Source organism: Rhipicephalus microplus, unplaced genomic scaffold, assembly GCF_043290135.1.
Source record: "Rhipicephalus microplus isolate Deutch F79 unplaced genomic scaffold, USDA_Rmic scaffold_25, whole genome shotgun sequence".
Lineage (NCBI taxonomy): Eukaryota > Metazoa > Arthropoda > Arachnida > Ixodida > Ixodidae > Rhipicephalus > Rhipicephalus microplus.
The window spans coordinates 7,072,835-7,217,013 of NW_027464598.1; the positions used below are offsets into that span (position 1 = coordinate 7,072,835).

At 47.1% G+C, this 144,179-nt stretch overlaps 1 protein-coding gene across 1 annotated transcript; it reads right to left on the reverse strand.

The window, feature by feature from the left end:
* Positions 1–81,703: 81,703 nt before the first annotated feature.
* Positions 81,704–83,080, reverse strand: LOC142786541 (ATP-dependent DNA helicase PIF1-like). The gene is made up of 3 exons (XM_075884254.1): positions 82,949–83,080; positions 82,221–82,807; positions 81,704–82,118 (listed from the first exon to the last, which is right to left on the reverse strand). Exons 1-3 carry the CDS (start codon positions 83,078–83,080, stop codon positions 81,704–81,706), a joined length of 1,134 nt encoding a protein of 377 aa, XP_075740369.1.
* Between the last annotated feature and the right edge of the window lie 61,099 nt (positions 83,081–144,179).

Genomic DNA, 144,179 nt, shown 5'->3' on the forward strand with positions numbered 1-144,179 from the left:
ATGACATACTCGTCATATTTTACGTTATGACTGGTCAAATGTGCTCGCCTTACAGCAATGTTATGCCATTCCAAGTTTGGTATCGATATCATTATCCAAACGGCCAGGAGAGCTAAATGTCGTAAGCGGCTATGATAGATAGATGCGCTCAAAGTCGCCGAAATTCACTAAGAAAGAAGAAGTTGATCTGTTCAGTCGCTGTTTCTGTGCACTGTTCAATTTCTGCTGTTTTCTTGGACTATTACGCTGACATGCATTTTTTCGCGGTGTGCCAAACAGGCCCCGGGTGAAGACTTCGAGGGCTCGGCGCCCTACAGGTACGAGGTTCCTTTATCAAAGACTTGGCTAGTACGCGACCCCTACGGTGGTTGGTAGCCATCGCCACGAGCCTTATGCTCGTCCAAGTGCGTTAAACCACATGAGTGACACTGCAGGACACAATGAAAAGCCTGGGGCTTACAAGTGCGCCCAAGCATCATAAAGCCGGCAAGTTTGCAAAGTCACAGCCACGAAATGGCTCCAGCGAGCACAGCAGCAATGGAAGACGATGAAGCTGAGAGCAAGGAGCTTCACTTAGAAGGGAATCCTCTCGACGATAAACGTCAACTTATTACCTAAGTGATGAAGAAGACATGGGCGAAGATGAACCATTTACGTTGGTTACTTATAAAAAGAAACGACCAGAGGGTATTCCAGTTGTCTTTCGTCCAACAGCTGAAGGTGCTAGCTTCTGGAAAGTGAACCCCAATCAAGTGTCAGCTGAAGTAGTTTCCGCTGCTAAAGAAAAAGTGCAGTCATTCAGAACAACCAGAGATGGAAGCTTCAGTGTCAGCGTTGCTTCCTTAAGTTCAGCCAAGCGTCTTCTGATGCTTTCAAATGTACGTGGTCTGGAAGTTAAGCCTTTCATCCCAGAGTCATACACTCGGAACGTTGGGAAAGTAAAACATGTTGCTCTGCAGTATTCAGATGAACAACTCCTAGAGTACTTGAGAGATGCAGGGGTTATATCGGCGCGACGGCAAATAAAATACTACCGCCAAGAAGATGGAGGAGTAACGACGCGTCCACTCCACTCAGTGATCCTGACTTTTCGAGATGACCGCCCGATTCCAGGAAGAATCTACTTATGATTCACCAGTCCCCCAGTGGAAGAATATGTTGGTCCAGCACTTCGGTGCTATAACTTCCAGCGATTCGGACACATGGCGAAAAGTTGCCGTAACACACGCCGGTGTAAGATCTGCTCAGAAGAACACCATCATAAGGAGTGCAAGTCTGTTCTTCAGCCTAAGTGTGCAAACTGTGCAGGTAATCACGCTGCCTCATATTCAGGCTGCCCACAAAGTAAAGCTGCTGCAAAAATGCGTCGGCATGAGCTCATCCATGGAAGAAAACCGCGCCCCAATGAAGCATCTCCAAACCTTGAGATTTTTCATCCTGTACGTGATCCACCTCAGCGGCCACCGCAACAACAGCCGACAAGCACGCCAAGAGAACCGCCAAGAGAGCCGCCAAGAGCACACTCGAGAGACCACTCACGAGAAGTACCTTCAAGTAACCCAACCTACGCGTCAAAGCTGCGAACGCTCACGGGACCTCTGCCGGAAAGTAGCAAAACCGACAGTGCCAGTGTTCGCCCCAACTACAACATCGACACGTCACGTCATTCTCAACAGGCCTCAGAACATCAAACATTCAATGGAGACCGTGCCTCTGCATCAGTCATGCAATTGATTCTGCCTATGCTTTTCGCAGCACTTAAGGCAATCCTCTCTGCTCTACCGGAAGCAAACAACCTGCCAGAATTAAAAGCCCTGCTGCCTCTGGAAACACTACTGTGTCAACAGTCCGGGTCAAACCTGCGACAAGTAACATATGAATAAGCGCTACAAAGATGTCTCCATATACCAGTGGAATGCCAATGGTCTTCGAAGGAAGTGTGGTGACTTCCATAAACTTCTTCTGCAGTATAATTTTCCAATACTTTGCATCCAAGAGGCAGGAATGAATGATGATTTCCGCCTCTCCAACAACGTGATATATAAGTCATCTCGTCGAAGTGGTCCTAGCAGAGTACATTTGTGCGTCAGAAAGGACCTACCTTCTCATCAAGTACACTCAAGTGATTCGGACTTCCCGGAATTTGTCGCTTACAAAGTATCCTTTGGTGAGCAGTGCGTTACAGTGATCAATTTTTACCTACAACCTTCGAAGCGCATTTCGGTGGAAGAGCTAACAAATATTTTCAACATTTCTAACTCATATACGTTTATATGCGGAGACTTTAATGCGCACAACATAATCTGGGGTAGTGATCGATGTGATGCACGTGGGAACATTGTTGAGTGTGCCGCAGACAAATGCAATTTGACAATTTTAAATGACGGCTCCCCAACTTTTCTCCGAGGGCATAATTACTCTAGTTGCATTGATGTAACCTTGAGTTCCCAAGATCAAGTGAATGGTGTGGTATGGACAACGGATGTAGAAACACGTGGGAGTGACCATTTTCCCATTCTAATAAATAACCCCTACTTGCGAAAAGACGACACCAGACGCTACAGCAAACTGACGAACTGGAAAGCTTTTCGGCACCACCTAACAAACCAAAATAGTGAACTCACGACAGTTGAAAGCTTTACTGAATTTCTGCAAGATAATGCGAATAAATGTACAAGGAAAGTCCCGATTCCAAAAGACTATGCTGCAGTCGATGGAGAGTATGAACATCTAAGAGCCATCAGACGCCGCTCAGAAAGGGCATATCGACGCAGCGGAAGTTTAGAAGCATACAAAAATGCACAGAAAATCCACAGTGTAATGCGCAGACGGCTAGAAATTTTAGGTAAACGACGCTGGCGTGATTTCTGTGGCAAGCTCTCTCCCCACACACCTGTTCCAAGAATTTGGCTTGTAATTCGAGCACTTAGTGGCCCTGTATCACAGAGCTTCCCATTTCGTGCTCTTGCTGTAGCCTTGGACAAACCGGAAGCTGTGGTAGCAGATGAATTTTGTCAACTTATTAGTAGGCCTGCCGTATCACAATGTGCCTTATTTGATAATTCTGTCGCGTTAGCCAGTCAGAAAATTAATGCTTGCTTTTGGGCCCAGCATCCTCAACTAGACCCTGTATTTACGTTAAGGGAGCTGCATTGTGCTATAGCATCATGTCGTCAAAAATCAGCCTCTGGACCGGACGGCATTACGTACAATATGCTAAAGAACCTTGGGCCCACAGGCACAACTATTCTCTGAAATATGTACAATAATCTATAGACGCAAGGAATTGTGCCCGAGTCTTGGAAGTCTGCTCGCATCATTCCTATCTTAAAACCGGCTAAGACGCCCTTGAACCTTAAATCCTTCCTTCCAATCAGTCTGACAAGCTGTTTGTGTAAGGTAATGGAAAAAATGATTGATGCGCGACTTCAATGGTGGCGCAACAGAACTGGTGCATTCTCCAACTACTTGATAGGTTTTAGGAAACAGACGTGCACAATGGATGCAATACTGGACTTAGTAACGTATGTGGAGCATGAACGCGCCTGCGGTAGTTTGACGGTCGCGGTGTTCTTGGACATCAAAAGGGCATTTGACACAGTCAGTCACACTCATGTTCTGCTGAGTATGTGGGAACACGGACTGTTCGGCAGGTCTTTGCGGTAAGTATCCAAATTTTTTTCAGGTCGTAAAATATTCATTCAGACGAGCGAAGGAAAAAGTGCAGAACACGACGTCAGACAGGGAGTGCCACAAGGAAGCGTACTCAGCCCTCTTCTTTTCAACTGCGTTATGGCTGATTTAGCTAACGGACTGCCTTCCAGGTTGAAATACTCTTTATATGCAGATGATGTGTGCATTTGGGCATCTGGCACGGACATACGGTTAATTTAGATTGCATTGCAAGACGGAATAAATATTATCAACTTTTTAAAAGAAAGAGGAATGATTCTATCGCACTCAAAGACATCTGTATTGCCCTTCACCCGTAAGAAGTTAAAGAACCTCAATCTCAATTTAGAAGAAGAACCACTAATGATTGTGACACAGCATCGGTTTCTCGGAGTAATACTTGATAGGCAGCTATCATGGGCACCTCACATAAAGAAACTCGAAAATGAGGTGAATACGCTAGTGAATATACTCCGCAGAATTGCTGGGACATCATGGGGCAGATCTGTATCATCCATGCTCGCTGTTCACAATGCTTTAATACGACAAAAAGTTGAATATTCTGCAGCAGTAATACACGGCCTTTCCCGCACTTCAGAGGGGCGACTTCAAAGACGATTAGCTAGGGGACTGCGCGTATACATAGGTGTTCAACGAGCGACTTCCAGCAGCCTTGTCATAGCAGAGACTCGACAACCACCCTTTCCAATCATGAGAACAATTGAAACATGCCGCCATTTTTTTGCTTACTTACAGACGCAACACAAGGACCGCCCATTGGCAATGGACATTTTACTAAGAGATAAAAGCAATGCTCATAAGAGTGTACAGAGTAATGTACATATATTACCCAGAAATGAAATTTGGAGCTCTGAAATGGACTATCCTCCATGGCTGCTTGTAATACCAAGCATTGAATTCTCAGTGGATGGCATTATCAGAGAGAGAGACATGTTCATCCAAGCTGCTCAACAACTAGCGCTTTATCAGATACACATGCGGTATCCAGAGTACATACATATTTACACAGATGGCTCAAGTACTACAACGTCTTCAACATCGGCATTTATCATACCACAGCTCAATATTCTGGAATCGTTTAAATTATGCCGCATGACGTCATCTACAACATCTGAGCTCTTCGCTATTCTGTATGCTCTAAAGTTTATAAACTCGGTAGCAGACGGTAGAAAATGGGTACTTTTCAGTGACTCACAGGCCGCATTAAGATCACTCTCCAGTTCAAACAGGACAGTAATAGGTGATAGTATGACATACGAAACGCTGAAGGCGCTCACCAAAGCAAAGAAGGCGCAACATGAGATCAAATTCCAGTGGATACCTGGCCATTGCAACATTCCTGGAAACACAGCTGCCGATGAAGCAGCACGACAAGCACATCGTAAAGACGTTACTGTTTCTTTACCAATTTCGAAAAATGAATTGCGTAGTATTAGAAAGAATACAACTTTCAGAATGAGCAAAACTGCTTGGTTTGACCAAAGTACAAAGAGCTGCGATTTATATCACATTGATTCATTCATTGAATTCAAAATTACGCTGGAATTAGATAGAAAGATGGAAACTCTAATTCACCGATTGAGGCTAGGCACCGCGTACACAAAACATTTTTTGCACAAAATGGCCAGAGCTGAAACTCCCGAGTGCGAATGTGGATTTATAGATGAAGACGTCTGTCACCTTCTCATAGACTGTCCACATCATGACACGCCGAGACGCCGTCTTAAGTGCGAACTGTTCGCATTGGACCGCAGACCATTTAGCATGAAAAAACTTCTGGGCCCGTGGCCAACTGGAGTTTTACAGTCCCAGGCTTTAAAAGCATTTACACGTTTTTTACAAGACAGCGGGATTGCAGACAAGTATTAACAAAGAACAAACTTTCATTTGTAACACATGTACTCATTATGTACAGTATCATGTGACACCCATCACATGTGTGTTGTGAAATGAATGACGTGTCGACTATTATGTACATACGAGCGAATGCATCTTTATAAGGACCCAACGTGTGCTTTGCTGTTTTGTGCTGGTAGACCGAATATTGATGAGGGACATTTCCAGAGACTTCTTACATTGACTTTCGAACATTTACTTACCACTGTGATATGTGCGTATAAGTGGGCCTTTGCATATCTGTGCACGAGTTTTCTATTTTCCGTGCACTGCTTTGTATTTTTTGCTTTAAGATACGTGTTCAAGTTTCAATCAACGGCTAAGGAGTAGCCGGCACCATAAAGGTGCGCCAACATCTCCTTATATATCATATCAATAAAAAAATGTTTCGCTATAAAGAAAACTGGCAGATCCCACGTACAGTGGGAATCTATGATATGCGAAGCACAAATGAGGAAGGTTGATATGTTAGTTTCATATGAGCACAACGTTACGAGGCGGAGGTAAACTAGGCCGTACCTTACTTTCTTGTCATCATGTTTGAACGTGTCATTTACCTTCGTAATCTATTCACGTCACCTGATAATAAAATTGACATATGTTGAGCTGGCAAAACGGCCACAAGCGCATTATGAATTTCCCAATACACTCCGACGGAACGTTGACGCGCGTGCACGCTGGGCACAGCAACACTGCGCTAGCAACGCGAGCACTATATAGTATGACTGACGCCAGGCGCGGCCGATGCGACCAGCGTTCGTCGGCGCGGCCAGGCGGCAACCAGCGCGAAATGCGACGTAGTAGATTTCGCGCCGATGACGTTACCCAGACAGCACTGCGTCTGCCTCTTTTCGTGACCGATAAACGCCCGCCGCGTTCACACGCCCATGCGTCTAAACAACGCTGCTGCTGCTGAAAAACATTTATTTACAGATGTTATTTACAGGGAGGGTGAGAACGGTCCTTATGGGGCGGCCCAGTACAAACACTAGGTGAGCTCCCTCTTACGGGAGCCCATTGGCGTTGGCTGCGTCCCGGGCACGCTCGACCAGGGCCCGTTGGGCCGTCATGTCAGAGCAGCCGAGCAGGGCTGCCTCCCAGTCCTCCCGCGAAGGGTTGGGTAGAGGGGTAAGGATTGGGGTTTTTTGCATGCCCACACCATGTGGAAAATGTCAGAGGAATTTTCCTCACAATGCGGGCACTTCCCCGTGCAAGCGGGGTCAAAGTGTTTTATGATTGCCGGGCACAATAGTGTTTTAGTATAAAGGCGAAGGAGGATTCGCTCCTCCGCCTTCGTGAAGCCCTTACAGGGTTTCGGATAGACGTTATGGCCAGATTGGTAAAATTGTGTGACCTCCTTAAAGGTGTAGGCCGGATTGGGTTCGAGTTCCGGATCGGTAGGGGACGAGGATGGTGCCCGGAGAGTGAGCGCGCGGGCGGCGGCATCGGCCGTCTCATTACCATCAGGGCCCGTGTGAGCCGTAGCCCATATGATCGTTCGGTGGGCGGGGGCACCTAGGTAGCTGCTGTTCTGCAAAATTATATAAGCACGGTACGGAATGTATCCCTGTTCAATATTGCGACAGGCACCCCTTGAGTCGGTGATGATCACCCTCGAGTCCTGATCTGTGGCGGCTAGCGCGATGGCGATCTCTTCCGCGTGCCTAATGTTATGTGCACGGAATGTGAGTCCGTTTACAACGGTGATTTGGTGGACGACCGCAGCCGTGTACCAACCACCGTGGTGCGGGCCGGAGGCGTCCACGTAGAATACTCCGAATTTGTGGCCGTAGTGTCGAGCCAAGGCTTCCGCCCGCGCGAGGCGTCGGCCACTGTAGTCGTCTCGGGTCATGTTAGCCGGAAGAGGGCGCACGTACAAGGAGTATCACCAAACTTCTGGAATTCCTACGCGCTCTTCCGTGTGTATTGAATGATTGATGTGTAGCCGGGCAAGGAGGCGGCGACCCGACGGTGTTTCAGAGAGTCTAGTATAATGGTTTGTCAAGTGCGCCTCTCTCAGCTCCTTGAAGGTGTTCACCATTCCCAAGCCCAGAAGGCGCTGGTTAGAGGTGCTGACAGGAAGGTCGAGGGCGCGCTTGTAGATTTTGCGGAGAATGACTTCGAGTGCATTCTCGTCGGATTTGAGTAGGTGGAGGTATGGAGCCGAGTACAGGACTCGGCTGGTTACGAATGCATGCGCCAGCCGCAAGGCATCTTTGCATCGTAACCCCCCGCGCTTGTTGGAAACCCGGCGGACCATCCGGCCCACCTGGTCCCCCACCTTACGCAATTTGGCCAATGTTATGTCTGCTCTGCGATTTTTGTGTATAAAAAGCCCCAGTACCCTAATCTCATCGCGTTCGGGTATTGGTCCGCTGTGAAGGGAGAGGTCGATTTTTGTGGTGCACTTTGGTGAGGGACGTATGTGCACGAATTCCGATTTGGACGGGGAGCACTGAACGCCGCAGCAACGGGCATAGTCATCCACGATGTCCACCGCTTGCTGCAGGCTTGCCTCCATGTCTCTTGCCGAGCCGTGTGACGCCCATAAGGTGATGTCGTCGGCGTACAGCGCATGCTGTATGCCTTCGACTTTCGCCAGCTGAGCGGGGAGTCTCATCATTGCCACATTGAATAGGAGGGGCGAGAGGACCGCTCCCTGCGGAGTCCCTCTCGTGCCTAATCGGCAAGGGCCGTGTTCAATGTCCTGAATCCGAATGTATGATTGTCGGTCAGTGAGGTATTGTTTAATATAGTTGAAAGTGTTTTAGCCGCAATCCACCTGTGAAAGATGTGTCAGAATAATTTCGTGGGTCACGTTATCAAAGGCCCCCTTCAGATCCAAAGCGAGCACAACTTTGTCATTCAGGGGATACTCGACTGGATCGAAGATCTCATGGTCGAGCTGAAGCAAGACATCTTGCGCGGACCGGTGTGGGCGGAACCCGAACATGGTGTCTGCAAATGCATTTTTGGTCTCCAGGAACGCGGACAGCCTGTCGCGCACCATCGTCTCCATTAATTTTCCCACACAACAAGTAACTGAGATGAGGCGGAGGTTGTCCGTGTTAATGGCTTTGCCCGCTTTGGGTATGAAGGTGACCAGGGCGGTCTTCCACTCAATTGGTAGGCTTGTTTTCCCGATCCAAATGGAATTGATGTAGGCAAGGAGCATGGTGTAGGCCATGTCAGGAAGATTGGCAAGTAATTTCACGGTAATTTTATCCCTTCCCGGCGCCGTTCCTCACCTCATTTTTGCTAGGGCTGCCTTCAGGTCGTGTAACTGGAACAGTTGATCCATCTCCGCGTTCTCGGTACCTGCATACAAGTACGCCGGCCCTCGGGAGTCCTGCTGTGTGCACAGATATTGGTCTCAGAGTTTACATGCCAATCTGGCTGTGTCTCCGTCGAAGCTGTGAAATGCTCGTTGCAGATGTTTTTGTGTCTCTGTTCGAGTTGGGGTCGGATCAATCAAGGCGCGGAAGAGGCGCCAGGTACTCCGGCTTGACATTTGTTGAGCGGCCATGTTGCAACGGTCCACCCAGTTAGAGTCAGCGAGCTGGGCCGCGTACTCTGCTGCTCGCTTAGTGAGCTCAGCGATGCGAATTTTGAGCTTTCGGTTGTGTTTTTGCCCGCGCCATCGGCGGACGAGGCTGCGCCGGGCCTCCCAGAGGTGAAGGAGATGATTATCCACCGCCGGAGTCGCCTCGGAGAGTTTAATTTGTGTTTCTATGGAGCGTAATGAGGAAACCAGTTGCTGGGACCAAGCATGGTATCGTTGCTCCTCAATTGGTGTCGAGTTGGCGTATATTTGCCGAAACTTCGTGTAGTCGGGTAATTTTGCCTCTCCGTAGGGTCTTGCCAAAGGATAGGTGCGAGTGGTGGTGTTGAGTATGCAGTGGTCGCTGCCGAGGGTCTCTTCGGTGTTGACCCAATCCGCATATTGGATGTTTTTTGTGAAGGTAAGGTCCGGACATGTGTCCCGGGTCACGGAGTTACCCACACGAGTTGGGTATAAACAACGCAGCGCGACGCACGCCTGCTAGCATATGGCAGGCAGATCGGCGCCTGGCGTGGCGTCGCCGTCGTGACGCGACGAAACGAACGCCGGTGCGCACGTGCTCCTGGTGCCGTCGAAGTGGATTGCTGACTTGAGTGAGGCATGTAGTCTTGTTCTTACATGACACGCATCTCAAGATTGTCATGTTCGCACCAGTCACATACCTTCGTCACCCATTCCCGTCATGTGATACCAAACTTCGTATATGTGAAGCTAGCGAAACCGTCGCAAGCACATCATCAGCGTGGCATGTATTCATGTTGTTACACGACACGCACTTGATGATTATCATGTTTTGCACCAGTCACATACCTTCGTAATCTATTGACGTCTCGTAATACTTCATTTGGTCTAAGTGAAGCTAGCGAAACGACTGCGAGCGCATGATGAGCGTGGCATGTAGTCATGTTCAAACATGACGCGCATCTCATCATTTTCATGTGTGCCCCAGTCATATACCCTAGTCATGCATTCACGTCCCGTAATACCATATTTGGTATATGTGACGCAAGCGAAACGGCTGTGAGTGCATCATAAGCACGGAACGTAGTGATGTTGTTACATGACAGGCATGTCTTAATTTTCATGTTGGGGCTGCCACTTGTGTTCGCCATGCAATCATGTCATACCATATCGGTTTTGCAACATACCATGTGAACTAAGCCACCGCAAGAGCTGCAGCACTATGAAATGTAAATCATAATATTCGTGACATACGTGTCACTATTTTCTTGTTATGACTACTCGAATGTGTTCTTTATACAGTCATGTTATGCCATACCACGTTTGGTATTGATACCATTATCGAAACGGCCAGGAGAGCTAAAAGTTGTAGGCGGCTAGATAGATAGATAGATAGACAGATAGATAGATAGATGGGTATGAATGGATGGATAGGTATGAATGAATGGATGGATGGATAGGATGGATGGATGCATAGGTATCGATAGGATGGATGGATGCATAGGTATGGATAGGATGGGTGGATGCATAGGTATGGAGGGATGGATAGATGCATAGGTATGGATGGATGCATAGGTATAGATGGATGGATGGATGCATAGATATGGATGGATGGATGGATGAATAGGTATGGATAGATGGATGGATAGGTATGGATGGATGGATGGATAGGTATCGATGGATGGATATCCATCCATACCTATCCATCCATATATAGGTATAGGATAAGTATGGATTGATAGATGGATAGATAGATGGATAGATAGATGGATAGGTATGGATGGATGGATAGATAAATGAATAGATATGGATGGATGGATAGCTAGATGGATAGGTATGGATGGATGGATAGATAGATGGATAGGTATGGATGGATGGATAGATAGATAGATTGATAGGTATGGATGGATGGAGAGATAGATGGATGGATAGATAGATAGATAGATAGATAGATAGATATAAATATAGATAGATAGATAGATAGATAGATAGATAGATAGATAGATAGATAGATAGATAGATAGATAGATAGATAGATAGATAGATCAACGTGGATGCCATCACGAGCTGGGACGTATGCAGGACCAAGTTACGCGAGTTGTTTGGTCAGTCTGTCGGCTGCAAGCAGGCCACTAGGAAAGAGCTTGGCACACGTGTTCAAACATCCACGGAGTTTTTTTACCTGGTGTACATACAAGATGTGCTGACCCTTTGCCGTAATATTGACCGAAACACGGCTGAACCAGACATTGTAGTGCATGTGCTCAAGCGCATAGCTGACGATGCATTTAACCTCCTTTTGTGAAAAGGGTGTTCCACCGTACAAGATGTTATCTTGGAGTGCCAACGCTTTCAAGAGGCTAAAAGCCGTCGCAATGCGCACCACTTATCGCGCCTTCCTAACACTGCTGCGACGTCAACTTGCAAAAATCTCCGTACATAGACCCAGCCCAATTCTCACTCCAGTGACATCACGAGAATCGTACGCCGCGAAATCGAGACCATATCACCCGCACCTTTGAGAGCACTAGCACCGAGTGATCCTCAGCCGACCATGTCACTAATACACACCGTTGTTCGCTAAGAACTAGCCAACGCGGGTATTCACACGGGCTGTTCTGTGCACTATCCCGACGCTGTCAGTTCATCTACCTCCAGCCACCCACAGCATCATCGCCACCCTGCTCCACGTAACCATGACCCAGATGCGTGGAGGACGCCTGACGACAGGCCAATTCGCTTTCGATGGGAACGAGTGGGCCACATTTCCCGCGATTGCCGAAGCATGTGGACCTCACCCTGCCGGACAAACTCACGCTTCTCCAACCTCCACTCACCAGCCCGTCTCTATGGCCGAGAACTACCATGGCGTGATGGCTCAGCGAATTGCGACCTGACCGCTCCGATGACTGCCCAGTGCAGTCGCTCACCTTCACCTCGACGTAGATTTTCCCGGTCTCCACCACCGCCCCGTTCCCCGTCCCTATCCTCTGCCCGGCGGGTTTCTTCAAAAAACTAACGGCTGCAGCTCCTGGGGTGACGCTGTTGATACGACTTGCTCTCCAATTCATCTGTTGACGCTTTCGACCAATCACAACCTGATCAACGTTGAAGTGGACGGTTTATCTGTTAAAGCCTTGTTAGACAATGGCGCCCATAATTTTATGATGAGCTTGCACATTCGTGACCGCTTAAAGGAAGCCCTTACTCGAGCCCTTTCACGCAGTGTTCGTGTTGCTGATGGTGGTACGGCTTCTGTTATTGGCATCTGTAGTGCACGCGTTACTATTGCCGTCCGTCAAACTTCAGTTATCTTCACTGTTCTCTCTCACTACACCAATGATGTGATCCTCGGTCTTGACTTTTTGTCCACTCATTCCGACCTCACCGACTGTTCAGCTGGTACTGAGCAATTTGACCTACCGTGTTCGATTGATCCGCCCAGTGCACCCCGAGCTCGTATATGCTCTGCTGAGCATGTTCGTTTGTCACCGCAAACTGTGACCTGCATCACAGTAATGCCCTCACCACCTGTATCCGATGGCGACTATGTGGTCGCGCCCATTACATCCATTCTTTTGACTCAAAATGTTACCTTACCACACACTGTTATTCAGTTACGTGCAATTCGCGCTTTCATTCCAGTGGTGAACTTTGCTCTGTGTCCACAAGTGCTCACGCGTGGAAATGCCCTCGCCATGCTGACTCCCTCTGATGAATAAGTCTTCTCAGCTCTGTCTTCGAACGATGCTGGACACTGCAGCTACACGCATGCTCAATCTTCACAAGCAAGTTCACCTGCTGACGTTAAAAAATGATCACGTCAGACCTTTTGCTGGATCAAGATGACGCACTCCGTCACGTCCTTGAGTCATACTTGGACGTATTTGACTTTTGTGATCGTCCGCTAAATCAAACTACTGCTGTAAAGCACCGCATTGTCACCGGCGACGCCTCTCCTGTCCATCGACGGCCATATCACGTATCTCCAACCAAGCGTCACATAATTCAAGCAGAAGTCGACAAAATGCTCGCCAGAGACATAATTGAGCCATCATGTAGTCCACGGGCTTCCCCTGTAGTTCTTGTCGAAAAGAAGAACAACACTTGGCGATTCTGTGTTGACTACCGACATCTGAACAAGATCACGAAAAAAAGACGTCTACCCGCTACCACGCATAAACGACGCCCTGGATTGTCTTCACGGCGCTAAGTTTTTTTCGTCCATTGATCTCAGATCAGGGTACTGGCAAATTGCTGTCGACGACATGAAGCATGGAAGGACCGCTTTTGTCATGGCGGATGGTTTTTTTACCAGTTTAAGGTCATGCCCTTTGGGTTATGCAACGCTCCGGCCACCTCAGAGCGAATGATAGACTCTCTTTTGCGTGGGTTCAAATGGTCAATTTGTCCATGTTACCTTCACGACATTATCGTCTTTTCTCCGACTTTTGAGACCCGCTTCAACCTCATATCCTCAATATTGGCTGTTTTTCGCAATGCCGGTCTCTAACTGAACTCTTCAAAGTGCCACTTCGGACAACAGCAACTAACCATGTTGGGTCACCTTGTCGACTCCTCTGGTGTACACCTTGATCCCGATATAGTGCAAACCGTACGGACCTTTCTTATCCCGAATCGCACCAAGGAAGTCCGCGGCTTTCTTGGTCTGTACTCGTACTTTCGACGTTTTGTGAACAACTTTGCAGAATTAGCCTGTCCTCTCACAAAATTACTGCGAAAAGATGTCTCACTCACATGGGGTGCTGCGCAGGCTATGGCATTCTCTACACTTATTGCATAGCTAACAGAACCACCTGTTCTGGCCCATTTTGACAAAGCCGCCCCTACAGAAGTCCGCACCGATGCCAGTGGCCACGGAATCGGTGCTATTTCGGTCGAGAATCAGAGCGGCTGCGCCCGCGTTATCCCCTATGCCAGCTGTCTCTTCTCGAGGGCGGAAAGGAACTACTCAATCACTGAAAGAGAATGCCTTGCTCTCTTTTGGGCAGTAGCCAAATTTCGGCCCTATTTACATGGTCGACATTTCATCGTAACAACCAATCACCACGTACTTCGCTTGCTCGCATCCTTGAAGGACCCCACTGGACACCTTGGTCGATGGGCATTAAGACTCCAAGAGTATAACAACTCGGTGTCCTACAAATCTCGCCGCTTACACCATGACGCTGCCTGCTTATCTCGAAATCCAGTGCACCCACCTGAGGCGTTCGATAAAGCGCCATGTGTCCTGTTTCTCTCCGCTTTCAGCAACATCCGTGAGGAACAGCGACGAGATCCTGTCTTGCGTAAGATCATCGAGAAGCTTCATTCTGCGGCACCCGATCCGTCTACTCGATTGTTCGTGCTTAAGGATTGCACATTGTACCGTTACAACGTCCGCCCTGATGGACACGAACTGCTCCTTTGTGGTACCTTCTCACTTAGGTGCGAGCGTGATCAGCTAGCTCCACGACGCCCCCACTGCCAGACACTTCGGATTGTCTCGGACGAATGTCCGTGTACAGCTTCGATTTTACTGGCCCAGTCTTTATCGCTCGATCCGCAGCTATGTCGCCTCATGCGACCCGTGTCATCGTCGAAAAAAAAACCTTCTGTGAGCCCTGCCGGGTTCCTCCAACCACTTGCCGTTGCCTTCGATCCGATTTTTCGACTTGGTCTTGACCTCCTGGACCCTTTTCCTGCGTCCACTTCTGGGAATAAGTAAAAAGCTGTTGCAATGAATCACGCAACCCGATACGCCATTGCACGGGCTCTACTAACCAGGTGTGCCACAGACGTTGCGGATTTTCTCCTGTATGACGTCATACATCATCATGGCGCCCCACGGCAACTCTTCACAGATCGTGGGCGCTATTTTCTTCTCCGAGTTAACGACGACCTGCTTCGCTCCTGTGAGACAAAACCTAAATTTACGACAGCCTACCACCCGCAAACTAACGGACTGACTGAGCAATTCAACCGGACTTTAACTGATATGCTTGCCATGTACTTATCGTCCGACCACCAGGACTGGGACGTTGCATTGCCCTTCGTTACCTTCGCCTATAATTTCTCACGCCACAATGCAGGTGGTTTTTCACCTTTCAATCTTGTGTTTGACCGCGATCTAACTTTACCGTTTGACATTATCTTTTCGACAGCCCTCGACTCGACGACCGAATACGCCAACGATGCTATCACCAGAGCTCAAAAAGCACGAGAAGTTGCCCGTCTGCACCTTGTAGCATCGCAAGATCACCAGCGGCAGCGTTACAACTCCCATGTTATGTTATGAGGCAATGTCCCAGTAAAGTGGTTAGATAGGCGCCGAGAAAGACGACGTGAATTTGGTGTAGGACACAGCTCTTGTTCTCCATCTTGGCTTGCGCGTTGGCGCTGGGTAAATAAATTTTCAAACGTTTAGTTTCGCATGTGTCTCCATGTTACAATATTATGGCAAGGTAGCATCAATGTTATTCAAAAAAAGATAATTGTTACGAGAATTGTTGCACCAATTCTGAAAACACCCAGGGTCGTGTTTTCAGTAGCAATGGCCTCTAGCGACATGCTTGTTCATCTTTTATGCACATCTGGTCGAGTACCTCGTTCCAATTGTAAGAGTGTTGATACAAAAGTAATCTAATAATACAAATTGATCTTTATGGTTCAAGTCAGCTGGGGATATTGGAATCACCTGATATTGTCACGGGGTCGCGACGCTCATGAAGTCTGAAGTCGACGCATGCAAGATGAAACTCCTTATTTGGCCGAACTTGTGGCCGCGAGAAGGAAACGGATAATACAGCAAGAAATGCATGCTGTACACCACTGTCAGCGCGCAGAGCGTCCGTCATCGATAAACCGATAATTGCGGGGACAAGCTGTTTTTTATACATCGTGCGTCGAGCATCCCAGCCTTATGACTGGTGGTTGCGCCAGCTCTGAATACGCTTGCGGATCTCAACTACACGCCATTTTCTGCGCGACCTCCGAGATCCGTTTAGGCAGTGCAGGAAACGCAAGCCGGAATACTTCACTTATTTATTTACTCATTTATAACAACCACAAGGGCCAAATAGACTTGGAGAAGAGTCGTTGTTTAACAAGACAATATTTCGAACTACTGCTTGAAGTTGTACTTAATATGGGAAAGCAATGAGCTGTCCCAGTTTCTTTTGCTTAGAAAGAGTGTTCAACTATTTAGAGAACGTTGTGCTCGGCTAGGGCAGAACACAATGCCCCCCTGTTGTAATGAAACAAAAAAGCAAATTACTTCCGCATCACCAGCACACTGGCTGTGTTTAGAATAAGTGTTTAGAAATTCAGAATACTTAGTACTCTACTATGGCGAAGCTGGAAGTCATTTCTGTTTAGAAAGAGTGGTTATCAATTTCGAGTACTCTGTACTCTAATATGGGAGAGCTGAAAGCCGTCCTTGGGGCTTGGGGTGGGTGGTGTTAAATCAAAAGGGTACCTTTTTATAGTATTAGGTAGTCTACTATGGCAGGGCATAGAGCCGTCCCGTGGGCAAGGCGGTGAGAGGGCCTGTGTGCTTAGAATATTGTTTAACGATTTCGAGTACTTCGTACTCAACTATGGGAGAGCAATAAGTCATCCCGCTAAAAGTGCCGCTGACTAGACAAAACTAGAGTTAATTTAATGGCTTGAGTCAAAATACCCGGATGCTAGAATATACATTTTCTAAGAGTCTCCACCCTTACACCAACTTCTTTTTAGTTTTCGGCAGTACGTATTACTTGCGATGATACGAAGTGCAGCATGAAGCAGCACTCATAAAGAGCCTTCATGTGTACCGAATATATTTTAAACTTACGTCGCCTACTGAAAAGTGTGAACCGCACATTTCTTTAACGTAGTGATTGAATTTTTAACAGCTACAACAGAAGACACTTTGCTAGATAACAGCCCGCAACGAACCCTGGGGCCACATGTTTCGGCGTATATAATATTTGATCAGTGAAGGTAATAAGGCTTCCCGGCTTCCTTTGGGCCGGTTCACGCAGGCGGCAAGCATGCTCTGACGGTGCGGTGCCGTGGACCATCGGCCGGCGCCGTCCGCAGGAGAGCTGTTCGAAGCGCACGGCAAGCTTCATCAGCGAGGCATTTTTGCCTTAGACAAACATAGGCGCTTTTTCGAATGCTGTTGTCGACCACCTACAATCTATAAAGCGACCGCGGTGCGCCCTGTAGCTTATAAGCTCCGAAAAGACGCTTCCATTCACTTTGAACTCATATCTATAGCTTCGACAACACAGTACTCGAATCGATTTAGCGCAGTTTTTGAGAGCCATACTCAAATTATTGATGTTGTAGGCTTACAAACCTTCCTTAATCTCGGAGGACTTATACTACACGTTTGTTAATTGCATAGAGTTTTATACAATAATACCAAGAGAGGAATCTGGCGCTGCGATCGTGTACCCTCAGGGTAATTATGGGAAGTACAGGCTTCGGATTGGATCGCATTAGCCAGTGAACTGTCTACGGATCGTTTTTTTTTGCAGTTTCAGTTATGTTATTCGCGTAGAGTGGGTAGCGGGGTGGGTGCAAAGGACTGAAGCTTCGCCTTTGATGTTCAAAGAAGCTGAAAACTGCTATGAGCCTCTAAATTTACTGCAACGCTGGAGCTGTATAACTTGTGTTTTACAGTTTAGGCGAAGCGTCGTCTACTTACCGCTGCGTGTAGATGTAGCGTCCCATGCCAGTGCAGGATTTTACATTGAGTTCACGTTTGTTGTTGGTGCGTCTTGCTAAGACTGGTTGAACCCAACTGCAAAACAACGGCGATGCGAAGTAGACGCACCGCCATGCACTTCTGACTCGACTTCACTACAAAAGGAGAGGTGCGTTGAGGGCAGACCACTCGAACAGACGCACCTGGCATCGCAGCAGACGAAACGTTAAGTGTTTCTCACTTAATACTGTGCAGTTATCTCCATAAATAGATATTGCATACTTTTGAGGACAAACCAAGAGTGTTTATCTTAAAATGTTGTAAGGAATAATTTATTACATCTTGATGCCAAATCTGGAACGCAATGACAGAGCAATGCATACCCTGGTGGTTAAATTTCTCCTGGTTTCACTTCTACCGCCTAGTCACAAGAACCGTTTGCAATAAAGTTTCCGTACAAAAAATAAAGCAAGTTTCAGTTTAATATAACATTAAATTACTTTGTTTTACACTCTGAAAAGAAACGTCGCGAATCTCAAGAACGTGATCCATCCGAAGCAGATCCGAACCCTGTACTTCCCATCATTCCCATGCGGGTACAAGCGCCGCTGAAGGAGCCCGCGTAGACACTAGTGCCAGATTCCACTCTAGGTATTATTGTATGAAACTCAATGGTTAATTCTTTCCAACCTTGCACAGCTAGCACCACCTGTCCGGGTGCCAGTTTTGGGACACGCTTGTTTTCACGCTGCTCTTCTGTCAATACCGAAGATGCTAAAGCGCTCCATTAGGTGCTCGAATTGAACCTCAGAACAACGCGTATGACATCAACATTTATGGCGTGAAGGGGATTGGCCTGCTGGATTTCGAGCTGAACGGTTGTTTCACCGGCAATCTCCGACGCCAACGCAGCTCTCGTCGATCGGCGCGTCGTACGCGATCTCCTGACACTGTTTAGCTTTCGCCGAGTGGTGCCTCGTCCTCGGAATCCTTCTATCTTGTTGACCATGTTTCCCGTCTTTCCCATCTGTTATATATTTCTGTCACTCCTATGCAGCGAGTGCTTTCTCTTATCTTATCCCCATCCTCCAATCTCGTACAAGACACTGCGCTCGGTCACCTATAGGCAGACAAAAATTAGGTGCGAAAACCACGCGTTCAATGCAGCGTGAAAACCGCGGAGCGAGAAGGAAGCAACTCGAAGTGTCCCGCATCCCCGCCGTGGTGGTTTAGTGGCTAAGATTCTCGGCTGCTGACCCGCAGGTCGCGTGTTCGTATCCCGGCTTCGGCGGCTGCATTTTCAATGGACGCGGAAATGTTGTAGGTCCATGTGCTCAGATTTGGGTGCACGTTAAAGGACCCCAGGTGGTCGAAATTTCTGGAGCCCTCCAATACAGCCTCTTTCATCATCATATGGCGGTTTTAGGACGTTAAACCCCACGTATCAATTGAAGTGTCCCGTGGCAGAGGCAGACGATGTGGAGAGCCGAAAGCAGACGACGCGGCTCAACCATGTCGTTCTTTCGTCGCTGATTGGCTAGGTGACTCCCCGGGAAACGACGCGAAAAATGTCTCTAGAACCCATTCTACAAACGGAAAAGAACAGCAGACATGCGCGAATAAAACAGGCGCGCACGGCTGCCGGCGAACGTCAAACGGTGAGGTATGCTTGCCGCTAGCGTGAACCGGCTCTTCACTCCCTCAGCAATCACGTGATGGCATGGTAGCGTGGGCTGCAGGAGTTCTTCGTGAGACGTCTCGTTGCAGCAATCTAGTTAGTTGGATGGCTTCGAATATAGATGTCCATAAAAATACCTAGATAGCAGTTTGACGTTGCGATCATTCAGCGACAATGGGGAAGATGAGTAGTACACGGATTCACCTACTCTTCGTTTTTGGGGCCAGCAAATCCCACTTCTGGCTTCGTTTATTGCCGTGTTTCAGTTTTATTTTGAAGAAAAAAAAGCGCCCCTTCATACTGCCGGCGTAAGCTGAGCAGTGCAGTCACCCAAGAAGAAGCGGTGGGGCTGGGGATAGGAGGACACCCATGGAGCAGAGGATTACCACGTAGAGGGGTAACCACGGTACTCAATACAGAGCCACATAAGGCGCAGTAGAAGGGGTACACTGTTGAATGAAAACGATTGAGCATGTATAAGCAAGGAAATTGATTAGCCGGCACTTGCCGCGACGTGGCATTATCTGCTCTGGTAATTTAAATATGAGAAGAAGTATGTGTATAACGGCTATTAGGGGAGTTATCTAGTGCCGCTATGTTGTTTTCTGGTTCTCCTTCTGCATCGTCTGGGTTGGACAGCTTCATAAATGGTACCTGGCTGGTCAGACGTCGAGCAACCGCATGAACGCATTCGTTACCATGGAGAGAGGCGTGTCAAGGAGTCCAGACGACAGGCGTCCATCCATGCAATGGGCTAATGCGGACGGCGAAACCAAACAAAGGATTCTGTGTGTATGGGCAGCCACAACTCCTAGAGCGAAGGCATGGGAAGCAGCTTGTGAGTCTGTCCTTATGGTGACAGGGGAGCCACGTGAAATTGTCGTGGCGTGTACAATGGCTGAAGCAAGAGCTCCCTTTTTATGAAACTATTGTCTGCAGTGCGCAGTGTGGCCTTTAATCTTCCTTGAGTGTGGCAGACGCCACAAGGGCGTGTGTGTCGTCCATAACGGCTAAACACATGGCTGGATTTTCTGGGTAGCGGCTGCATCAGTGTAGAGTACCATCACCAAGGACGTGTGTCATAGCTTGAGCTCAGGCACGTTGATGACCGCGTGGTGGTGGGAATTGTTGTGGCGTGTAATTGGATCCGCTTTCATAAGAGCAAGAATAGTGGGGGCAACTGTGAACAAAGCTCGAGCATAATGAGCAAGCTCCTAAATGTTTAATCATGTAGAGTGCATCATACTCTACTATGAAAGAGCGTAAAGCCGTCTCAAGTGGAAAAGGCAAATGGCACCAAAAATGCTTCAAAGCCTGTGTTTTTATAAAAATTGTTTAATGATTTAGAATTCTTCGCACTCTAGTATGAATGGGAGAGCATTAAGCTGTCCCGCAATGCATATTTGTGCGTAAAAGAAATGTTCGATGATTTATAGCAATATGTACTCTACTTATTGAGAGAGTGATAAACTGTCACAGTTTCTGTAAATAAATACCGTGTTGCATCAAAAATGGCAGCATATCCACGGGGTGAAGGATGGACAGTGGCGCGAAGCATCCGTCCATCTATTCGTTCTTGCTTCCGTCCGTCCATGCGTCCGTCCGTGTGACCATCTCTGCGATGCGTGCGTCTGTTCAGGCGTCCGCACGTCCATCCGTGCGTCCATCTATGCATTCGTCCATGCATCCTCCCCTGCGTCCTTCCATGCGTTCATCCGTCCGTGCAGCCATCCGTGCGTCCTTACATGCATCTGTCTGTGTTCCCGTTCATCCATTTAGTCAACACTCCAAGTACCACCATCTCACATCTTTTCATCCTATATTCCGCATATAGAAGCACCGCCATTCAGCGGACATTCGAAGGTTTAAATGAGAGGTGGCGCACGCACACTTTCTTGCGGTTTGCGCTTCGTGTCTACTCCCCACCTTTAACCTACTCGAGTTCATGGTATATACTAGTTTACTGTATTCATGGCACTGCGGCCCAATGCTCGCTAAACCTTTTTAAAACCAAGGAGGTTATGCCCAGCGAGTAAAACGTAATGATTTGTGGGGTTTAACTTCCCAAAACCACCATATGATTATGAGAGACGCCGTAGTGGAGGGCACCGGAAATTTCGACCACCTGGGGTTCTTTAACGTGCACCCAAATCGGAGCACACGGGCCTACAACATTTCCGGCTCAATCGGAAATGCAGCCGCCGCCGCCGGGATTTGAACCCGCGACCTGCGGGTCAGCAGCCGAGTACCTTAGCCACAAGACCACCACGGCGGGGTGCAAGTAAAACGTAGCAACTCTCTCTTATCAGATAGTGCTCAGTGTACATGCCATTGGCTGCAGAGGGGAAATGAGAGACAGGAGAATTCGGCTTTTAGTTAACGCGCACGTTGCGATTTTTTTTATTGTTCAAAAACGCACAGGAGAAATCTCCCACCGGCATCACCTTGCAGATCAAAGCGTAAGACATGTTACGTACTACTATGAAGTATGAACTTGTGCCACTTTAAGGATCTTCGCCCCTAAAAGTAAGCCAAGTATTGGTCAATCGATAAGTGGGGTGTAACGTCCCAAAACAACCATTTGATTATAAGAGACGCCGTAGTGGGGGGGGGGGGGTTAGTGTGTTTAGAAAAAGTGTTTAGTAGAGTACATCATACTCTACTATGGGAGAGCATAATGCCGTCCCGATTACCTAGCGCTGTTGTAGGGCGTAGGTTGTGACACGAAGTATGCGACAAGAATGGACTTCGGCTTTTAGATACAGTGAGGCCTCGACTATCTACGTGCTGGCTGTGTCTCGCGACCACTATAGGCGCCCAGGCTTTTTAGCCACAAAATGTTACCCAGATGGTGCTGTTACGTTTGGTAAAGCTGAAGTCAAGCAGTGTCGCTGAGATAATGTACCTGCATCTTGCATCTTTTATGTATTGCCTCCATAACTTTAAAACAAATGAAACTTTCTCCTTTTGCTATCATTTAGCACAGCTGTTCAAGTCTAAGTAAAGACAAAGATGCGACGTTTTATAGTGTGCTGGTAATATTAGTGTTTAAATTTCCCTTCCAAAACCTCGAAATGATTTCGATGAGGGCTCCGAAAATTTCGACCATTTGGGCTTTTCTAACCTGCACCCATATCTTACTGCATGGGCCTGAGGCATTTTCTATTTAATCGAAGATATGGCCCCCGCTGCCGGTATTCGATATCGCAACATTCGATTCAGCAGCCAAGCCCCATATGACGTAGTCAACGGTTCCTGAGCTCACCACTTCATAATGACATACTACGCATCTGCGACGTGACGTGATGACGTCACCACGTGATATATCGCTTGGTCAATAATGAGCCGATCTCAGATTACCCTGTATAAACCCCGTTGGGTATAGAAAACTTTCAAGAAGGGGGGGGGGCAGCGAATACAATTATTTGACTGAACTGGAAAAGAAGATGAAGAAGATTGCTTTCGCTCTCGGGTAGTCTCAGGCGGAGGCACAAGTAACAGACAGTACGCCTGTCTGAAATCAGCCAATGACAGCTTGCTCATGGCAAATATGGATGGCATAAAGAGTAATAATAACGATACTGAGGGAAAGGGTCTATCATTCCTTTACCTAATCGCTATAGAGTCGAAAGCTAAGTTACGCTAAGCGAAAACAGATGTTGAGAAAATATGAAGTATGCTTGGCTATAGAGTGTGAAGCTGATAGCCCACTGGGGCCTTAGCTGTTGTTAAATCTTGTGCTTATATTCTTCAGTATGTGAAAAAAAATTCCGCAGATACCACGTACTTCGGAATCGACGTTATGTGAGGCATACGGGAAAAAGGCGACCGTGTTGCAATTTTTCATTGAGCGACACGTCATGAAATGACGCTAAATATTTGTGCAAATGTTGCACGCACAGACATAAGCTTAAAAGTGTTACATGTTTATATGGGGTGGATCACATTCGGCAAGCACTCTCAAATTATGAGAGGTAGATTGCCACTATCTCTCAAGAGGAAGGTATATAACAGCTGTATCTTGCCAGTACTTAGCTATGGAGCAGAAACCTGGAGACTTACAAAGAGGGTTCAGCTTAAATTTAGGACGACGCAGCGAGCAATGGAAAGAAAAATGGTAGGTGTAACCTTAAGAGACAAGAAGAGAGCAGAGTGAATTAGGGAACAAACGGGGGTTAAGGATATCATAGCTGAAATCAAGAAGAAGAAATGGACATGGTCCGGGCATGTAGGGCGTAGACAGGATAACCGCTGGTCATTAAGGGTAACTGACTGGATTCCCGGAAAAGGGAAGCGGGTTAGGGGGAGACAGAAGATTAGGTGGGCAGATGAGATTAAGAAGTTTGCGGGTATAAATTGGCTGCAGCAAGCACAGGACCGGGTTAACTGGCGGAACATGGGAGAGGCCTTTGTCCCGCAGTGGACGTAGTCAGGCTGATGATGATGATGATGATGATGATGATGTTTATATAACCAGTTGTTTCCACTTGCGCAACGATGCCAGCTGGAACATGTTCATAAGCAACACAAGAAGCTGATATGAAGCGCTGATGCTCGTGAGGATGCTGGCAGAAAACACTGCTACGTAAATCAACTTCAACGCATGGCATAAAATAAAATGTTAATAAAATGTTCATTAAATTGGTTAGCCAGCACTGCAAACACCATAGACTTTTCATGAAAATTAGCGCCTATTTGAAAAGTAGTTAGGAGACCTGATGTGGCTCTCCGGTGAAATACTTCATTGCCTCGCAGAATGCTTGGGTTCAATTCCAGCTGGGACCCTCGCATTTATTCATTGCATTCGTCGGGTCGACGCTACCAACGTCGGGTATTTCTTAACGCTCGAGCGTTGAAATTGCCTATGTGTATTCTCGTCGTTCCTCGGTAGATACTAAGTTCCCATCACCTGTGGCACATAGCCGCATACAAGAGGCACATACGTGCTTATGGGTGTGTGCCACTGTCTGGCGGAAAATGTTTGACGACGCACACGATGGGATTGTCATATTATTCTTTTCTTTACCATATTTGTCAAGCCATTTTACTCTCCTATGCTAATTTTCTTGGACGCCAAGTTTAGAAGGTGACCACGAGAGCACCCAAACGTAAGCGGCAAGATATATTGATAGATACGCACAAAGTCATCGAAGTTCACTAAGAAATGCTTCGCATTCGATACACCCTTCTTATGTGCCGTAGGACTTTATGTTCAACTTGGTGCTGATGTGTGTCCAACTTTGAATCTGTAATTTTAAACGCAAATATTTTGCATTTTCGTTAGACTGTATGTTAGGCTTCCTCGGAGCTCCCCATTGGCTATATATACGTTCTTTTAGTATTTAGGAACTGCTATAAGGACATTTCCGAAACATTCAAATATAATTTACTTGGCCTTCCTGGTCGTGTGAAATTGTAGCATTACTGCGACCATGTACAGTAGTCACGAAATAAAAAAGAGCAATTTTTGGCTACGTATTGCAAATGTTTTACAGCGAAAGCTGTTACGAGATAACAACTCAGGTCACACTCTGTCGTCCGCCGCCAACGCCGTTTCCGCCGCCGCCACTGGTGTCCTTAACCACATCACACTAAATTGAAAAAAAAAAACTAGCAGAAATGGCCCAGGGGGGCTCGAGCCTAGGTACGCTAGGTGCCAGCCCAGTATTCTACCACTGAACTACGCAAGTGCTTGGGACTTGTTGGCAAACTTGCCTTAGGCAGGCTTGTTGTCGGGAAAGCAATCGCGTTAATACGACTCATAAAGCGTTTTAAAACAGCAAAAGAAGAACCAGTCGTCGCAAAATGTGAATAGCGTAATAACTAAGTTGTCCAATGCTCCAACCCATTACAAAAGCTTCTTCTATTGACTTAGGCACCTACTCATTTCAATATCTGCCTAAATTCCTCATCGTCGCCAGTCACTGCATGAACAATTGGCACAAAAATCTTTACAACTCTTTAGCGAACACCACGCTTCTAAAAAAAGACGAAATACTGCATCGTGAGTGGCGGCCTAGTACCCTATATTTTTTATTATTAATGCCATATTGGGTATCAAGTAAGTGTGCTTGCCGAAGTTACCCAATGAGTGTTTAAAAAGGCCCTGAAAGGCCGATCTTCTAGCTTTCGCTGTGACTGTGCTGCACCTTCAGGTCGGGTCATATCACCGTAACTTTGACTCCGATGAGCTGATCACAGCCAAAAATTTTCTCTTGAAAATAAATTTATAGCCAATTTACGTGCTTATCTTGACGCCAAAAATTGACGCGCATTCCTGTAGTTATACATAAAAAATTGTTCTCGCATTTGAATTCTGAGTACTGCACATTCAAATTTGTTTGTAAGCAATGAAATTAGTTTCTCTTTGTATAGATGTAAATAACTATCACCTCAAGAGCAATGCTGCTTAATTGCATCCTCTATTAACGTAACGAAAAGAGCTGCTCGATCCCACAATTTTAAAATAATTATACAGAATAACCGCGTCCGCAACAATATTTTATAACATTCTAACCACAATCAAAAAAGATCCTTAGTACAAAGGCAAACATTAAAAAATTTACAAATTTAATAACTCTGTGCGAGAAGATATCTAACAAACTAAAAGCTGGATATCTGGAGCCACAGCGAACATACATAATCAATTTCATTGTTACTAGTGCGATGATTACAGAGCGACAATTTACAAAAAAAAGGGCAGAAGTCAAAGACCATACTGTGGCCTTCTTTTCAAAGTGAATAAGAAATATAGCTTGCATTATAAAAAATACGCATCATAAAATTTGTTAATAGACGTTATCGAAGGTAAACAGACATAAAGTAGATTATACAAAATATAACACGCCGAGTGGCAGAAACGTGGTCATAGAAAAACTATTTACAATCAACAAGATTACAGGTTCATTTTTCCTAAATTTATTGTTTTCAAAATCATATTTTTTGTTTTTATTTCGTTGGTTGCGCCTTTACAAACAGTACTTGAGAAAAGAACGCTCTTTTTGCCTACTTAATATTCATTTTGTGTAAGACAAAGTTGTTAATACGTAAAAACCTTTTGGTATTGCCCACCGCGGCACACTCTTGACACAGTTGTGGTTTTTTTGTTTTTCACGAGAACCTCCCGTCTTCTCACATCTCTTACGTCTCCTCGGCGCGTAATAGTAATAATGGGGTGTTAGATAAAATTGGTGTATAATGCCATCGGCTAATCTGAAGTTAAATATACATAACGTAGGGTTGTCTTAGGTTTTATAGAATTACCCAGCAGGGGCGTCTGCGTATGTAGGCGTTTGGTGTGTAGCGACATGATAGACCCGAGTTAACGGGGGGTGGTCCAGCTCCCTCTTACGTCTATAGCCGTGCGTGGCTTTGCCGTGTCCTGAGAAAAGAGGATCCTGGAGGTTGAGCTGACGCCGGGTGATTGGATCTTTGAGGCCTCTCGGCAGAGGCAACCCCTTTGAACAGAATCCCTGGGTTCATTCACCCAGGGGAAATCGGCAGTCGCCTTTTCCTATCTCTTTCTCTCTACATCTTCGTCTTTGTCTCACTTTTTATCTGTCCTACGATCATCTTCTTTTTTCTGTATACTTCCTAATTTCCTAGCGGCGAGAGTTAACCCTGTGTAGTTACCCAACCTTGGGTAGCTATATTCGGTTATAGCGGCGATGCATGGCTGGCGTCTCCAAGTGTTTAATATTCAACCTTGTAGCGTCCACTTGTTTGGTTTGGGGGTGGTTGGCCGCCATCGCCACATGAAAAGGTGGCGCAACGAAGAAAGCTTCACACTCCAGAAACCAAACCAGTTGTTCCCAAAGTACCGTGCCGTGCACAGCCGAAAAGAAATTAGAACAGTGCAATCAATCTAGCATTTCCTTGTTTTGAAAATGCTCACAGAAGCCATTGGCCCAGGCTATAATGTAACCAAGTTAGGAAGCGGCGCCCTCCTCTTGAAGGTACGCAAGAAGCTCCAATATGATAATTTATCTAACCTCATAGCATTTGGAGACATCCCAGTTTCAGTAGGCCCACACAGGTCTATATACAGTCCGAAGTGTGTTGTCTGATGATGACATCATCCAACTATCTGAAAGTTAATTATTAGAAGGCTGATAAGACCAGAATCTAGTGAAAATTCAAAGAATAGTAATACGCCGAGACAAGAAAAAAACACCAACAAAACACATAATTATCACCTTTGGTACCAGCGACTTACCCGATTGACTTGAAACCGGCTACTGCAAACTTCGAGTCAGGTCCTACACACCAAATCTTCACAGGTGTTTCAAATGCCAGCGCTTTGTACACGGATGGCGAAGCTGCAGAGCGCGTGCACCTTGCACAACTATAGCTTCAACGAACACGTATCGGAAAAATGTACTACAACAGCCTAATTTGTCAACCGCAGAGGAGACTATCCCGTCTACTAGAGATAGTGCCCATACTGGTAAAAAGGACAAATCCTCGAGCTTAACGTCCAATTAAATATATTCTTCAAGAGGCACGCAAACGATTTGCACTCCATCAGTCCATTTCTTCCTGTGCCGATGTACGGCACCGTGGTGCTGCGCCACACGTTTCTGCGGCAGCAAGTGTCACACAGAGTGTGAACGCGGTCGTACCATCAGCGCCCCCGGTTGGACCAGCCTGTACTGCTCCGCCACATGAAACAAAAACTCCCAAGCATTTCCCCGAGGGTGAACATGGTTAAGTGCGAATGCACGGGGTGATGCTATAAGGGGTATTTATTAATTCGCACTATTATATTTATTATTCACACTATGGTGCCTTTATGGTGTAATGGTTCCTGGGAATCGCAATTTGATCACACGGGGGAGTTTACGTTAACTCACTGGCGAATGCCAACAGATTTTAACTTTACTCCCCCTCATAGCATCACCCCGTGCATTCGCACTTGACCATGTTCACCCTCGGGGAAATGCTTGGGAGTTTTATTACTGATGATGATGACTAAAGTGTCATTAATGAAGTTAAGTGTTGTTTGTCATGAAGCATTTGTACACAGATGCGAGGTCGCGGCCCAGCACCTCCTCCAAGAACTTCTTACCGCCTCTCTCGAGCTGCTCGCGCGTGATGGAACCAGTGGTCTCGCTGGTGCGAAACGTCATGTTGCTTTCCGCAACGTTGTACCGCATCACCTTCGCGGCCATGTACAAGACGTGCTCCGGCGTTGCTCCACGCCGGTCGGTGCGCCGTATCTCGCTGCTGGCCATGGCGAATGGCGTGGAACGCGGACCAATGATCTTGCGAGGCACGCCCATGTATATCGTGAGGAAGGCGAGCTCTTCCGCATAAGCATCCATGAAGAGCGCCAGTGGGACGTGGTTCTCACCCGGAGAACCACGTTCCACTGGCGTATAGATGTAATACGCCAGTGGAACCCACAGGAACCCGGAGCGAGGGAGCGAGGAGAGCGGAGGAGCGAGTGAAGGGGAAGGGGGAGCGGAAGGGGAGGGGCACGCAGTGGCGTTAAAGATATAAGGCGCGTTACTGACACCGATATCAGCGTTGCGTCCGTGGCTCATTCGGTAGAGCGTCGCGCTGCGGCCCGCGAAGTCCTCTTTCTTTTAAAGATAGAGAGAAGACTGCGGACGCCGCCGACGGTGGTGGATGGTTTGGGGTCGCTTATAAAGTGTATTCACACTTAAAACAGGGCCAGCAGGCTCCCGTGTCTGCTGGACTCCGGGCCACTGCAAGCGCAGTTAGGACCTAAACTACTGCGAACGTGCCTCCTGGACAGGCACCATTTGCCATCTCACAGGAAGTGATGGATACAAGTTCCACTCCTCTAGCCCCTCAGGTGCCGAAGGAGGGGCGCCAGTCTTTGGATCGCGCCAAAAAAGAAAACCCCGAAGTACAGGTCTATCAACAGGCCCTGTAACCTAAGGCAACACTGTTGTACACAACACACCACACAACAATTAAATGACACAAATATTGCCGTGGAACGTCAGAGGACTGCTGAGAAACCTCCACGATATTGAAGAACTTTTACAGAAACATACACCAAAAGTGGTGTGTGTGCAAGAAACACACTTAAAATCTCAGCACAAAAACTTCCTACGCAGCTACACTATTTTCTGAAAGGATCGGGATGTTGCTGTCGCATCATCTTGCGGTGTTGCTATGGTAGTTGATCAAGGGACTGCTTGTGGACATTTACCGCTTTGAACACCCCTTGAGGTGGTGGCCATCCGGGCTGTTGTTTTCAATAAACTGACCACAATTTGGTCCATTTATGTACCTTCGCATCACCGAATCAATAAACAAAAATTTCAGGCATTGATAGATCAACTTCCAGAACCTCATGTTGTCCTTGGGGACTTTAATGCACATAATAGCCTCGGGGGCGACTGATTAAACAGTTGCTTTTTCTACCGGCACTTGCCTTCTGAATCGAGAAAAGCCAACATATTACAATATTGTTAACAACATCTACTCGTCAGTAGACCTCAGCATAACATCTTCATCAATCCTACCTTTATTTAAATGGGAAGTCATCAATAATTTATACAGTAGTGACCATTTTTTCATACTTCTCAGAACATCAATATGAAATGTATGTCCTCCACAGGTTCCCAAACGGCTCACCAATAAAGCCGACTGGGATCAGTTTCAAAACATTACTCTTAACTTGGACTGACATGGGGGTGTTAAGCATGCAAGCTGCTGTAAGCTATACTTGACAGTGTTTTTGATTGATGCTGCAACGAAGCGTATACCACAAACATGTGGACCGTCATGCAAACGACGAGTCTCATGGTAGAATAATGAGTGCCGTAATGCGCGCAAAAAGCAAAATAAGGCATGGAAGTTGCTTAGAGACTCACCGACGTCGGAGAATCTTATAAACTTTACAAACATCAAGTGGCAAGGCCGGAGAACGCGCCGACAGGCGAGAAGGGAAAGTTGGCACAAATTCTATCAGGAATCAATTCATACGCAGATAAGGCAAGACTGTGGAACTTGGTTGGTAACGTGGCAGTACGACAAGCACACTCACTTCCCCTAGTGAACACACAAGGAGGGAGTTTGGAAGACCACTAGGGGCACATTTTGAACAGGTTTCCTGCTCAAACCCTTACAGTCCAGCGTTCCAACGATACAAAGCAAGAATAAAAAAACAGAAGATAGAACGCAAATCCACAAACAATGAGGCACACAATGAGCCTTTCGGCTTAGCTGAGCTACAAGCATTGTTAAACTGCTGTAACAGAGCTGTCCCAGGCTTCCACTGTATATTGTACGAAATGCTCAAACGTCTGCCTCCTGAAACCAAAAAAGCACTCCTTTCTTTGTATAATTGCATTTGGTTTTCCGGTGAGATACCTTCCGCCTGGAAAAAAGTAGCTATTATTCCGATTCTCAGCATCAAGGTACAGGCCCATAGCGTTGACGAGTTGCCTTTGCAAGGTTTTTTTTTTAAATGGTAAACAGGCGACTGATGAATTTCCTTGAAAAGAATTGCCTGCTTGATTTATGCCAGTGCGGGTTTCGAGAGGCTAAGTCGACTACTGACCACATTGTTTGTATCGATGAACAAATTCGTGATGTTTTAATTCATGAACAATTGTTTTTATCGGTGTTTGTCGATATGGAGAAGGCCTATGACACTACGTGGCGCTTTGGCATACTTCAAGACTTGTCACATTTAGGTGTGCAGGGTAGAATGTTCGCAATAATCAAAATTTACATGTCCAACCTGACATTCCGTGTCCGAGTTCACACTCGGACACGGAATGTCACGAGGGGGTGTATTGAGTTGCACACTTTTCATAGTCAAAATGACCTCCATATGCTTGTCTCTCTCAGGCAGTATTTTTTTACACAACATATGTCGATGATGTTCAGGTTGCTTTGAAATCGTGCAGCCTTTCATCGTGCGAACGTCTGGTTGAAGTAGGTTTGAATAACGTTTCTCAATGCGCAAAAGAGCACTTGCGCCTTGTTCTATCAAAAGAGGGGCCTCCATCCCGACCGCAACATTGACATGCACGGTGAACGTCTGTCTGTGAAGACCAAGCAGCAGTTTCTGGGCCCTGTATTAGACACAACACTGACCTTCATCCCATACATCAAGTATTTAAAAGACAAGTGCTTGAAAACCATGAATATGTTGAAAACTTTGCCACGAACTACGTGGGGCAGTGACAGGAAACGTCTGATGAATTTATGTAAAAACCTCGTACGCACGCGTCTAGATTACGGTTCTGTAATCTGTCTGCGACACCATCAGCCTTAAAAATTCTCGACCCTGTCCACCATCTATGCCTTCACCTCTCAGCGGGGGCTTTTCGAACTAGACCCGTAGACAATCTGTACGTAGAATCAAATTAATGGTCGCTCCATCTACAGAGGTGTTACATGCCTTTTACATACTCTCTCAAAGTTAACGCACACGAGGAACATCCAACTCACTCCACAATTAATGATGATTTGTTCAATTCTACCTTGTTTATTAACCATCCTTCACTGCGACAGCCATATACTCACTCCATGTCAGGAGGCTTGCTTAGGAAACTGCTGTGCCACTTGGAGAAGACTGTTCCTTGACTACAGCAGTATATGCGCCACCGCGGAAATGGCAAGTTACAGATATTTCGTTGATGTCACTAAACACGCGCCTACTGCACATATCCGCACGCACTTCCTCGAACTCCAGCACAAGTACACTTCTTGCCCAGAATTTTTCACAGATGCTTCAGAATCTCACAATAGTGTGTTGTGAGATAGGGTGTTGTGAGTATTGGCCCATCCTTTTCTAACACCGGTATGCTGCACTCCGAAAAAAGCATCTTCACTCAAAGGCTCACGTGGTATCTCGGGCCGTCAAGCATATTAAGAAACTGCACTTACAACGCGCGGAAATATACACAGATTCATTGAGCGTAGTAACGGCTTTAAAACTGTACGAAAACATAAATATACAGTCTTTGTGTTCATGTACTTTGTGTTATGCAAGATCTATGCTCTCAAGCGACAGGTTGCAGCGTGATGGGTGCCAGGGCACCGTCAGATTGCTGGAAACGTGTTGGCGAATCAGCTTGCCGCATCTGTTCAAGACAATGCTGCCGCCAATACATCTGTAGCTGTCTCTGCACTTGATCTTAAACCTTTTCTATGACGGGAGCTCAGGGCGTGCATGCAGAGCCTATGGGATAGGCAAACAGAAAACAAACTACATGTTATCAAACCGAGAATAGGAAGCTGACCAACACTATCCAGATCACGCTACACAGGTCACATTTACAAGACTACAGATAGGACACACACACTGGACACATTCACACCTTTTATCTTGTGGCGATGCACCATTGTGTGAGAGATGTGGAGAACCGCTCACGGTTTTCCACATCCTCGTCCAATACAGCGATTTAAATTCTCTCAGAAAAAAGGACTTTCCGTTGCCATACTGACAACAGGTACATTTGCACTCGTCAATGTTCATCGGTAGAAAACCCCGTTTCACACACAAATCATTGCTGGCATTTTTAACAGACGTGTGCTCTTTTAACGTCATATACCCAGGCGCTTCATTGCACGACCTCTAAAGAGAGGTCGCTGCCACAGTGACTACATCTCCATCACTGTCTATCACATTTGGTTATTCACTCTCACTGCTTACATTTCACATGAATGTCATGGTTTTATTGCTTCTATGTTTCTACCCTCGTCAGCGCGAGGAATTTTAAGGCCCTTTTACAGCCACCTATTATAATCATTGTTTGCACACTTGTGCATCGACCTTGGCTATATGGCCATGAAATGGCTCTTGCGCCATTAACCAAACACCACACATAAAACACCACACGTCAATTTTCTGCTTGCATCTAAATCTGACGTCAGTAGGAAGTGGTCGGAACTTGCATGTCGTCATTCGGGCGTTACATATTACCCGATACAACACAAGGAATCTGTCAGCGAAACGCAGAGCTCCACTATTGAACTACATCTTTGCAATAGAGACCAGCCAGATAACATTCAGTGTTATTTCAGCTTTTGCGATTCTTCTTTATGGCAAAAAAGTAGGTCACTATGTTATGTAGAAGAGAACAGACTAAGGGAAGGATACCTGCATGCGGGCGATATATATACCATTTGCGTAATAAGCTGCCCGATTCCCAATGCCACGAAAAGGAGAACGCAAACCATTTCCAGTGCTATATCTTTTCTACTAGACAAGATATCTCGAGCACGTACAGCGCCTCCATTAGGCCAACCCGCTTCGATATACCGACCATTTGAACCACCCCTAGGGCGGCAACACCCAGATAGCCTCTCTCCCCGCAACACGTGAGGCGGGGCCCCTTCACATTAGAAGAATCGATTGTGGTCCCCCCATACTCATTTGTGATATGGACGATTATGGCAACATTTTTTTTTCTTTATCGGCATCGCCAAGTTCGTGTGTTGTGGATGCCACCGGATCACGTGGCTAGGCAGAAATGCGTGAAACTTTTAGATGCGGAGCATCTTATACTCGCGCCTTGTAGTGCGCCGTCCGCGCCGTCCGCGCCGTCCGCACCGCTCCTCGAACATTTGACAGCTGACGCGCGCGCATGCGCCGTCGCGCCGTCGCCCACTCTTCCACCATCTGTGCATCCCTTCCTCCTCTACACACCGCGCGTGCTTCACTCCTCCACCATCTGTGCACCCTTCCTCCTCTACACACCGCGTTCGACATCTACAATTCTCCTGATTCTCCAGTGGACGCGCATGTGGCGTCGCGCTTCGAGAACATTCAACAGCTGACAGTGAATGCGCCGTCGAGCTGTATATATACTCAAGGTCGGCGTTCGCTCGCTCAGTTGCCGCTCGTCGGTTGGTTTGTACGGCGCGTCGACGTCCAAGGTCGCGGTGAAATGAATTCCAACGAATCCACAAACACAATGATCGACGTCCCTTCGACCAGCGCCGCCCTTTCGCATACGTGTGTACGTGTTCACTCATTTAACACCCCCTTCTACAACCACGTTAACCAATTTAGCCATCGACCCAAGTAAGTCGCAATTTAACACCCCATTTCACAACCACGTTAACCAATTTAGCCATCGACCCAAGTAAGTCGCACTTTAACACCCCGTTAACCAATTATATGCTCCGCATCCTCCTCAGTGTTCCCCCGAGGGAAGCTGCGGGCAATTTTTTTTGTGCTTCTCTAAGCTCAACAAAAAAAAAGAGTATTAACAATGCAGCTCTTTCTGTTTTATTTAAAAAAAACTGATGGTCGCTTTAACGTTACCTCTTTAGTAGAAAACGGTGGTGCAATCAGGACCCTTCTAATCACCTTGACAGACGCTAGGCACAATTCTTTTCTCGCTGGATATTTAAACCATGCTGCAAAAAAAAGAAACGTCTGTGAGAGACAAACTAGCTGTTCATATCTATCCAAGAGTACTTACAGCAAGTACAGTTGTGAAATGTTCAATATGGTCAATCATTTCTTCATGAATTTCAAAAGTGCCCCCAACGTGTCCTTCAGGCACCACGCAAACCTACGCGTCTGCTCAGTTGATGCCTAAGCTGGTCTTGATCGTAAAATTCGTCTGAGTGCATTTAAAATGCGTCAGCCTACCAACGAATCCCTTTTTGTGTAGTTCACATGCACTGGCAGCTCTCGGGATGCTAAGCTTCTGGCCCGTAATGTTATATTAGTTAACAACTCTCCTTTGAATGCACGACATTCATACTTTTTTTTTGTTCCTAAACAATTTTGAGTATGGGCGTGGCTCTGTAGTCAAATACTTTCTTGCCACGTAGATGTCCTGGGCTAGATTCTCGCTCGAACTGTGAAATAGGCTCTGAAGGCCTGACAAGACGTAGCATTTGCAACGCGTCAGCGCATGGTTTTCTTGACATACCGTGCTCTCTCTCTCTCTCTCTCCATGGAGAGGGCACGCAGCATCACGTAGCCACGCGCCTTCTCTCTCTATAGGGAGAGGGTGAGGCGTCGCGTCAAAACGTGACGTGCTGCAATGGGTGCGTGTGGTCAGACCTTTAAGGCTCCCGTTCCGTCGTTCAAGCGAGTATAGCCTCATCGTAACTAGCAGAAGAAATGAGGACGAAAAATAGGTAATGCATTGCGCTGTGGAGAATGATTGACGATGATCGTGAAGAGTACCAGGGGCACGGAACGACAGTCGCAAGACGACATGTTTCACGGCGGCCACCAGCAGTGTGAGGTTCCATATGACGTCATTACTAAGGCACACGGTAAGGACATCCCCCCATACCAAATATAGAAATGAAGAGCTGCATGAAAAGAGGTTTGTCTGCGTCGGCTCTTTAGGAACACACCCACGCACAGCCTTTCGTTATGTGGTGGTTAGCAAGGGAGTCGCCCTAAAGCTACCTCGCTAACCTGCAGTGTTGAACACATGAGCTCAGAATTCCCATAAAGCATAACCGTAATCTTCAGGAAATTTTTATTTTGTACATTCTCCCCTACATACAATCTTCGCTCACGCAAAACGCGCATTTTCCCCTCACAATCACCGACAATGATATCGACGTGGAGGCCCGTCGCTGGGGTCTAGCGGCTAAGGTACTCGGCTGCTGACCCGCAGGTCACGGGATCGAATGCCAGCTGCGGTGGCTGCATTTCCGATAGAGGCGGAAATGTTGTAGGCCCGTGTGCTTAGATTTGAGTGCACGTTAAAGAACCCCAGGTGGTCGAAATTTCCGTAGCCCTCCACTATGGCGTCTCTCATAATCATATGGTAGTTTTGGGACGTGAAACTCTACATATCGATATCGACGCGGACGTCGGCGTCGAGGCCAAACCTCCAATTTGTGAGAAACTGAACATCTAACCCTATCACCCTAATACTATGAAAGTCACAGTCACGCAATAGATCTCAAGCTTTGCTTCCAGACCGTGAGTGTCTCGATTGCGTTAGCACTTTCGTCAAGAATTTGTGGCCCTTAAACCATAGGGCAAAAGTGGGGCATCCACAAGCGCCACTCCTGTATCAAGAAGTGAGCGCGGGGTTTTTCTTTGTTTTTCTTTATTTTTCTATCTTCATTTCTCTTTTCCTTTTCTATGTATTTTCTATCCAGTTTCGCCTGAAAATCATCCTACATTTTTCTTCCCTCTTCTTTTTCTTTGTCTTTTTGTGTTGTCCGCGTTTTTCTCTACTTCTCTTTGCAATAAACTATTTCACTCTTCTCGTGCTTTCCTGAAGCTCGACGACAATGAATTTTTATCATTCCGCGGTGAGTTTCCTAAGCTACCAATTTTTTTCTATTTTTTGTTTGTCATTTTGCATCTTTGGCATCCAGCGCTCATTTCACTGGTCCTTAAGATTTCCGCTCTGCGGTGGTGACCCTTTCTGCAAAGGCTCGCCATGAAAAAGATGGTGGCAGACGTGACTAGCGGCAGGGGTAGACCTGCCCCTGCAAGGAAGCTGCTATGCTCTTCAGTGACATGAGAAGCTGCCGACACTGATTCTGATGTTACGTCTTATGGCACAGATGCCTACCTACCTGCTAAGCATTACGGCCAAGGTGGGAGTCAGTGGCATTGTTCTCAAGTGAAGAGACCGTCATATACAGCAACATTGTAGCTACGACAGTTGCTCTTCTGCACGGCGGCGTCATGGTAAGCATGAACGCTACCTTCAAACAAAAGCTTCTCAACTTTTTCTTCAAACTTGCCTCTAGTCGGGTTCAAGAAGTTAGAGTGAATCCCAGTAAAAATATCGATGTAGTACATGCAACAGTTGAGAAGATGGTGCAAACGATGTGAGGTCTATCTCCGCTATGCAATGCGAACGTGTGGACTTAAGCTCCACGAGGTGCTAATGTAACAGCTGGTGTTATGTAGGATTTCACCTAGAACTTTCAGCGACGTTTTGAAAACTAAGATTGTTAGCAAGCCTCCATGCATAGTCATCGCCGTACGTAGGCTTGGCTCTTCAACGTGTGTGGCAATTCTTCTCGATTGCAAAAACCTACCTTGTCATATAAAGGCCGTTATAGTGCGGTACCCGGTTCGACCTTTCATACCAAGCCTCGACAATGCCGCAAATGTGTCAAGCATAGACATGTACAGTGTTTTTGCAGAAGTGTTGTGGTCTGTGCTAAAGGTGGTGGAAATCAAAACGTAAATTCTTGTGACAATGCGACATCTCAGTTCCCTAAATGTAATGATGAGCACTTGGCAACGGACAAAAAATGTCCCAAGGTAAATAAAAAATTGAAGGCATTGAAAGAGAAAGCTTAAAAGTTGGCATCACGAGAAAAGACGCTTAACCGAAGTACCCGTCTAGTTGCTGCAAACGGCACTACTGATTGTTCTCCTGCACGAACAATAAAAGGTACAGAGAGAGTGAATCAAAGTGACAAAAAGAGGCGCGATTTCAGCACTTCTGCAAAATTGTGGCCGACGCTCTCACCAAAGCCGTAGGACACACCCTCCTCAAAGGTCATTTTTCAGAAAACGTCCGAACCAGCTTCCGTTAAGGGCACGTCTGCAGTAGAAAATGCTAAAAACAGCGTCATAAACGGCTTCAGTGAACGGTGATGCCCAACTTGTAATCATGCGTAAAATGCTTGTTGGCGTTGTCAGATCTCATAGCTGGTCGTCAAACGCCAGCAGCATTAGCTGCACAACATCTTTTGGAGGCTTTCCTTCCAGTTCTCGACAGTCTTCCTAAAAGCAAAATAAACACCCGTCGAAAGCCCCGTCCCTATCTGCTGCATTGGAACGTCAGGTCTCTACGACCGTGCCATGCTGAACTCCTTCTTGGGCTCCTTGCAATGAACGATCCACCAAATGTTAGAGCTCTCTAAGGAACCAATGCAACAAATGACAAGCTCAGACTTCCGAGCTGTGTAGGCGCCCACAGCTATGCTCGATGCTTGGTGCCGGCGTGTGGCTCTTTTCAGTGTACGGACACCACGCATCTGTGAAATGCTTCGAAAGCGTCATTGTACATACGATCTGATGCACCTTCCGCAGTGATTGACGCAAGCGACTTTTGCGACACCAATTTTGAATGGGTAGCACTTCCCGTGAGCATCAGGGAGACAACTACTACTGTGGCGAGCATATATTTTCGGCCTACGTGAACTTTGGGCATCACAATACGGGAGTGCTTGTTATCTCGATGAGGCTCATCATTTCTACTGTGTGTAGATTTCAATGCTCATCATCCTCGTTGGTGTTGTCGCCTACAAGACAATCTTGGAGGGAAAATCAACGAGCTTATTTTAAACATGATTTGCACATCTTTAATGACGGTCACCTCCATATATCGGCAGAGGAAAGGAGCAATCCATCTTTGATCTTGCCATAGTAAGGAGAGATACATGTCTTGCTTTGTCAACCTACACATGCCACGCTCAAGATTCCAATACACCTCGACATGACCCGCGCGTGCGCGCCAGCGTTCGTTTCGTCGCGTCATGCCGACGATGCCACGCAAACACGCGCCGCGTTCTATTACTTTGACTCAGGCGCGGTTGAGCGCGGCCGACATCCCTCCGTCACGAAGACAGACAGACGCAGTGTTAACTGGGTAACGGCGTTGGCGTCGCATTTCGCACCGGTAGCCACCGGGCCGCGCCGATGGATGCTGGTAACGCCTGGCATCAGAGTGCTCGCCTTTTGCTAGCGTAGCGTCGCTGCGTCCAGCGTGCGCACGTGTCAACGTTACGTCAGAATATATTGGGGCCTTCATAAAGTGCTCGCCGCCGTTTCGCTTGCTTCACACATACCAAATTTGGTAGTATCAGAGGGGAATGGACTAAAAAGGTATCTGACTGGTGCAAATATAATTATGACGCGCGTGTCGTGTAAGAGTGAAAACATACCACTATCATGATGCGCTCGCAGCCGTTCGGCTATCTCTAAATATACCAAGTTTGGTATCACGTGACGTGAGTAGACGAAGGTCAATAACACGTCCAAACATGATAATCATGATATGCGTGTCATGGAAAGCATGACTACATGCTACGTTCATAGCGTGCTTGTGGTCGTTTCACTAGTTCCTCCTTTTAGCACATTTTTTATTACGTGACGTCAATGAACGACGAATGTAAACGACAGATCCAAACATGATAATCATGGCATGCATTTCATGTAAAACTTGACGACATGCTACGCTCATAGCATGCTTGCCATCGTTTTACTAGCTACACATTACCCAATTTGCTATCATGACGTGAATAGATGATGAATGTAAATGACACATCCAAACATGATAATAATGACATGGAAGTCATGTACGGCATAACTTACTTCCGCCTCGTAACGTTGTACACATTAACATTCCTCATTCAGGCTTCGGATATCATGGATTACCATTGTGTGTTGTATTTGCCAGTTTTTTCAAAATGTGCATATCACTTACGTGGTTTCTTGCAATTTCTTACTTGCAAGAAATGTAATAAATTTGGCTTTTTAAATGTATTCGCCTGTGCGTTTCGTAGTAATTAGTTATAGTAATTATTTATATCGCGAAGTCTGGTTAATCGATCTCTTTCTCTAAAGGTCTCCTCCTCCACGTTCTCCTGGCCGATGAAAGTGACTATTTTCTCAGCTCGATGAGTAAGACAGTGAGCTTCGCAGTTTGCTACCTCATTGGGGCTAATTGTGGTATAACGGGAGCACGGAAAACGAGAGCAGGTTCCCGCCGTTCTTCTCTGCAGTGCGAAAATTTCTGTGGTAAACAAATGCTTTGCAGGACATGTTTACGAGGCAGACCATCCGGTGGCCGCTACACAATCTCAGAATGGGTACAGTAGTAATGCGAAAAATAAATGCATATCTTATCGCTGCCGTTCGATAAGACCCGTAAGGGACGGCCAAAGAAGCAATTTTGTTTGCGCAAGTAATCAGCACGGCACCGTTGGTCCAGCACCAGTTTGAATAAAAGTGTTTGCCAACCCGATTAGAACACTAGGCTTTTGGCTGTCGGTACATTTCACAATGTCGTATCTTCCAAATCTTGAATCACTAACAGTTGCTTCTATCTTGTGATTTAGCGTCTGCTGGTGCCCATTGTTCGCTCTCTTGCAATTTTGCCTTCAAATGTTGACAACATTTTTTATTTTTTTTCTTTTATTGCATTACATGGCACCCTTAACAGTAAGATGTTTCTGCCAAGGCAGTTCGCTGGCCTTAATAGCACACCCATGTTGCCGGCATCTGTTCTTCTATGTAACCTCTAAAATTCCACAAACACTTAAGCAATTAAGACATAGCTAAAACTTTTGAGGACAACAGATTTTTGTAGGAGTCACTTCAGACTCGTATAATGATGTCTTATACTACACAAGACTGTTTCTCTGGTGTGTGATTTTTGTGTTTGTAAGTGCAGTCTTTCTTTTTTCCTCTCTAATATTCTTCTGAATTCCCCGTCCCTTTCACCTGTGCAAGGTAGCCCACACGACCCGCAGGGGCGTCTGCGCAAGGAGGCGTTTGGTGTGTAGCGACACCACGGACCCGAGCTAACGGGGGGGGGAGTTCGACTCCCTCCCCCGCCTAGCCGTGCGTGGCTATGCCGTGTCCAGAGAAAAGGGGATCCTGGGGGTTGAGCTGACGCCGGGTGATTGGACCTTTAAGGCCCCCCGGCAGAAGCAACCCACCTCTTTGGCCCCAGCTTCACATAGACGGCACCCCTGGGCTGACCCACCCAGGGGAAATCGGTAGTCACCTTTTCCAGTCTCTCTCTCTCTCCGCTGATCTTCGTCTTTTTATTTCTTTCAATCTTTGCTGTCATCTTCTCACTTCTGTTTACTTCCATCCTCCAGGTGGCAAGGGTTAACCTTGTGTAGTTACCCAACCTTGGGTAGTTATATTCGGTTATAGCGGCGATGCATGGCTGGTGTCTTCAAGTGTTTACTATTCAACCTTGTAGCGTCCCCTTGTTGGGCTCGGTGGTGAGTGGCCACCATCGCCGCCTAACTTTAAACAATCTGTATGGCTAACTTTTCCCCCCTCTTCCTGATCGCCGCCCGAAAAGGTGGTGCACCGAAGACCCATTCCTCCTTTCAAAACCAAAGCAGGCCCCGCCGCGGTGGTCTAGTGGCTAAGGTACTCGGCTGCTGACCCGCAAGTCGCGGGCTCGAATCCCGGCTGCGGCGGCTGCATTTCCGATGGAGGTGGAAATGATGTAGGCCCGTGTGCTCAGATTTGGGTGCACGTTAAAGAACCCCAGGTGGTCAAAATTTCCGGAGCCCTCCACTACGGCGTCTCTCCTAATCATATGGTGGTTTTGGGACGTTAAACCCAACATATCAAAATCAAAGCAGTCATTCCCTAAGTTTCATGACTTACATAGCCAGATAGAAAACAAAACACTCCGAGCAATCTCACCCTTCCTTCTATCAAAAACACTCACAGAAGCAATGGGCCCAGGATATCGTAGAACCAAGTTTAGAAGCGGCGACCCCCTTTTGGAGGTTCGCGACAAGCTGCAATATGACAATTTACCTAAACTGGTAGCGTTTGGGGATGTCCCAGATTCTGTAGGCCCCCACAGGTCCTTGAACACAGACCGCGGTGTCATCTCTGATGATTAACTTCTTGGATTATTTGAGAGTGAATTATTGGAAGGCTGGCAAGACCAGAATGCAGTGAAGGTTCAAAGAATAGTAATACGACGAGACAAAATAGAAACAGCAACAAAACATATAAATATTACCTTTGGTACTAGCGAGTTACCCGATTCAATCGAAACCGGTTACTGCAAGCTTCGAGTCAGGCCCTACGTACCAAATCCTCGTAGGTGTTTTAAATGTCAGCGCTTTGGACACGCATTGCGAAGCTGCAGAGGGCGCGCGACTTGCGCAAACTGTAGCTCCAAAGAACACCCATCGGACAATTGTACTGCTGCAGCTCGCTGTGCAAATTGCGAAGGAGACCATCCCGCCTAATCGCGAACGTGCTCATCCTAGAAAAAGGAAAAACAAATTCTTCAACTCAAAGTTAAATTCAATCTGTCTTTTCAAGAGGGGCGCCAGCGCTTCTCCCTCCCTAACAAGCACTCTCCTTCTTTGGCAGATGTGACGCGCCAGGGCGCCGCGCCAGGGCGCCGCGCCACATTTTTCTGCGTCTGTGAATGTCACACGAAGTGTGACCGTGGTCGCGGCAGCAGCGCCCAAGGCTGGAGTAGCCTGTGCAGCTCCGCCTCCTGCCAAACAGGTTCAGCAGACTTCAGAGTCTGCAGGACCCCGGACCACTGCACCTGCAGTTGCGTCCGAAGCTTCTGTGAATGTGACTGCTCATCGGGCACCATCCGCCATCTCGCAGGAGGTGATGGATACAAGTTCCACTCCTCTGACGCCTCAGACGCCGAAGGAAAGGCGCAGCTCTTCGGAGCGAGCCCAGAAAAAAAACGTCAAATTACGGGGCCCCAAAAGGCCCTGTGACCTGAAGTGACACTTCCTGTACACACAGCACCGCACATCTTTAAAATGACACATATAATACAGTGGAACGTGAGAGGCCTACTGAGGAACCTTGACGATATCCAAGAACTTTTACACAAACACACCCTAAAAGTGTTGTGTGTGCAAGAAACACACTTAAAATCAAGACACACTAACTTTCTTCGAATTTACGCTATCTTTCGAAAGGACAGAGATGATGCTGTGGCCTCATCCGGAGCTGTTGCCATAATCGTTAATCAAGGAACAGCCTGCACACTTTTACCTCTTCAGACATCCCTGCAAGCAGTAGCTGTCCGCGCTGTCATCTTCAACAAATTGGTAACAATTTGCAGTATATACATACCGCCACACCATCAACTGACTAAACACGAGTTTCGGTCATTGATAGCTGAACTTCCAGAACCATATCTCGTCCTAGGGGACCTAATGCTCATTGTAGCCTATGGGGTGAGTCTCGCTGCGATGTGCGAGGTCGCCTGATTGAACAGTTTCCTTTTTCTTCCGGTGCGTGCCTTCTGAGTCGGAAAGAGCCAACATACTACAACATCGCTAACAATACGTACTCAGTCATAGACCTCAGCATAACATCCCTGTCACTCCTGCCTCTACTTAAATGGGACGTCATCAATAATCTATACGACAGTGACCATTTTCCTATCGTTATCAGGACATCAATAACAAAAATATGTCCTGCACAGGTTCTCAAATGCCTCACCGACAAAGCCGATTGGGAACAGTATAAAAAAGGGCTCTCCCAACATGAACTGACATGCAGGGGTTAAGCGTAGAAACTGCTGAGAGCTACCTGACAGCATTTTTGATTGATGCTGCAACGAAATGTATACCACAAACATGTGAACCGTCAGGCAAACTACGAGTCCCATGGTGGAATAATTAGCGCCATAATGCGCACAAAGAACAAAATAAGGCATTGAAGTTGCTTAGAGAGTCGCCTACAGCAGAGAATCTTATAAACTTTAAGAAGATCAAGTCACAAGGAAGAAGGGTGCGCCGACAGGCGAGAAGAGAAAGTTGGCATAAATTCTTATCAGGCATTAAATCATACACAGATGAGGCGAGAGTCCAGAACATGGTTAGTAAGAGAGCAGGACAAGTACACACACTTCCTCTAGTGAATACAGAAAAGGAGAGCTTGGGGGGGCACTCTTAGGGCGCACTTCCAGCAGGTCTCCAGCTCATCACACTATAGTGAAGCGTTCCAACGGTACAAAACCAGAATAGAAAAACAGAGATTAGAGTGCAAACGCAGAACACATCAGGCATACAATGAACATTTATGTTTGGCTGAACTACAATCCTCACTTCCCTGCTGCAATATATCTACCCCAGGCCCGGACCATGTGGCATATGCAATGTTAAAACACCTGCCCACTGAAACCCAGAAAGCTCTCCTCTTTCTGTACAATGCGATATGGTCTTCCGGCGAGCTACCCTCAGCTTGGAAAGAAGCTATCGTTATCCTAATTTTAAAACAAGGCAAGGACCCGGCCTTAGTTTCCAGCTACAGACCAATAGCGTTAACCAGCTGTCTTTGCAAGGTCTTTGAGAAAATGACTAACAGGTCCCTGATGCACTTTCATGAAATTAATGGCCTACTTGACCCATACCAGGTTGGGTTTCGAGAGGCTCGGTCCACCACCGACCACCTGGTCCGTATGGAGGCACAAATTCGCGACGCTTTTGTTCATAAGCAGTTTTCGGAAAAGGCATATGGCACTACATGGCGCTTTGGCATATTGCGAGACCTGTCACATTTAGGTGGGCGGGCTAGAATGCCGACAATTATCGGAAGCTACCTGTCCAACCATGCATACCGTGTGTGAGTTGCCACTGTCCTATCTCGAGTATTTGTCCAAGAAACAGGAGTGCCACAAGGAGGTGTATTGAGATGCAGACTCTTCATAGTTACAATGAATTCCTTGCACCTGTCTCTCCCACGTAATATTTTTACTGCATATATGTCAATGATGTACACATTAGTTACAAACCGTGCAACATCTCAATTTGCCAACGTCAAGTTCAACTACGGTTGAACAATGTATCTCAATGGGCAAATAAGAATGGGTTTATACTGAACGCGCAAAAGAGCACTTGTGTCTTGTTCAGCCGAAAGAGGGGCCTCCATCCTGACCCTGACATTGACCTGCATGTTGAGTCTCTGTCAGTGAAGACTGAGCACAAGTTTCTTGGTCTCATATTAGACACTAAACTAACCTTCATCCCACACATCAAGTATTTAAGGCACAGGTGCTTAAAAACAATGAACATTTTGAAAGTGTTGTCACGCACTACATGGAAAGTGACATGAAATGTCTAATAAATTTACATAAAAGCCTCGTACGCACACGCCTAGATTACGGTTCTATAATCTATCAGTCGGCAACACCATCAGCTTTGAAGATTCTCGACCCCGTCCACCATCTAGGCATTCGCCTCTCTACAGGTGCTTTCCGAACTAGCCTTGTGGAGAGCTTGTACGTGGATTTGAATGAATGGTTGCTCCACCTAAAGAGATGTTTCCTGTACTTTTTGTACTTTTTGAAGGCAAAGGCAGACAAGAAACACCCTTCCCATTTCACAATTACACATTTGTCTTGTTCTGGCTTGTTCGAGAACCGTCCTTCGTTTAGAAAGCCCTGCGCGCTCCGTGTAAGGGCCTGGCCGCAGAAACAGATGTGCCTCTTCTTGAACACACTTTGATGGCTCCTGCAACATATCTGCCACCGTGGCAGTGTCAGCTTATAGACTGTGATGTCGCTTTTGTGGAAGTCACAAAGCACGCACCACTTGCACACATACATACGTAGATACTTCCTAGAACTACAACATAAATACACATGTCCTGAGTTCTTTACCGATGCGTGAACGTCAAACATATTTGTGTCATATGCAGCGGTAGGCCAATTCTTTTCCGAGACCAGCATTCTTCATCTTGATGCAAGCATTTTCACAGGAGAAGCTTACGCAATATTGGCGGTCGTAAAACACATCAAACAGATAAAATTACAAAAGGCGGTAATATACACAGATTCTCTAAGCATGGTCGAAGCCCTGAAAACTCCTAAAAAACACAAGACCCCATGCTGGTGTCACTTTACTCACTTGTGTGCACACTGTACATATTAGAACAGCATGTCGTTGTCTGCTGGGTTCCAGGGCATCATGAGATACAAGGGAACGTTTTGGCCGACAATATGGCTGCTTCCGCCAACGACACTACTCCCAATGCATCCATACCAATCCCTGCACTTGACTTAAAACCTTTTCTAAAACGAAAGCTCAGGTGGTATTGGCAGGGCAAGTGGGATAAACACACAGATAATAAACTCCATGCTATTAAGCCGCATCTAGGTTATTGGCCGCCACTATCAAAATTACGACACACAGAAGTAACACTAACAAGGCTTAGAACAGGACATACATACTCTACACACTCATTTCTTCTGTCTACCGGCAATCAACCATATTGTGAGATATGTGGAGAACCCCTTATAGTTCTCCGCATTCTCGTCTAGTGCAATGAGCTAGATGCTCTACGAAAAAAGCATTTTTACTGCCCTGCCGACAGCATTTCCCACTACACCCTGAGTGCTCATCGGTAGGGATCCGCTTTTTAAACTGCAAACACTTTTCACGTTTTTAAAAGATGTGCATAGCTCTCACCCGATATTTCGAGGTCATCCGTAGCACAACCTCTGTATCAAGGTCGTGGCCACGGTGACTACATCTTCATCATGGTTCTATTATCGGACATTTGGCCATCCACTTTCACTACACATATCTTACGCCACTGTCATGATTTTATTACTACCATGTTTTAACCCGCGTCAGCGCGAGAAATTTTAAGGCCCTTTTACAGCCACGCATCATATAATTGTTCATATCTCTAGTCAATTGAAATGGCACTTTTTGGCCATCAATTGGCCCTTGCGCCATGAAAAACTACTCATCGTCGTCAAGGTAGCACACACTGGTTATTCCCAACTGCTTAACATTCCTGCTTTTCCTGTTTCGCTCTTTTTTTGTTTGCTTCTTTACCGTATTCAGATTAACGCCATAATACTATAAATAGCTTCTCCTATACTTCATTCGGCAGCATTTCACCTGGCCTTCACTGCCATCTTTACGCACTTATAAAGAGCTCACCAAGAATTTCCCACAACGTGCTTTATTGTCCAGAAATGATTGCCGCGATAAAAGCCTACAAGTCCAAGCTATGTTGAGATCTTTAGTGCCCGCGATGCACTATTTTCAACAGAATAGCGATTCTGTCATTTCAATGGACACTACAGGTTCTGGATCCTGAGAAACCACTACTGGCAAGTCCTCTTTATGATTTAGGATTCTACCTTTCATATAGACAACCACAGAGGAACCAATCTCTAATACTTCTCGGTTTATGACTTGTTATCTCTTTCCTCCTTGCTTTCCGTATTTTTTCCCTTTCCATTTGCAACCACGCAGGATAGTAAACTCGTTGCAACATGGGTAACCTCCTTGCTTTTTCTTTGCTTTTTTCGCTCTTGACTGCTTAATTTATTAAATGTGTGTCCAACAAAGCTTAACTAGCCTTTGTATTTCTCTTCTTTCTTTTAGCCTAAGATAATACAGTATGAAAGCACTTTTGCACCATAGAAGCTTGAATTTCTTTGGCGTAAGAAGCCAAGAATATGCAAGACACTTTGCAGTGACATGTTTCTAGCTGCTAATGTTTTTTCTAAATATATATAATTCTACGGCATAACTCGAGAAGGATTTTTGGCACTTTGATGTTGTCGACGCGTTAGCGTTGATGCTTGTGCCTGCTGTTCACAGTGTTGAACTGAATCTCAGTGTTGAACTGGTCCCTTTTCTGTTTATTATGTACCTCTCTGTAAAGTGTTTGCACATTAGAATATGTTTAATCCTTGCTGATGCTGAACACGTGCACAAATAAGGCAGGGCTTACATATATCAAGTTTGAGACCGTCTATAATACGTGCCCCCATTGTCTACCACTACGCTCTCTAAATATTCATTGTTAGATATTGCATTCATGAGTGACAAAGAACATTCAAGCGAACGTCAAATGACAGCCTTCTCTGCTTCGAGGCTCCCAGACATGTCTTCAATACTCTGAAAATTCTCACTGTTTTGTTCAACAAATTCAAACGCTAATATTCTGAGCATAGGTTTACCAATTTGTGTGCACCACGAAGTGAGACAATGTGCGAGCAAACAAATGAAGCATACTTTCTATTTTTAACGCTTTCACCAAGGATTGCATGGACGACTGTCGTCCCTTTCAAGAAAGTGATTACGTGTGTGCAGTGAAGCACGGAAACCTCTTCAAACGGGACGAAATATCAGGGCTCCAAAGCGAACGAGGAAGTGCACTACAGAAGAAAGTATCGAACACTACCACATTCGTGCCAAACCGAGAGTTCAACCTTTCATGGCTGAATTTTCACGAAGGTGCAGCCACAAAGGAAGCGCCGCCAACACAGTTCCTCCTCTTGTTTAGCTCGTGGTATACTCGAGGTCGCTGTCACTGCGCGCCACAAACTGCGAAACGCGGCATTCTATCGACCAGGTGGGCCGATTCTCAGACGGTGTATTCACAGAAAGTGGACGAAGGCATTAGCAGTTCAGATGAGAGATGCTGCAGCGCAGCGCTGCCTCTTTTTCACGGGTGGTTTCACGAAGTGTTCGACCCCGAGAGTTGGCTTGAGACCTCTCGGGAGCCAAGGCAGAGATAGCGAAGCTTGCGCGATTCTAGCTACGTGTCACCTGTAAACATCCAGTGCTTTCAGTCTGCTCTAAATTTTTTTGTTTTTATTTATTATATACAGCAATAAAGGGAATGCTGTTCTCAGTTGTGCTTTTCCGCCTGTCATTGCAAAAGGGGAAGTTACTTTGCTTGAAAGTGACTGCTTCTGTCGGTAGTTTAAATTACCACTGATGGCAAGAACTTTTTTGTGCATACTGAGAGAGAGAGAGAATAAAATAAGAGAAAGGTAGGGAGGTTAACCAGAAATTTGAGCATCCCGTTTGCTACCCTGCACTAGGGGAAGAGAAAATGCGGAATAAAGATGGGAAAGAAAGCGAAGAGCGAAATAGACGCGTGGAAGAGAAAAGACAAAAATGTGAGCTGGGGTGTTATAGCCTATTCAATAGGATACAACCACGCAAAAAATTCAGTAAGGCCTTCATTGATTTTCTGTACGAAGACAGATTATGTCGCCTTTCAAGCACTGACTCTTCTGACAAGGGTCTGTCGTCAAGGCGAGCTAACGCAGCAGCTAGCGGCCGTCTTTGCACGCTGTACCGAGGGCAGTGACAGAGAACGTGCTTTATCGTTTCGTCGCTGCTGCAATGATCGCAAGCTGCATACTATTTTTTTTCTCGAATCGCCAAGGTGATTACCACACTACATTAGGATCAACAATGGATGACCTTATGCTTTCCGTGGCCTACTTTTTGAGTGGATTCTTTTGCTTGTTAGCAACGAGAAAGAAGCCTTGCCGAAGAATTCTCTTAATTTTTTTTTCATGATGCCTGTGTGTTTGACTTTCTGCTGCAGGTTTTGCCATAAATTTGTTATTTTGGGAAAAACATTTAGGATACAATGATATCCCAAAGATGCGTCTTTTTTAGCTGTTTGTGTTCTCAATGTATCTGCTTGAGAACCGTCTCACGACAGCTGGAAGGAGAAAAAAAAAGCTATAGTAGTCACTTGCTACAGAATATACAAAACAAAACCTTCGCGAGACAGAGCTAGGCTTGCGATAATTGTAAAGAAGTATAAAAGACCATTCTGAGCTCTTGCTGCTTGAACAAACAAGTATCTTGAAAAGTGCTTTTCTGGGCGTCACATTCATGCTTTTGAATTGACAACGCACGAAAGCTACATTTAAATAGGTGGAAGCTAATGCTCCAGTGTGTATGGTGTACAGTTCAGGGAATCGTAATACATTGACGAGAAGGTTCAGGACAATGGTGGCAACCTGTCCGCGAGAGCCACGCGTTACCAAATCTGACTCCTTTCGCTCGTGATTTAGGAAAACAGATTGTGAATAAATATAATAGCGTTATTTTTTTAGAATAATGTATCACCTGTTTAATACTCCTCTCCTGGCGGCGATTCGCGTCAAAGCCTTTATCTGGCGAATCATTTGATAGCTGTATTATGAGTTACGGAAAAAAACTGCGATGTCGCTAACAAAATTGCCTTGACTTATTCGGATGAAGAGGACATTATCGGAGTGCTGGTGAATGAACATGTCAAGAGGGAAAGTTACACTGATATATCTGATTGACAGAAATATTTATACAATGCCAATATTTTTTATATAGCAAATAATAATTAGCTTTTGCCGTGAAAGCAAGACCCTAGGTTATTTTCGTAGCATTTACTTCATTAGCCAGGCAACGCACCATTAGTGTACAATGCTAATTTCACTAAACCTGGTAATGTCCGGTCCGCTGCTTACAATCAAGCAGGTTGGAGATTCGTTTCCAAACATGCAGCAGGTATGCTGTTGTTGTATTAGAAGTGTTTTAATTTATGAACTAAAACGTCATTCAACAAAAACTTTCAGATATGGCGTCTCATGGTGTACTCAACAATGGAATAACTATTGTTAACAACGGTAAATAGAAAAGGGCTGGTTAGGGAATTTGTCATCTCTGTGACTGTAAAATTATGTTTGAAATGGAAAGCAACGCTTCGTTTTTAGTAATTATGGCAGCGATCAACAAAGAGTGCTGCGAAATCTTCTAATGACACTTTCTGACGCTACAGTGATCGCTATAATGCCGATAGGTAATGAAAGTTATTAAAACTGAAAGTACCTGAAATTTTTGCAAAAAGATGTTTAAGTTGCTATTCTACTTCACATGTGCTTTACGTTTGTAGGAGGGTCGGCTTTCAGCAACCATACTTTTAAAATATTTGTTAGGCCATGTGCCCAAGTATTCTCTTAACTTTGTCGCAGTATTTCGAAAGGAAGTGAATAATGAGACACACTTCGAGAAAATGTTGGTTAAGTGCTATAGTGCAAACTATATTACGCCAGGTCAACCTGTGATGGTTCAATGAAAACTTTAGAGAAGTTTTTGTAACATTCTCTACAGAGCCGCTTAAGCAAATATGCTTTTGTCAGTTCAACTGTCCAACTTTTTATGCGTAATTATGAAACCACTACCACCACGACCTCTTAAAGTTTCTGACAATATTAGCATATTGGTATTGGAGGAAGACGCGAAGAATTGCCAAAGTACCAACAGATTTGTCCGTATACAAGCTTCTTTACAACATTTTTCTTCCTGCATAATTGACAACCTTTTGTACACCCCATTGTCTCGTACTACCATTGACGAAGTAGACGTTTCGGAGAAAATAAGTTACTATCCAATGCAGTGTAGCAAAGTCCTTGGATAGCAAAGGCTCTGTTTACCTGTAGACCCCATATAAAATAGGTGGATATAACCTTCATTTCGCGTGAGTTCGTCTCTTTTTAAGACTCACACTGTTCCATGTGGGATATTATATAGTCGTCAAAAAAAGCCCTTCACAATCATCATAGCGAGGGCGCGGTCATTGGTTTGGCGGCTGCTGGCATCGAAATGAAACAAATGTCCGAGTAATCATTCTTATGGTAAACATATGTGCAGCAGTTGGTTACTTCATATAAGGATCTCCATATGAAATACTGAAGGCACTGCAGCCGTGACCGCCACGGATAAATAACAAAAAGATAAAAGGGCTTCGTTCCTCAAAGACTCTAATATTTGGGAGGAATACTGAGTGGGCTGCACTGAATGATGGCTCTGAGATTGTATGAGTGCTTTGTTAAAATCAGAACTTTTAAACTTACCGAATACGAAACCGAAGACGATTAAAACAACCGAATAACGACGATTAAAATCAAAGAAAAGCAAAAAGTTTTGGCCCCCGTATGGGAGCTTTGTTCACATGAAACTCACTTTTCCTTTCTTCTTAACAAGGCTACCGTACGCAATGTATTGCTTTTCTTTTGCTTGTAACCGAGGCTGGTGTGTTGTGTTTGTTGAGTTCATGTCCATTCCTGACTATATATATATATATATATATATATATATATATATATATATATTGTGGTAAAGCCTTTGAACAGTGGGTCGTCCTCTTCAGCGCCTTCTAGTGGGTCGCCCTTTTCATAAGAAGAGCAGCTCGTGCAGAGAGTCGATCCCCGCATTTACTGTCGCGGTCGTGAATCATCGCTGAGTGTCCGCCAATAAACCGCTTAACAATTGGTGTAGAGTGCTGAGAGTGCTGCGCCCTTCAAACACCTTCGGTCCGCATTCGATGCCCTTGGAGCTTCGATCCTGTACCGTGCCTCCAACCATGCACCAAGACGCCGCCCAGCAAACGCTTCCTCTTACGCAGACGCCATGTCCCGATGTCCCCCGCATCCGCGACCCCCTTGTCTTCACCGGAGCGGATGGCACCGACGTCGAGGACTGGATGGCCATGTACGAACGCGTGAGCGTCCCCAACCATTGGGACGAGGCAGGTAAACTCGGCAACCTGTTTTTGTATCTCGCGGGTGTGGCCGGCATGTGGTACAACAACCACGCATCTGATTTCCCGACATGGTCCGCTTTTAAAACCACTGTCGTCGACGTGTTCGGCCACCCGGCTGTTCGTAAGCTGCAAGCTGAACAGCGTTTACGTTAACGAGCCCAGCAGACCGGCGAGTCCTTCACAATTTATATATGAACATCCTTGACTTGTGCAAGAAAGTCGACCTGAACATGTCAGAGGCTGACAAAATCACGCATGTTTTAAAAGGCATCGCCGACGATGCCTTCACCATGCTCCTGGCAAAGAACCCCCGCACTGTGGCAGAAGTCATCATGTTATGCCAAAGTTACGACGAGCTGCGGCGGCAGCGCTTGATGACCCGTCGACCGCCACCACGCGATGCTGGTCTCTCGGCCTTGTCAGCAGTTCCTGACCACGCAACCTTGCTCGCCGAAATCAACTCGTTCGTGCGTGAGGAAGTTGCCCGCCAGGTCTCTCTACTGGCTTTTGCTTCCCCACAACATGCTCAACAGCCATCAAGTACACTTTTACCTCCGCTTCACCGAGCCATTCAGCAGGAAATCGTGGAGGTCGTCCCTGAATACCACCATTCGCCTCCTGCATCTGTGCCACTCAGCTACGCCCAAGTTGCTGCCAGGCCGCCCCCACCGATTTCTGTCACTGTTTCCCTAAATTACACCGAAACCGTCGCGAGGCCCCAGGCCTTTGGAGAAACTGTCTCGCCTACATACACCGGCGTCACCCACGTGCCCCAAGTGCCGCCTACCATGCACTCATATCAGCAGCCGGCTCGCCAATCGCGTTCTGCGACATGGATGCGACCCGCAAACCAATGACGCACTGCTGACACTCGCCCCATCTGCTTTGCTTGTGGTTGCGTCGGTCATGTAGCACGCTATTGCAATCGTGTGCAGCAACCGCAGGTCGCCTCCAACTTTTCCAGCCAGTCAAGCCGCTCTTATGACTAACCGCCGCCTATGTCACCATCGTCCCGCCCCGTTCCGTCTACCTGCCATTCACCATCTCCACGACATCACTCACTGTCGCCAATGCGGCCACGTCTACTCGAGGGCGACCAGGAAAACTAGTCGTCGCAGTCCACGAGGCAAGGGTTGCGACGCTGTCGAACTGCGGAAGCCCTCAGGAAAGCCCGTCGAACGTGATAAACGTGCTTGTGGATGGCGTTCGTGCATCTGCCCTTGTAGATACTGGAGCCGCCGTATCCGTGATGGACGAAAAACTTAGCCGATTACTGCGCAAAGTGACCACGCCGCTTTGCGGGCTCTCCCTCCGTACAGCCAGCGCCCAAAGCATTCACCCTACAGCGATGTGCACAGCCCACCTTATGATTCAGGACGTGATGTATGCGGTCGAATTCATCATAATTTCTTCATGCTCTCACGACATCTTCCTAGGATGGGATTTTCTCTCCCGCCACGACGCCGTCATTCATTGCGCACCAGCAGAAATAGAACTCACGCCATTGTCTTCTTTGACGCCGGCCGACAGTCCATCCGCTGCAAGCAATTTACTCGTCAGAGACGACACTCAAGTGCCTGCAAACTCGTCCGTTGCGGTGTTGCTCTACTGCGCAAGCCTTTCTGACACCGTTGCACTCCTCTCGCCATCTCATCCTGTTTTCATAAGAAAAAGCTTGCTGGTTCCTTTCGCGACGTGCAACTCACTCACGGCAGCACCACTATTTTTGTTGTGAACTCATCTCCGTACAGCGTTACGTTGGTGCGAGGGGAATGTCTCGGCAGCGTGGAACCCATCGAAGACGCGCAAGTTATGGATCAACCCGATGACATGCACTGCTCAAGTTCCTGTACGCTTGGTGCTGTTTCGACATGTGCTTCGTCATCCGATGATATATTCGGTCCCTGCGTAGCCGACGACCTTATGCAGTGCCAGCGGTCCCAGCTTTTGGGCCTGTTGGAAGAATTCCGCTCTTCTTTCGATGTCGCTTAACCTTCTCTCGGCCGCACATCCACTGTTACGTATCGCATCAGCGCACGGAGCGAGCGGTTATGCTTCACATCGGCTCCGTAGGAAATGCTAATTTTCGGTGGACCATCGACCCCTACAGGACTAATTTTGGTACGTGAGTGATCAACTCGGTGAGTGGACCACGTCAATACCAAATTTGGGCCATTTCACCCAATTTTGGGAGTCTTAGAGCGATTTCATGTGCGAAGCGGGCGAGGCCCCGCTATGCCTAACGACGGCTACTTTCGCTCCGACCATGTGCTCGGTCGGCGCGGCACTTGAGGCGGCCTTGGAGGCCTCCCCAGAGCTCGCCAGGCTTCGGAACGACGAGAACGACCAACACTACGAAGAATTCCAAGCTATGGACACCTCGGCAGCGGATATAAGTGCGGATTCTGCTCGCAAGAGGCGGAATGGCCAGCTAGGCCTAACCGCCGCGAAGGAGAAAGCCGCCGAACAACCGACCGGATCGCGACTCGACGCCAGCGGGGACTGCTCGACGACGATCGGCGACGGTTTTCCGACCACCACCGGCATCGGACAGTGTGTTACCGCGGTGAACAGTGACTGTGACCCGCCGAACTCGTGTGCGGGTTGGACCGTAGTGGCCTCTCGACGCGAGAAGAAACGGCAAAAAACGGGCAGCCCATCGCACCGGGATACCCACACCGCAGGTGAGCCGAGCAAGTTTCTATCGGCTTCGAACTCTAAGTTGAAGGAGGAGCGTAGGCGCGAACAGAAAGCGCAGTACGTTGCGAAAGTGAACGCTAATATGGCAAAGTCAGCCCGCATGCCTACTTTCGCCAAGAAAGACGAACACCGCGTGGTTATTAGGCCTCGTGGGGGACTCGTAGTGAGTGCCACCAAAATGACCACGCTGCGCACAGCCATCATAACAGCGGCTAACATTAAGATCGAAGAAGCGGAGGACGATTCGTTTGCTCCGAACGCCGCCCAGAACATTATAGTGCTGAGCACTCCTAGCGAAGCGAGATCTTTTCGCTACGGATCGATCCGTAATATCACGGTGGAGGAACGCACGTATGAAACGTTTGCGTATAAGAGCACCCCAGACAACACCTCACGGGGTGTAATAAGTGGAGTGGGCAGAGAGGAACCCGAGGAACAGATCACTCGGTTCCTAGTGAACAAGCATAACCCCACCGTTATGGCCGCACACCGGCTCGGAAATTCTGAGTCGGTGGTAATTCTATTTGAAGGAAACAAAGTAGCGCGCTACGTAAAGTATGGCGGCTTTGTCTCGAAGTGTACGCTGTACAGGCAGCACCGTGAGGTCTGCACTACATGCGGCAAAATAGGGCACAGGAAAGATGTGTGTCCAACACCGAATGCTAGGGTGTGCTTCGCTTGCGGTAGAAACAACCCAGGAGAAGACCATGCAGAATACTGCAAACCAAGATGCAAGTTCTGCGGCGGCTCCCACGTCACGGGCGCGGGCAAATGCAAGAACAAATTCAAAACGCCGCTACAAATCAAGCAGCGGCAGAGGATAAAGCAGATCACTGAAACTATAACCGAGATGACGCCCGCGAAAGCGCCCGGGCAGGCTGCGCTTTCTAGAAGATTCGACTTCCCGGAGCCGGGAGCCAGCGGGACACGTCACGAACAAAACGGCGTGGCAAGCCGTGACAGGAGCAGAGCGGAACCGGAGGACGTGAAGTGGGCTGACGTCACTTCCGGAAGACCGAAAGAAACGCGTCCGCCAAGACCGGCGCCGCAGGTGCAAGCGCACCTGAGCGTGACAAACAAGTCTGACATCAATGGCGCGGCGATGACGCAAACGAGCGGGGCCCTGAGCAGAGCAGCAGCTGCAACGCTGAAGGAGCCTGGCAAGATGCCAAGCGGCGGCGGCTGCAGCGAACAATGCAAGAAAGAGACGCGGGAGTTGAAAGCTACCGTTAAGAAAATGGAGAAGGCGATGGAGGAACTCCAGACGGCGATGGCGGCGACGCAGCTCACCATCAAACAACAACGAGGCGTCATCGACGAACAACGAGACGCCATTAGAAGGCTTCAAGAGGGGGGATCAAGGAACGAAGCCAACAACAAGATGGCGACAGACGCCGATGAGGATGACAACGGAACCCCAACGAACATCACGGGCAACCGCTTTGTCAACACTACAACCCCTAAGACCTACCAATTCACCGCCAAAGCGAAGACCCCAACAAGGGCATCCATGATTGCGGTGGCAAGAGGGTTGGAAGCACAACACGAAGAGGAACTAGAAAGCGAAAGCAACGAGGAAGAAGATGATAGTGCCTCGGTCATCTCGGTGGCAACTACAAACAACGGAGACAGGACCAAACCCCTCGGCTACGGGAGCTTCAGTAAGAAGATCGGTCGGAACGCGAGAGCTATAAAGAAATGGGGCAAGAGCTTTGAGGGCATCGAGCAGAGAATCCTCACGAAATGCACCCAAGTCATCCAACAGCAACTTGCGCAAATGATTCAGCTCCAAATCGAGCAAGCGCTAGAGAGGGGCCTGAGCCCCGAGAAGCTGCAGCCGCTAATTGGTGAAGCGGCGCATCAATATTGCCAAACACAAAAGGCTCTCCCTCATAATGGACAGCAACAATAAGATCAAGATCTGGCACTGGAACGCCAATGGGTTCCGGTGCCGAAAAGCAATCCTACAACAGTACTTGAGATCGCTGGCACCGACGGCTCGCCCGGACGTGATAGCGGTCCAAGAAACCCACACTGAAGACACGCCGACGCTGCCAGGGTATCGGACACACGCCTGCCCTTCGTCCGCTCGCACATGCGGGAAGGGTGCGGCGCAGGGCGTGTGCACGTTCATCCGGAAAGGCATCGCCCACGTGAAACACCAACAGTTCCTGGGCAGCAGGGACACCGCCATCGAGCTGTGCGTCACCGAGCTAGCGATTAGCGGCAAAGGACGAGGAACCCGGGGTGCACGAAAGAAGAAGACATCAACCACCGTCTTCATCGCTAACATCTATAGCAATCGAAGACATGGAAAGCAGAAATTCAAAACTCTTTTCCATAAGATCAAGAGCGCCACATCACAAGCACAGAAAGACCTGGCCAAAAGAGGAGACGCTGCCGCGGTAATATGCGGTGATTTCAACGCGCAACATCGAGAGCTCGGCTACACGACCACCACGTCCAAGGGAAGGAACCTTCTTGAAGGTGCCGGCGAAGCCGAGTTCACGTTACTGATCAATCCAGCCCAACCATCAAGGATCGGAACATCGGTTGCTCGGGATACAAATCCAGACCTCACCTTTGCGATGCTGTCCGAAGGTGGCACCGCGAAGTGGAGGAATACGGGAATCAACCTGGGCAGCGATCACTTCATCATCGAAATTGAATTACCGCTGGCTCATCTCAACGGAAACCCGAACCGCGACAAAACAATAAAGCACAAACTCGTCGACTGGAGCAAGTTCTGTAACACAGAACTCGGCGAAGTCGACAATATCGACGAGTGGTCAGCGAAGCTGCTGGCGGCAACAGAAGGGGCCACAGAAGAGATCGATGCACCCGAGGAAATCGAAACCATGGACCCGAGACTAGCCCACCTCCTCGAAGCCAGGCGCTCGCTCCAAAAGCGTTGGCGGCGGCAACGTCACAACAGAAAGCTACGAAAGAAGATCGCAGAACTCGGCCGAGAGATCGAGCGACACAGCAGGCAGCTCTGCTCACAGCAGTGGTTTGCACTCTGCAGCCAGGCTGATGGACAGCTTCACCGTGGCGGCACTTGGAAACTCCTCAGGCAACTGATGGATGAGACCAAGAGCTGCGAATACCAACGTACACGCATGGCCCAAATCCTACACACCACCGCTCGTCAACTGGGCGAAGAGGAGATGTTCAAGCGACTCAACGAGCGCTACCTCCCCATCACCAGTCACGAAGATCACCCAGACTACGCCGGCCAGCCGAACCTCCACCTCGACCGAGATCTAGAGGAATGGGAAGTGAGGCAGGCGGCGCAGGACCTGAACTGTCGTTCGGCCGCCGGACCCGACAGAGTTACTAACAAAGCTCTACGCAACCTGAGTGACTCAGCCATCACATCACTGACACGCTACTACAACGAATGCTGGCGTAACGGCAAGCTGCCCAAGGCCTGGAAGACAGCAAAGACGATCCTGCTGCCAAAACCAAACAAGCCACCGGGTATAGAGGGCCTGCGTCCCATCTCGCTCACGTCCTGCGTGGGAAAGGTACTGGAGCACGTTCTTAACACCCGGTGGAACCGTTACATGGAAGCGCACCATGTCTACCCGGACTCAATGCTTGACTTCCTGGCCAAATTGGGAACGCAAGACGCCATGCTCCTGATCCAACGAGAAGTCCTTGACCCACCGGGCGGGACTCCAAAGAATGACAACCGAGCGATCTTGGGCCTGGACCTGCAAAGCGCCTTCGACAACGTTAGACACTCGTCGGTCCTGGCTCAGGTGTCCCGCCTGGGGCTGGGCGCAAGATCGTACAACTACATCAGAGCCTTCCTTTCTCGCCGCACGGCCAGGCTGGAGGTGGGAGGAACGAAGCTCGAAGAACGAGAGCTGGGCAGTGTCGGGACCCCACAAGGCTCGGTCATCTCCCCGTTCCTGTTTAACATTGTCATGATCGAGGTGGCCAGGCGTCTGGAGGCGCTGGGCCCGGGGATACGACACTGCCTCTACGCCGACGACGTAACCATCTGGGCCACGGGTGGAAGCGACGGAGACATCGAGGCGGGTCTGCAGGCGGCGGTGGACGCCGTGGAGTCCGCACTCTTGGGCACGGGCTTGCGGTGTTCGCCACAGAAATCACAGCTACTCATCCTGCCACCACCTGGGAGGCACAGAAAGAAGGCAAGTCGAGAGGCGGCCGAGAACATCATCGTGCGCACCAGTGACGGTATGCAGATCCCGCACGTCCCGGGGCTTCGAGTCCTGGGGATGTTCGTGGACGGCACCCAAACCAACGCCACGGCGGTCAAGAACATCACAACCAAGATGGGCATCGCAGCGCGCCTGGTCAAGCGAATGTCGTCCGCTACCGGGGCATGAAAGAGAGGGGGCTCCTGCATCTGCTGCAGGCTTTCGTTATAAGCCACGCGGCATATGCGGGGGCCTTTCACCGCTGGACCGGCGCGGAACGAGCCAAGATCGACGCTGCCATCCGGAAGGCTTACGCGGGGGCTCTTGGGCTCCTACCAGGCACAAAGACAACGGCCTTGCTGTCTCTGGGAACACACAACACGCTCTCGGAGATCAGCGAGGCCCAGAGAGCTTCGCAGCTGAGCCGCCTGAGCGACACAGCCGCGGGCAGAGGATTACTCGATCGGGTAGGATTATTACCTCCTGGAGAACGCCCGGGCGCAGGACCGGACGGGGAGCTAGAAAAGCAAGTCCCCCTGAGCGATGAGGCAGCGAGGAAAATCATTGTCTACCCGCTGCCAAAGAACATGGACCCAGAAAGGGACGCGGGCAGGCGAGCGGCGAGAGCAGTGGCGCTGGCCCGTCAACATCAGAGAGACGAGGGCGCAGTCTACGTGGACGCCGCAAGATATTCGGGAAGACGCAACGCCTTCGCAGCAGTGGTGGTCAGCGCCACTACCGGTAAACTACTAACAGCAAGCACCGTGCGCGCCCGAACGGCCGGCCAGGCAGAGGAGGCGGCGATAGCCCTGGCCACAGGTAGGCCGGGCACGCGCACGGTGCTAAGCGACTCAAAGCAGGCAATTAGGAATTTCGCCCGAGGCATGGTCTGGCGGGGCACGGAGCGGCTAGTGACGTCCATCGCGGCCTCGCGGGCTGCTCGCGGCGCCGCTGTAGGACCAACCATCGCCCTCAAATGGTTCCCAGCCCACATGGGACGACACCTGGCTCCCGACATCGAGAACCGCAACGAGGAGGCGGACGCTGTGGCCCGTGATCTCATCACGTGCCGGACCGCGGCAGCCCGTCTCCCTGAAACCAGCAGTGAAGAACGAGAAGAACACCTCGATCCCCTCACCGACTACGGAGGGATCCTGGCGGCCTACAGAGAGGCCAGGAGAGCCTTTCCGCCCCCGCATCGTGAACTGTCACGTGCGGAAGCAGTGAAGCTCCGACAACTGCAAACGGAATGCGTGCTAACGCCAGCATTGGCCCGGCACGTATGCCCCGACATGTTTGTGGACGCTAAGTGTAGCGCGTGCGAACGTGAACTAGCCACCCTCCGCCACATCATGTGGGGCGGGTGTAACAGTGGTGTGAACAATGGGAATGGGCAGTGCCAGGACGCCACGTATCCCGATGAGGTGGGAGCATGGATACGCTCCCAAGACTTAAACACACAACGAAGGGCCATCCAGCGGCTTGAGGAGGCCCTGGCAAAGCAGACGAGAAAGGGAACCGACGCCCCGGACAACGGGAGCGGAGGAGCCCGAGTATTCAATGCCTAGCCAGAGCACAACGTTCTCAAGATCTAGAGCCTGGGACTATAGGACTATTAGCTATAGTTTTTAGATAGGGAATACCCGCGCCCTGCGCGGACTTCCCGCACGCCGGGTGCACAAAAAATGTTGTTTCTCTCTCTCTCTCTCTCGACACAGGCGCACAGCCACCGCTGCGGCAACGTCCATATCGCGTATCTCCCACAGAACGCCGTGTAATCAACGAGCAAGTCGACGATATGCTTCGCCGCGATGTTATTCGCCCCTCTAGCAGCCCCTGGGCATCTCCTGTCGTTCTCGTCACGAAGAAGGACGGTTCTGTGCGGTTCTGTGTGGAATACCGACCCCTCAACAAGATCACTTGTAAGGACGTGTATCCACTACCGCGGGTAGATGACGCGATTGACAGCCTGCAAGGAGCAGAATTCTTTTCAAGATCACTCGTAAGGACGTGTATCCACTACCGCGGGTAGATGACGCGATTGACAGCCTGCAAGGAGCAGAATTCTTTTCATCCCTCGATTTGCGCTCAGCGTACTGGCAAGTACCTATGGCTGAGAACGCTCGATCGAAGACCTCTTTTGTCACCCCCGACGGCTTGTACGAGTTCAACGTTATGCCGTTTGGGCTGTGCAATGTGCCCGCTACCTTTAAGCGCATAATGGATACAGTTCTGCGTGACCTGAATTGACACACGTGCCTGTGCTACCTCGATGACGTCGTCGTTTTCGCTCCTGACTTCTCGACGCATCTTCAACGCCTTCGGCATGTTTTAACGCGTCTGAGCAACGCCAGTCTGCAACTGAACCGAAAGAAGTGCCAATTTGCAGCTCGGCAGCTGACAATACTCGGCTACGTCGTGTCCAAGGACAGAATTCTCCCTGATCCAGCCAAGCTTCGGGCCATGACCGAGTTGCCCAAGTCGACATCTGTCAAGAAACTGCGAAGTTTCGTAGGACTGTATTCCTACTTTCGGCGCTTCATTTGAAACTTCGCGACTATCATATCGCCGCTGACGAAGCTTCTCGGATGTAACGGGCCTCTTCATTCGTGGTCATCACAGTGCGACGACGCTTTCAGAACACTTCGTCGTTTGTTGACGTCGCCTCCCATACTCCGCCACTATGACCCTACGGCCCCTACAGAGGTACATACGGATGCCAGTGGTGTCGGCCTCGGCGCGGTCCTTGCACAGCGCAAACCAGGGTTCCCGGAATATGTCGTGGCGTACGCGAGCCGTACGCTTACTAAAGCCGAGACAAATTACACAGTCACCGAGAAAGAATGTTTCGCAATCGTCTGGGCCCTTGCAAAGTTCTGACCTTATTTGTATGGTCGCCCATTTGATGTCGTCACCGACCACCACGCACTATGCTGGTTGTCGTCATTGAAAGATCCCTCAGGCCGTCTCGCCCAGTGGGAACTTCGCCTGCAAGACTATGACATCCGTGTGCTGTACCGCAATGGAAGGCAACATGCTGACGCCGACGCCCTGTCGCGCTCTCCCTTGCCTGACGACAATGCCAACAACTCAGTGTCTCACCTTGCCATTTCTTCGATTTGCATTCATGCCATTGCTACTGAACAGCGCAAGGATCAATGGATTGCCTCACTGATAGACTTGCTGACTGATCCATCCACTCCATCCACTCGCGCGTTGCATCGTCAAGCCCACCATTTCGCCGTTCGCGACGACCTCCTCCACCGACGCAATTACAACGGTGACGGCCGCCAGTGGCTACTAGTCATACCTCGCAGTCTGCGCTCTGACATATGCGAATTCTTTCATTCTGATCTGCAATGTGCGCACTCCGGGGTATAGAAGACTTACCACCGCATTCGCCAACGGTACTTTTGGCGCGGCTTGTACCGCTACGTGCAGAAATTTGTTCGCTCCTGCATAGAATGTCAGCGCCGCAAAACTTCAACGCACCTGTCACCGGTAGGTCTGCAACCTCTACCTTGCCCTGCCAGGCCGTTTGGGCGCGTTGGCATTGATTTGTATGGGCCACTTCCACTAACGTCGGCTGGTAACCGCTGGGCCATTGTTGCTGCGGACCACCTGACGCGATACGCCGAAACGACCGCTCTTCCCGCGGCTACAGTGAGCGATGTGGCCTCCTTTCTGCTGCAACGATTCATTCTGCGACACGGTCCACCCCAGGAACTTCTCAGTTACCGAGGCCGTGTCTTCCTGTCCGTAGTCGTTCAAGCCATTCTCAAAGAGTGCAACGTTGTTCACCGCAAAACTGCTGCTTACCACCCGCAGACGTATGGCCTCACCGAACGCTCCAACCGTACGCTCGACGACATGCTCTCCAAGTAGGTCGCCACCGTTCACACAAATTGGGATTCCATTCTACCCTTCGTCACCTACGCATATATTACCGCGCCTCAGAGCACTACTGGCTTTTCACCTTCCTTTTATTATATGGAAGGCACCCGTCACACACCATCGACACGATACTTCCGTACAGGCCAGATCCGTCTGAGTGGGCACCTATTTCTGCTACAGCCAAGCTTGCTGAAGAGTGTCGAGAGCTTGCAAAGACCTTTACTGCGCATGACCAAGAGCGGCAAAAAAGCATTCGCGCTCACGCCAGCAATACTGCGCCCACATTCCTCCCTGGAGCGCTCGTCTGGCTCTCGATCCCTACTACTGCAACTGGCCTATCTTCAAAACTATTGCCCAAATACGAAGGCCCCTACCGTGTCGTCAAATGCACTTCCCCAGTCAACTACTTGATTGAACCCATCGAACCATCTTCGGACATGCGTCGTCGAGGACGCGACATTGTTAACGTGGAGCGCCTCAAGGCCTACCATGACCCGCTCATTGTAACCAGCTGTTAGGTCGCGAGGCGGCTCCCTTTTCGTACCCGGGGTAGTTGTGGTAAAGCCTTTGAACAGTGGGTCGTCCTTTTCAGCGCCTTGTAGTGGGTCGCCCTTTTCATAAGAAGAAGAGCAGCTCGTGCAGAGAGTCGATCCCCGCATTGACTGTCGCTGTCGTGAATCATCGCTGAGTGTCCGCCAATAAACCGCTTAACAATATATATATATATATATATATATATATATATATATATATATATATATATATATATATATATATATATATATATATATATATATATATATATATACGTATATATATATATATATATATATAAATATTCAATTAGACCGTTCGTGAGAAGTCACAACGTAATTCATTTCTTTCGACGTTTCAGCCAGACTCCGGGCATCATCAGGAATTCAACACTACCAATTCTATCGGCTCGCGTTCCCGATCCAAACCCGATTCAAAGGGTATAGCCGTATCGCCATTGCCGTCGCGAGCTAGGACTGCCTGGTTCTGCTGCGACGCTGCCTGTTTGCCCGACCACCTCTTGCTGCTTCTTTCCTGACGCCGCTACCGCTTTCGCCCTGCGTCTACATTATATTTTGGTCGAGGTTCAGCAAGCTTTATTGCTCAAAAGCATTATATTTTCCGCACCTTGCTCAAAAAAATTGATGTCACTAGCGAACATATCGCTCCGTACAGCCAGCGCTGTGCACATCACGCCGGCCGCTGCCTGTACTTCTTTCATTGCGATTGACCGCCTCATCTACGTCGTCGAATTGCTAGTGTTGGATTCCTGCTCTCATGGCCTCATTGTAGGTTGCAACTTTCTCTCCGTTAATGAGGCCGTTATTGACTGCTCTCGCGCTGAGGTTTCATTCGAAGCGCTTGGCGATGTTCCGTTATTTGACGCTCTTGAAACTGGACACAAACCATTTGTTGCTGAAGACGCAAAAAATAGTTCATCGTTCGTCGCAAGTGTTCGCCTCTATCTTAAGCCATTTTGGAACTTCGTGACTGCACCAGTGGACTGCTCATCTCGAACCTCTTGTCATGCCCTGTAACACTGGTTCGGGGCGAGTATGTCAGGCGTCTTTATAGTCTCGACTCTTCTGCAATTATCGACATGCCGACTGGTCCTTCCGCCGAAAGCGAAGTCGCCGGAGTGACGTGTGCCTTTTCGCCGCAGGTCAGTACACCTTTTGTACTGAGCAGCTCCATCACCAACACACTTATCGTTTCACCGCGCGCTCAGCTTCTAGGACTCCTGGACAAGTTCCGCCCTTTTTTTGACTGCCAGCATTCTCCCCTCAGCAGCACGCCAGCTGTGTGTCACTGCATCGATACGGGTACCAATACGTCACTGCGTCAAAGACCCTATTGCGTGTCTGCTACAGAAAAACAGGTTATAGACGATTAAGTAGTTGACATGTACAATAGTGGTGTCCTACAGCCTTCGAATAGCCCATGGGAATCTCCAGTTCTTCTCGTTAAGAAGGACAGTTCAATTCGCTTCCTGTGTTGACTATTGTCGTCTTAGAAAATAACTCGAAAGGACGTTTACCCCTTACCGAGAATCTCTTCTACTAAGATACGGAGCGGCTACTGGCAAGTCCTTATGGAACCTGAAGATCAACCTAAGAAGGTCTTTGTCAACCTGATGACCATTACGAATTCGATGTCATGCCTTTTCATCTTTGCAACTTGTCAGCAACATTCGAGCAGATGATGGACTATCTTTTGCGTAGCCTGAATGGAAAAATGTGCCTATGCTACTCAGATGAGTTGGTTATAATTTTACCAGATTTCCCCCGCATCCACGTAAGCTAGATGAAGTACTACAGTGCCTAACTGATGGCGGATTTCAGCTCAACTAGAAGAAATGCCGTGTCGGCGCGTGTCAGTTCCCCCTCCTCGGCCAAGTTGTGTCTAACAGCGGTATTTTCCCTGACAGCGCCAAGATTAAGACAGTTACAGACCTGAGCCTGCATCTCTATAAGAGCTGCGCAGCTTCCTTGGCCTCTGTTCGTATTTCCACCATTTCATTCGGAATTTTGCGATGATCACCACCCCCTTGGCAAACGTCTACAGAGTGACTCGAAATGTTACCCTCCAAGTTTTAATCGAGGTGAAGATGCTGGCAACTATTCACTTGGGGCGTGCGTTTACCAATTTGTTTGTGCTTTAAAAAACGTCGTCATGAACCTCTTGTAGTTTTAACGTCAAAGAAGCTTGAACATTTTTATTTCTATTGTAACTTTTTTGTAGTTTTTAAGGCCAAGAAAGAATCTCTCTGGAGAATATGTCTCTCTATGAAGTGGCGATCACGCAATGTCCCCACTTATTATGAGAATTGTTTGCGACGTACCATTGCGCAGCCACCATAGCACCACTGCGTATCATTTGCTAAACGGAAAAGCTCGTTTAAGAGTAAACAGACTATATCAGTCACGTACTTCATTGAGTTATTTTTTTTTCGGTCTTACATTTCGGCATTCAATCGGTCTCTTTTTCATGAGGTGACTTTCCGGTAGGCTCTGGCTTTCCTTTAGAGGCTGGCTCTCTCTCTCTACCGTGGTTGTTCACTCCACTATATAAGCGTTTGAAAGCTGTATCTTTCCGATATGCACTTACCGCTGTCTCTACTTTTGTCGCAGGGGCCGATACAACATGAATATACCTTCGGCAAATCCAGAGTCCTCATCAATGTGTAATGCGTATCTGTCCCGTAGAAATAAAATGACAGCTCAAGAAGCCTACCAATCAATGACACGCATACCGTGCTTTCATTTTCTTTGTCGGGTTCGTGTTAAAGAGCCACAGGTTATCGAAATTTCTGGAGCCCTACACTATGGCGTCTCTCATAATTTTATGGTGGTTTCGGTACGTTAAACCTCACGTATAAATTAATCAATTTCTTTCTCATATAAACTTCAGGCCAGATCGCTTACTCTAGCTCTATTTTCAGAGATATAACATATTTCTTAGTGCCGAGTTTTTTTTTCCCTGCATATATAGGCAGCCATTCAATCATCGTGTGCTAATGTAGAGTAAGCTTGTGATTAGCTATTCTTTGTTGGCAGTAAGCGCTATAAGTATACAAGTTGATATGCGTTGCATATCCACAAGAACAATGTTTTACGTAGACCAATTGCAATAATTGAATGAGGACAAATGCTTGACCACTTTTGCCTTTTCAGCGATAGTCATCAGGAAAGTACGGGTCCAAGGCAGTATACCTCAGTGTTTTGTATACAGTTGTACGGTATTTTAGGTACTCATCTTAATATTGTGAGTGGGTGAATCATTGAAAAATACAGGAAATGTTTCGTGAGGTGAGTTCACTTGAATTTACACAAACGAAACTCCCCGCTTGAGAGTTTTTAATCGCTAGATAATATTTTCTTATTTGAGATACCTGAATGGCCCTTGCCAGTCTCATAGTTCCAGCTGCCTTTATTTAACGTTACTTAATCTTGAAAATAACATTTTTCTTTCAATTTTTAATTTTCAATAGAACTTTCTAAAAATGCGTCTCTCTTCTGAACCACTGGTTGACGATGTTCCACATTACGAAGGTACAATATTGGGCCTGTTATCACATTCCTTTCAAAATAATGATAGTACACGATTCGTAATGTGAACTCTGACTTGATGATTAGAGTTGGATATCAAAAGTTGATGTCACCCTATCCAAACGCTACTACTTAAACCATGCTAAATTGGTTTTGCGAGTTAACCAGGTTTAGTTTACACGCGACACGAGCGAATCCCAAGGAAGCTGTAATACAACCTGTTTGGAAAAACTATCCTCAACCAGCGCACTAGCAACGCATATGGGCGTTCATTCAGGGCGATCACATGAACTCAGCACCCATTTGTCCCACAAAAAGCCATATACGCTGGTAGTATAGTACGCGTGGTGAGACATATGTGGAACCACCGCACGCGTAAGGCCCTAGCAACGTGTGAGTTAGTTGTTGCTATGGCTATGTGGTTCTTCACCCTCACAGGATGCCACCTTCAAGAGCACATGCCGTGTTCTGCATATCAATCATGTGGCGTTGATGGTATGAGAGGTCAGATGACAAATACTCTCGAAGTCATTTCACAAGCAAAATCTACAATGCTCGCTTACATATATTAAGCACGCTACTGTCTTCTCGTGTGCATTTTTCGTTGTATGTTTTATTTCACGTGGTGGCGTCTACAGATGTACTGCTACTCCCACTGTGAACTATCGTGTAAATGACAGAGCAAATGTTTTGTCATCATCAGATTCCCTTGTGATGCAGACGTATGCTTTGTCCACTGTACCCTTGCCTCGACAAGTCAGCCAGGTGGTCTACTCCGTAGCGTGTCGTGTCACAGATGGTATGTAACGTGAACAACAGAAAACACAGTGTGGTCAACAGTAGCGAGCTTGTAAACCTAACCTATTCTGTTCCAGACCATTTGCACCTAGTCGACTGAATTTAATCAATATGCATATGCTCCATTTATTGCCAACTTGCTCGATCTGCCGGAGTTACATAACTGAGTGGTAATGCCGGATATCGTTTGCTGATGTGGACAGTGTTCGGTAGTTTGGGATCGATAATGTATCATGGTATTCATCTCTAAGTCATCCGTGCTATGTGACTCGTCCTGTTCTAGTTAGAAAAGGTACAAAAGGTTTCAGTGTAACTTTAAAACAAATGCAGAAGCATTATGGTATGTTGTTGCCTGATTTTCTTGATTGCAATTCTACACTTGCACAAACACTGTGACCCACAAATTTTGGCCAGTGTTGCTTTGCGATAAGCAAGCCGACTCTGTGCTACTTGCAAGGCAGTTTATACTCGGCCAGCTCTGTTGTACTCGCAGCACGCTCTGCCAAAGCGATAGTATACAATAGAATACCTGGCCCCAATTTCCGCATGGAAGTCGTTGCTTCGCTTCGTTTGATTTTCTTGCGAAAGGAAACCGAGCCACCTTCATCACTTGCCATATATTTCTGATCGCAGTGGAGTCTCTTTCCGACATTCTCTCTTCCACATTGACTGAAAAACTTTTGTTCTTTCCTCAGCAATGCCACTATAGGGGCAACGACGAAACTGCTGCGTCAAAGGAATCCGATTCTGGTAGTCCCATTCTACTGTATTGTGTTTTTTGCAATTCACCTAAAGTTCTTCAGAGCTCCTAATTTCTAACTGCTATTCTTCTTTGTCAATGTATTGAAGTAGACAAGAACAATGATTAGAAGAACTTTGCTGAACAGTTCTTGCCAAAAGGTGAGCTGCATCTGCTTGCTCGGCAAAACAAAATATTTTCGTGAACTATAATAAAAATATTTTCCAAAACAAGACTCGTGTCCTCTCTCCAGAACTAACTTTCCATAAAGCGCCCGCAAAGCTGCTGAAAGGTGCTTGGTTGGATATGTCGTCGAGTAGCTTATTGAACAGTTTGCCTGAACGCAATGATTACAAGACGCATTTAGAGCGTGGTAAGCTCAACGCGCAAACTAGTTTTTTTCTCTTCGCTGCGTTCGTGCAGTAGCAAAAGTGGAACTTACTGAACGCAAAAAAGTTACTCTCCGACGATCCAAGGTCAACGACATTCCAAAAGATCTTTTATCAGCTTGTTAAGGCGTGTATTTTAAAGAACAATGACGCTGAAAGATCGTGCAGACTACGTTTTCGAAAATTCTGAAAACTATGCGGTCAAAGTGTACTTCTATAAAAAACTAAATAAAGGGCAACAAATATATTTTAATGGGAATTTTACTCGTTTATTACATTATCGGGACCCTTTTTTTGTATTCGTGTGAAGAAAGCGACAAAATTGAACACGCGAGACTTAAGCTCAATCCTGGCATATATGTTTGCACCAATCACACTTTGCAATGTCAATGATCGCCACTGTGGTTGAAAACTGTACAATGTAGCATTAAGCTTTCATGTATGCCTTACTTGTATCAACTGTCTCGTGAACACGCTTTTTGCACTTCCGTGCGACGAGAATTGAGACTGCCAGTACTTTCTTTAAAATCCCCTACACATACCAAGTAGGCGCAACAAAGGTGTTCTACAATTTTCAAGTGACATTATTTAAGGAATATGTGACCAGAAAAAAGAAACAAACCGCAATCTACACGCAGATATACACAAAGCTTGCTAACGCAGCGGCTTTATGCTAAACAGAAGCGATCATTATTAAAAGTACTTCAAAATTATCTTGTCAAGTTTAAATGAGAAAAGAGACCCTTTTTGTCGCTCGAATAAATACAATGTTAAAAGTGCGCTGTGTTTTTGATCCACTTCACTTTTCCGAACGTACAACTACCGCTCTTGAAAAATTGATTTGATTCTGTTTGCACAGAAACCCTACATACTCAATTAACCTCGGAGGAGGATAATCTACCTCGAATCACAATTCAGCTTTATCTTTTAAACGATGCTCAATGTCTCATTTGTATTGCCAAGAATTTCAGTCCTTTATATTTCAGAGCTCGCAAAAATATTTTCTTACCCAAATTGAGGAGGCGTATATATAGTCCGCCGACAAGAACAGGTTCTTACTTTTCTTCCTGGACCTCATGATTCTGGCAGAAATGGTCGAGGTACATGAAGCGCATATGTTTTACTCCGTGGCTGAAATGAAGAATGAAGAATACAAAATTATGTCAGAATAAGATAGGGTAAAGAAAAAGTGCAATATGTGGTGACAGCAGTCTGGTGCGAGCACCAGGGCGGGAAAAGCCTCCGAAAGTTTGATAGTAGAGACCGTGACAATGAGGAAATTGGCGCAGGAGGCTTTAGTTGACGGCAATTTCAAAATGATTACCCATTTGCCGTCGACAAGTTTCTTACGACGAGCCGTCTATTGTCGCCATCAACACAACTGCTGCTGAGCGTGTAATTTGTGAGGCTGCTCAGATGGCACTTGAAAAGAGCGCGTGGGTAAGCAACCTATCAGTTGCAATGTCAGAAAGAGAGCTCTTTTTTGGGGTGTGAGGGTCGACATAGCAAGCTCAGATTGTTGCCGTAATTTTGTATCTTTGCATCTGTCAACTTTTTCCACAGTTTTTTTTTCTGTTCACGAGGTATATACTAGCCTTATTGTCAATAAAATTTCAGTTGGATGGAATTCCGCGCTTGTCTCGTCCTTTTCCTCTCCACCGTGTATTATTTTTGCGCTGTTAACCTCAAGTTGCTAGTCTGGGTGTTCAGTGTCCCTTTCGTTTTGTTGACTATTGGCCGACTATCCAAGAGCCGCTATAGCAAACGAGCCGCCTCAAAAAGTTGTTGCCGTGTGGTGAGGTGATCAACATAATATATTTGGTTAGCCTCAATGACATCGGAGACTTTATTAGTGAAGTTAGACATGATCCCGGCTGGGAAATCGTGTTTTAGCACCTCTTCAACAATACACTTCGGGTGGTGTCAGTTAGATAGCGACTACACAACTATTTCACGACGTATTGAAGTGAAATGTGTTTCACCTTACACGTTACACTCTGCGCTAGCTCTTTCTTCCCTCGTTTCTTTGAAATCTTTCTATTCTCATTCCTTTTTTCATCAGAAACTTCGAAATACACAAAAATATGTAAAAAAAGAGTACTTTTCCGCCCAGCTCAATGGCAGCATCGTCACGTTGACACTAGCCCCCCTCTAGTTTTTTTTAATGACAGTCTTTTAATATCCGCTGAAACGCACGTCACACGATTGCAGCAAACGACGCAACACAAGCGCACGCCCTCTCCCCAGATTAATTACTTCCGGCAGTGCTCCTGTCAGCTCATGTCTACCCAATACGTTGAAAATCTCATCAAACGTTCCCAAGTTCCGACGTCTCTTACGCACATGATGCAACAGAGATCCCCCCCCCCAACTTCATCTGATTACAGCATGAGGGCCTGCAGTGGCACAGACTATCATTACCTGGTATACGTCGTGCATTTTTCATAGTGGCTATTTTTGTAAGGATAAAAAGAAGTTGTATAGTATGATATGTAAAGTGGATAATTCATGTGTCGACATGAGCTATGCTCTCTATCAAAGTACGCATGACATGTTTTCAGGCAAGAAAGACGTGGCAACGTTGAAAACAACAAGTCCCCGGATGTGTAGGTAACTTTCGTTAACACAGCGTTCGTCCCAATGGTTTATAATTGTTAAAGTATACACCAACGAAGTTTTAACCTTAATTAGTGTTTTTTGGAAAAACAGTCTGCAACGACAGAACAGGAGCCATTGTCTTCAATAAAACATTCCGTATTATGAATGCAGAAAGCGTAACTGACTGCTTTATATGATATCCTTTCCCGGAGTTGTTTGCTCACTATTTTTCCTACGATGTGGTCTATTGTAGGAATCTTTTATTCAGCCTTACAGCTCACTCTATTCAGGACATCGTACATCTCTGAACGTTTGGGTAAACAGTGGAACGAATACAATGTGTAATACTTAGAGAGCTACCTGGGCTTCACGAGGGGTCGGTGGTAAAATATTGTTTGAACTGCGTTGGGCTTCAGCTTTCTTCCCCTATACTGTTGCACAATGTGCGGCTAGAATCGTTCCTCAATAAGATGTTGCTAGAATGTTCAGAACACCGCTACTCATACTGGCACGATGAATCAATGGAATTACACTAATACAAATTGCTAATGCTATGCAGGCGTAAAATTAATGGTATAAAGCTTCTCAAAATTACCACGTGAAAATCAATATTGTGAATCACGGCTAAACGTTCGCGGTCAACACACACTGATGCTCAGATTGCGGCTTGTACATGACTGGAAAAAGTAGCCCCAAGTCCACAGGGAGGTGATTTTAAAGCATTCGCAATTTAAGTAAAGACTGAAATTTTCGGCCTCTGCCTCGATGTCTATATCAACAGCCAGCAATTGCGATCAGGAGCGCCTCCTGCACATCACCCGTAACTGCAAGAAAACTAAATACCAATAGTTTTCGGGCTGTATACTGCCATAACCATCATATAATTATGAGAGGTGACGTCGTGGAGGGCTCCAGAAATTTCGGCCACCTGGGCTTTTTAACGGGCACCTAAATCTGAGCAAACGGGCGTCAAGAATTCTCACCTTTATCAAAAAGTAGCCTCCGCTGCTGGGATTCAACCACGCGACCTAAACATCAGCAGCCGAGTGTTTTAACCACTTGACCCCTGCGCCTGGTAGACAACCAAGCAAACCCACAAGACATGGGATCGAATCCCGGCTGTGGCGGCCGAATTTTCGATGGAGGCGAGAATGTTCGAGGTTCATGTGCTTAGACTCAGGTGCATAGTGAATAACCCCATGTGATTGAAATATCCGGAGCCGTGTACGACGTCATTTTTCATAATCGTATGGTGGTTTTAGGTTAAACACCAATATTACCTATTAAAAAGTAATAATTGTCATCCTGACTATGTGCTTGCCAATAAAAATCAAAAGGAATTGACGAGTGGGAGAAAAGCGTAATGTTAGCTAGGTGGCACTGCTTCTCTGCAATATTCCGGACGCGTTTGCCGTTATCAATGCCAAAGCGTACGTCATCAAACATAAAGCTTGACCATCGGCCTCCCGTTTCATCGGGGACAAGTGATGCAAAAGACCATCACGAGGTGCTATCCACATATGACGTCACAGTGGAGTGGTGCTGAAGATCCCCAAAACTTGTGAAATCATTATGACATCACAGCGCCGTCACGTGAAGTAACGCCACATGAGGGCGTCATCACATCACCTCGTAGCTTCGTCGCAGGTGGCGTGAACACACGGACAGTGCAAAAGCATGGTAGGTGACTGACCCTGAGGTCAATGTGAAACGATGTTAGGTGTAGGAAGCTTTAAAAGGGTTTGTCATGAATGCAAATGTTTGTCATAAATACAGTAACTCTTGCTTCCAAAATAGTCTTGTTTTATTGAAGACCAGAAATGTCTTTTTATCGGCATCAATCTACACTTGGCAGGCAAATGCGTTTTTAGTTTTGCAGCCCACCTATATTACTCTGTAATTCAACCAGCAAAATAAAGAAGCGCCAGAATAAACTTGTTTATTATCCTAGGAAACTTGATACTACTGCACATTTCATGCGTGAAAGTATATGATTGCTTGAGTTTGACATCCCGCAACCCTTATGTAATCATAAAGCACGCTTTGTTGGGGTCTGCAAATGAACTACGACAAGCTGGGGTTCTTTAACGTAAACCCCTACATAAGCTGACTGGTGTTCTTCACATTTCGCCACCTTCGAAATGCGGCCGTGGCAGTGGGCTAGAGCCGAGCTCTGGTCCTCGAGTTATAGCGACGCGACAGTTGGGGCTAAGCTACCACGGCAGGCGAAAGCACAAATGAAAATGAGTAGCAAAGTGTCACCATACCTTTGTTTCCCAGACTGTTATTCATTATTCAGGAACGTTAAACTGCATCACAATTACATAATTATAAAGAATTCTTCCGAGAACTAGGCTGTAATTCTCAGTCGCATGCGTTTTTAATGACGCAAACTTGCACGAAAATTAGGGCCGAATAATGCACGCATGCAGTGTGTGTCTCTCATCAGCAGAATTCTGCTTTGGCCAACGAAACTAAAGGCAAAATGCACTAATATTAGCAGATGAGCGCTATAGGCAACTGCTAACACTTGCACTCACCTTTGCAGAAAGAGTATTCCTAATTCAAACATCTCGTAACCACGGCGCCACAACAATAACAACACAGTTGTTTCACAATGACTGCAAGCTGACACGCCATGCGAGTACAAAGATGCATCTGCAGTAGAGTAGTGCAGCACATTAAGATACTTTACAACACGTAGTATGATTGGTGTTCTTTTCTAATGTTCATGCGGTGTAGCACTAGTTCATATATACAGGTATAATCTAGCTGCCGGGACACCAACACCGACTGATGCCGCTCGCGAAAGAACACCGCGCGGTGCAAGGACAACTATAGTCTTCTTTCTTCACGTAGTCCTTCATATAGCGTGCGATTTCCATGTACGCAACTGAGGCGGCCGTTGCCGCAGCAAAGTAATGCATACATGGGCTCTAAGTTGTATAAATTGATGACTCAACGTCATACCTGTGCGGAACCTTTGAAACAAGTATAACAGATGTTATAGCCACACCACTCAACGAAGTAGACGCGATGAAAGCGAAAGAATCTGGCCTACATGTTGCGCCCTCCCTAAGTAACAACAAAAGGAGACATAAATAAGAAAAGAAAAATTCATCTTAGGTTGCTGTCTAGAGATGCCACAACCATGAATATTTCGCAATGTCATGAAAGGTTCCTGCACTTTGTTTTCACAGGAACCTCATAAACTTCTGAGCTTCCTTTTTTTAAGTGAATTCGTTACGCTGAAAGGGTCAAAATATCCTTCTAAGCCCGGCAGCATGCATCCAAGAGACGCTACGACAACGCCGATATACAACCTCCATGAGTGCTCTGCGCAATCTCTTTTGAAAGCCATTGTATACCAGCGTGCTATCGATCGCCGTGCTTTCTTTAGCAGTCACACCATCACGCGTAGTATGCTAACACAACAGCACCAGTAGCAACAAAGGAAACCCAACAGCGACAAAAAAAAAAGATAGCCTTGTTACTGTCATCGAGTGCTCCTTGTGCGTGTTTATGGTGCTAGATACTCTCAGTGACCTGGCACGAACTGCAAAGGAACAATGACACCTCACTGCATGAACATGGGCATGCATGTCTTTGGGAAACGACATTGGGAAACACTGCTCTGTAAATGGATGTTTCGAAACTTTCCTTCTCAAAGCTGCTCAAGCTATATGTATCCACTACGCATGCAAGATACTTAGTACTTCGACGTCTTTCTGTTACATCTCCTAGAAAATTTTCGAAGCTCTCAAAATATTTCACGCAACATGTACATACTGTGTTTCATAACATATACACACTTTGTTTAATAAGGAAGCAACCAATGCCCTCGCCTTCATGTGAGCGAATAGTAGCCCCTTGTGGCTCGACAAAACGTTTTCTCAATTTTATATCGCTTAGGCCTCTTGTAAAGCGATGCGCACTGCTTGTTACGGGAATAGTGGCAAATTGCGCGGAGATAAGCGCTACTGTATTTACGGGAATATAGGTCTAGCCACAACGTAGAGTAATACGCTAAGGAAGCTAGCAAGAAGCTATCCTCCTAATTATCAAGCATGTTGATTGCCACTAACACGGGAGTTTCTTTGGGCGGTATATGGTGTGCTTTCCTTCCTGCTAATTAGTCGCCTTCGAGTTGATATTCTTTCTGCGAAATGTTTCTTCGTTTTCTAGGAATCTCACTCGATTATATACGACTTTCTTTTGAATTAAAGTTGTCTGCAGATTGCCTCTTACAAAGTAAAGCACAAATCAGTTCTCGACATTGGCGTACCAACAGCACACTATATATTAGGAATATTGAGCACTTAAATATTTATTTTCCTCTCAATCAGTCTCTGCCGGCTCTGCGTTCTCAACGACGCTCACATACTGCTTACATTTTGGCTACACTAGTACATGCTGCTCTAAAAAATGATAAGAAGACCAGCTGGCATGGCCTGCGCACGCCCGAGACTCGAGTGCTGAGCATTTATGACGGCTGAAACGTACTTTATAGAAGTAACATACTTACCTTCGAAACGAAAAGAGTCCATTGGTAACACGTTTTTCTATAAGAACGTTGCCATATGCCCGATTCATAGGTGCGCTCGCAATATTTCCGATGATGCAAACGACTACACAAAACTTGACATTAGGTATGTAACTTGGCCGGACTACGTTGTGAAACGCCCTTTCTATGCCTTTGGGGACTCCACATGTACGCCGGAGACGGCCCGCTCACACTGGAATGCCCCGCTTTATTCCGCCCAAAGTGCCTTCAAATTCGATGCGTTCCGGCAGCCATGCGAGAAACGGCTCGCGAGAGATTTACGCTGATATACTTGCGAAATACTGAACGTAGCCGTTTTACTAACTGTGCATCTCTCGCTGTGGCGGTATACTGAGAGGCCTTTCCATATTGAACGTCGGGATTGCTTTTTCTGTTGGTTTTTTTTTCTGCAACTCACTTTGTGTTCTCCTGAATCCGCAAGAACCGTTTACAGAGATCACGAAGGGGGCCGTATACCTTGCGGCGCAACCTTTATCGAATTTTCCGCCTAACGGTTCTACGCTTCGCATGGCGCATCTAGTACTGATGCGTTCGCAACAAGAGCAACATATTCAGATAGAAGAGGCCTCGGCTAGACGACCGGAGTAGGCAAAAGATTTGCTCCATGACTTTATAGATAGCTCAGCTCATGCGCACGGCATTGTTGTCCCGGGACGGGATTGCCACCAGTCCTGATGATACATAAGCCTGTTGCCCACACTGATTCCAGCAGGTTTGTGTGCATCTTCCTCTGGGGGGAAATCTTCGCAGACTTCAAAAGCTGTGTGCATTAATGTCCGCTAAAACTCCACAAAAACAGCCTCGCAAAAATATTCCTTTGTTGTGGTCGCCTATAACAGCTCTCGCTGTAAGATTGCTCAAAAGATCAAACAAACCGAAGCGCGACAGTGCAAATATGATTGCAGCTTTCGTCCATATGTTTGCTTCAAAAATGCGGTGCTGTTTTTTAACGCCAGAGTGCAGTAGTTCCCTAACCGCATAACAACCTTGAATAGATGTCCGCACTCTTGTGTTTGGAAAAAGTCGTTAACAATTTTGAGTACTTGGTACTCTACTACGGGACAGCAGAAAGGCGTCCCGTCGAACACCCATTTGATGAGGCCATGTTGACGAAAATTCTGCCACGAACAAATTAACAACGCTGATTTTCTCGAGAGTGCTTGCTAGTGCACGAGGCAGTGCCCTGTGCATGTGAAGGGACTTTTGACTCTTTGAGTGATCCGGACCAATCACGAGTATATTGCTACCATACACTACTCCTAATACGGGCTTCGCAATTTCCCTAGTTTTTAGTCTTCTTTTTTTAAATATATACACCAAGAAATGTTGCCTGCTTGAGCAAGAATAGCTACACCTGAAGTGACTCAGGTATTTTTCGTACCATTTACACTAACGTCCTGAAACGCTAGCACAAAGTCATTCACCTCTTAAATACGGCGATGCACAAATTAAATACTACAACAGCTGACGCTTGGATTGACCCGAACTCTTTTAGCCACCGGCTACCTCCCTTAATCTTTGCTTATTAACGAGGTGGGGGGTGATTTTAAATGCGCATTTCAAATGAGCATTTCATAGTCACACCCACTCGCAAATCTCGCGTCGGCGGTACGCCCTCACTGCGCATGCTCGCGTCTCGTGCCAACTGTGGCTCCCTTCCCCCTCTATCTCCTCGGAAGGCCGACGCACGCAGCGGCTGCTAGTAAAAAAAGCCGGCGAAATTTCCCACGGTGAAAACTCGAGTAAATGCAACGCCGACTAAATTTCAAGGCCAAAAAGCTGCCGCATTGACGGCAGAGTTTGTGGGCCCCGTTGCCCAACTGAGCATGCTCAGTAAGACTTTTTTCACATCTTTAATTTTGGCCCAATCAAGCCGCAGCAGCTGCGAGAGCGGGAGCGTTAGTTCTCCTAAAACGTGAACGAAACACAGGCTTTCTGCCGCGTTCGTGGCGTAACTGGGCCCCCACCCTCTGACATCACTGCGGCAGCCTTTCGGCCTTGAAATTTAGTCGGCGTTGGTAAATGCGTCGTAGAGAGGGGGGGGGGGGGTGTTCACGTGAATGTTGCCTACTTGAGTGTCATTACGGAATGCATCATTGTTATTTCGTGTATCATACTTTAATTTGTTTAATGAACGAGAAGCGCTGTCTTCAACGTCAAGCAAAAGCAAAGACGCGCTTGACTGAATTACTAACGCGCGATTCAGTGCGTATACACGTACGGGGTGACCAGTGGATCAGTGCGCAGCACGAGCAATAGAATTTTACTCGCAGACGCTGCCTGCGTCAGCCGTACGAGGCAAAAAAAAAGGGGTAGCGAGAGTTCACACGAGACGCGAAACGCAAGCATGCTCCGTGGGTGTGTCCAAGGCGCCACCGACGCCGTATTTGCGCCTGTAGGTGCGGCTATAAAATGCCCCGCATTTAAAAACTGGCTGCTCACGCTGCCCCACTGTTCACTAACACTGGATCGCGCACTCTGAATTCAGTCAAACTCGTCTTTACTTGGCTTGACTTGACGTTTTTCTAGACTCGATTAGATGCTATAGAAGCAAAGTACCTTCAACCAGCAGTGGGGCAGAAGCCCCCAGCAGCGTCCCACCACTCATTAAAAGCAACGCTTCTCATTCATTCAATGAATAAGAATTAAAAAATGGCAACATATCCACGGGGTGAATGATGGAGAGTGGAGTAGAGCATCCATCTGTCCATTTGTCTTTGCTTCGGTCAGTCCATGCGTCCATCTGTGTGACGGTCCGTGTGTCCACCCACCCGTCCGTACGTGCGTCTGATCGTGCGTCCACACGTTCATCCCTGCGTGCGTCCGCACATGTCCATCCCTGCGTTCGTCCATGCATCCATCCTGCGTTCGTCCACGCGTCCATCCGTCCGTGCAGCCATCCGTGCGTCCGCTCATACATCTGTCTGTGTGTCCGTTCGTCCATCTAGTCAACTCTCCAAGTACCACCATCTCGCATCTTTTCTTCATAGCTTCTGCATATAGAAGCACTGCCATCAAACGGACATTCCAAGGACTAAACGAGGGGCTGCACACGCACACTTTCTTACTTTCCACCTTTAACCACCTCGAGTTCATGGTATATATTAGTTCACTGTATTCATGGCACTGCGGCCCAACGCTCGCTAACTCTTTCTAAAACCAAAAACTTTACGCACAGCAAGTATAACGTAGCAACCCTTTCTTTTCAGATAGCGTTCATTGTACATGCGAATGGCTGCTAATGGAGAATAAGAGCAGAGAGAATTCAGCTTTTAGTTTAGGTGCACACTTCAAATTTTTTATTGTTGAACAACACACAGGAGAAATCTCCCACCAATACCACCTTGCAGGTCAAAACGTAGAACATGTTACGCACTACTACGAGGGATGAACGGGTACCGCTTTAAGGAGCTTCGCCCCTAAAAAATCCCACGTACAGTGGAAGTCAATGATGTGTGAAGCACGAATAAGAAATGTTGATATGTGACTTTAAAATCAGCACAACGTTACAAGGTTGAGGTAAATGATGCCGGACATGACTTTCGTGTCATGATTATCATGTTTGGATGTGTCGTTTACCTTTTTCATCTATTCACGTCACGTGATATCAATATTAGTTTATGAGCAGCTAGCGAAATGCCCGCAAGCAGCCTATGAGCGTGGTAAATTTTACAAGACATGCGTGTCAGGATTATCATGTTTGCACCAGTCATTTGTTTCGTCTTGCATTGACGTCGCGTAACACCATATTCGGTACATGTTGAGCCAGAAAAAAAATTCCCAAGCATTTCCCCGAGGGTGAACATGGTTAATTGCTAATGCACGGGATGATGCTATGAGGGGTATTTATTAATTCGCACTATTATATTTATCAATCACACTATGGTGCCTTTATGGTGTAATGGTTCCTGGGAATCACAATTTGATCACACGGGGGAGTTTACTTTAACTCACTGGCGAATGCCAACTGATTTTAACTTTACTCCCCCTCATAGCATCACCCCGTGCATTCGCACTTAACCATGTTCACCCTCGGGGAATCGTTTGGGAGTTTTATTACTGATGATGATTATTGAAGTGTAATTACTGAATTTAAGTGTTGTTCGTCACGTTTTAAGTGTTGTTCGTCACGTGTTAAGTGTTGTTCGTCCACGTTAAAGTCACCCACCACCACAATCGGAACCGAGGGACGCGCGCGCACAGACTCACTCTTTATCTCCGCATCCATCTGCTCCAAGACGTCATCTCTAGAGAGGTTTGGGGCCAGGTAGACGGTCACAACCAGGACGGCATCGCTGGAGTAGGCACTGGTGTAGACGGAGGCGTACAGCGAGCTGTCTCTGAGTGGCGAAGTACACACGGCATGCTAGAGGACGTTGGCGTAGACGTGTCCAACCAAGCACACGCCGCAGTTCTTGCCCCGGCTTCCACTCCGGGCGAAAAAGCACGGGTCGTCAGTGGGACACGTTCGCGGCGATGCATCAGGAGCGAGGTCGGCACGCTGTAAGACCAGGAGTTTGGTCCGGTCCTGCTGTCGCCTGAGCTCTTCACTGAAGGGCCGGTAGCGCTTTAGGAAGACGTCCACTCCACCAGCCCTTCTCTCGGCGAGTGCCCGGGTCACGCGATCGTAGCCACTCAGAGAGACATCGGCAGCGCAGTCACCTGAGGAGCGGTTCCAAGCCTCTGTGAGGCAGAGGAGATGAACTCTGGAGAGTACGGGGTCTTTGGCAACGTCCAGTGCATGCGCCGAGAGAGAGCGGACGTTTAGGAGCGCGAGCGTGAACTCCCTACAGCCACCCTCGCACACCCAGCGGAAATGCTGGTCCCTCAGAGCGGAGAGGTAGCGCTGCGTGACGATGACGAGACGGTGATTCTCGAGCCTCCGAAACTCATAGAGCATGGGTTTGTCGGGGTTGTCTTGCTTGTGGTAGAAGGTGTGGTCTCCCTCAGCGTTGGTGAGGTATAGTCTGTTGAGGTTGGTACAACGAGAGAGCGCAACGTAGACAAGCTTCTGCGGGTGCGTCTTGAAGTAGTCGTACACGACCGAGGCGTAGGTTCCCCCCTGAGATTTGTGCACGGTGATGGCGCTGGCCTCGACAAGGGGGAACTGCGTCCGTTTACAAGCTATGCCGGCCTTTCGATCAACAGTGACGGTGGCCGACTGCATCTCGATGGGTATCCAGTTCTCGCTGGTCACGTCGTAGCTGTTGGAACGGGCCTCGTGAACGGCTCGAGCGGCGCGCGCACGCGTGAGCTTTCCGGTACCGGGCACATCGAACTCGAGCCACAGTCACCTCACGCGCGTCTCTTCATCCTCGTCTCCTTCTCCTTCTTCATCCACTCCATCTCCATCATCGGGCAGCGGGCCGGCGAGCTCACACCAGCGCAAGACTCCAACCGCACCGTTGACCAGACTATCCACGAGATCGATGTTATGAGTCATCATGTAGGGCTTGCCAACCACGGCCATGACTTCCCTGGGCAGATTTGCAAACTCGCTGGGAACCATGCGGGCAACCCTGCGCTTGGCATTCTCGAGCAGATGTGGCGTCTTGCAGCCGAGGTACCGATCACGCGCGCGAAGCACCATGAAGTCGTCCTGCGAACGGGCCATGGTCTCGTTGAAACGCGTGACATCGGCGTTCGAGTAGAAGATGCGCACGGCCGAGGGCGTGCGCTCGGCGGCTTCCTCGACCGTGACAAACCTGGATTCGAGAAGCTTTACTTCTTCGGGCTCAAGCGCGCGGCCGTCCCCAATCTTGGTGAGGACCGCGGAGACGGTGACGTCGAACTGGTGCACAACTCACACGAGCGGGAAGTATTCGAGATGATGCCAGGTGACAGTGCTGAATCCGAGGAGACCATCAGCATGGCGGGGCCGCTTGAAGATCTCACTGGCACGCACGGGCGGCAACTGCCGCAGGTCCCCGCAGAGGATGACGTCCAGCCCACCGAAGGGTTTGGTGAGTCGCTGCGTGATCTGGCGCAGACGGCAATCAACCAGTTTGAGTTGGTCGGCGAACATCATACTGACTTCGTCTATGATAACGCACTTGACTCTGCGGAAGGCACTCCGGAAGGTGTTCAGGTCACTAGGCCGGAGTCCACCGTCCCCCATGACTCCGAGGCGGGCGTCGTGTCGGTTTCCACGGGCAGCCCGCACGAGTATGAAGGCACTCTGGACGGTGGTTCCACCCACAGCAACGGCGGCCTTTTCCGTACTGGCGCAGATCACGTACGCGTTGTAGACAGAAGAGACGGATGAGGAAGAGCCGTCTTCCCAGCCAACAGCACCGCAGCAGTCCGCACAGCGGTTATACATGTCCAAGGCGAGCTTGAGCACGAAGGTCTTGCCACAACCCGCGGGTCCCGTGAAGAAGACCCGCAGCGGAGGCTACCCCAGCGTGGTCTGACGGTGCAGAATCTCGCGCAACAACTCTTACTGCTCGGAGTTGGTGCTGCGCATCATCGAGACGTTCTCTTCTCGTTCCATGATTCCGCGCCGTTTGCGTACCGCAGCACATGGCATACTGACCTCCTTGAGCAGTCGGAGCAGGCGCGCGTTAGGCAGCACGTCCACGTACACACTAGCATCCGCATCTCGTCGTTCAGAGATTTGTACCCACGCGCACCCGTCATCTTCATTACATTCGTCTTCTTCTCGCATTGTTCTTTCTTCATCCCCCTTTCTCTCTCACCTGAGCCGCAGCATCTCGGCGTAGTGGACCTCCACCATTTCTTGGACCAGTGCATCGTCATCCGCCGGGTTGTATTCTTTTCTTTTTACCTTGATCAACTGCTTGTTGTTCTCGTAGATGGACACATACCTATTACCATCCAGCACATCAACCGTTTCGCTTCGGAACGGGACGTATAGAAGGACATTTTCCCGCATATACGACTCCACATCATTACCGGGGTTGTATCCGCGGTAGCGTATCACAGCCGGCCGTACCCTGAGCACGTTACGGCAATCACCCTTCGCCGGCCGGTACTTGCTGGCGAAGTCGGCGAGGCATACGTCGTTGAGGGTAGGCGGCCTGGCCTCGTACTTTTGCACAAGGTTCGCTTTCCAGACGTCGGTGGAGCCCGGAGGGAGAGCCTCCAACTCGGCACGCGTTTTTCGTACGCGCACCCGTTCTTCGGGGTAGCAGGTGGGGACGTACACCACCTCCCGGCTCTTGTGCGGCATGTCCTGTTTGAGCAGAAACCAGGCCGCCTCCTGTGCCGACATTTCAATTCCTTTAAGGATGTCCACACGAAGCTTGCGGATCACGGCTTCGATGTCGTCGTTAGGATTCGCTTTGAGGATCTCGGCAACGGTGCGTTTGAGGTTGGACATTCCGCGGTCGGACTTATTGACATAGTCCACCACGTAGGAAGCGCACGCGTAGTGATCGAGTATTATCTGCATATCCATATTTGAATCCAAGACCCGGCCTATCCACGCGTTGAATGCATTCACAAACTTCTCCGCCGGGGTCCTTCGATGGAGGACGCAGGGTTGCGAAGGGCCGGCGCGCAGGACATCCATATACTCCTTCTCGGAGTGCAGGCCGAAAACGCGTAAGAATGAGGCGAGATCCTCAAAGTCGCCGGACTCGAGGCCCTCGTGCATTTCATCATGCTTCTTCTTGAGGGCCTTGAGACGCTGGCGTTCCCGCTCACTCTCCGCATCGTGTCCCTCCGGCGCAGGTGGAAACGGCACCACGATCCTCGTTTCATCACTGGGCATGAAGGGCGCCCGGAACCGGCACTTGGTGCGGCCGCGCTTGTAGCACTTGTGGGTGTGCTGATGCGTCTGCGTGCGCGGCTGCCTGAGGAGCGTAGTGCAGAGCGTGAGGAGTTGGGCCACCATCTCGAGGGTCTTGGGCATGGCACCTTCCTCACCGGTGAGCTCCTCGTCGGGCGCCTCTTCGAGCCACAGGATCACGTGTACGTGCGCGCTTCCTCCCTGCTGGAACTCCACCCGCTTGAAGTAATCCCGGATCACGTACGGGCGGAACGGCGAGCAGTTTCGGTTGGCGAGCACGTTCATGATGACGTCGAAGATCCTGTTGATGTACATCGCGCAGGCAACGGGGTCTTCGTTCACAAGCTCCACATGCTAATAGGCCATCATCTCGGACACGGGCCGAGGGGTGCCGTCGGGCCCAACCCGCAGCCACTACAGGGTCTCGAGCAGGCACTCCCAGTGGGCCTCGGACGCGGACGTGGTCAGGAACGCGTGCGGCTTGCCCAACTGGCGGATCATTGCGAAGAGTTCACTCCTGCGATCTTGCCAGTAATGGACCGTATTCGAAACGCCCCGCATGAATGCGAGGTCGAGGTCCAGCACCTCCTCCAGGAACTTCTTACCGCCACTATCGAGCTGCTCGCGCGTGATGGAACCAGTGGTCTCGTTGGTGCGAAACATCATGTTGCTTTCCGCAACGTTGTACCGCATCACCTTCGCGGCCGTGTACAAGACGTGCTCCGGCGTCGCTCCACGCCAGTCGGTGCTCCGTATCTCGCTGCTGGCCAATGCGAATGGCGTAGAACGCGGACCAATGATCTTGCGAGGCACGCCCAAGTATATCGTGAGGAAGGTGAGTTCTTCCGCATATGCATCCATGAAGAGCGCCAGTGGGACGCGGTTCTCACCCGGAGCGAGGTGCAGGCTATGCGACTGATCGATCAGCTTGTCAGTGGCAGCGGCTTTATCCAGTTCACCGCTTCGCTCCCCATCATCTCTCATCAAGGAAGCGCGCGGTCATTGCTCACCCTCCTCATTAAAGAAGATCGTCTTTGACATGGCATTGAGGGCAATGGCTAGCTGCACGGGGTCGTCCAATTCTATGTTCTCGGGGACAGTGTCGATGTCATCCGCGTCGTCTCCCCCCTGGGCGCGTTCACCTTCAAAAATGGCCGCATCATCGTCATCGAAGACACCCAGCCGACTCCAGTCGATGCGCACGCCGCTAGCGACATACAACGGCGCATGCTCCAGGTGCTTCAACCATGCCAAAATGTTACCGCGCTTCACCAGTCCGCGCCTGTACGTAGCCGGACTCACCAGCCACCGCTTCACGTGCACGTCTATCGCAACATCCTCGGGAACCAGCCGCGGAAGACACTCCACCATGCTCGAAACTTCGATGGGCACGTTCACAATCTGTCCCTTAATGCCGTACTGACCGTTGCCCCGCATGAGCCGCCTGATGCTCATGAAGGGGGGTCGAGGCAAGATGAGGCACTCTTCCACCGGGTTCAGATCGGGGAGGTCCGTGGGACGAGGCGGGTACGCGTAACCGTGGCTCTTGCTCAACGGCGGAACCCACCCGGCCATGTGCGTCTTGCCGACTCTCGGCAAGACGCACACACCCGGAACGCACCAAAGGAAGCCAGCCGAGGGTTTTGCGCATCCATGTCGTCGCATCAGTGTTCGCCCGACCGTCTTCCGAACTCGTTCCAAAGAACCCGCAGCGCGTTCAACCTGTTGGTCTCGTTCCTCACGCCGAAAATGCAGCTCCGGTTGTTATCGAACCACAGCCGGTCACACACGGCGCAGCTGTGACCGAAGCTGCGATCCACAAAGTCGCGTTTGAAACGCGCGTCCGGACGAGCAAAGTCTACGGCTCGCACCCTTTCCCGCGCGGCACGTTCACTGGCTCGAACGGCTTCGGGAACGTCCACTCGCCGCTGACGGTTGCGAGCAGCGTCTTGACGCCAGCCTTCTCCGCCTGACGCTTGCGTTGTCGTTCCGCTTCTTGGGCCGAGTTCGCGGCTCGATGCTGACGCCTCATCTCGGCCTCGCGAGCGCGTAGTTCACCATCTACTGCATGCTTCGCCCGCTTGTCATCGGCCTCGCGAGCACGAAGTTCGGCATCCTCTGCACGCTTGGCCCGCTTGTCCTCGGCCTCGCGAGCGCGCAGTTCGGCATTCGCTGCACGCTTCGCCCGCTTGCACTCGGCCTCACGAGCACGCAGTTCGGCATCCGCTGCACGCTTCGCCCGCTTATGTTCGGTCTCACGAGCCCTTCGCAGCGGCGCCTTGTCTTCCAACGTGGGCGAAACCATCGCGGTACCGTCACCTCCAACGACGGGTGCAGTGCTGGCATTCGGTTGTACTGCATTCGTTGTTGATGGTAGCGTTGCCTCCGGGACATCCATCGCACGACCCGCTCTCGACAGGAGACTAAGAGAGAAGGCGGGCGCTCGAGAGAGAGGGGTGCGCGTGCAGCTGCAGCGAGCGAGGAGAGCGGAAGAGCGAGCGAAGTGAGAGGGGGACGCGCGCAGCAGCGTTAAAGATATAAGACGCCTTACTGACACCGATATCAGCGTCGCGTCCGTGGCTTATTCAGTAGAGCGTCGCGCTGCGGCCCGCCAAGTCCTTTTTCTTTTAAAGATAGAGAGAAGACTGCGGTCGCCGCTGACGGCGGTGGATGGTTTGGGGTCGCTTATAAAGTGTATTCAGACTTAAAACGGCCGCGAGCGCATCATGAAGGGCCCAATATACTCCAATGTAGCTTTGACGCGCGCGCACGCTGGGCACAGTGACGCTACGTTAGCGAAATGCCAGCACTCTATAATCTGACTCCATGCGTGACTGGCGCGACCAGCGTCCGTCGGCGCGGCCCGATGGCAACCGGTGCGAAATGCGGCATGCCAATTTTTGTACCGATACGTTACCCAGACAACACAGCGTCTCCCTCTTTTCATGACGAGGGACGCTGGACGTGCTGAAAAGCACATGCGTCAAAGCAACGCAGCGTGGCGCGCGCCCGCGAGTATATCACAGGACCGGCGGCTGGCGTGGCAACGCCGGCAAGCACACGCACCGCGTAACGTCGAAATGCATTGACGCCTTGACTATAACATGCAGTCATGTTCTCACATATGACAAGCATCTCATGATTATCATGTATGCACCAGTCACATAACTTCTTATTCGATTGGTGTCACGTAATTTCAAATCGCGCATATGTGAAGCTAGCGAAACGGCAGCGAGCGCATATTCAGTGTGGTAAATAGTCATGCTGTTACATAACACACATGTCGTGAATATCATGTTTGGATGTGTCACTTGCCTATGCCGTCCGTTTGCGTCGCGTAATACCGACTTTAGTACATGTGAAGCTAGCGAAACGGCCGCGAGCGCATCATGAGCGAAGCATATAGCCATGTCGTTACATGACACCCATCTCATATTTATCATGTTTGCACCACTATCATGCCTTTGTCATCCATTCACGTCCCGTAATACCAAATTTGATATAAGTGAAGCTAGCGAAACGGCCACCAGCGCATCATGAGCGTGGCATGTAGCCATGTTCTTACATGTCACGGATCTTACGATTATCATGGTTGCACTTGTCACATAACTTTGTCATCCATTCACGTTCTGGAATACCAAATTTGATATATGTGACGCTAGCGAAACAGCCGGAAGCGCATCATGAGCGTGGCATGTAGTCACGTTATTACATGACAAAAGTGTCATGATTTTCATGTTAGGGTGTGTCACTTGTGCTCGCCATGAAATCATGTCTTCCATACCAGTTTTGCAACATGTCATGTGAACGAAACCCCGCAAGAACTGCAGGACCATGAAATGTAAATATTGACACTCATGACATATATGTCATCATTTCCATGTTAAGAACAGTCAAGTATGTTTTTCATACAGTCATGCCATGCCAAGTTTGGTATTTATACCAATATAGAAACGACCAGGAAAGCTAACAGTCGTAGGCGGCTAGGTATATAGATAGATACATAGATACGCTCTAAGTCGCCGAAGTTCGCTATGAAATTCTTCGGATATAAAAGACGAAATAATAAGCATTCCTAAATCATACGCAATTACGCAACGTTTTAACGATGCTCTACCCCCTCTGTGATGCATTTGGTCGAGTTCCCCCCTGTGACATGATGCGGGTGGAAATTTCTTAAAGAAAGTTTTGTTACGAAAGTAACGCGAAGTTGGGCAGTCTCGCGTGGCAGTTCTGCGCAAGTGCGAGGAGCAGTGACGTCACATGGCGCACAGCTGGCCTGCTGTAGAAGTCTTGGAAGCTGCTGGAGAGGCACTCCCGTAATGTCGCTGACTGGCAAATGAATGTCAATTCATCTATCCGTTGTTTGTTCGTCTGCACTACCATCTTGTATTTCGTTTGTCTGTTTGTCCGTGGCTCATCCTGAAACCCGTCCGTCCGTACATCCAGGGCCCACCCGTTAGTTCCTGGTCCATTCATTCTTCTTCAATGTGTCCATAGTTTATCCATCGGTTCGTTCATTCGTGGTTTTCTCATTTTTTCGCCTATTCATCCTTCCATCCATCCATCTATCCTTGGTTTGTCCATCCGTCGATACATTCGTGCGTCCATCGAGGGATCATTCGTTCGTTCACCCATAGGCCACGCTACGTACATCTTGGCATAGCCGATATAATGCTCTGCTACTTTCTTTTATGATGAGTGTCTACATATACTCCGAATGTTTCAGCCTGTTTTCTAAACTGGCTGACAAGCTCTTTAGCAGCAATGTTCGTCCACAACACCGCGTCCGCGTTGTTACTCCTTCAGATCAAGTCATTTCACGACAAATAATGCACACGGCACTTTGTCAGGGTAATGAAAATATTTTTATAATAGCGTAAATCAGATACTCACACTACTAATTCAAATTAGCTAAACACTGAAACAGTGCTATGAAATCAGTTACAACGACTACGCATGTGCAAGCCTTCGTCCTTCGTAGAGTCAAGTTAGTTTGCTTCCTACTCGAAGTGACAGGTCTCCAAGAAAACACAATGAGATCGCCCAGTCAGGAAAATGTATAAGCAAGCTTTAGGGTTGCCCATACGCACACGTTTGGTGAAAATACTTAAATAATTGCTATGCGACCCACTCGACCAATCAAGAGAACCGCCCTACATAGAACAGAGAAGATGGTTTCAAAAGCGAAAACAGGCAAGTTCATTCTACAAAAGCTAGACAAAGGCCATCGCAGCAAGTGGAAAATGCTGATGTAGTCGCGAGGGTGAGAAAAGAAATAGAGGTCCCACCTTTGCCCCAAAACATGCACCTGGAACATCACACCAGCAGGAGAAATACGAGGACGCTATACTTGTAAAGAAAACGCGAAAATTGCAAGGCTGTGGCATTCGTGGATGCGGCGAGATATGCGCACAGATTTAGCTACGTGGTCGTGGTGGGCGACTGTCAAGAGACATGAAAGACGAGCGTTACGGTGTAGAGCCCTGATGGCGGAGGATATGGCGGAGGAGATGGCCGTCGCTGTCGAGGTGGCCCTCTAAAACACCGCAGTAGATTAGCCAATCGCAAGTGAAATATGTAACAAGGAGGAAATATTAGGCGGAAGGACAGGCAGGTCAGCCAGTTCTTAGACTGTCTGGCTACCCTGTGGTGGGGAAAGGGGTAAGGTGAATAAAACATGATAGAAAAAAGTGTTGCAAAGAGAGAAAGAGAAAGTATAAAATAGTGCCGCCATCTCCACGAAGTTAATAATGATAAGTGGGCGAAGCTCCAGAGGTAAACCTGGTAAACCTTGAATTTTCCATACATTTTGCCCGATCGATTTTATTACAACGCTCCCCCTAGTGTACGTCACCACACTAAATCGAACGACTGCCTTCCATCAATGAGACGCGCCTCATGTGCTATCATTTCTATTTTATAACATCTCACATCGTTTATCATCAACTACAAGTACTGCCGTCTAGTCCATAACATCTCGCATCTTTACATCATCATCTACAAGTACCGCCTTCTAAGAACACCGCAAGAACTAAACAAGAGGTGGCTACATACAGGGGATGGTACAGCCTTCTAATTAACACTGCAAGTGCTAAACGAGAAGTGGCTATATACAGGGGACGCACAGCCCACGCCTCAAGAAGTTTCGCCCCTAAAATAGCGAAAGAGGAAAAGCAACATCAAAGGGAATAAGACACTAAAGTCTGTCTGTGAGGCCAGTCGTCCGCAAAAAGCATAACAAAACTTTAAAAGCCTTGTGGGCTGACGAAAGATTCGGCCAATGACCCGGAATCCTGTGTTTCGACAAATACCGATCATCTAGTCTATTCAGAGCTTAAGTAAGTTCTCTTCTTGGCACGTTGAAATGGGTGGACTCACACAGAAGGTGGGCGATGGTTTCTTCACAGCTGCTGTAAGTGCATGTAGAGGAGGAGCTGGACATTCCAATAAGACAGGATATAGGAAAAAAACACAAATCCGACGGTCAAAATACAATCGAAGAAGGCGTAAATGTACACTGCCACACAACAAATTAACTTAAAGTAAAAGATGAATGATATATCTTTCTAACAATCGGTATACCACGAAGGTCACAAGTGACTTCCAAGAGCAAGGTGAGCGCTCATTGTGCATAGTTCGCCACGGTGGCAAAGACATGAGCACAACAGCAACGAATCGCAATCTCACGCGAAAGATGGCAAGCAACTTGATACTTGAAGAGAACACATCAAGCTTAAAGTGCTCACGAAATGAGCATACACAGGAAAAGCACGCGTTAACAGGGCACGTGTCACAGTTCAGTCATTAAAGCACGCTGCTCAAGCACAACGAAAGGCGCACACAACAAACGCGCAAGTATACTCGAACTTTCACAATTCTTCCTTCTTCGTGTGTGAGCAGCACTATCCCTTCGGAAACGTGGCTGCAGCAGTGAGAGGAGTGACCTTTGTGCTCTCTTTAACTCGTGTAAATATAAGCCAAACTTCAGGTGCAGAAAATTGACAACTTTCTGGGGCAGCATGGCCAAAGCTACGTGGGTAGAGCTACGCCACCCTTCATATAGGTTCATATAGGATGAAGTTGTTAGAACAATATGAACCAAGCTCCCTGGCCACAGTCTTGGCTGTTTGTGTTTGCAAGGCAAGGGTGGCGTCCTGGATTGCCAGGTACAACGTGTGCCCCAAGGAACTCGTAATTATGTGTGGTTTTCTTCAATCTTCCTTGACACACTCAAGACGAATATGCCGGATTGTAAAATCCGAATTATGGAGACAGGCAAGACATTTCAAGGAAACTCTGAGGATAGCTTGTGCTGTACGTTACGAAAGAGAGCCTAACAGACTCTTCAAGGAATGGTGCAGGACGTCCAACAATTTGGCGGAATGGTTATGGGACAACACGAGACCGCACTTGCCAAAACCAAAAAAGACACAACCTTCAGAAGGAAAAGTGATCGTTCTGGGGGACGTTTCAGTTCCCGAAGAGTACAAAAAGATTCTTGGACTGAGTCCGAAGTTCTGTTTCGAACCGTCGCTCTCTCCACCGGAAAAATTGACACTGGTCAAGACCTTGGCGCGTCGTGTGTTGGAGGAGGATCATCCAAGATTCATCACCGAGTGCGTCGATTTGCTTTCCAGGACAATAACCAGCGACAGAAAACAACATCACGTAAGGAATTTAGTGATCTTTGGCGTAAAAAACAGCTTGCGTTTTCTTACGTCAGATAAGGAAGATTGTTTGGTTGTCATACCGGAAGGTCTCTTTCAAGATAAGGCGTTGGCAGCCGTAGAAAAAAATTTTGTCTGTGTAGACGTAAAGGCAAACAAGGATAAGCAAATGGCTCTCACTTTACTAGAAAACAGTAAATTGGAACGGCTTGCATCAGCAGTAAAAAGCGCAGGTAGCTTACATCTTGAGTTGTTTTTTGCGGCCAAGACTCGTGAAATTGATATTCCATTCAGAGCCATTGTATCCGAAAGGGACTCGTGGAAACTGTGCTTGTCTTCGTATCTTCAGTGTCACCTTAAGACATTGAACGTATCGGATCCTTTCAGTCTGCCAAACTCTGAGGCGTTAGTTTCGTATTTAAGCACACATAACGCAGGAAAATGCTATTTCTTCAGCGTAGACATACAAGATATGTATTACAACATCCCGCATGGTCCGCTAGTGTCAAGTATAAAGCAATGTATAACAGAAGAAAACGATGAGTTAGAGTTTGTGAATAAGTGTGGTCTATCGGTGGATGCCTTTCTTGAATTGTGAACCTTTTACCTTAGGTCGACATTTGTTATGTGGAACAAGGCTATGTACCGACAAAAATCCGGTATCACAATAGGCTCGAAAGTAGCCCCGGTTTTAAGCACAATTTATTTAGCAAAAAATGGACAAGGCAATTGATTTAAACCTTAAAGGGCTTGCACTCAAAGTGTTTCGGTTTGTAGATGACTTTTTGGTTTTTATTGAATCGGATGGTTGGGATAAAAGGGTCGCAGAAGTTTTCAAAGTCTTCAAGAAAAATAGTAGAGAGCTTGAATTTACTTATGAATTACCAGTCAATCACAAACTGCAGTTTTTGGATATTGAGTTAGATGCCAAAACAGAACATGTATGCAGGTCATACAATCCGCGAACGGAAAAACCCTTACTTAGCTACCAATCGGCACATTCTAAAGTTGTAAAGAGTGGCATAGCCATTTCATGTTTGAGAGCAGCCTTAACAAAGTCATGTCCAGAAAAGATTAGCGAAAGCTTCAACCAACAATTTATCAGGCTAAAAAATGCTGGGTACGAAAAAAACGTGTTGTGTAGATCGGCTAACAAGCTGATTGGTCACGTACGCAACAACTTTGATAAAAAAATGACAAGTAATGAAAACAGGAAGAAGATAGTGTCATTTCCATATGCGCACAAGATTGCCCATAACTTAAAAAACGTAGGTAGTCGCTATGGCCTAGAATTAGTTTTTTCGGCACCCAACAAGTTTAATAAAATAGGTTCCAAACTAGACCGTAAAGTTTCCATAGCAGTAAACACTAATGCTGGTAGTTGTACGGTAAATCACACAACAAAGTTTGTTAAGTGTAGCATATCAGTCGTGTATTGCTTGCCGCTAACGTATGGAAAGGTATACATCGGCTAGACGGGTCGTTGTTTGAACACCCGACTTTTAGAACACAAGCGATCATTAAGAACTGACATTCATTCTCACATAAAGAGACACTGTTCCCAGTGTGGCTGCTCACCACTGTACAATGACACAACCGTAGTCTTCCGTCATGGAAACCAACTAACCAGAGAAATTGTCGAAGCCTTTCACATTAAAAAAAGAAAAGAAGGATGCATTAGTCAGTCATCGGTTTCGTTAAGTAACCGAGAAGCCGGCTACCTCGAAGGACTTAATTGAGATCAGTGTTTGCATGTGTCATACTCTCCTTTTTGTCGTTTCAAAATTTTGTTTCAAACACGTGTGAATTCCCGCAAAATGTTTTGGTTTTTTTTATTTGATGTTACCCAGGGCTGTTTTAGTTATGTCATCTTAAAGTGTCTAAGCGTAACTGCCGTGTACTATCGCTTGAGTCTGCGCAAAAGCTTCTGTTGGCAATGTTTCAGTGTTCGTAGTTCTTTTCTGTGTCGCTAGGGTTATGGGTTATATATGAAGTGCTGCTTCTGAAATAAAAATTAGTAGCGAGTGTAGCGAGTGTCGTGTTTTCTTGTCCTCTTCGTCCCCGTGAATTTGCGCTACTACACTATATGGTTAAATGATGTCTCACCAACTAGCCCAGCTCTCAACCCTACTGAGAAAGATGTCACCGTGCACTGCTAGGAGGGCGTGAGCTACTTGGCACCACTCCAATGCCTGCAACGTGGAGAGTGGTGCGGACAGAGGGACAGCATTACACAGGCTAGTGAAAGAGCTGCTTCGCATTTAATATTCTCCCATAAGGAACTGAACACGAACGCCAACTGGCGATTTTTTGAGGTCAATTGATCTCAGTGAAATTCACTGTGTACAATTTTTTGCACGTTACCGTCATTTATGCCAAATTACAGGCTCGAGATTTGCTCTGATTGTTTGCAAATTATTTTAAAGATTACCTCGAAATGGCTTACCTGGCTTGCCAGAGCTATTGGCAACACTGCCTGTGTTTCGTTACGTGTCGCATGTCAATAGAAGTGACGCCGTCGATGACATCGCTCTCTAGCTGCTGCAGTGTTTACTGTGCTGCCGACAAGGCGATGGTGGCGGTGATTTGCGGTGTTCTACCTTCCTGCGTGGTGTTCCGCCGGCGCTTCGCTGGTTTGGCGTGCGATTTTCTGTTCCCTGTAGATGGGTGTGCGATGACTGGTAGTTGGTGTTGCGTTGTGGGTTGCACAAACCACTCACACAAGACGCAGAGTGTTTGCTATCACGGCTTTTCACGTGACAGTGCCCTCCGTGAGAATTGTATCAGTGCGATCAGGTGGGACAGCTGATTAGCGAGCAAAACAGCACGTGCGTGTTCCGATCATTTCTCGCCGGAGTCACTTTATGGTAACTTTTGGGTTGTAATTCATTTATTAATCCCAGAACAGCAGGAATCTCTGGGCAACCGATATTCTCGTCGGTGCGCGCTGGTCTGCAGTGGCCACAAGGGCACCTCTGTAGCAACAGTATGATTCTTCATATAATAACAAAACAGTGTCTAATCATCCACAGGTGTCTAATTATCCATAGTGCAGCACCAGTTGTTCGGCTTGTTCTGCAACTGGCCGTCGTGGAGGTGGTTCGAGCAAAAAAATCACAGCATATACTAGGAGTTAATGACGATGAGTGAAGCGAAGCGCCCATCAGTCCGTCCGTACTCCCGTCCACTCTCGCGTCCATCCATGCGTCCGTCCCTCCGACCGCCTGTCCATGCGTTCATACCTCCGTCTGTCCGTCTGGTGTCCGTCTCTTCGTCCATCTGTGTGTCCATCTGTCTGTCCACCGTTGCGTGTACCCGAGCACACCACTGAGTGTTAGAGCACCGCGCTGAGTTTTCGGCAACGGTAGTATACTTCACAAAGACGGCTGAAACTGTTATTTTATTTTCAAAAATTGTCTCTTCCTAGCGCGCATTGTAGATTGGAAACCACAGAAATGAGCCCCATTAACTGTAGCACGAGTTATATGGCATACTTAAAGATCAAGAGCGCACAATTTAATAGCCCTTAAAGTCTTACTAAGCAGATTTTTCAATTTCGTGCAAAATACGGTTGAAATTATCGCCATTTCCTGCTTGAAAATGACGGTGTCATCAGTAACCATATGACAAAATGCAGTGATTACGCCTAGCTCTTCTACTCACCTAAGCCCTGGGGCAAGCCTGCAATTTGCTCGGCTCAACCTGGTGAAAACAAAAATCTGTCCTTAGGCTGCAGAAAGAAGTGTAGATCACATTCACTATGTTTATTTTTTAGTTCTTGAGCTTCTAATTAAGTGATTGGCGTGCGGCATGCCTGTGGCAATGGGTGTAAACAAACTGTAGTTCTTCCTTTTTGCTGCTACTACCATCTACTACGTCACAAAAGCAGTCGACGTAACCACGGATGGAAATCAATATCTTTTTCTTGTTTTTACATGCAATTTGGGATTGCAGTATCTACAAATAAAAATAAATTGCACGTGAATGATTAAGGGTGAGTTGGCACAACAGCCCGGATGATTTCTAATGAAGTCAAGTTAAACATTCCCCAAAATCGACTAGAGGAACTTTCAAAGCGAGATTAGAGGGAGAAAAAGAAAGGCTAAACATTTCTTAAGTTAAGCACTAACTCATGTAGATCAAGACCAAAAGGAAAGATAGGCAATCGAGGATGACTTGGAAAACACGTCATCCAGCCTTCAATGCTCATGCTGCTAAGAAAGTGCTGGTTTCCACCTTTTATAAAGTGCTACAGTTTTCCGCGATTTTCTACCCATAATTCCCAAAGTGGGTAATCTCATCCCCCAGTATTTCCCAAAACTGGTCGACGCCATTATTTCTGCAAGACTGACGCCTTCAACCCCTGAACTATTTAATTTTTGATCCTTGATTCTCAAAAGGGTAGAAAACTATGCAAGATCACTGCCTGTAGTGCTGTTTTCTTAACAAAAAAGTTCGTTTTTTTGTATGTACTCAAAGGCGGGCAACAATTATTTTCCTCCCGATTGTGAAGTTTCATGATATAGTTTGTCATAACAGTTTGTAGTGAAATTGATCATATTCTATCGTCCTAATGTCCAGTGTGTATATTCAATTTCATCGGGTGCATAGGTATTTCAAATCAAGCTGTTCCCTTTATTTTTAAGTAACGGAGGCAATACCACTGCCATGGCATTTAGAAATCAATGAACTTGTGTTCTGGAGCTTTTGAAGTAGAGTGTAAACGACAGTAAAGTAAATAAGGGTTCGCCTAATGCACTGAATCTGTAGGAACAATTTCGCACAGATACATCGACCATGACATTTTCTTACCCTTAGGTGTTGCTGGCAAAGTTCCCATTTACTAATTAATAATTGCATCCCTCAGAACATATTCCTACTTGTACTTATTTACTGAAGTCAATATAGACTGAGGGGAATACTTTGGCATTTCTTGGTCATGACCGTCCTCTAGGAGAAGAGATTATTTTTGTTAAATATAAAATAAATTCTTGCGTAAAATAAGTAAAGTCTTTTTGCGTAAGATCAGTAAATTATTATCTCCTTTTTCTGCGGTTTATTTTTGGTTTCTGTTTCTGGGTGCTGAATTCGGCTTTGACGTAGAAGTGTAGGTTGCTTGATCACGTGACCACGCAAGAATTTGACGAACGTTATGGTAATTATCGTCTCCTCTCACTCACGCGTACCACACAAGCATCTGCAAAACAAACGGGCAGCAGCCATGGTGTTGTGACGGTACGAACGTGGCGCAGGTCTCCAGACCTCATTCACCTCGCTACAATAGGCGCGCGAACGGCAGGGGGTGAGGAGGCCGCCACTCTTTTACTTTCTTATTAGCTGCGGTGGGGGCTACACAGCTCTGCACAATACCATAATAAGGAGGGGGCGCTGTGACTTAAGGGGAGGGGGGTGAAGTCAGCACCATACATTTACATAGTAGGAAGGGGGTGCTCAGCGATAAACCTTTGCCCCCCCCCCTAAGCCCTCCTCCCCCCTAAGGAGAAACCTGTATTTGCCTACGCTAACTACAGCTGTGGTGTGACATTGTTGCAACTTTCGTTGCCCTTCCTAGAGAGCTACGACAGCTCTGGAAGCACTTGACTCTGTCAGTCGGGAAAATGAGCATTTAGGAATTCTTTGTACGTGCATTCAAATATATTATAAGCGTATATTATAACGGGAGTATTGCGTACCGAGACGTACCGAGACAAATACGAAGGCACAGACACGGTATGTAGTTATGTGGATAAGAGAGGAAACGGCTGAAGATTTTATTATGTTCTCTAAAGATATCCACCCTATAGTTCAAGATGATGGCGCGGAATTTTTCAGAGCATTCGGGAGTTTAGGGACAGTGAAGGCAACATAGACTTTAAACGGGTAGAAATAACCAGGAGGAGGCCACCTGATTAGTGGCTGCGATCAAGGGGCGAGTGAAATTCAATCCTTTAACACATAATGATAGTACTTAACCTTATGGCTAGGTGGCGTGAGTCACCGCTCGATCTAAAGGGCATAGCCGGATACATTCATCCATCCATCCTTGAAAGCTGGATCTGTTCACGCATCATCAAAGTTCGGACGTTGCGAAAGCTTAATACCAAGCTTATAAAGGTGATTACGGGGTGCGCCTTCAGTGGGGCCGTTGCAGTTGATGAAGTATACTAGAGCTTTGGCCATCAGTGGTGATTGTTTCGTGAAGCACCATTTGCCATCATCATTAAGAATGCTAGAAAGAAGGTGAAAGGCGCGGCGCCAAGACTGCCCAAAAGCAATGTTCCTGGGAAGGCTACAAGCAATTTTCTGATGGGGATAGCGAAAACGTGACCATTACGAAGGGTATAATATATTATATTATAGCTATGGCAATCTGCGGATTTTCTACATTGCAAGAATATAATCTCAGCTGTTCCTTTTAGTCTTTTTATCTTAGCTGCACCAGCAATCAGGCGTATAACAGTATTTCGGAAACGTGCAATCTTCACGGGCAAGCAAGAACGCAGGGAGTCAACAAATTGGGCTAAGTCTTCACGGGGGCGTGTCATGTTCTTGTATCTATTCTTCCGGTGAGCAATTCATCTGAACACGCCCAATTTGTTCCCGCCCAGGGAATACGCCTTTATATAAAATCGTTCCTTGCACTGCCGGTGTGGTGGTCCATCGTTCTAGACAAAACCTCGAAAAAAGGAAACAAAACGAGAAGTCACACACACGAACCATCTGCTCGAAAAAAGAATGAGGCAATCGTTAATATAATTCAATATACCTCAACAAGTAAGAACTCTGTGTTGCTTTAAAAAAATGAGATATATCTACTCTCCCAAGTAATGTAACGCAATAAACAAGTTAGCTATAAGAGCTTTCGCAAACACCAGCTGATGAGTGAAGCTTCAATACAGAGCAGTATCTTTTTCGGGGCCATGTGTCTCTACGTATATATGTATGACATAAATCATATTGTGTGTGAAATAAGCGCGAATACATTTTCAAAAAACATGCTGACTTCAAGTTTATATCAAGTGGAACAAAGCAGAAAAGAATGCAAGGTTACAGTACATACAGCGGGGAAGAGGTGAACTCATTTTTGGTCCAGTTTATCGAACAGAGAAGCACGTTCATGCGGAAAAAGAGTGAAAGTAAGAGAAATAAGTTTCTTTTGTTGGCAAAATTGGTCCCGTGTTTGCATGTTTTGCTGCAAATGTCGTCGAAAGAAGTTGTCATTTGTCGGCATTCTTTCGTGCCTAGTGTCCTATTTTCAACGCAGCGTAAGAAACAGTAGGCTATTTAGAACTACCTATCTATGAATTTCCTAGTAAAGTATACCATCCCACGTAATACCTATGTTGTAGTGTTGCGCCCCAGATAAGCGTAATATTGGCTTATTGATCCAGAATGTTCTCAAGTATGAACGCAGCCACCGATTCAAGATGGCTGGGCATTCAGCGAGCGCTTAAAGTTTGGTCGGGTGACTGAATTGTGTGACAGACAGACAGAGAAACAGACAGTCGAAAATTTCTGGTTCAAGTATCTAAAAGTAGACTATCGTATTTGAAAAACGAAGGAATAGATTTGAACTTCACAGTGCCGTGACACCGTTGTTTCGTTCGGCCAAGTATAGTAGACAAACACTCCGGGACATGAAATTTTCTGGTAATGTTTTTGGTTTTTGCCGTATCTCTCGATTATATGGTACTGTTTAAATCTCGAATGAACCACTTGGAAGCCTGTGACTTCACTTGTGGAAGCTACTCAGCTAATATATACATGTGAATGATGGATAAAAAAGACTTGCGAAGTTTATCGTCAGGTTACAGCGATAAAACCAAAACAATCTGAGGACCTCCAGCCATTTAAGCTAATTGGGAAAGCGTTCCAACTTTGGACCTTTCAGAAATGAACCTACTTTTGTATCATAATTCATGATGGTTGATTGAACGCCATAACAAGGTTTTCCAAAAGAACAGATCATGTAGATATCTAGTACAACAATTATCTAAAAAAACCAGACTGGGAGAACGCTGTAGCAATCAATGACATTTAGTTGTTTGGTTATATTTGCTTTAGGTTTTATTTTGATCACATGTGCATTATCGGCTCTATACCATGGATGCCTGGTCATGCCTCTCTCATTGTTATTTTTGTCTCAATACATACGTGGCTGCTCAACTTTTCTAGGCGCGTTGGAAGTCGTAAAGTAATTTGGCTTCCACGGCTTTTCTTACGGGATTTTCTTACGGGCCGCCGGGCCCGATTAGCGATCGGCTGACTAGAATTGCAAGACATATACATGGGTTGTACGGGCACGCCGCAGGGCTCCGTAATCTCGCCCATGCTCTTTAACCTCGTGCTTGTCGGATTACCACGAAAACTCGCTGAGATAGAAGGCCTCCACTATTGCTTGTACGCCGATGATATCACCCTCTGGGTTGCCGAGGGAAATGACGGCCACGTAGAGCAAACGCGGCAGGAAGCCGTCGACGTGGTGCAGGACTACCTTCGCGACACTGGCCTCGAATGTTCCGCCGCTAAATTGGAGCTCCTGCTTTATAGACCCTCGCTCAGGGGCCGTAAACCCAAGAACGCCGATTCCGCATTCGAGTGCGCATATAGAGAAATATAATGTACGAACATCAGACGGCGCTGTCATCCCACAAGTTAACACCATTAGGGTACTGGGCTTGCGCATGTCCGCCAACGGCCACAACGGCGAAACCGTTCGCAGACTAGAGGGCGTGGTTGCTGAAATGAATAACAAATCGGCATAGCGGAATGAAGGAACGCAATACCATTCGCCTGGTACACGCTTTCGTTATGAACCATATAACGTACGTCACCTCCTACCTCAAGTGGCAGGCGACAGAACGCACCAAACTAGATTGTCTCATCCGCAAGGCGTACAAACGCGCAATAGGATTACCGGCCAATACCAGCACGGAAAAGTTTCTCGAGCTGGGGTTGCACAATACTCTAGATGAGATAATTGAAGCACACAACATCGCCCAGTACGAACGTCTGGCGAAGACCAGAACTGGTCGACACATCCTCGAGACACTGGGTATCAACTACCATACGCAGCGCGGCGAAAAGGTCGGGATACCCAGACGTATTCGCGAGCGCTTCGTCGTTCTGCCGTTGCCTAAGAACATGCACCCGACACACCACATCGGTCGGCGCAACAGGTGCGCCCAAAACCTTGAAAAGAAATTCGGCAATAGCAAAGACACAGCTTACGTGGACGCGGCCCGTTACGACTGCCACCGCGGCTTCGCGGTCGCGATCACGGATCATGTAGGAACTTGCGTCACGAGTGCGACGATAGGCACGGAAGAGACGGAGGCGGCCGAAGAAGCTGCCATAGCCCTCGCGATCGCGACCACGGACGCCGAGGTGATAATAGGCGACTCGCAGGCGGCGATGCGCAACTACGCCAGCGGCCGGATCTCCCGCGAAGCGGCCCGCATTCTCCAAATTCACGAACGCAACATCTGCCGCAAAAACGACAGTTTCCTCGTATGGACTCCCACCCACACGGACCCTCCGCTTGCGGGCAACGCGACTGCCCACGCCGCGGCTCGAGGACTTACACGCCAAGCTGCGACGCCTGCCGACAGTCCCGCTGTTTCGCACACTTCGACAGCGATGCGGGAATGGACGTGGGGGGATCGCATGACCACTTTCAGAGACATCACGCAACACTACAGACTGAACAGATGCAAATATCCACCACCCCACGCCAAACTAAAAAAGAAACAGCAGGTTGCCTGGAGACAACTACAGACACACACGTACCCGAATCCGGTGATCCTTCGCCTCTGCTACCCAGGCATTTATACGTCCAACGCGTGTAAGGCGTGCAGAGCCAGAGCGACGCTGCAGCACATGCTGTGGAAGTGTACCGGTAACGCGCAGCAGTCCCCTACGAACCCGGTAGACATGGCAGTCTCGAACTGTGAGGCGCGATGGGAGGCGGCTCTGCTCAGTTACGACCTTGCCGATCAACTGTGGGTCATCCGGCAAGCCCAAGATGCCACCCGGGTCCAAGGACTCGAGGCCGTCACCTAGGCCGGGGTGCTTGTAGCCCCACCCTGCTCACTGACGCCGGACATGTTCACTAAAGTTTTTACTCACTCACTCTATACTAAAGGTATATTTGCGCTGTTGGCTTCTGTGCGCAAGTATACAGTGAAGAATTTTTAAAGCTTTTAGGTAGCAATGATTTGTCTGTTAACTTGTACAATAATATCAATTGCTTCTTGAAGGTCAGACTAGCAAGAAAATGGGATAAAGATATACAGAGAATACGAGATCTTGTTTACCCAAACAAAAACTCGAAAGTTGAGTGCCTATATTTTTGCAAGGCAACCAAATTATCCGGCGTACATGCACGTTCGTCCCACGTTCATTTCTTCCGCGTTCTTGAAAGGCTAAGCTGCATAAGCCGAAAAGGATTTCTTTTCCGCGCTGCTTTGCGCCGCCAGTAGAAGCCCATTTCTATGCTGGTTGGATTTCTAGCTTAGGCAGTTTCTACAAGTACTTTACAGAACAATGCGCTGTCAGTCTTTTAAAAAGGTGCTGTACGCAGTTCACGGTGCTTGCCTTTAGACGACCACCGAGAGAACACGCCTCTTCGCCGATGGTGTTCGTGAACCAGGAAATTTCCAGGAAATTCGCTCAGCATCGCAGTTTAGTGAGTTGATGTGGCAGAGTATTTTTTGCAGATTTCTCAAAAAGAAAGTGCCGTCGGTTCAATCGAAAGGTGTTCAGATGATTGGCAGTCAGCGCCCAGTTCTGTTGTGTTTCTGCTTTCGTATACCCACGCTGTTTCTTATTGTTTTTTCTAACGATGGAAATGCGGAAGAACCGAAATAACGTAATTCGCAATAGTGACTATCTCAGAGTACCGTACTAACGCGTAACACAGGCCGGAATTCTCAAATAAATGGTCGGTGAAATTATGCGAAAAGCAACAATGTGAGCAAATATAGATCTCTTTATTACCTCAAGAGGACTTTCGTTCACCTGTGAAAAACGGGAGCGCGGAGCAAGAATTCTCGACGTGGGAGTTTCTGGTCCCGTATATGAAAAGGTGTGCTCAATGACGAACTGCTTATGAGGTCAAGCCAAGGAGGTTTAAAGAAATTGCTGGAGTGGAAGCTCCCGGAATGCTTTACCATCAGCAGTCCAGCCAGCTTTTGCCCTCCAAAGATCTCAGAAACTTGCTTTTTTTTCTGGTGGTGCTAACTTAGAGATCAAGTGGCTTGGATTTGTTGGTCTAAAGGCTACGTTAATTTTAAATTAAAAGACAATTGTTTCCGAAGAAATATTCCGCAGAGGCTAGTAGCGGTGACATAATCTCCAAAGATATTTGCCTTGAATTCGAGGCTTACCAAAGAAAACTAGCAACGCAAGGACGCCCTTTAAACACTATGTCGCCCTAAAAGGTTGCCACGTTAACTCGGTGGACGTGCAAGGAAAACGCTCTTTCTGAATCGCCGACCGTCAACATCTCATCATGCCCCTTGTAAGACGGCTGCTGCAGCCGCCATCTTACGGTTGGTACGGCTTCACTTGTGGGCAAGAGTTTCCACTCCAGCAATTTTTCATAACCTCCTTATTCATTCCTAGGTTAGACTTGTCGATCTTATAGAAGCGCACCGCGGAGGTTCGGAGCTTCAAAAATATACGGGTTAATAAATACTGACATGTTTTCGCCACGTGACATATTAGGAATTAAGTAATAGTAAGATGCAGATCATAAAGCGCTTTAACAAAAGGGAAACTGAATTTGAACTCTGTAATAATTAGAGTCAAGATGTTTTGGAAAGCCATATATATGACTATCGCATTCGTGAAGAATATAGGTAGTGTCATTTGGAAGACTTTCGGTGTTGCTGTATGTCACACAGGTCCCGTTCATTAGGGAGGCGATCGCCGGGCTAATTCCAAGGGCCGAAGTATCGGCCCCCCGAACCGCACCACGAAAGCGTGGACAATTTAGAAGTGGTCCTTTTTGGCGCGCCAGCGGACGCCAGCTGTGGCCCAAAGAACAAGTCAGAGCCAAGAGTCGATAAACAAAACAGAATTATATCCTCAATAATGGCAGATCGAAAACAATACACAGGTATGCACACTCCACAAAAGTTGAGTACAATATGTCACCAATCAAACAACGTACTACACAGTACGATCAGCCAACCTCAAAACAACGGACACAGACAACGATACGCCCTACAATGCAGTCGCATGCATTGAACAACCAAGACACTTAAAGACTAAAGAGATAGGAAACCTATCCAGTCCAAATTTCATGGAACAAAAGTCTGGATGATACTCTTCCGAGAATCACTTACTCAAAGTCCAGCGTGTTGTCGTTCCGCAGCCGCCGAAGTTTCTCTTCCAAGAAACCTCACCTCTTCAATAGGCCACTCTCCAAGCTTCAAACTTCTTCGCCGGAAACACGTCGGCTTCACACACGCAGCTGTTGCCACGCGTCTTCGCTCAATACCGGTAGACACACGCTCTTGCCTGTAGCTCGAGCCTTCACCCCTCAGGTGGAAATCCTCTTTTTCTCCTGCTTTGTCCCTACGGACAAAACCTTCGCCGACTACACGGCGGGATACCCTACGCGCTCCTGCGCTAACTTCCGTCTTCTCCTGATCTCTCACCTCGGCTGCTCCATTAAATACCTTCCGCGCGAGATTCCAGAAAGTTCTTGTCATTTCGTCGGCGCGATACGCAGCGAAGGCTGGGGAGAGGGCGAGACGGTTCGAATGCTGCCCGCGACGGATGACTCAACCCGGCATAAACCACGCCCTTTCCATCTAGAACATTCGAGTGCTTGCTCGGCTGCCGTTGTGGGGTGAGGAGGTTCGTGGGCGAACCTACGCTTCCGAAACGGGAGGGTCGCGCGCCAGGGGAGCCCTTGGATGCTTGTTTTCTCTTTCTCTCTTTTTCTTTTGACCTCGCGGGGTCACTCCGGCGTTTCGTCGAGAGAATTTGGCGGCGTGCCCTTTTTGAGCGCTCGTTCTGTGACACTGCCCCCCACTTTAAGAATATTATCTCATAATATTCAAGACCACACAAACGAGCGCGAACAGTCACCACATACTCTGAAAGACTGTAACACAAACCGTCACTCATGACACTTCACATTCACAATAGATCACTCAATACAACTGTACATTTTAATTCAATCTCACAACACATAGAATATAGCCACAAGTACATGAATACAATGCTCCATCACATATTCCAAACAATACAAATGTACAAGGCTCTCATTACCACAATTCTACAATACTATACATCACGTCACAGCACAAACACTTCGACACTTGTGACACAGGATAACAAGAACATTAACACAACATATAGCACTCAGCCCTGCCAAGCACAATTTGATTCCATCTCAGCACCTATCCTGTGAATTTTGAGCGGCGCTAGCGCCCTTTCTTATGGTGCTCTCTCGATCTCTTCTTATTGTTTTTGCTCGTTTTGTTCCGGCGAGCCCCTTCCAACGACGATCTCTGAGGCGGCGTCTCAGCCATCGTTGTAACTTCCGACACTGCTAACGGGTCATGACGCTCAACCGATCCTGCCCGGTTATTCACCCGCTTGTTCACGTCCCGACATTTGGCCTGGCTGGCCGACTCCGTCACCTTTACAATGTCGCTCGGTTGAGGACGTGCCGACGTAAGTCCAGCTGCCCGGCACGTGAACTCATTCAACACGATCATCTTATCATTCATGGTTCCTTGCAACGCGGCTTCACCTTGGGCTCGAGTGAGATCCGTCACGGGATGCTCCTCCACTGTATCTCGCGGCCGCTGGGTCGGCGAGGGCTCTACCTTCGGGTCTTCCCCCAAACGTTCTGGATCATTCGGCCCTCGCGCCCCGTCGATGTTCCCGATGACAAGGTCGTACAGGGGGGTCGTCATGCATGAAGCAGTAACCTTCCCGCTGAAGTACGGGGTTTCAACCTCAAATTCTGCTTCCGGAAGCATCCGAACCGTACGGTCGATTAGGCAAACCGGTTTCGTTTTGCCTGTTAACTCACTTTCCCGTACCAAATTTCTCCGCACGATAACCGTGGAGCTACCGGTGTCTCTTAACACCGTAACCTTTTTTCCCGCAACTTTTCCAGGCAGCGTTGGCATTTCCTTCGTAACACCGGTTGGCTGTTTTGTCATTACAGCAGCCACAATAGGATTTTTCTCCCCATTTTTCAACTCTACGAATCCATCTGTGACGGCATTATTACCGGATTTCAGTGCCTCTTGCACACAGGATACCTGGTGAGTTTGACTCACTCCGTTTCGACTTGCGTCTGCTTTGTGCCCAGTCTGACCCACACTTAAAACATTTTACTACCGTAGGGCTCGTAAAGATCGTTCGACAGTTTTTCGCACGATGACCCACTCCGTTACACAGAAAACATCGCGGAATGCTCTCCGGTGCACGCTTCTTTTGGTCGGGTGCCGATTTCTTCGAATCTTCAGGACATTACTTTTTGACCTTGGCCAAATTAGGGCCACCTTGCGCTTCCAAGAATTTATCAGCTAATTCAAGCATGTCTTCAAGTGACTTAGCCTTCCTCTCTTTCAAGTACAGCGACAGGCTTGCGTGGCAACTAGTAAGAAATTGTTCTCTAATTAGGAGCTCTCAAAGTTCATCGTACTCCTGCGCTGTCCCTGAAAGTTCAATTCATCTGTCGAAATAGTGGCAAAGTCGGGCGGCATACTGCGTAGCCGTCTCCCCATCCGCTGGCTTTCCTGTCCTAAATCTGTCCCGAAATCCTTCCATAGTAAATCTAAATCACTTCAGCAAAGCAGCTTTCACCTTTGCATAGTTGGCTGCATCAGTCGTCGTCAGCCTACCATACACACTGAGCGCTTCACCACTCAAGCAAGTACTCAAAGCAGTTGCCCATTGATGTTCCGGCCAATTATGGCTCCTTGCAACCGTCTCAAATCTGTGAAGGTACGCCTCAAGGTTGTTCTTCCTTTCATCAAACGCTACGAGCAGCTTACTTGGGTTCAAGCGGAAGCCGTGTTCCTCCTGTTCGCTGCTTTCAACTCTAGCTTGGACCAGAGTTTCACTTCGCTGTTGCAAACGGAGCCGCTCTAGTTCCATCTCGTGCTGCCGCTGCCGTTCCCTTCCAGCCAAATCCGCTTCTCTTTCTTCTCTCGCCCTTTCGGCTGCCAACTTCTCTCGTTCCGTCTCCGCTGCTTTTTCTTCTTTGGCTCTCTCTTTTTCTTCTTTTTTCTTGCGGGTGACCCACTTCCGTAGTTCGGCGCCAGAAAGACCCATCTTCTCACCAAGAGCTACTAACTTTTCGAGATCCAAGGTGTCTCGCAAATAAAGTCTTGCCGCGTACAAAAAGTATCTGCCTAAATCAGTCTATCAGAACACTCTCCTGCACTCGTTAACGAGAACACTGAACAACGAACAAAATCGTTCCGATAGCACTATCAACAACTCGAGGCTCTTTCTCACTACTTTGGACACACTGTGCACCAAAAGGTCCTGTCGCGGACGCTAGATTAATTGTCACACAGGTCCCGTTAATTAGGGAGGCGATCGCCGGGCTAATTCCAAGGGCCGAAGTATCGGCCCCCCAAACCGCACCACGAAAGCGTGGACAATTTAGAAGTGGTCCTTTTTGGCGCGCCAGCAGACGCCGGCTGTGGCCGAAAGAACAAGTCAGAGCCGACAGTTGATAAACAGAACAGAATTATATTCTAAATAATGGCAGATCGAAAACAATACACAGGTATGCACACTCCACAAAAGTTGAGTACAATATGTCACCAATCAAAAAACGTACTACACAGTACAATCAGCCACACTCGAAACAATGGACACAGACAACGATACGCCCTACAACGCAGTCGCATGCATTGAACAACCAAGACACTTAAAGACTAAAGAGATAGGAAACCTATCCAGTCCAAAGTTCTTGGAACAAAAGTCTTGATGATACTCTTCCGAGAATCACTCACTCAAAGTCCAGCGTGTTGTCGTTTCACAGCCACCTGAAGTTTCTCTTCCAGGAAAACTCACGTCTTCAATAGGCCACTCTCCAAGCTTCAAACTTCTTCGCCGGAAACACGTCGGCTTCACACACGCAGCTGTTGCCACGCGTCTTCGCTCGATAGTGGTAGACACACGCTCTTGCCTGTAGCTCGAGCCTTCACCCCTCAGGTGGAAATCCTCTTCTCCTCCTGCTTTGTCCCTACGGACAAAACCTTCGCCGACTACACGGCGGGATACCATACGCGCTCTGACGCTAACTTCCGTCTTCTCCTGATCTCTCACCTCAGCTGCTCCATTAAATACCTTCCGCGCGAGATTACAGAAAGTTCTTGTCATTTCGTCGGCGCGATACGCAGCGAAGGCTGGGGAGAGGGCGAGACGGCTCGAATGCTGCCCGCGACGGATGACTCAACCCGGCATAAACCACGCCCCTTTCCATATAGAACAATCGAATGCTTGCTCGGCCGCCGTTGTGGGGTGAGGAGGTTCGTGGGCGAACCTATGCTTCCGAGAGGGGAGGGTCGCGCGCCAGGGGAGCCCTTGGATGCTCGTTTTCTCTTTTTTCTTTTTCTTTTGACCTCTCGGCGTCACTCCAGCGTTTCGTCGCGAGAATTTGGCGGCGCGCCCTTTTTGAGCGCTCGTTCTGTGACACTGTATTTGATTAAGCGATCAAGCACTGCTGTTACACCAACGTGTGACCTCAACATTTCTCGACAGCGGCCTCATAAAATGTGAGCACCACAGGATGTTTCTTGCTCTTTCATAGTTGAGTACCAAGTACAATATATCGTTAGCGACTTTTTCCAAACACTGTAGTGCTCGCTTGCGACCACCAGCCTGGGCCTGGCCCAAGCGTCATTTTAGGCCTAAATTGTCACTTCTGTCAGGCCCGGGCTTGTGGTCACAAGTGAGCACTACAGTGTTTGGAAAAAGTTGCTAACGATATAGAGTACGTGGTACTCAACTATAGGACGAAGCTGCTTCTAGTCTAACCTTGTCCTGCGTCAGGCGTAACGTGCAGTATCAGACAGACTGACGGGTGGATAGACATACAAAGAGACGGACAGATGGATGAACTACTAGTCTCTGCACTCTATTTCTTCGAAACAACTATCTTTTAATTTGTAATGGACGTAGTCTTCAGACTAACAAATCAAATCCACTTGGTGTCTTAGTGGACACCACCAAAAAATAGCTTGTTTCTGAGATCTTTGGAGGGAAAAAGCTGGCTTCATTACTGCTGGCAGGGCATTGCGGGAGCTTCCACTCCAGCAATTGTATTCAAACCTCCTCGGGTCAATCTCACTCCCTTGACGTTTGAAGAAAATCAGGGAGCAAGGCCTGCTCGAAAAATTTCATAATTTACTTTTGAGGCTACTTTAACCTATTAGCGCCCTACTCTGAGCTCATTGGTAGAAATTTGGGGTAAATGTAGTTGTGCTCTCTTTAAGAACAGGATAAAAACGTGTCCTACCTGTTCTCAGATTTTTATAAATAGCGTGAATAACCATACGACAAAACCAGTATTTTTATCATTACCCAACTTCACATTTTTGCATAATATTTTTATTATTAGTTGAACTTCAATTTTTTGCATACAGGTAAATATTGTTACGAATCACAACGGTACATTTGTTTTTTTTTTCTGAAGCAGAAACGAAAGGGGACTTTCTGAAGAGGAGTTAAACTTATACAGAAATGAAAATAATTTCGATCCGACACCCTGGAACGTGTTAGTGACACTTTCCTACGTAATTTACGAAAACATTTTCGTGACGAATACGTCGTTACTGGTGTCCAAGTGCACTACCACATAAAATACTAAGTGTTGAAATAAGGAAACACACATTGCTGATTTCCCTACCACAGCCCTTTTTTGAGCATGGTTTGAATAATGTTTCTTGTGAATTCGAAACCAGGGCAAGTTCATAGTCTTTAAAATTAGAGTGAGTTCTCGATAGCAAGGAAGGAGGCTGTTTAAATAATGTCTGTGACTCGGAGGCACTCTTTGTCTTTACGGTGTACTGCAATAGCGTATTGCTCTCTCATACTGATGCACATCGTACTCAAACCCCGGTATTCAGAAACGTTGCTTCACTTGACTTGTCACCGACTTCAATGCAGCACAAATGTGTTTCGAACGCGCTGTCTTCAGGCGGTGCTAAGGCAGCACAAACGCCCAGACGCGTTCTAAACGCGCTGCATTGAAGGTGGTTTCAAGTCGAGTTCAGGTCAAATTAAGGAGAGTTTCTGAATAGGGAGGTAAATAAATCATCGAAAATTTTTTCCAAACACAGCTTAAGCCCGTGTATCGTTCGCAGACGTGAAAGTCGTTTATGCTCACTTATCATCGTATGGCTGTTCTATGGTAGAGCGCATGTAGTGCCCTAAAGCGCTCACTAGTTATTCTAAACACATCAACACACCAAGAATGGCAAGAAGTCAAGGACACGAAAGGCAAATATTTGTAGCACGTGGAAATGCCGAAATGTCTTGCAAACAGCTGCCAGGAAAGGTTGCTTAAGCTGGTTGCCGGGTGAAGAAGAAGCGACCTCGGAACCCTTTCTGCAATAACTTCGTAGGCATGTGGTAACTATGTATCCGTCAGTGTCGTAGTCGGCATCCTTTTACGGAAGGTGCGCGGCACTTTATTCTCAGAGGCCACTCCTTTTAGCCCCGAGGCGCCTTAGCGTTTCGGCTTGTCGGCGTGTCCTGCCGTCGTCACGATCGAACATAAATAGGTGTAGACCAGAAAATGCTTGTGTGCCGCGATGCGCCACTGGTCCCCATGATGCATATTATGACCTAAAGATTGGTCTTCACAGCCTAAAACATTATTTTGGCTTGGCAGTGCTGTCCCAATCCCCGACAAGTTTTGCTGAGGTACTAACGTATTTCGTGTAAAACTGGAGCAGAAACGTTGCTGTTTACTTTTAAGTCATGCATTTCAAGTGCCACAACGAATCACGAAATATGTCTGCTCCGAAACAGCTTTCTCTACGGGCCACGGTTTCAGGCTTGGCGTCACGAGTGCCTCATCAAAGCAATATATCTCGAGGCAGTGTGCCGAATCACCTCAGGCAGGCCTTTCTTCTTCTTTTATTTCCGATGGAGGTGAAAATGCTGTAGGCCCGTGTGCTCAGATTTGGGTACACGTTAAAGAATCCCAGGGGGTCGTAATTTTCGGAGGCCTCCACTACGGCGTCTCCTATAATCAAAAGGTGGCTTTGGGATGATAAACCACACATATCAATCAACCATTTGGTAATCGAAGGCGGCTTGAACAAAACAATAAATACAGACATATCAATCAATCAATTTTAAATCAAATATTTCTCTTCTTTCTCTAATTTTCCACGAACAGCAATTTTGCCTTGGAAAACTTCGGTGAACAGCGCTGTTTCGCCCCTCGCGGATGTCACGTCAGTATACATCTTTTCACAGGAAGGGAAAAAAAACACCGCCATGATGGGCTGTGCACGGGAGTACAAAGGCTAATGGCGCGGCGTTGCCAGTGCATTGTGGAGGGGACGCGCCACTTTGCACAGCCCAAGGAGGGCTATGGCGGCGCCCAGGGAGGCGTTTATGAAAAGGTGAATAGAGCTGAAACAACCTTTTCTACTTGTTTCGGCTTTTCCCAGTTTGGTACGGACCTCCCTATGCGCGCACACATAGCCCTCCCCAGTGTTCAGCTCCGCAACTTCACATCCAATCTCGCACTATTCAAAACCGTCAGGAACAATCAACTCTACTGGAACTCCTGTTTCGTGCACCACATCCTCAGTCTTCGTCCTTTACGTGCGTAAAGTAGCTTGAAAACACATAACTAGCATTCATTGTTTCATTGTTTTGCGCTTTTTTTTACTGCAAAAGCTGTCAAGAGATCAAATCACGAGTCACGTGCGGCGCCGTAGTTATCCACCGCCGCCATCGCCAGTGTCCGTAACAAATATCGAACGAACAAAAATTCGGTAAATAAAAAAACAAAATTGAGGCTATGGTGTCCGCTGCGTATCTGCTCAGTATTCTAATACTCAGCCATGCCAGTGCTTGGAATCGGGTAAATAAAAATCACCGATGACACAATGGGGTTTAAACCCTGGTCTGTGGCAAGTCAGCCCAGTATTCTACTACTGAGCCACGGTTGTAGCTAGGACGCCCTTCCTGTGTGTGTTTTCGTTTTCAAATGAGTGCGCGTGCGTTTTTTTTTTCTCTATCTACCCCCTCTTTTTTGCCCCGATTTCCCCGCCCCCAGCGCTGGGTAGAAAACCAGATTTCAATATCTGGTTAACCTCCTGGCCTTTCCTTTCTCTCTCTCTCTCTCTCTACGCCAGTGCTTGGAACTTGTTTCCAAACTGGCCATGGGCAGACTTGATTTCGGGAAAGGAATTGAGTTGATATGATTAATAAAGTGTTTTAGAACATCAAAGGAACAGCCTCGCGTCACGAAATGCGAATTGCGTAACGACTGGGTCGTCCAATGCTGCAACCCATTAAAAACCTATTCTTTTTCACTATTGACTGCGGCGCATGCCCACTTACGGCATGTTTTTTTCATCGTCGTCAGCCACTGCATAAAAAAAATTGCACAAAACTTCCAACATGTGTGTAGCGGGTACCACGTTTCTCCATAGAATGACGAGGGATAGCATAAAAAATATTGGTCTACCACATAAAATTCATCACTATTTATGCTGCAGTGGGTACCTGACAGTGCACTTATAGCATTCCGAAGAGTGTTTAGAAAAGGCTCTGAAAATCCGCTCGTCTAGCTTTCGCTGTGACTGTTCGACGCGTTACGCGCAGGCCTGGCGTTTTTTAGGGGCGAAGCTCCTTAAAACGGCACCCGTTCGTCCCTCGTTGTAGTGCGTAACATGTCTTACGTTTTGACCTGCAAGGTGGTGCCGGTGGGAGATTTCTCCTGTGCGTCGTTGAACAACGAAAACTTCACAGCGTGCGCGTTAACTAAAAGCCGAATTCTCCTGTCTTGTATTCCCCATTGCAGCCATTGGCATTTACATTGAGCCCTATCTGACAAGAAAGTGTTACTGCGTTATACTCGCTGGGTGTAACCTCCTTAGTTTTAGAAAGGTTTAGCGAGCGCTGAGAAGCAGCGCCATGAATACAGTGAATTAGTACATACCATGAACTCGATGTGGTTAAATGTGGGAAGTAGACACGAAGCGCAAGCCGTACGAAAGTGTGCGTGTGCCACCTCTTGTTTAGTCTTTCGAATGTCCGCTGGATGGCGGTACTTCTATATGGGGAATATATGTTGAAAAGATTCGAGATGGTGGTACTTGGAGTGTTGAATAGATGGACGAAAGGACACACAGACAGATTCATGGATGGACGCATGGACGGATGCAGGGGCGGATGCATGGACGAACGCAAGGACGGACGCACGTATGGACGTGTGGACGCACGAGCGGACGCTCGCACGGACGGTCACACAGACGGATGCATGGAGGTTCGGAAGCAAGAACGAATGCACGGACGGATGCTTCGCCCCACTCTCCATCATTCACCCCGTGTACATGCTGCCATTTTTTTTTGTTATAGAAAGTTACTAGAAAGCAACTGTGGCCCGATGGTTCGATGGTTACTTACATGTTTTACTAAGCACGCGCATTCAGCATTTTTTACGAAGTTTTTTTAATTTCTTAATACTGACGATTCAATGTACCCCAAGCAAATATTCACCGACCCTGTGATGATCCAGGTAAAGGCTGTGGCTATCCGATCCGGCCGTACCATGTGATCAGTGCGCTCTTGTTATAAAATTTGTACGGCTATTATTACGTACTCCTAAGACGAGTCGAAGGCTAAGTGTTAAGAAAGAGTTGGGAAGAGTTAAGAAACTGGGCGATTGTTGGCCACAAATACATACTGTGACTTGTTAAAGAACGCAAGCACTTTGCCTCCTCCAAAGATATATCCTGGAAACAATCTAGCGAAGGTGGAGCTTGCACTGAACTAAACTACTCCTGAACTTAACTATCACTACTTGTCTCGCTCGTACCTTGATTTAAGTAGCGGGTTTTGCGAGTTGCACAGGCACCACAGCACAGTATAAGTATACTGCATGCCCCCTCGGTCAAGAATTAGGATGATCTGTCAAAAACGCATGAAAATTGTTTTGCATGATTTCAAGGCCCTCAGCATAACATTCCAAGAAAGGAAATGAAGGAATGTAATGTTTTCAATAAGTTTCAGTGATTAAAGTTATTAGTGTAGTTATTCACTCAGTGAAGCTTGCAGGAATGTACACACTGAGTTTCAGGCCGACCGAAGAAACGCGCGGCATGGTACGCACCTTCGAAAGTCGCGTACACATTTTGCACTCCGTGACTGATGGGGATAGCTATATAAATCTTATCTCATTTCCATGTAAAAGCTTGAATTATATGAAAAGAGCATTTCGTTCAAAAAGTGCTTGTTTATTGTAAAAGAGTATTATTTTCTTTACAAAAATCACGGCATATCTACGGAGTGAATGATGACAAGTGGGAAGCTACAGAGAGTTTTATCGCTAAACCGTTACGGCCGTCCGCTGGCCTAGTTCGTCCGTGTGTTCATTTGTCCATTTGTCCATTTGTCTGTCTGTCTGTCTGTCTGTCTGTCTGTCTGTCTGTCTGTCTGTCTGTCTGTCTGTCTGTCTGTCTGTTCATTCATTCATCTGTCCGTCTCTCTGTATGTCCATCCGAACGTCTGTCTGTCTGATACAGCACGTTACGCCTGACGCAAGACAAGGTTAGACTAAAAGAAGCGTCGCCCCCAAAAAGGACGCTTGGGACAGGCCCGTGCTGGTGGTCATAAACAGGCACTGGATGATTTTTTTTATGGTACACTGTATGTTTTCATAGCCAAAGGTTAGAGTTGGCCCCATTTAGAAATTTACATAACATACACTGCAATAATTTTACCGGAAGTAAACAAGTAAAAAAACGAAATATATTACCATGCAAAAAGAGCGTTCGGCGACAAGCAAGGTAGAGAGGGGAAAAAAGCGCGAAAGAGAACGGGATAAAAAAAAGGAATAGGAAGAAAAAAATTACGAAGAGCGACAGAGACAAAGACATAGATACATAGTGAGATTAGAGATGTAAAGAGTATATTTTGTTGCATATAATATTACGAAGATAGAAAAATCAGAATGAGAATAAAACAATAGAAGGAAAAAAGAAAGAGGAAACTAAGAAGACCAAGTAATGCCACCCCACTTCTCACTTTATGCAAGCTTATTACTACAAGCACAAATCTGGCTTCATTTTTGCATGTCAGTTTTTGCCGCGCAGTTAATTAAAAAGAGCCTGCCCAGAGGCAGTGCCCGCTCTTCCAGTAAGTAAGTTGCCCAACTGCGTGCTTTTTAAAGCCTATCAAGTGGCCGCCTCCTCATTTCGCTCAAGACAGAGCAGATATGGTAGCCATATTTTCTTTTTAGCTTCAATAGTTCGACACTCTGGTGGGGCGTACTCACCCTCAAGACAGGAACAGTCTTTGTGTTGTCGTTGAGAGCTATCAGTCTATTCTTTGTGCTAAGGCAGTGAGTGACGTGTTCGATGTTCAGAACTCTATTCAGTACTGCTGTATAGACTCATTCACTGTTTACAAACACAAGCCCCTGATGACTTCCGGTTTAGTTCACTGATGTGCCTGAATAGCAGAGTTGTGCAAGAAGAGCGTTAGAAGAACGTTGATTCAAAAACATACGACGCCGATAAGCAACCTTGAAATCGTTGGAGGATAAACGCTTTGGTGCGAACCCTCGTCTACAGATTGAAGTCGGGAACGTGGCTTGGACGTTTTGAAGCTTGATGAACGAGTTCTCCACCAGAACCGGAAATACGTTGAACTGCTATATAGCCATATATCCCGAAACCTGCCCGCCAACGGATGTCACGGCTTTGAGGTTGACAAAATGAAAACTTTAGTGCGAAGACGAAGACTAGTCGAAGGAAAGCGTTTGCAACTCACAAAAAATAAATAATTTCACAGTAATAAGGGAGGTCGTAACGCTGGCGTGTTTTTTTTTATTCACGGCCCACAAGTACTTTACTAGAGTTACGTTGTTGGTATCGACACAAATAGCAGCAATTTAGCTGTATAGTTCTTTGTTCATGTAAAAAAATGCAGCGCCTGTCGATTTTGAAAACAGTTGAAAAGACGAAAAGTTGCCCTAGCTGGTCTCGACCTTATTAGGATAACATTACTAGTGTGATTGTTTTAGCATATACCTATGATAGAAGAACATTGATTTCCACAAATAAAGTTTAGGCCATGCTATAGGTGGCTGTTTGTGTAAGACGAATCGCAATATGTGCATTGCCTCCTTCAGGGCAGGCACACTTGCTGAAGGTGATTGACGTCCAACTGCTCAAGCCACCAACGCCCTTCCATAGAGCTGCCAGAGAGAAAGAGGGTGACAGAAAATATGTACTGATGGCAGCCAGTTTCCATGAAGTTTGACTTATGAACCTCTGAACCCGAGTGGGATAGCATGCACATTCTCTGACCAAGCCTTTTTTTTATAAAGCTTGCCTTATTAACCTGTGAACTTTGGTGTGATGACCTGTGCATCCTCCGATCAAGCCTCTACATGATGACGTGCTGCCTGTTTGAAACACGTTTTACCTCAAAAGAACGTTAGTTTTGTACCATATTTTTGTGGCGGCTGCAGTTTCTATGTATCCGAAACTGGTTGAGGCCCATGTACTTAAATTTAGGTGCATGATCAAGAACACCAGGTGTTCGAAATTTCCGGTGCCCTCCACCACGGCGTCTTTCATAATCGTCTAGTGCTTTTGGGACAACAAATCCTAATTATTATTGTTATCGTGTCTTAACTTTAGCAGAAGCACATCTAGAAACAGTTTGTACATGTTAGATGTATACAGCGTTAACCTAAATTTGTTTTATTATATGCTTTGTTACTTTAGCCTGTTACGGCAGGTGTACTTAAAAAAATGTGGCTCCCTATATCGGAATAGGTACAACACGAAAGTGAGACGTGTCCTTAGAGAGGCAGTTGACCGCTTAATAGGCATTGTTTTAGCATTAGGAACTTATTGCGAAGTCAGGTTAGGAACGGCAAGCACCTCGAGTCTTACAGCTCTCAGCTCATGCAGAAAGCACGCACGAAATTAGCATACACAGGATGAGTGCAGAATAACTGTCACAGCTCGACGCTTAAAGTGACCTGTTCAAACAGAAAGAAAGACTCACGAACCAAGCTTGCACGTACACACAGGACAGCGCGAACAACTCTCACAATTCTTGAGTCATGTTTCAGCAGCGCGCTCGTTTCGTAAACGCAACGGTGGTGCTTGCAAAGTGGCCTTCGTCCTTTCCCGAATGACGAGCTTGATAAGCGCGCGCGCAGGAGAGACCACGCTCTTTGAATGCGGCGCTTAGTGGAGGCAACACCTTTACGAGCGGGCCCAATGCTTTACCCAACGCAAGCGTGTCGCGCCATATCGCCACTGATATCGGCAACGTGCTAAAGTTTCGAAGCTCTGAGGACTGCCAAACGGTGTATAATGTATATGAAGGGCTTGCCGTTAGCGTTCCAGACAACGTACGTGCTGTGGCGTAGGGGTTAGTGCCACGTGCTGAGAATTGAGAGGTTGCTTGCTCGATTTCGTGTGACGGATTCCTGCCTTCTGGATTTATTCTTCACAATTTCTAGGTAAATACTTTTCAACGTCACTTTCGTGACGGAAGTACGTCAGCGGAGTCGTGGTGAACCCCGTCATAAAACCTTTTATCTGTTAAAAAAAGGTGTCATGTCGCCGACGACGTTAGAACAGGAATCACCCAGGAGCAATTTCGTTAGGGGAGGTTTTATGCATACTCGAGTAAGCCGCTTTCTTATTTTTCTCGAAAAGCGCCATGGTAGTGGAAAAACATTGATGAGCACATTGCGGACCCACGAGCAATATCGCTGAATTTTCAGTACGATGGCCGATCATCCTCAGCTCTACCGTGATATCATTATATCAATACCCTTGTATCACACGCTATCACTTCAGACAAGCTTTATTATAATACGTAGGAGTAAATGTAGTTCGGTTACTTAAATGTAGAGAAGCCATCGTGCATGACGAGTATGAATGACACTTGAGAAATTTTTAAAGTACGTGTCATACGCTGTTTTGTTCCAGCCGCTGCCATGTGGTTGGTATACGTAGAAGTTTATTGTTAATGCAAGGAAGATCGGGGGTGCGAAAGATTCTGCATTGCATGGCAGGCAGAGACCAAGGAAGCTTTCAACGCAGAGTCCTCCCTCTTCTCTGCCATTAATTGAGTCCGTAAAAAACAACAATTTTCCAATGAAGAATACAGTGAAATTGAAGCAATCGATGACGCGCTAATCGCACCTGCCTGGTTCAAAGGACGATAGTAAACAGCGTTTGCGTTCAAAGGGGCTCTTCGCGGCCTTTACCTTGGACTCCTAAGCATACAACTCTACATCATTGTAAAATGTTTGATTTGTGGGGTCTAATGCCACAAAACCAACATATACTTATGAGAGACACCGTAGTGGAGGGCTCCGAAAACTTCGACCACCTGGGGTTTTTTAACGTGCACCGAAATCATCTGAGCGCACGGGCCTACAGGATTTTCACCTGCATCGAAAATGCAGCAACCACAGTCGGCATTTGATCCCGCAACCTGTGGGTCAGCAGCCGAGTATCTTAGCCACTAGACCACCGCGGCGGGGCATCGTAAAATGCTTAAGGATCGAGAAGTCGATGTTCGCGTGTAGTCACCAGTATGCACTTGCACGTGGACGACCGATTTCAAAGGTTTTCGTTTCTCGTCACGCTGTGTTATTTCAATTTCACAAGGCTTCTGAAACATTCCTAAAAAAGCAAATACGAAAGCGGGCGATTCGACATCACATTTTATTATTACATTATCCGAATGTAGTCTGTAATCAACAGTAGCAAGTCATCACAGAATTACTGCATCCAAAAATTTAAAGTGGTAAAGCCACATCTTCCACTGAAATTTTAAGGTATACGTAATAACTTGATTAAACGTAACATGGGAAAAATTTTGTGTGGGTTCTTTGCTTCAAATATGACTGCAGAGTTTTACTTGTGCCTGTTCTTATTTAACTGATACTTAACGTTCATTAACTTATAATTTGTAAAATAATTTGTAAAATTTATTCTGATACGCGTCTGCCAACGTAAGGTGGCTCTGAACTCAGTTGAAGTTAAGTCTGTCCGTGCGTCTGTCCGTCCACCCGACCATCTGTTCGTCCGTGTGTCCATACATCTGTCCATGCGTCAATCCGTCCACCCATCCTTGTGTTTGTCTGCCTGTCCATCCATCCATGCGTCTGTTCATCCATTCGTACATCTAGTGAACACTCCAAGCACCACCATCTGGCATTTTTAGATCATATATTCAACATATACAAGTACCGCCATTCAGCGGACATTCCAAAGATTACCTATTATTAATACTACTACGACTACTACTACTATTACTACATACATCAGGGACGCCTGACCCATGGCATAAGGAGCTTCACCCCTACGACATATAATGATTTAGAGTACTTGGTATACTACTGGATGGCAGAAAGTCGTCCCACCAATGTGATCTAGACAACGGAGAAAATCGGCGCTCATGGAACATGTGTGTTAAGAAAAATAGGGTTACGAGTTAGAGTACCAGGCACTCTACTACGGGAGAGCATAACGCCATCCCGTAGGTCGCACACTTGATGAGGCCCTGTTGACAAATATTTGCCGTAAAGAACTTCACGACTAAATGTCGAGTTTCACGGATTATTCAGTGAGGGCTGTGTCTAGAAAAAAATGTTAAACGATTCAAAGGGCAAGGTACTCTACTATGGGAGAGAAACATGCTGTCCCACTTTCCAGATGCACGCGAAGACCATTAACAATGTGCATAAAAATTATTTGATGTTTTCGAGTACTTCATACCTAACTGTAGGAGAACAGTGAGCTGTCCCTACAAAATGCCGAGACAAACGGCTTGCATGACGCACAATAAACATTTGCCGGCAGTGTTTTAGATATAGTTGCAACGGAAGTCTCCATTTGTGCGCAGATATTTTTATCCCTTGAACATGAAATTTTTCTCGCGGTGTTTTTTCTTTGCTCTTTTGGAATGCACGTGAATTGGTATTTTGCCAACATTATCTTCTTTTCTTTCCTACATCTTTGTTTGGTTGACCTAAAACAGACCTGTGTGCTTGTTTGAATACGTTGGCAACTCAAGACCGGTCTGCCATGCAGAACGTTCATGTTTTATATGTGCATGTATCTTATTATTTCAATTTCACTGACCAAATAACTGGCCCAAAATAAGGTTGCGTCCACATATCCGGACATTGCACTTCTAGATTATTTAACTCTCCAGTAATTCTAACACTCATGTCCATTCTCTCTCTACTTTGACCCACCTGTGCCGGACCCCTTTGTGAGGTTTCTTACTAAACGATAAACCTATCAGACAAAGAACGTAATAACGTTGCTCCTTTGGTTCATCCGAGAAGGGGTACCAGAACGCGGGCGCGTCTATTATCGTAGCCCTTGACAAACTGACCTTGGCTTAAACTATCAATGTACCAAGCTTGTTGCATTCAAAACTTCGATTGTTGTGAGCCGCGTTCCGACTGGATGGCGTCGACTGCTGGTGCCAATTAACACCAGGCGTTGTAGCCCATTATGGTTCAGAGTGTGCGTTCATAGTGAAGACTTCAGCGGCAACGAAGCGCGCTAGAAGTTGACATGCTACAAATGGCCCTTGGGGAAAGAGAGAGAGAATAAACTTTATTGAAGAATTAAAATTACGTGACTAATCCCGGGTGGAGCCCTCTTGTAGAGCCCCACTGGCCACAGCGGCTCGCCGGGCCTGGTCTAGGGTCACCAGTTGGCTCCCCAGTGCCAGCTCGGAAAGCCGTGCCTCCCAAGACCACGTTGTTAGTGTTTGTAGTGAGCGCACCAACCTAGATACTGCATTGGCTGGCCGCTCGGTACATTGGTAGGTTATGTGTTTAAGTGTGGCTGTGTGGTTACTACACCATGGGCATACCCCTGTTGTGTATATCTGTGGAAAAATTACGTGTAGTTTTGATATGTGCGGGTATTTGTTCGTTTGGAGGCGGCGCCAATCCCGGGCTTGTTGGCTGCTTAAGTTCGGATGTGGAGGGGCGTACGTGTGTCTTGTAAGGCGTTGGTTTTCCAATATCTGCCTGCTTGTTACACTTTGCTCTTCATGATGCCCTGTGAGGTGTCCTGAGGAGAGTCCTGCGTCTCGGCCAGTAAGTCCGCGAGCTATGCTGTTTGCCTCCTCATTCCCCCCCCCAGGCCGTCATGCCCTGGGCACCAAGTGACGCCATGTGCCTCCATCAACATGGACCCCAAAATATCAGTGACACACCTTGGAAGTGTGCCTCTAAGGTATAAGCGACATGCAGCTTGTGAGTCTGTCAAAATATACGCTGAGCGCCCCCTTCTTTCGGCTTCTCTGATTGCCAAGGCTATGGCTGCTGCCTCTGCAGTGGCACTTGATCTGGTGCGTAGGGACGCGCAGGCCACGACTTTGCTTTGGTTAGTCACTGCCAATGCATATGCTTGTTTTCTGGAGCCTTGTGGTGGCGCGGGATAAAGACTGACGTCGGTAAAGTAAGCGTCTGGATCGCTACTTCTCTGCAAGAGTGTTCGTGCTCGCGCTTGACGGCGCTTTTTGTGGTAGAGCGGGTGCATGTTTTTTGGAACTGGTTCCACGATTATTTGATCACGTATTTGCTTGGGTACAATGACTGTCTCATCGCCACAGTATTGAGGGGTGAGAGGGTATCCCAGCCTCTGTAGCAGTGTTCTTCCCTGGAGCGTAGTGGTGAGTCGTTCTCGCTGTGCGATTAGCGTGGCGGTGGCCAATACTTCATACGTATTATGCATGCCGAGTCCCATGAGTTTTTCTGTGCTTGTGCTGTTCGGAAGTCGCAATGTTGCTTTGTACGCAATTCTGATGAGTCTGTCAATCTGCTCTATTTCGGGCTTGCGTGTTGATTGAAAGGGAAGAGCGAACGTGACTCGACTGAGAACGAAGGCATGTACAAGGCGTACCGTGTCGGCCTCTGTCATCCCATCATTACTTCGCGCAATTCTAGCTATAAGGGATGCAATACTCTTTACGGTGTGTTTGAGTTTGCCTATTGCAGTCTTTACGCTGTTGTTTTCTTGCACGTGCATGCCTAATATTCGAGCTACTGGGGTCCTGTTGATGATCTGTCCAGCAATTTCTAGCTGCAGCGCGGGTGCACGGTTGGACCGAGTGCGTGGGGGTCTTATTTGCAAATATTCCGATTTGCTAGGTGCGCACGACATGCCTGCAGCAGTGAAGTAGCCTTGAATCATGTCTATACCGGTTTGCAGTACATCTTGTCGTTCTCCATAGGAGCCCTTTGTTGCCCTTAGCGTAATATCGTCCGCGTAAAAGGCACAGCCCAGGTTTGGTACAGTCTCTAGCTGGAGGACTAGTTTCCGGAGGCGGATATTGAATAAAAATGGAGGCAAGATGGAGCCCTGAGGTGTGCCTTTCAGTGGGAGGTCGTATGGTGATGGTTTGGTACCAGCTATGCCAATCTGCGCCTTGCGATTTCCAAGAAAATCAGAGGCATAGTTGAATATGCGTTGTCCGCATTCTATGGCTGCAAGACCGTCTAGTATGGTAGAGTGCGCAATATTATCAAATGCTTTTTCGATGTCGAGTGCAACGAGTAGATTGTTGAGACTACCTGGCGCTGGGTTAAGCACTTCCTCTTTGAGCAGTAAGAAGATATCCTGGGTAGACACTCCTCGCCTAAATCCGTACATAGATGTTGGTAGAAGCCACCGTTCTTCTGTGTATTGGTCAAGGCGAGTGAGTATAACTTTTTCGAAGAGCTTGCCAATGCATGACGTTAAAGAAATTGGTCGTAGCTGATCAAGGCTTCGCCGTTTGCCTGGTTTAGGTATGAGTACAACCTGTGCCAGTGTCCATTCTGCAGGTATCTTTCCACTCGGTGCCCAGACTTCCTGATTAAAGTGGTCTGTGATGGCTTGTAATGCTTCATCGCTGAGGTTCCGTACCATGGCATTTGTAATGCCATCCAATCCGGGCGCTGTATTTCTTTTGAAGCTTTGAGCCGCTGCATATACCTCCGCAAAGGTTATGGAGGCGTCAAGCGCAGTGTTGGGTTCTTCATTGTATTCTTGACTGGGTGTTGGGCTAACGTTTCGCTTTCGTTCTCCTGTGTAGCGTTGTTTCAGCTCTTCTATTAACTGATCCGGATCACCTTGAAATTCCCCAGCTAGCCGTTGAAGGGTAGCGTTTGTTTCGGTTCTTGTTGCAGAGGGATCCAAAAGACTCCGTAGGATGTTCCATGTCTTTTTCGTGCTTAATGTGCCTTTTAAGGAATCGCAGAAGGCGCGCCAGTTGTTGTTGTAAAGTTCCTTTGAGTATGCGTTTACTTCCTCCGTGATTTTCGCTATACGGAGTCTGAGTTTCTTATTTAGCTTTTGTCGGCGCTACCGTTTCGTGAGGCCTCGAAGAGCTTCCCAAAGATGTGTCAAGTGGGTGTCAATGGCAGGTGCATCGGTAGTTGTTTGATATATCTTGGTGTTCTTGTCATAGAGACCCTTAATGTACGATGTCCATTGGGCTATAGTTGTTGGCTTGGGCCCGTCTACTTCCTATTGCTCTCTATATTTAGTCCAGTTAGTCAGTCTGGCTTTTCCGAGCGGGCGTCGCAGTCGAGCTGTTTCATATGTTATTTGCATAATATTGTGATCACTGCCCAGATTGTCGTCCAGCACACTCCAGCGCATGGTCGCGGCATTGTTGGTTACGGTAAGGTCAGGAGTGGTGTGCCTGTTGACACCGTTTCCTATACGAGACGGTATGCCCGGTGTCGTGAGGAGTGTGTAGTCGTAGCGCTGTATCGCTTCTAAAAGTCGCGTACCTTTGGGTCTGTCTGCGCTATAACCCCATGTGGTGTGCCAAGCGTTGAAGTCCCCAGTGATGATCAAGCGATCGCGTGGTTGAAGCTTGTTGTTCAAATAGAGGAAGATATTGCTGAATTCTGCTTTTCTGTCTTGTGGGGGACTGTATATGTTACATATAACCTGCCTCGGGCGTCCTTTCTTCGCTGGCCAGAGCGTTACGATAAGGTGTTGCGTCTCTTCGTTCGGTGCCGTTATGCATGTAGCTGCCAATTCTTTCCGGAGGAGTGTCGCAATCTTAGGTGTATTTGGATCCATGTACAGTTTGTAGCCAGAAACTGTTTTAGGCCTGGCTCCCACCTCTTGCAAGCAGATTACGTCAGGAGGAACCAGCGCCGCCTTTATGTATAGAGTGAGTGTAGCGTGCTTGTTGTGCAGGGAACGACAGTTCCAGGACCATATAGTGAGATTCTCGTTTGCTATGCGTCGGTTAATTGCCATGATGCGAGGAGGTGGGTGTGCTTTCAGCGTCCGAGGTAAGCATGCTTTTGGCGTCGGACTCCTGGGACCGCGGTTGGCTCTGCTTACGTCGACGCTTCGTTTCTTTGTCGAGGCTTTCATGAACGTATCGCTTCAGGTCTTGAAATTCGACAAAGAACTGTTTCATTTGGGCTTCTGTTTGCTGCAGTATGTGCTGTTGCATTAGCTGCAGTTGCTGTTGTAAAGTGAGGTTTGTCGCTGTTTGTTCTGTTCCTATATTGGCTACAGGATCTCGTGGTGGTGTCGATTGCGGTTGGATGTGCCCATTGTCCCGTAGCTTTTCGCTTGGGTGGCTAATTAGATTTTGAGAGGCCTGGACGGTAGTTTTCGGGGTGGCTCCCATTAATTGGGCCAGCTGTTTTTCGAGCCACATTATTTTGTTCTCGTATTTGTCAAGGCGTTGCTTAAGCTGTTTGTTTTCAGCAATTACTGCTTGATAGTGTACGTTTTGTGTGATGGGGGGAGTACATGCAGACTTGGGAGCCACGGCTTCCGCCCAGCTTACCGGAAGTGATGATGCCTGTTGGGTGCATCCTTGATCCCCGCCGTTGCCTTTGGCTCCCCCTCCTGGAGGACTGCGGTGGAGGTTCTGCTGAGCCGGTGCTGGCGCGTGCTTCTTGGATGGCGAGTGCGGCTTTCTGCCCGGGGACCGTGAATGCGACCTGGAACTGTGCCTGTCATCGGCTGACTTGTAGGCGTTTTCTTCCTCTTCGGAGGAGAACCAGCGGAGATTCTTGGTCCTCGGTGGGTCGTTGCTAGTGCCCTGTTGAAGCTTATCACTGTGGCCTGCTTGTACTTGCGGCTGTTTAGGCTTCGGCGGCTTAAGTCTTTTTTTGCAAGTTGGATCTTCTGTGGGGTGAGCCTCCCCGCACAAGGCGCAACTAATAGAACACGGATGTCCATCCGTTGGATTAGTCAGTCCGCTTAGCCGGCAAATGGGGCGATCCGGATGCGGGCAAACGTCCGCGCGGTGTCCTTTTTCTCGGCAGACCTTGCAGACTTGAATTGTAGGTCGGAAGGGGTAGCAGCGGAGTTCACCCCCGTAATAGTAGACGGTACGAGGTAGCGTTGGACCGAAAAATGTGATGGCTGCGCTTTTCGCTGTGCCTATCATTCTGGCAGTGATGATCTCCACACCGTGCGTTCTGACACGTAGGTGCGCCATGAGAGTTTCGGTTGAGGTGTTCATCGGTACGCCGTGAATCACCTCTCTCAGAGTATCGTCTCCATTTGCGGCGTAGGCACGGACAGCGTGAGCCCTGCCGTTAAGCACAAGGGCGCGTATCAGACGCACTTTGTCCGCCACTTCCTCATATTTGGTCGACAGAATCGCTATGTTTGACCCTAGGTTGATTCTAAGGATGAAATGGTCATCTCTGATGCCAGCTTGGCATGCCTCGATGATTGCTTGCGCAAGCGTGGGAGTCAGAATGTTTCTCAGCGGGAGGCCCTGGTTTGGACGAATGACGATCTTGTAATCGTCCTTCGGCAACGGCGGTAGCTTTTGCAATTTCTTGAATGTTGGCGTGCCTATCTTAACTTGGTCCTGGAGCCCTGCTCTGCCACGCCTCCGCTCCAGTGCCTCTTGCTTGCATTTTTGGTGGATTTCGCTGCCTGCCAGCTAGCGTCCTCTTCTGCATGCGATTGAGCGCCGATAGCGTCTCGGCTCACCGTATCGTGGTCGCCCTAGAGTTGATCCATTTGGTCGTCTGCTGTACCATCCTGGTCTAGGAGGTGGTATTGCTGGTCGGTCGCCACGTTGAGAACCATAGATGGATGAAGCTTCGACGCGGGCATCCCCAGCGTCGGTGCAGCTGCCGGCGGCTCCCCAGGTCAGCGTTTGGTGAGCGTCCTAGGGGTGGCGAGCTTTCTGAAGTCCTTTGGCACCTCCAAGTGGCAAGAAATCCTCTTGAGTGGTGCCCAGGCGTTCCTCGGAACTTCTTGAAGCTGATAGTAATGTTTTCGAGTGGTTGCAGACGGAAAACACCACTAAAAATCATGAGAATCCAGAGCGCGAAGCGAGCGCGTCTGCACTACTTCGAGCCCCCTGGCGGTCTCCCCCTTGGAGAAAACACGATCACTCAACAAAGCAAATGCTTGTTTCATCTTAAATGCTCACTCCCGTGCCCTTCTAAATGAAACGTCCAGTGAAATCGTGGAAACATGTTGAGGTTGGTTGTGACGCATACATATTTTGTACAGAGTGGTAAGTGAGAATTCTGATCCTTTATGTATTTTTTTTGTAGGGGGGGGGGGGTAGGGGGGTCCGTAATTCACGGTACTCTAGTACCGTGGAATGGCATTGCGTGTGTTAAGATACAAGGTAGGCAATATTGTGGGGAAATTGTTTTTTTTTCTTGGCAAAGTTTGGATTCTAAGGCTTTATCTTCACCGAAATCAACCATTCGTTTGTTTCAGGGTGACTTTTTTGTATAAAAATGACATATCTCCGATTTTTTATGGTGGTCTGTGACACCCTCACTAGTTACGTAGAAAAGAATTTTTCGAAGTTTAAGCATCAATTCAGTACGGAAAGGTTGCAGTTTGCAAGCTGGAGCACAGTGGACGCTTTCGAAAGAGAATTTGCCTCATTGCTCACTCTTAATATCGCAGGTTTCAGCAGAAGCGTTAAAAAGGAGAAAAACAAAAAGAAAACGAGGAGTGGATGTGTTCACTCTGTAGTCATGGTCAAATTATATCAGTCGCAAAACTTGGAAAGAGAAGGGTCGAAAAATTATTACCACAGGCATCAACGCCTGCCGTCTACAATGAAGCCCTACTAGGTGAAGAGGGGACAAACAGCCAAAATAAAAAAATTCATATAGTTTTTCCCAAATTGTCCTAACTTTATATATGCATAAGGGAAGTATAAATTTGGGTTATGGTTTATCTGACATTTCGCTAAATGGTTGAATGCCAGATTTTTGGTCGACTTCCGTAAATGGGGGCGTATCCGTGCGATTCGCTATCAGGGCTCATGCATGGTCAGACGATATGGGTCACAAAACTTGGAACGAAAGGTAATAAAAGCTTGTTGCCACAGGCACTAACGCCTGCCGACGACTGAATTACCGCATGTTGAGAAGGGGAATAAAAACAACAGTAAAACTAAACATAAATTTTTGTAAGTAGTCGTATGTTATAAATCCAAAAGATAGCTATAAGTTTACTTTGCAGTTTATTTGACACTTCACTAAATGGTTCATTGCCTCAAATTTTGGTCAAGTGCCATGAATGTTGGGAGGGGGGGGGGCGTCTCCAAGCAATCTGCTATCGGAGCCTGTGTTCAGTTCAGCGCATTTCCGGGTCAACGACACATCGCTCAATTTACCGTGATTGTATCGGGCGATGCTTTCCCAGTTTATTTATTTGATTATGTGCACTGGGGTGACTTGTGAGAGCTCAACCAGGCCCTTACATCTCGGTGCTAGTTTTGGTTCCAGGAAACATGCACCCTCACAGTAGTTGCCAGGCAACCTAAGATATGGTTGAACGAAGTGACGTTGATGTGAATGTTTGCATTGGTTGGCTTTCACAGGTTTTGCAATTAAAAAATTTTTGATGCAACTACAAAGAGCTTCTTTTTTTACATGTCTTTTTAATCTGATTTTCTAAATTTTAAATCAAGAGAAGCACGGGAAGTGGTTGTCTTGAGTTAGTTGCGCTTGCCTCCACTCCTTCTTAACACTCACTTAGCGATATTGCAAGTTATATCGCACTCAGTTTTCTCGCTCTATTGGCGTGTCAACTACGGGAAAGATAAAGAGCGCAAGTTATAACGGAAGCCTCAGTTAGTTATATTGAGCAAGTCAAGCACGCGTTCGACGAAGATGGCTAAATCGGCCAACAGGTGCTTTTCGCACCTCTGCAGTGTGTTAACCCGGAAAATTCCAGTTCCGCGAAGGTTTTTTTCTTATTTCCTAGTGGAAAAAGGAGAGCACACGTCAATGTACCCAGCATTCGAGCATGTATTAATTTTGAGCGAGTACATAAGTCAGCCCAGTTATCAGCAAGCCTGACAGGACTGACAAAAGTGCAGTGTCGTTAGGCTAATCGGTCAAGACGGCAGCCAAGCTGCTGTCGGCAAAATGCTTTTACTAAAAGGCTTGAACTCGTGGTTACTCATCTACATTGTTCTTGCTTCTTGTACTTTTGAAATGTAGTTCATATTATGTCAAGTAATTATAGGCTCCTTCGTCTTCATAAAACTTGTGTAGTAGTGGTTTGAAACATTGTGAGTCTTATCTTATTTATCATTGAAACACATCTGATGAACTAAATGCTTCTCAGAATCAATACAGGAAATGTCGCTGGATCCAACTTTTGACAAATGGACTTTTGTCAGTAAAATCAACGCTGTTGCCCTGACGATGGAGGAGTCATTTTGCCGAAACGTTCTTTCCAGCAACGTTCTCTCTTGCATATTTTCTGATAGCTTCAAGCATATCTGTGGCTCTGAACTTCAGTCTCACTTAGTTCTCAGTTCTGTTAGAAAAGTACATACGTCGTTCTAACAAACATGATCGAGCCAAATACGACGTGGCCTGCTCGTCATTATTGATAATTTTTGCATTATTCTGATATTCTGCGTTCAGTGTTTGCTCTTATGTTCATATGTCAGTTGTAAATTGAAGCTGCTTTTAGAGATTGTTACTTTCCTACGACGTGGTATGTCTCTGTTTTTTATACAAAAAGCTGATTTTATTTGTGTCGGTCGAACTTGGTCTTATTGAGAAATCAGATTGGTTAACGTTTGCCACTTCCGAAAAAAATTATCGAAATAAAAAAATGTAGCTAAAGTTTAATGAATGGCCACATCACCCAAGTGGTCAGCGAACCTTAAAGAAAACCCGAACACATTCCGCTTGCATGCGAAGTGATGATGATCATCAAAACTTTATTACTCCTCTAGTGGAGCATACGCAGCAACGCATATGCGCCTTCGGAAGATAACGAAAAGCCGCGTGCTCTGATTGGGCGAGAGCACGGTGCGGGAGATTTGGTGCCGCCTTTGCCAGACTTGCCGTACGCCGTTTTCCGTCGCGACCTCGTTGCGACTTCTCTGCTCGAATAAACGTCATCACATTTGGTGGAGGCTGCTGAGATCCCCAAGCAGACCTGGAGCTGCGCTCTCGCAAGTTGCCCGAGAGACTACCGCGAAACACGACTGACGCAGCCGCCAACCAGCCCGCCCCAGCCCAGCCAGCACCTTCGGCTGCCCCGTCTACCTTCTCCGGCGCTACTCGCCAACGGGACCCACCAATCTTCAGTGGCAGTGGTGAGCAAGACGTCGAAGACTGGCTCGCCTTGTACGAACGCGTAAGTGCCAGCAACAAGTGGGACGACGACTCTAAGCTCACCTACGTTATCTTTTACTTGGCAGACGTACCTAAGCTTTAGTTTACCAACCGCGAAAGCGCCATCGCCAACTGGTCCTCCTTTAAGACCCTCGTGAGAGAAGCGTTCCGCCGACCAGAGATCCGCAAGCTCCGCGCTGACCAGCGTCTACGCCACCAATCCCAGCAGCTTGGCGAGACGTTTACTAGTTACATTGAGGATGTGCTCGACCTCTGCAGGCGTGTTAATCCATTTATTCCTGAAGAAGAGAAAATTCGGCAGATTCTCAAGGGCATTGAGGATGGCGCAATTCAGATGTTGCTAGCGAAAAGCCCGACATCGCTGACAATCCTCGTAAGCCTGTCCCAGAGCTTCGATGAATTACGCATCAGCGTTTCATCGCCCGACAGAGTGTCTCACCACCAGATTCGATCTCGGCTGTCGCATTCACAAATGCCAACGTTTTCCAAGAAAGTCTGTCCAACCAGATCAAAGACTTCCCCAGGGAGGAAGTCGCCCGACAGCTCTCCTTGCTGCCGCATAGCGACGCGCCCACCACAAGTCTGCCTTCGAAGCTGCAGCAGGCCATACGCACTGAAATTTGCGATGTCCTTCCTACAGTGCAGGCCCCTTACGCATGCACTTCAGCAGCATCTAATCTCTCAGCTGTCAGCTACGCACCACCTGCGCCATCATAACCTCTCAGCTACGCAGCTGTAGTTGCGCGGCCCCCACCGCATTCAGTATCCTTATCGGCTCCACCTTCTGCGGCAGCGCCTCCGGTTTACAGGCGCTCACCTCGCTTTTTCCGTCCATCTAATGAGTGGCGCACCCATGACAACCGTCCTATCTGCTTCGCGTGTGTCATCGCTGGCCACATTGCACGCTACTGCCGCCGCCGTCCCACCCCTGCGTACGCCTCTTTTGGAAGTCCTACCTATGCGTCGCAGCAGGCCACCACGTCTGCATATGAACAGAGGCACTCTGACTCAGATTGTCGCCCATAAACTTCTCGTTTCCCATCTCCTCGACGCCGATCGCCTTCTCCTATGCGTCATAGACCACCTCCTGAGGAGGGAAACTACTCAGTGCAGTTACAGAGACAAGAACTGCAACTTCTGCGCAATTATCAAGGCCTCCGTTTTCGCCGCAAAATGTTGTTGATGTCAATGTTGAGGGAGTCGCCACACAAGCGTTATTTGATACTGGGGCCACCGTTTCTGTGATGAACGCAAAATTTTGTCGCAAACTGAAGAAAGTGACCACATCTCTCTGTGGCGTCGTGGTGCCCACCGCTAGCGCGCACCGCAATCATCCCTGGGCTGGTGTTTTTCATGATTGGGCAGCTTGAGGTATCGAACTATTACGATATTATGCTTGCAAACAGTTGTGTGACCAATTCATCTGCAAAGCTTTTATTTTGTTAATGAAACAACGTTCCATGCTCTCTTAATCTTTCTATTTGATCTTTCTCTTCACTTGCGAAGAGAATCAGTGAGACATAAAGCGGAATAAAATCACGCATTTGTAACGGCACGATAAACTAGTAGTGCGGCAGCTTGGGCTAGTTAGTATGGCTTGACAATAGGTATAGCGCAATAGTTAGCGTTCGTGTCTTTAGTGTCCTTCTTGTCTCTGTGTCGTCGTTTTGTTCTCGCGCTATAACTATCGGCACAATAAAGGCCGGCAATAAAAAAAAATCGATTTCGCTACAAGTAGGGCAAATGCATAACGTCGCGGCCACTTTCGATATTGACGTCATATTTTATTTTATTTTATTTGTTGTTTGTTGGTAGTTGTCCCCTCTCTACGCATATTGGGAAGGTGACAACGAGCCGCCAGGTATTTAATACATGGTCATCTATGGATGTTACGCTACCAGTTCACATATACTTTGCGGTAGTCACCAGTACACGTGTCAACAGAGCAAGCGATGAAAATATGTGCTTCATGGTAGATTCAAGAGATGATACAACTAACATAATAATGCGAATTTTTCTTTTGCTTTCATTTTCTCTTACTACATTTTTGGTGCTTCGCCACAAGATTTTCAAGTTATAAGAAGAACGTGACGACATGTTAGTGACAGTGAAAGGGTTGAGAGTGCGTATATGCTCCAGCGTGGGGTGCGCGACTGCTACACACTCAAATCAATGTGATTCTTTTGGTTCCTCGAAGGAACCACGGAGTATGCAGAAGAGGTGCAATGTCTCCCTGAAGAACGATCAAGTGCTTCAGATAAGTCGTTGCTCATTGGTGTTAGCGCGTGGATGACAGCGCAGTGATGGCAATAGCTCAGAACGCTTGCTTTCCTGGGATGCGCGCGCTCGAGCACGTCGGCAACATAGGCACTTGTGATGCCCAATTCTATGAGGTTATCTTCTAGAAGCCATGCACAATGAACTGGACATCGGCAATGCGTGGCTTGTGGTAATTTTAGTTCTTTTACGGTTCATTGTGAAAACCTCCGAATTCCACATTATATATATATATATATATATATATATATATATATATATATATATATATATATATATATATATATATATATATATATATATATATATATATATATATATATGGATGCGAGTAAGCGGCAACATGTTCCACATTTTTCTGTTTTTCTTGGTCGCCTCCGCTGGCGGCGCGTCTTACCGTCACCCCCGGAAGCTTTTCAGGCCTGCGCGTCACGTGACGTGACGTCGACGACGTCACATCGCGCCGGCCAGCCGGCCGCCCTTCGCTGGGTGGCTGCGCCAGCCGCGAGCGCCCTTCACGCCTACCGACTCGGGCGAGGTTCCTTGACACCATGTCCGCACGATTTATCAAGGTATCCATTGATTGTATGGTTTAACGCGCCGACGCAACGCAGGCGATGAAGCGCGCCGTAGGGGAGAGCTCAGGATCAAGTTTTACTACCTGGGAATCTTTATTGTGTGCCGAAATCTCGTACACACGGGCGTTTTTGCTTTTCGCCTCCATCAGAAATGCGGCCGCCGCAGCCGGGTATCGAAACTGCGCCCTAGTGCTCAGCAGCGCTACGCCTTAGCCACTGAGCCACCGTTGCGGGGGAACTTATCAAGGTATCAAGAAATAATGAATATCGTGAATGGAATAATGCGTATTTATTTATCACAGCCAGACGCTGTCTGTACAAATATCACAGTGCACATTGTTCTCGGTCCAGGCAGACGACAGGCAACACAAGATGTTGCCCTTAATGCTGAAAATATGCCAAAAGTACAAAACACAATATCTTGCCACATAAAACTCGGAAAACAAAACAGATTGTAACAGCAAAAACATCCCCGAGCTTTGGAACAGAAAAAGCACACTTTCATTTAAATTGTAGGTTAGAGGAAAACATACCATTCGTTTATCATAGTAGCAGTAGCAACACAAGGTATCAGGTTCAAACACTTGCCAAAAAATACAAAAGAACACTGGTGACTAAACTGTGGTCCACAGCATGATAAATGACAGAAAGAAAAGTAATTGTACTGCCACAGGTAGGTGCATGTCCTAGGAAAAAAATCAAACAAAAATCTAAGAAAAAAACAAATCACAGTGCACAACATGTCTGTACACAGAGTGCACAAGGAAAGTGTACACAGCTTAGGTACCAAAACGGACTGTACAACTGCTACAGTGGGCACCGAGGCAGTTCGAGTTAAAAAAAAAGGAAAAAGTACAGCACCTTTAAAAGCTAACAACTTGTAAAGAGATACAAAACTGGAAACAAGGCTCAAACAAGGGAATGTATTGCTTGAGCCAGGTGGCAATAAGTGCAGCGCTCCTCAGACAGCATCGACAGGTTGTTCAAAATTTCCAACAAGGAACTTACTTTTTGAACTGAGTCTGGTACAACAGCGCTACCAAGGTTCTTGATTGGTGAACCTTGATAGCAGGCAAAGACTTCAAGGTTTGCAAACACGGTCAATGACGCATTCAAACAAGGTTCACGATAGTCGATAATGTTCAAAAACATGGAGCACTCTTCTTTATGAATCACAGTCCACTTTGGAGACACTGACACCCCTTGCAGGCGAGCCCTTAGTTCTTCGAGGGACGAAAACCGGTCTCGTTTTTGCTCCGCTTCATATGACGCCAGCGACTTTTCTACAGCACGGGCGAGTTCGGAGGCTTCTTGTCGGCTCCTCTTGGCGTCAGGGGTTTCTCTCGTGCTCTGGTCTCGTACTGATAGGTAGGACGGACAGCCGGAAAATACCGTTGGGACAGATCCAGGACGCAACCGTGGTACTGGGAGTGCAACTTCAATAACTCTCACTGTCCTTGGATCCGTCTACGATGTCGTCTTCTCAATGCATGAAGCGTCGAAATGATTCGCGCACACCTGCAAAAACGTTTCAAGAACGTCTGAGACGCCACTTCTCAAAAGAAAAAAATGCGCTCCCGTTTGCATGACCGCGTTTACAGTCCGTGTAGCTAAAACAAAGTCTACCTACGTTTCGCAAGCATCTAAATAAAAGCGCTGCGCTAAGCGGTACAAGCAACATGAAAGGAAACACGGGAGCGTGATGTCACCGCACTCCACGAAGCGCTTCCACCGAGAGCTTGCAAGAATGGACGACACCACAGCACTGTTAGTGAACAAAGCGCAGCTGACCATCCTTGCTGCGAACGCTGCTGGCGTCAGCGCTTCGCGAGGCCCGGCGGCCACACGCTCAAGTATTTCCCATCATAGGTGATTTCTACCCGAACAAGCAACGACAAGCTAAGAACAGGAGCATCTCAAATTCTTACCTTAGTGCACGAAGTCGGCACGAAGTCCTTCCTAGGAATGGCGCGTAGCCATTGTTTGAGAGCGTCGGCGTCTTTAGGGAAGGAAAACACTTGTATCTTCTTTCCTGTTTTGTAGTTGCCGGTGCATCCGGGTACACAACACTTATTCGGCATTGTCGCATCACTCCAGCATCACGCACGGAAACAAAATTGCCGCAAAACAACAACGGAAAGCAACAAACGTGAAACACCGTCAACACCACGCCGCCGAACCGTCACCACCGCCGCCCGCGCTGCGCTCGCTGCCGCTGCGGCTTCCCCGAGAGTCGGCCGGCCGGAAATGACGTCAAATTGCTGGGCGCAGGCCTGAAAAGATTTTCCGGGGGTGACGGTCTTACCTATACCCAGTAACAATGCCAGAATTACCCGCTCGTTTCCGGCAGCTCTCCGTCGCTCCTTTCTAGTTCCTCTCCTTCTTCTGCTTCTTGTTGTCTGTTGCTACCTCGTTCGCCCGCTTGTCTTTTTCTCTCTCTTTTTTTTTCTTTGAAGGGTCTTTAAACTGTGAGGGTGACCCTCTGCTACGGGAACTTGTATCATTTCACTTACATCCTCCGAAGAAGGCTGGTCCACCAGCCGAAACTGTTAGGATTAAATAAATATTTTATATTTTTGTTTTTTATATTGCACTATTCTCGAAGTTTATAACTTTTATTACGGTAGCTGGAAGAAACTCTGATCATCTATTTCATCTATATATATATATATATATATATATATATATATATATATATATATATATATATATATAAATATATATATATAGATATATATATATATATATATATATATATATATATATATATATATATATATATATATATATATATATATATATATATATAGTGTCGAGAAAACATGGCTCACGTTGTAGAAGAACTCCCAGTAATTTAGCTGGAAGTACCCGCCCCATTTTTTAGTTTTGAGACATGGTGAAAAGCTTGCTGGCTGAGCGAAAGTATATTGCTAATAAAAACTGCAACCAAGATAATAACTTCTGGTGCTTAGTCCGCGGTAAGTAGCTCATGTCGACCCCCAAGTGTGGTCACTAGAAGTTGCCTACTAATGCATGCATGCCTTAACGATTTAATTTAAAAAAAGACTTTCATGGTAAATGACGCACCCTGTTACTACTTTCAAAGGGTGTTTAGGCGAGAAGCCTAAATCATTTGTGGCGTATTTTTGTGAGCATATTGCGGTGATCTTGGTGCAGCATTTAGAAAATAGCAGGATTTACCCACCGGATTTCGTAAGCGTTCTTTTAGAAAAGTTAGCTTTCCCATAGAAACGAATTCTATTCGTCAGCAGGAGCATCCCGGAAAGCTAAATCAGTTTTTTTTGTTAGTAAAATCACGACGATCCATACCAATTGCTATTGAGCAGCACAGTAGTTCAGTGTAGAACTTCGTAACCAAGCATAACGAAAGTGCACAAAAAATGTGACTATATAAATAGTACTTCAACGAAAATATTAAAAAACTTCAAATGTGGTAAAATGGCCGTGGGCTATCTCATTGCTGAAGCGGATTGCACAGCTCATGCAGGAAGACGCCGGTGGTGTGAATCTCAGCGAGATACCGCAATGGCACCTCCTACACAAATCCCCACACACTCACACACACATCCCCCCTCCACAAACACGTTTTCTTCGCTCACTTATTACGCTCAGCTAGATTCCTTCATTATTATAAAAGTTTACTGGCTCTTATCATAACTAATGTTGGGCTGATAATGTCTTCTTTAAATGAGTTTTTTTCCATTGGAGTTTCGTAACATGTCAAACCTTGACGTGCTGTTGGCGGCAGACAAATGTCGCTGTGCTCTTTCAAGTACACAATGTAAATAAGTGCTAGAACAGTAATTAACATTTATTAATCAATGATACATCGACTTGCGTAAACTAGTGTCGACATTCCGATTTGATATCCCAATGTTGCTCAGGAAGGCATAACTGGATGCTACATTAATATTATTGCGTCTTTCCTGCGCAGGTGAATATCTCAGAGGAATACTCACATGACCCAATGGTCTTTTATGCTCTGCACAACTCGTTAAGGTACATTTATGCCATCGTACGAAGCCACCTAGAGGCTATTGACAGGCTACACAGAGACCCGCTGAAGACATCATCGCTTCGGGGTAAGTAGACGCCCAGCCTGTTCTTCTCTATCATATCTTTTCTCAGGTGCACATTGGCGGTGTACGAAGAACAGCTGAGACTTTGACGACGGCTTTGGCCGAAGGGAGCGCCGCCTAATGAACCGCACCCCCCCAGGGCGAACCCTGATTGGTTGTACCATGGAAGATAACGAGTACTCTCCCGAACGTGGCTACCAGAGCGTTTATATGTTTAGAGCCTGACGCTGCTACTGACGTTTTTTTTTTTCTTTTAGTGTGTTCCACATGGTCGTTACCGCTTCCTCTTTCCTCGGGGCACTTTTGTCATTCCTATAAACCTCGATTGTTACTACGTTTTATAGGGGGAACGATTAAAGCTTACTGTAACGCGAACTGTTTCCCAGCTATCTGGCAGCGCTCTTCTTGCACTCTGGACCCATGATGAAGTGAGGGCAACGTGCGTACATATTAAACATTTTGCGTAGCATTCTGTGTATATCTCGCGGCTTCGACTCACGACAGTTGCGGCCTCATTTTGGTGGAGGGAAGTGGAAAAAGCGTTTGTTCACGTATTTCACGATAGATGTCAAACAGTGTAAGCTGAAGCTTATGACCCCAATAAGATGGTTACACCGCGCACGTCAAAGCCGTGACATTACATCCGGACAACTAACACTATCGTTCTACCAACATCTCTGGTCAAAGCGCACCTCTAAATTTTAGGTTCCTTAAAAAACACAGGTTGACGCAGGTTGCGAAAAGAGGTTTTCAGAAACCTTGTAACAATTGTTTATGACCAAGAAAATGCTTAGTTTGAAAGAACATCATGTTTTAATAGTCCGCATATTCTTAGCACAATTGGCCCCGCCACGGTAGTCTAGTGGCTAAGGTACTCGGCTGCTGACCCGCAGGTCACGGGATCAAATCGCGGCTCTGGCGGCTGCGTTTCCGATGGAGGCGGAAATGCTGTAGGCCCGTGTGCTCAGATTTGGGTGCACGTTAAAGAACCCTAGGTTGTTGACATTTCCGGAGCCCTCCACTACGGCGGCTCTCATAATCATACGGTGGCTTTAGGACGTTAAACCCCACACGTGAATTCTTAGCACAATTGGAACGACCCACCACCGATAACAGCGTACTGATGTAACAGTTTTTATACCCGCGCATCTTTATAGCTGCCTCTGCCACGCATTGTAGCAAATGTGCGTTAGTGGAACATAGGCTGGTGGAAACAAAACTTGCGCAGTTCTCATCAAAGGTGGAATCAAGTTCTCTCGTGCACGCATCAGACCTAATTAGGCCTTCTTTTAGGTAATTCTTTTTCGCACAGCAAGAAAGCAGCAGCACTAGTACATGCCGACAAGAGAGGGGGCGCTGACAGACGAGCACCGGCAACTATATTATTTGGAGGAATGACACACCTCAGTTAAGCCAGAATAAAGCATAAAAAAGGGAGAGATGGGTATCAAGATCTTCGAATGCATAACATCAACAGCGCAATACAGTCAAACCAAGGATAAAGTGAACAGAACCAATCTTAATTTTTCTTCGCCATCAAAGACTCGACAGCCGCATCCAGAGTATAAAAGTAAGCTTCAAAGAAGGCAAGAAATGAGACACTGATTAGCTTCTTAACAAAATTTCTTAATTTCATAGGATGTGTGACGTATTCAAACCGGGCCACACATCCTGTGGACTTGCTAGCACATGTGCAACCAAATGTGCGCACGTGTGACGTAACTTTTTACAGCGAAGGCAGTTATGCAACCACAACACGGCTCACGCGCATCGCCGTAGTTGTCCGCCGCCGCTACCGGTGACCGTAACCACTATCACACTAAATATAAAAAGACTCAAATAAAAAACACCAAAGATATGTGGGGGCGTAAAGTCATATTCGAACCGTGTGCCAGGCGAATATTGGCCCCGCCGTGGTGGTCTAGTGGCTAAGGTACTCGGCTGCTGACCCGCAGGTCGCGGGATCGAATCTCGGCTGCGGCGGCTACATTTCCGATGGAGGCGGAAATGTTGTAGGCCCGTGTGCTCAGATTTGTGGCACGTTAAAGAATCCCAGGTGGTCGAAATTTCCGGAGCCCTCCACTACGGCGTCTCTCATAATCATATGGTGGTTTTGGGACGTTAAACCTTACATATTATCGAGTGTTCAACTGCTGAGCCACGCTGGTGCTTGAGACTCGTTCGCAAACTTGTCTTAGGCAGGCTTGATGTCAGGAAAGGATTGGCGTTAGTATGAATAATAAAACGTTTTAAAATAGCAAAGGAACACCCAGGCATCACACAATGCGAATCGCTTAACGACTGCGTCGTCAAATGCTCCAACACTTTACAAAACACTCTTCAGGCATAATTCTTCGTCGTCGTCAGCCACTGAATGCAATGAAAAATGTGTTTCAATCGCTTAGCGGATGCCACGCTTCTCCGAAGAATGACGAAGGATAGCATTGTGAATGACGGCCTACTATGCAGAAATCGTGAATATTTATGGTGTAGTCAGCATGTCTGCTTCTAGCATTTACCCAAATATTGTTTAGAAAAAGCTCTGAAAGGCCACTCTTTAGGCTTTCGCTGTGACTGTGCTCTGCCTTGCGCGTAGGCCTGGTGTTTCTTGGTATTTATTTCTTTTCCCGAACGGCAATTGACACAGAGCCCAGTTTTTACAACGTGAAACGTCGCACATGACATGGTCAAACAATACACCGCTTCTGTTCAACACTTGACGACCAACGTGTTGTGGTTCTTCTGGCATCCACGTTCCCTAATGTTGCGAACACGTGGGCACAGCTTTTCGAGAATATTCTGCCCACGTATTGGCCACATAATTTGACGAATACTATAATTGCATCCAAAACTGGCTGGCGATTGTAATATTTCACGTCCTCAAGTTATTTTTTACATCGATACAGTCTTTTTGCAGCAATCGTGCAGGAAAACTAGCCCGCATTCCTTTCGTTCCGCGTAAACTGCGTGGTCCACATCAGAGGAGGTCGATATAGGAAGTGGTCTGTGGGGCTCCCGTGGGACCCCAGTGAGCGCGTCCAGATGAATTGCTCGCCGAAAATTGGATCCAAGAACGCGACAGGGCCACAGGTATAGCCTAGTAGTATTGGTTCTCGAACTACCTGATTTCGCTGATTGCACTTTCTTCAAATAATCTCTTCAAACCTACTTGCACACTGCACACCTAAGGTAACTTTCAAAAAAGCAACAATCAGACCTTTGCTGTGTTGATTTAAAAGGAGATAATAAAAGTCGCGGATTGATGTACACTCGGCACACATGGCATCCGCTATCGCCCTCTAATACACTCTCTTGTGTAGAGGAAGACGATTGCGTCTGACGCGCATACCTCAAACAGGTAGAAATTATAGAATCAAATAGAGGCATTACGATAATGTGAAATATAGCAGCAGCGCGGCCTATTGTAGTCACAACTAAGCGTAAATAGCAAATATGCGTAATATATGCATTTTGATCTATGTTGTTCTCACGTGTAAGCACCAACCCAGACCAAGATGGCTGGACGTTCAACGTGTGCCTAAAGTCTGGCTAGGTTACTGAATCGGTTTACAGACAGACAGACAGACAGACAGACAGACAGACAGACAGACAGACAGACAGACAGACAGACAGACAGACAGATGGACGGACGGACGCACGGGCGGACGGAAGGACGGACGGACAGACGGACGGACAGACGGACGGACAGACTCACGGACGGACGGACGGACAGCCAGCCGGCCAGCCAGCCAGCTAGATTAGATAGATAGATAGATAGATAGATAGATAGATAGATAGATAGATAGATAGATAGATAGATAGATAGATAGATAGATAGATAGATAGTTAGATATGCTCAAGGACGCCTAAGTTCGTTAAGAATTGCTTCACATTAAAAAAAATTGCCAGACCCCACATGCAGTGGGAATCGATGATATGCGAAACACGAATGAAAAATGTTGATATGTCACTCTAAAATCAGCACAACGTTATGAGGTGGAGATAAATGATGCCGTACATGACTTCCGTGTCATGATTACCATGTATAGATGTGTCTTTTCCCTTCATCATCTATTCACGTCACGTGATACCAAATTTAGTATACGTGGAGTTAGCGAAATGGCCGTGAGCACGCTATGAGCGTGGTATGTCGTCATGTTTTTGCATGACACGCGTGTCAGGATTATCATGTTGGTACCAGTCATATATTTCGTCATTCATTGACATCAAATAACACCAAATTTGGTGGCAAGTGGCGGCGAGCGCATCATAAAAGGCCCAATATACTCCAATGTAGCGTTGACGCACGCGCACGCTGGGGACATAGACACTAGGTTAGCAAAACGCGAGCACTCTATAGTCTGAAGCCAGGCGCTACCAGCGTCCGTCGCTGTGGCCCGACGGCAACCGGCGTGAAATGCGACATGCTGCATTCAGCGCCGGTGCGTTACCCAGACAAACCTGCGTCTCGCTATTTTCGTGACGGAGGGAGGCCGGACGCACTGAAACGCGCATGCGTCAAAGCGACGTATCGCAGCATGCGCCTGCTATTATGGGGCAGGACCAGCACCTGGCGTGGCAACGCCGGACTGACACAGTAAAATGAACGCTGGAAGCCCGCGCACCGCGTCATGTCGAAATGTATTGGCACCTTGACGACTGCGGCATGTAGTCATTATCTCCCATGAGACGCATCTCTTGACTATTATGTTCGCACCTGTCACATACTATCATGATCAATTGGCGTCCCGTATGTATATGTGAAGCTAGCGAAACGATCGCGAGCGTATCATTAGTGTGGCAAGTAGTCATGTTGTTACAAGACATGTATGTCGTGATTATCACATTTGAATTTGTCATTTACCTAAGTCGTCCGTTTGCGTCACGTAATACCGAGTTTAGTAGATGTGAAGCTAGCAAAACAGCCGCGAGCGCATCATGAGTGTGGCATGTAGTCATGCTGTTACATGACACGCATGATTTTCATGTTAGGGTCTTTCACTTGTGTTCGCCATGCAATCAAGCCGTACCATACCAGTTTTGCAACATGCCATGTGAACGATCCACCTCAAGAGCTGCAGGACCATGACTAAAAGGCTTCCATTCTGAGAAATCCGTGTGGATTTCCTTGTGAGTTTGTGTGGTGAATTTGTGGTATAAAAGGGTGATTGACTTTTTTTCCTATAAACAGTACTTACGTACTCCTATCGTATACAGCCACCTCATCGGGTTAACCTTTGTATAGAATCTCTATTCATTGAAGCTCATATAACCAGCAGTGTGCAGAGGCACCATCTTAGCTGGCACAGGCACTGCATAACAGTTTACACACACACACACGGACGCTCAAACTCACACGTGAGAGAGAGTGAGAGAGATAAAATTGTTGCACTTTTTTTCCGGACCTGTAATGGTACTATTGGCTGAATCTGTTGTTATGCCGTCAAATCTAGATGCGAGAAGCAATGAAAATAGCATTAAACCTTGGTCAAACGAAAATTTTCCTGTTGAACTATTCTAAGAAAATTTTTCTCTTTGAAAAAGTACTAATATAATCTCCCAGGGAACTTTGGACATGACAGCTCTTTCATATGATGATAGTAGAAGTCTGCTCCTAAAAGCAAGGAGTGGCTGGTATTCACGTTTTACTTCCCTAATGAAACATGTCTTAATCGAGAAAAACTCAAGAGATGAAGTCGATTGGAAAAAGAGTTCACAAAGTATCAAGGTTTGTCGAAAGTGAACCAACACGAAAAACCCAATACAGATTGAAGCACAAGGTCCCATTGAACGAGGTTGTTTGTACAATAAGGCGCCACCGTTTTTTTCCTCTTTGTTTATTCTTTTGTGTTCTGTTTATTGTGAAAAGTAGAGGAAACGTTATGGCACAAAACGTACTCACGTATTGTTGTGGAAAAATCCTTGAAAAAATATCTTAAGTATCTATCAAAATGCTATATCGGGCATTGTACGAGAGGCCAAGAGGTTATCAGCGCACAACACGAAACCCATCAATGTAGTACAGCTGTGAAAGACAACGGTTTCAGTTTTCGGTCTATAAAAATGGCTATAAAGTTTTCTTTTAAGGAAGCAACAAAAGTAAAAATGAAAGTAGCTAACGTGGTTGCTTGGGCGACCACAGGCCTTCGATTGCGCTAACACTAAAAGAAATAGATTTCTTTCGGAACGTTAGCACACGTGTTGTTCATGGTGCGTTGTGGAGATGACTACGTGGTTGTTAGGTGGATTCTGTTTTGTTTGTTTTGTATTTTTCTCTTTTTTTGTCAGATGCTGCCCAGGTATATATTGTGCGGTTCTAGCAAATAAATTCTTGTTGTAAAACAGTGTCGCTGTCTGTCTCCTTCTTTCTCTTGTTCCTTGTTATTGGCGCTGTTTTTTTTTAAGTGAAAAGTAAAAAGTTCTGTGCACCCTGCATTCGCGGTGAAAAGAGGCACCTGGGTTTGATGTTTAATTCGGAGCTGCGAACATCTGCTTCGAAGTACCTTAGAAAAAGAAATCCGAACACTGTCCCGAATTTCAGCACAAGAGCTCGGTCATTTGCAGAATATTTTTTTCTTATTCCCTTAAACCCCTTTTTTTAAAAAAAGCATGTGAAAAATTTTTGCATTCGAGTGTCGCGCTGCAAGCTGTATAAAGTAGATTAGGGCGTTATCGTGGCCTGGCGAGCTATGCGCTGTGGTAAGTGACGGTTAACACACACACACACACACACGCACGCACGCACGCACGCACACACGCACGCACGCACACACACACACACACACACACACACACACACACACACACACACACACACACACACACACAGAGCAGCTACGCAGTCAGCTGGTCTGGACACTGGCTAACCTCCCTGTCCTTCCTTTCACCTTCGTTTTCCGCTCCTTACATTTCTGCCTAGAATAACTATTATGAATAATATAAACTGAGGGGGTAAACATATAAGAGCCACCTTAGTGTATAGGTTCTTCTATTAAGAAGACCAAGGATATTTCTCAACAAGACAGTTTTACGTGTACGCATGGGTATCTGCGTTTCTATAGATGAGCGCTAAAAGATGTCACATGCACTACATGTTTAACCACTCTACTAAGCATATTGACATGGATGCTTTGGGGAGTCCAAAGGCTGGAATGCCCCTCGGAATCGGCATTGTTAGAATGAAACGTGGAAGGTTAAGCGAGCAATTACGTAAAAAAAGCGAAGGCATTATTTTTATCTCAATTTTAAACATTTCTTTTAGTTGTTAATTACGACTTGATGTACGGAATCATAAGGTATCATCATGACTAAAGACGTGTGCCGGCAATGTTTGCTGATGTCACGAACCTTTTGCCATGTTGATAAAGCAGGAATGTGCTGGTTTTTATTTTTTTCTTCAAAAGCGTACACTGAAGGAAATATAGGGAACGTAAAGGGCGAAATCAGTGTAGATCTATCTGTCTAATCAACGTATTCCCAAACTGTCATTGATCCGGGGTGCTTTGTTATAAAAAAATTGCTAGC

Excerpts from the sequence above, each read along its gene's own strand:
- LOC142786541 (XM_075884254.1), bottom strand. The coding sequence starts at position 83,080 with ATGCGAGAAGAAGACGAATGTAATGAAGATGACGGGTGCGCGTGGGTA. Across the intron at positions 82,808-82,948 it reads TGCTCCGACTGCTCAAGGAG|CCTCCGCTGCGGGTCTTCTT; the intron begins GTCAGTATGCCA and ends ACGCTGGGGTAG. Across the intron at positions 82,119-82,220 it reads CTCGAATACTTCCCGCTCGT|GTTTGTCACGGTCGAGGAAG; the intron begins GTGAGTTGTGCA and ends TCTCGAATCCAG.